The 125,428-nt window shown below is 60.4% G+C and overlaps 10 protein-coding genes across 16 annotated transcripts; 6 read left to right on the forward strand and 4 right to left on the reverse strand.

The window, feature by feature from the left end:
* Positions 1 to 1,676: 1,676 nt before the first annotated feature.
* LOC137463721 (methanethiol oxidase-like) lies at positions 1,677 to 7,892 on the forward strand. 2 transcript variants are annotated; one of them, XM_068175052.1, is made up of 12 exons: positions 1,677 to 1,766; positions 3,398 to 3,461; positions 3,717 to 3,840; positions 4,201 to 4,389; positions 4,561 to 4,681; positions 4,815 to 4,997; positions 5,452 to 5,633; positions 5,865 to 5,943; positions 6,193 to 6,314; positions 6,403 to 6,495; positions 7,167 to 7,285; positions 7,686 to 7,892. In XM_068175052.1, the coding sequence occupies exons 1-12, from the start codon at positions 1,763 to 1,765 to the stop codon at positions 7,846 to 7,848; spliced, it is 1,443 nt and encodes a 480-aa protein (XP_068031153.1). In that variant the 5' UTR covers positions 1,677 to 1,762; the 3' UTR covers positions 7,849 to 7,892. The 2 variants fall into 2 exon arrangements, with proteins under 2 accessions (XP_068031153.1, XP_068031152.1); XM_068175051.1 differs by lacking the exons at positions 1,677 to 1,766; positions 3,398 to 3,461 and having other exon boundaries at positions 3,711 to 3,840.
* A 1,750-nt stretch (positions 7,893 to 9,642) lies between these two features.
* RFX5 (regulatory factor X5) lies at positions 9,643 to 22,447 on the forward strand. Its single transcript, XM_068174740.1, has 12 exons — positions 9,643 to 9,863; positions 10,360 to 10,490; positions 10,812 to 10,845; positions 10,974 to 11,056; positions 11,755 to 11,886; positions 12,455 to 12,571; positions 12,783 to 12,864; positions 13,465 to 13,663; positions 15,504 to 15,592; positions 15,674 to 18,399; positions 18,802 to 20,461; positions 21,431 to 22,447. Exons 2-12 carry the CDS (start codon positions 10,372 to 10,374, stop codon positions 22,445 to 22,447), a joined length of 6,258 nt encoding a protein of 2,085 aa, XP_068030841.1. The 5' UTR covers positions 9,643 to 9,863; positions 10,360 to 10,371.
* A 2,588-nt stretch (positions 22,448 to 25,035) lies between these two features.
* On the forward strand, positions 25,036 to 39,739 carry PI4KB (phosphatidylinositol 4-kinase beta). Of its 3 annotated transcripts, XM_068174901.1 has the most exons (11): positions 25,036 to 25,905; positions 27,993 to 28,037; positions 31,883 to 32,110; positions 32,770 to 32,997; positions 33,294 to 33,403; positions 33,648 to 33,752; positions 34,208 to 34,331; positions 34,993 to 35,258; positions 36,394 to 36,526; positions 36,916 to 37,036; positions 37,411 to 39,739. In XM_068174901.1, the coding sequence occupies exons 1-11, from the start codon at positions 25,051 to 25,053 to the stop codon at positions 37,590 to 37,592; spliced, it is 2,397 nt and encodes a 798-aa protein (XP_068031002.1). In that variant the 5' UTR covers positions 25,036 to 25,050; the 3' UTR covers positions 37,593 to 39,739. The 3 variants fall into 3 exon arrangements, with proteins under 3 accessions (XP_068031002.1, XP_068031003.1, XP_068031004.1); XM_068174902.1 differs by lacking the exon at positions 27,993 to 28,037; XM_068174903.1 differs by lacking the exons at positions 25,036 to 25,905; positions 27,993 to 28,037 and adding an exon at positions 26,174 to 26,187.
* ZNF687 (zinc finger protein 687) lies at positions 39,526 to 50,299 on the reverse strand. 2 transcript variants are annotated; one of them, XM_068174899.1, is made up of 9 exons: positions 50,141 to 50,299; positions 46,126 to 48,215; positions 44,996 to 45,174; positions 44,312 to 44,488; positions 43,563 to 43,725; positions 42,556 to 42,852; positions 42,285 to 42,397; positions 41,715 to 41,856; positions 39,526 to 41,339 (listed from the first exon to the last, which is right to left on the reverse strand). In XM_068174899.1, the coding sequence occupies exons 2-9, from the start codon at positions 48,211 to 48,213 to the stop codon at positions 40,857 to 40,859; spliced, it is 3,642 nt and encodes a 1,213-aa protein (XP_068031000.1). In that variant the 5' UTR covers positions 48,214 to 48,215; positions 50,141 to 50,299; the 3' UTR covers positions 39,526 to 40,856. The 2 variants fall into 2 exon arrangements, with proteins under 2 accessions (XP_068031000.1, XP_068031001.1); XM_068174900.1 differs by lacking the exon at positions 50,141 to 50,299 and having other exon boundaries at positions 46,126 to 48,328.
* A 1,826-nt stretch (positions 50,300 to 52,125) lies between these two features.
* LOC137463505 (putative PIP5K1A and PSMD4-like protein) lies at positions 52,126 to 73,330 on the reverse strand. Its single transcript, XM_068174741.1, has 25 exons — positions 73,202 to 73,330; positions 71,621 to 71,655; positions 71,104 to 71,178; positions 70,286 to 70,416; positions 69,644 to 69,761; positions 69,164 to 69,316; positions 67,261 to 67,560; positions 66,282 to 66,505; positions 65,589 to 65,672; positions 65,387 to 65,435; positions 64,245 to 64,329; positions 63,280 to 63,701; positions 63,139 to 63,151; positions 62,935 to 63,058; positions 61,896 to 61,959; positions 58,192 to 58,376; positions 56,681 to 56,821; positions 56,007 to 56,121; positions 55,479 to 55,565; positions 55,321 to 55,389; positions 54,465 to 54,680; positions 54,210 to 54,318; positions 53,634 to 53,765; positions 53,362 to 53,429; positions 52,126 to 52,302 (listed from the first exon to the last, which is right to left on the reverse strand). Exons 1-25 carry the CDS (start codon positions 73,266 to 73,268, stop codon positions 52,126 to 52,128), a joined length of 3,243 nt encoding a protein of 1,080 aa, XP_068030842.1. The 5' UTR covers positions 73,269 to 73,330.
* TMOD4 (tropomodulin 4) lies at positions 55,624 to 83,730 on the forward strand. Of its 2 annotated transcripts, none has more exons than XM_068174906.1 (10): positions 55,624 to 55,637; positions 80,043 to 80,183; positions 80,251 to 80,407; positions 80,971 to 81,093; positions 82,080 to 82,169; positions 82,368 to 82,498; positions 82,650 to 82,757; positions 82,915 to 83,058; positions 83,310 to 83,454; positions 83,640 to 83,730. In XM_068174906.1, exons 2-10 carry the CDS (start codon positions 80,061 to 80,063, stop codon positions 83,660 to 83,662), a joined length of 1,044 nt encoding a protein of 347 aa, XP_068031007.1. In that variant the 5' UTR covers positions 55,624 to 55,637; positions 80,043 to 80,060; the 3' UTR covers positions 83,663 to 83,730. The 2 variants fall into 2 exon arrangements, with proteins under 2 accessions (XP_068031007.1, XP_068031006.1); XM_068174905.1 differs by lacking the exon at positions 55,624 to 55,637 and adding an exon at positions 79,457 to 79,612 and having other exon boundaries at positions 80,049 to 80,183.
* Positions 74,095 to 77,910, forward strand: VPS72 (vacuolar protein sorting 72 homolog). Its single transcript, XM_068174909.1, is given in 7 exon segments — positions 74,095 to 74,259; positions 75,346 to 75,498; positions 75,584 to 75,695; positions 76,120 to 76,299; positions 76,826 to 76,967; positions 77,525 to 77,821; positions 77,823 to 77,910. Coding segments are annotated over 7 exon segments (1,074 nt in total). The 5' UTR covers positions 74,095 to 74,142; the 3' UTR covers positions 77,896 to 77,910.
* Positions 83,644 to 87,225, reverse strand: SCNM1 (sodium channel modifier 1). 2 transcript variants are annotated; one of them, XM_068174908.1, is made up of 8 exons: positions 87,030 to 87,225; positions 86,539 to 86,609; positions 86,378 to 86,466; positions 85,289 to 85,368; positions 84,874 to 84,956; positions 84,335 to 84,465; positions 84,116 to 84,251; positions 83,721 to 83,901 (listed from the first exon to the last, which is right to left on the reverse strand). In XM_068174908.1, exons 1-8 carry the CDS (start codon positions 87,078 to 87,080, stop codon positions 83,802 to 83,804), a joined length of 741 nt encoding a protein of 246 aa, XP_068031009.1. In that variant the 5' UTR covers positions 87,081 to 87,225; the 3' UTR covers positions 83,721 to 83,801. The 2 variants fall into 2 exon arrangements, with proteins under 2 accessions (XP_068031008.1, XP_068031009.1); XM_068174907.1 differs by lacking the exon at positions 84,874 to 84,956 and having other exon boundaries at positions 83,644 to 83,901.
* A 41-nt stretch (positions 87,226 to 87,266) lies between these two features.
* LYSMD1 (LysM domain containing 1) lies at positions 87,267 to 88,598 on the forward strand. Its single transcript, XM_068174743.1, has 3 exons — positions 87,267 to 87,499; positions 87,712 to 88,076; positions 88,449 to 88,598. The coding sequence occupies exons 1-3, from the start codon at positions 87,404 to 87,406 to the stop codon at positions 88,576 to 88,578; spliced, it is 591 nt and encodes a 196-aa protein (XP_068030844.1). The 5' UTR covers positions 87,267 to 87,403; the 3' UTR covers positions 88,579 to 88,598.
* Positions 88,599 to 91,985: 3,387 nt separating this feature from the next.
* On the reverse strand, positions 91,986 to 121,559 carry ARHGEF11 (Rho guanine nucleotide exchange factor 11). Its single transcript, XM_068174744.1, has 38 exons — positions 121,283 to 121,559; positions 116,750 to 116,844; positions 115,748 to 115,846; positions 113,846 to 113,895; positions 113,702 to 113,759; positions 113,062 to 113,198; positions 111,739 to 111,810; positions 110,972 to 111,091; positions 109,198 to 109,278; positions 109,026 to 109,091; positions 108,792 to 108,893; positions 108,506 to 108,607; positions 108,238 to 108,280; positions 107,834 to 107,930; positions 107,056 to 107,238; positions 106,213 to 106,236; positions 105,821 to 105,974; positions 105,203 to 105,287; positions 104,891 to 104,920; positions 104,365 to 104,488; positions 103,189 to 103,383; positions 102,826 to 102,873; positions 102,362 to 102,609; positions 101,473 to 101,619; positions 100,799 to 100,881; positions 100,228 to 100,353; positions 99,527 to 99,644; positions 98,586 to 98,764; positions 97,927 to 98,002; positions 97,363 to 97,533; positions 96,666 to 96,753; positions 96,299 to 96,400; positions 95,689 to 95,759; positions 95,388 to 95,597; positions 94,790 to 95,239; positions 93,579 to 93,671; positions 92,899 to 93,107; positions 91,986 to 92,000 (listed from the first exon to the last, which is right to left on the reverse strand). Exons 1-38 carry the CDS (start codon positions 121,312 to 121,314, stop codon positions 91,986 to 91,988), a joined length of 4,383 nt encoding a protein of 1,460 aa, XP_068030845.1. The 5' UTR covers positions 121,315 to 121,559.
* Between the last annotated feature and the right edge of the window lie 3,869 nt (positions 121,560 to 125,428).

Here is a 125,428-nt window from a genome sequence, read left to right on the forward strand (position 1 = left end):
GGGCTTGTCCTGCGGCCACGGGAGCTGCGCTGAGCCTGCGCTTATCTCGCTCTTATCAGCGTCGTGGGGACACGCGAGCGCCCAGCGGGGACAGGGAGGGACACGGCGACCGTCAGCACAGGAAGCCACCGGGAACAGCGGCGGCTCCTTAATGAGCTGGCTAATGAGGGGCGGGCTAATGAGTGGCTAATGAGAGGGTGTTGCAGCGCCAGGGGAGGGAGCACGTGGGGACAGCAGGGGCAGCGCGGGGGACACCGGCACGGCCCAGGGGGGACCAAAGTAGGGGCTGGAGGCCAAGGGTGGCCCCGGGACAGAGCCCGGGAGCCGCTGCCGGAATTCCCAGAGTTTCCCAGCGGGAAAGCGTCTCCGAGGCCGGGCTGGAGCAGCTGCGGCTGCGGGAGGGGGTCCCTGCCCCACGGCACGGGGGGCACGAGCGGAGCTTTAGGCTCCTTCCAGCTCGAAGCATTCCCTGACTGTGCCGCGATGTTGGGGATGGGGAGCTGGAGCCGTTTCCTTGCTGCGGCGGTGCCGGTGCCGCCCTCGCTCCGCCCTTGCCGGCCGGGGGGCTCCGAGCCCCGGTCAGGCCGGGACAGCCCCAGGGACGGGGGCGCTCTGGGGGTCATTGGCTGTGCCCCCTCCTTCGGGCTTTTCCCGACATGGCCAGAGCGGTTCCCGTGCTGGGATCTGCCCGATCCCGAGGGGATCCCGAGCTCCGTCCTTTCTCGCGGCGATGCTTTCGCCCAAATCTCGGCTTCTTTCCCAACATCGGCCTCGGAGCCCCTTTCCATGATTTCTCCTGTCCTCCAGGATTTAATTGAAGCCTTTCCTGTCCCGGAGTCTCCCTGGCTGTCCCTGTGGTTATCGCTCGGCTTGCCCTGGTGCCTGGGCAGGCTCTGGCTGGGCTCGGTGTGAACCCTGCACTGCTGTCCCGCCCTGGAAATGCCTTTTTTTGTACTTTTCCACCCCCAAAACCCAGTCTGCTCGCACTGTGCAGAGAAGGCCCGCAAGGCGCTGCCCGCTGGTCCTTCCAGCCCCAGTTCCCAGTGCTGAACTCCCCAAGTCGCCCTTGTCCCCAGCGGGCCCCGTGTCCACCACACGCAGGTGCCACCCTGGGGAGGCCGCCCCGTCGTGTCCTACCCTGGCTGCTGCTGCCCCAGGGGGGCTCAGCATGGATTTCTGAGGGTCCCAGGTGACCCCTGGGTCTGTCCCCGTTCCCTGGGATCCCCTGAGCAGCTCCCCAAGCTCATCCCCGGTGTCCCCGAGCTCCCAAACTCCTGTCCCTGGGCAGAGCCCGCTCTGCGAGCCTGCGGGGCCACCGCGGGATCCCCGGGAGCCCCTGGCTGATCCCTGGGACCGGGATCCCCTGTCAGGAGCAGGGAGCAGGTTTGGGGTGCCCCGGGCACGGGCCCGGCTCGGCGGAGGCCGCTGCGGGTGCGGAGCAGCCGTTCCGTGCGGAGCGAGGCCGGGATCAGCTGGGGCCGGCGGGGTTTGAGGCTTCGGGAGCTGCAGGGAGCAGCAGATTTCTGGGCCCAGATTGGCGGCGGGGGAGGAGGAAAGAAGCCGCAGCACCGGGCTGGCACCTCCCAAGCGCTGGGCAGCCCCTCCCTGGGCTTGGCCCCGCTCCCCCCACCCTTTTGCGGGGATAAAAGGCCCCCGGGGAGCAGCCAGGGCACGCACAGCCGCTCCAGCCCCGAGACAGCAGCAGCTGCCCCTCGGCTCCAGCTCCTCCGCCGCCACCACCGCGACCCCCAAAGCTGCAGCCATGGGTAAGGGACCCCCGCAGCCCCGGCCCCGCAGCCCCGGCCAGGGCCCGGCTCCAGCCACCGCCCGGGGGCTGCGGGGATGGCCCGGGCACAGCTGGGCACAGGTGCCTTTGTGCCCCGGGCACGAGGAGGGAGCTGCGGCCGAGCTCTGGCCGCGGGGCCGCTGCTCCCGGAGCGTCTGCGGGGCCTTGGGGGGCTCCTGGGGGCCGGGGGCCGCGCCATGCCCTGGGACCCGGGGTCCAGAGGGATTGTCCGTGCTGGAGCTTCCAGCGTGTCCCGGCTCCGAGTGACAGCTCTGTCCCCGTCCTATCCCGGCTCAGGGTGACAGCTCAGTCCCCATTCCGGCTCGGGGTGACAGCTCTGTCCCCATCCCGGTTCGGGTGACAGCTCTGTCCCCATCCCGGCTCAGGGTGACAGCTCTGTCCCCGATTCCAGCTCAGGGTGACAGCTCTGTACTCCATCCTGTCCCGTCTCAGGGTGACAGCTCTGTCCCCATCCTGTCCCGGCTCAGGGTGACAGCTCTGTCCCGATCCCGGCTCAGGGTGACAGCTCTGTCCCCGTCCCGGCTTGGGTGACAGCTCTGTCCCCATCCCGGCTCAGGGTGACAGCTCTGTCCCCATCCTGTCCCGGCTCAGGGTGACAGCTCTGTCCCCGTCCCGGCGTGGGTGACAGCTCTGTCCCCATCCCGGCTCAGGGTGACAGCTCTGTTCCCGTCCTGTCCCGTCTCAGGGTGACAGCTCTGTCCCCATCCCGGTTCGGGTGACAGCTCTGTCCCCATCCTGTCCCGGTTCGGGTGACAGCTCTGTCCCCATCCCGGCTCGGGTGACAGCTCTGTCCCCATCCCGGCTCAGGGTGACAGCTCTGTACCCATCCTGTCCCGGTTCGGGTGACAGCTCTGTCCCCATCCCGGCTCAGGGTGACAGCTCTGTCCCGATCCCGGCTCAGGGTGACAGCTCTGTCCCCATCCGGTTCGCTCTGTCCCCATCCCGGCTCGGGTGACAGCTCTGTTCCCGTCCTGTCCCGGCTCAGGGTGACAGCTCTGTCCCCATCCTGTCCCGGTTCGGGTGACAGCTCTGTCCCCATCCCGGCTCAGGGTGACAGCTCTGTCCCGATCCCGTCTCAGGGTGACAGCTCTGTCCCGATCCCGGCTCAGGGTGACAGCTCTGTCCCCATCCCGGTTCGGGTGACAGCTCTGTCCCCATCCTGTCCCGGTTCGGGTGACAGCTCTGTCCCCATCCCGGCTCGGGTGACAGCTCTGTCCCCATCCCGGCTCAGGGTGACAGCTCTGTCCCGATCCCGTCTCAGGGTGACAGCTCTGTCCCCATCCCGGCTCAGGGTGACAGCTCTGTCCCCATCCCGGCTCGGGTGACAGCTCTGTCCCCGTGTCGCGCTGGGGAGGGGTCCCCGCGGGCTCGGGTGTCCCCAGCAAGGCTCGGCCCCGCGCTGTGCCCAGGGTCCCTCATCCGCAGCCGGGAGGTGGCAGCGCCACCCCGAGAGCTCGCCCCGGGTCGCCAGGGAGGGCCGGGGTGGCCCCGGGGGTGGCCCCGGGGGTCCCTGGGGTGGGAGGGACCCTCTGGAACGGGATCGGGGTGCGGGGCCCGGGCCGGGCTCACGGTGTCCCATCTGCTCCCCAGACAGGTGCAGAGCTCCGTGCTACGAGTACCCCGCGTGTCCCGACGTGCTGAAAGGCGAGTGCTGGCCACGGGGCTGGGCTGAACGGGGGGATTTGAGGTTTTTGGGGTCCCCCTGAGCTCAGTGTCTGTGCTGAGCTCCTTTCCCAGAACTGCCGGGGATTCCTCGTGGTTGTTCCCGGCTCAGGAGTGGCCCCAGGGCTGCCCGGGGGGAGCTGGAGGGAATCGCAGCACCCCGAAAATGCCGGCGGTCACTTGTGAGAGCTGCCCGGAGCTTTGCCCGTCCCGTTCGGGGCTTCCCGGGGTGGTCTGAGCGCGCTTTTGTGTCCCCAGCCCCGAGGGAGGAGGTCGCCTACGTGACCTGCACCTACAGGTCCACCTGCATCGACCAGCCCGATTTCCTGGCCACCGTGGACCTCAACCCGCGCTCCTGCCACTACGGCCAGGTACCGGCCCCCGCTGGGCCCTGGGGGCGGGATCGGTGCCGGGGCTGCGCTCCCCGAGCCCTCCGGGGCCGCCCAGGGAGCTCTTTTTGCCCGGGAAAAAAGCCGAGGGAAAGCTTTTCCACGTCCCCACCGCACCCGGGGCCGCTCCCAGCCCCTCTCCAGAGCCCCCCAAAGCCCGGGGCCGCTCCCAGCCCCTCTCCAGAGCCCCCCAAAGCCCGGGGCCGCTCCCAGCCCCTCTCCAGAGCCCCCCAAAGCCCGGGGCCGCTCCCAGCCCCTCTCCAGAGCCCCCCAAAGCCCGGGGCCGCTCCCCGCGGGGCAGTCCCGGCTCGGCCCGGGCTGAGCTGCCTTGGCCGTGCCCAGGTGATCCACCGGCTGCCCATGCCCAACCTCAAGGACGAGCTGCACTGCGCGGGCTGGGGCCCCGCCTGCGGCTGCTTCGACAGCGGCGCCGCGGCCAAAAAGACCAAGCTGGTCCTGCCCTGCCTCATCTCCTCCCGCATCTACGTGGTGGATGTGGGCTCCCAGTGCCGGGCGCCTCGGATCTGCAAGGTACGGCCGGGACGAGCCCGGGGCGGCAGCGAGGGAGGGAGGGAGGGAGGGGGGGACGGCGGAGGGCACCGCGAGGGAGCGAGAGAGGGAGGGAGGGAGCGAGGAAGGATTCTGTGATGCCGAGAAAGGAGCCGAGCAGGCGGAGGTTGAAATTCGCGCTGATCTTTGCAGATGATCGAGCCCGTGGATGTGTTCTGGAAGTGCAACAAGGGCTACCTGTCTGTCACCCACCCCCTGCCCAACGGCGACATCCTGATCGCAAACATGGGCGACCCCGCTGGCAACGGCAAAGGTGAATTTTCCCTGCCCGAATTCCCTTTTCCCTGCCCGAATTCCCTTTTCCCTGCCCGAATCCCCATGCCGGGAGTCCCGCTGGGAACGCGGGAGCCTGGCTTTGTCACCGCCGCGTCCCTCGTGCGTGCCAGGTGGCTTCCTGGTGGTGGACGGAGAGACCTACGAGCTGAAGGGCAACTGGGAGAACGAGTGTGAGGCTCCCCCGACCGGCAACGACTTCTGGTACAAGGCCCAGCACAACGTCCTGGTCAGCTCGGCCGGGATGGTCCCCAAAGTGGCCGGGCGCGGCTTCAACCCCGATGACCTCAAGAAAGGTGGGGACACGCGGGTGGCACCGATGGCAGGGCTGAGCGCGGGGCTGGCAGGGCTCGGTGCCCCCGAGAGGCCGATCTGTGCCCCAGAGCCGTTGCCAGGCTCGGGCTGAGGATGGGCAGGGGTGGAACCCAGGGCGGGCTGGGCCGGGCTGCTCCCAAATCCTGCAATTCTCTGTGCTCTCCCCAGACCCTGCAATTCTCTCTGTTCTCCCCAGATCCTGCAATTCTCTCTGTTCCTCCCAGATCCTGCATTTCTCTCTGTTCTCCCCAAATCCTCCAATTCTCTCTGTTCTCCCCAGCTCCTGCATTTCCCAGTTTCTCCTCCCCAGCTGCTGCATTTCCCACTTTCTCCTCCCCAGCTGCTGCCCTTTCCGTGCCGATGCCCACCAGGAGCCCTCCGGGGAGCGCTCCCTGTCCCCGGCCGCCCCCGAGCCTTTCCCCCCGTGTCCCGCAGGGGTCTTCGGCCGCCGCCTGAACGTGTGGAACTTGTCGTGCCGCAGCCTCACGCAGTGCTTCGACCTGGGCGAGGATTCTCTGCCGCTGAACGTGCGCTTCCTGCACAGCCCCGAGGCCGCCGAGGGCTACGTGGGCTGCGCCCTGAGCGGGGCCATCTTCCGCCTCTACAAATCCTGCGAGGCGAGTGCGAGCGCCGGCAGCGGCCCCGGGGCTGCGGGGGAGCCGGCCGGGACGGGGCCGGCGAGGAGGAGGAGGAGGAGGAGGAGGAGGAGGAGCGGGGACAGGGAGGGTCCGGATCCGGGGCTTGCGGGGGAGCGGGGGGATGAGCCCGCTGTGCCCCGCTCGGCTCGGCTCGGCTCGGGCCGGGCCGGGGGCAGCGCGGGCTCAGCCGGGCTCGGTGTCCCTGTGCAGAGAGACAACTGGGCCGTGGAGGAGGTGATCCGGATCCCGGCCAAGGACGTGTCGGGCTGGATCATGCCCAAGATGCCAGGTTGGTGTGCCCTCGGGGGTGGCATTCCTGTTCCCTCGGCGAGTTCTGCAGCCGGGCACAGCCGGCTGGGTGGCCCCAGCGCCCGGCTGGGTGGCCCCAGCGCCCGGCTGGGCGACCCCGAATCGTGACCGAGCCCAAAGGCTGGCCGAGCCCCAGGTGCCGATCCCTGCCCCAAAGGCCGGCGCACGCCAGGCCCGTGTGCCCTCCCCCGGTGCTGCCCGTGCCCCTGAGCCCCCGCTCTGCCCGCAGCCTTCATCGCCGACCTCGTCATCAGCCCGGACGACCGGTTCCTGTACGTGAGCAATTGGCTGCACGGGGACATCAGGCAGTACGAGCTGGCCAGGAACTGCAAGCCCCGGCTGGTGGGGCAGGTGAGGGGCAGCGCCCGGCCCGGGGGGCTGAGCGGGGCCGGCGGGGCCACGGCCGGGGAACGCTCGTGTGCCAGCGCGGCCCTTGCAGGTGTTCGTGGGGGGCAGCATCCTGCGCGGGGGCCCCGTGACCGTGTGCAGGGACGAGGAGCTCAAGTGCCAGCCCGAGCCGCTGGTGGTCAAGGTGAGCGGCCGGCAGGGCTGGCAGCAGCCGGGCGGGACTGGGGGGAGCGTGCCTGGGGGTGAGCCTGAGCGTGAGGGTGAGTGTGTGCTCACCGGAGCGTGGGTGGGTGAGTGTGTGCTCACCTGAGCGTGGGTGGGTGAGTGTGTGCCCACCGGAGCGTGAGGGTGAGTGTGTGCTCACTGGAGCGTGAGGGTGAGTGTGTGCCCACCGGAGCGTGGGTGGGTGAGTGTGTGCCCACCGGAGCGTGAGGGTGTGTGTGCCCACCGGAGCGTGGGTGGGTGAGTGTGTGCCCACCGGAGCGTGAGGGTGAGTGTGTGCTCACCTGAGCGTGGGTGGGTGTGAGCCTGCTCTCAATGCCCCTGCTGGCATCCCACCCCAATGCCCCCACTGCTCCCAGCGCCCCCAGTAAGCCCAGTCCGTGTGTCCCAGCGCCCCCAGTAAGCCCAGTCCGTGTGTCCCAGTGCCCCCAGCGCTCCCAGTATCCCCAGTCCGTGTGTCCCAGCGCCCCCAGTAAGCCCAGTCCGTGTGTCCCAGTACGCCCAGTAAGCCCAGTCCGTGTGTCCCAGTGCCCCCAGTGCTCCCAGTACCCCCAGTCCGTGTGTCCCAGCGCCCCCAGTACCCCCAGTCCGTGTGTCCCAGCGCCCCCAGTAAGCCCAGTCCGTGTGTCCCAGTGCAAGCGCGTGTACGGCGGCCCCGCCTCGCTGCAGCTGAGCCTGGACGGGAAGCGGCTCTACGTGACCAACTCCTTCTACAGCACCTGGGACCGGCAGTTCTACCCCAGCCTGATCAAGTGAGCCACTGCCGGCTGCCAAAGGCTGCCCGGGCCCGGGCGGGCGTGGGGAAGGGGCCGCGACCCGCTCGGGGCTGCCCCGGCGCCGCTCCCGGCCGAGCCCCGGCCGGGTCGGGATGGAGCAGAGCCCGGGCTGAGCTCAGCCCAAGGGGGTCCGGCCTGGCCGGGCGCGGCCTGAGCCGACCCAGGGGGAAGTGGGGAGGGGAGAGTGGCCCTGAGCCCCTCGTGCCCATGGGTTTGTCCCCGTGCTTTGGGAACCGGGGAGCCAAAGGCGGCCCCGAGCCCATCCCGCTGGCCCCGGGGCCGGGCGCTCCCCCGGCGCCGTCCGCAGCAGCTCCGGGCGGGCTCCGGGCGGCACCGGGGGTCGCTGTCGCCACGAGCCGCCGCTGTCCCCGCGCAGGGAGGGCTCGGTGATGCTGCAGCTCGACGTGGACACGGACAAGGGCGGCCTGGCCGTGAACAAGAACTTCCTGGTGGATTTCGGCAAGGAGCCGAACGGGCCGTGCCTGGCGCACGCGATTCGCTTCCCCGGCGGCGATTCCAAATCCGTGACCCTGCCCTGAGGGACCCCGGCAGCGCCGCTGTCCCCCCCGGCAGCGCCGCTGTCCCCCCCGGCAGCGCCGCCCTGGGCAAAGGCCGCCGGCGGCGGGACTTGGGCTCCCGGGGGGATTCGGCCTTTGGGGTGCCCTGGCTGATGGGTTTGGGGGGATTCGCCCTTTGGGGTGCCCTGGCTGATGGGTTTGGGGGGGATTCGGGCTTTGGGGTGCCCTGGCTGATGGGTTTGGGGGGGATTCGCCCTTTGGGGTGCCCTGGCTGATGGGTTTGGGGGGATTCGGCCTTTGGGGTGCCCTGGCTGATGGGTTTGGGGGGGATTCGGGCTTTGGGGTGCCCTGGCTGATGGGTTTGGGGGGGATTCGCCCTTTGGGGTGCCCTGGCTGATGGGTTTGGTGTCCCCTGGGTGGTTCCGGGCTTTAGGATCCCAGGGGGGATTCCGGCTTTGGGGTCTCCTGGGTGATTTCAGGGTTTGGGATCCCCCGGGCCACTCCCGGCCGTCCCTGTCCCTGTCCCCGGGCTGCTCTGCCCGGCTCTGCTTCTCCTGCAATCAATAAAGTTGTTCCCTGCATCAGCCGCAGCTTCCCGAGGCTCATTCCCGGAGCGATCCCGAGACAAACAAATCCCGGCGGGGGCTGAGGGCGGCAGCGGGGCCGGAAACCCCCGGGCCGGGCCGGGCCGGGCCGGGCCGTGCGGGGACTGTGGAAGTGTCGGGGGGAAATTCCCGGCGCTGGTTCTTCTCCCGGGGGTTTGCTTCCAGGTGTGGATTTTATCCCCACCTCATCCCTATTTTATCCCCCTTGATTCCCTTTTTTATCATTCTTTTCCCTCTATTCCCCCCCTGTTTTATCCCTGGGGGCTGCTGGAAAAGGTCTTGCCCAGAAATAAAGTGGGATATTTGGGATAAATCCTTCCCTGGCCCATGTTTTTCCATGGATTCCCCACCCCTGGAATTGCGCAAGCCCAGCCTTGGCAGCTCCTGCAGCCACGCGGGCCAGTGGAAGGAGATGAGCTTTAAGATCCCATCCACCCCACAATCCCAAAAATTCCACCAATCCCAAAATTTCCACCAATCCCAAAAATTCCACCAATCCCAAAAAAATCCAACAATCCCAAAAAATCCCACAATCCCAAAAAATCCACCAATCCCAAAAAAATCCACCAATCCCAAAAAATCCACCAATCCCAAAAATTCCACCAATCCCAAAAAATCCCACAATCCCAAAAAATCCCACAATCCCAAAAAATCCCACAATCCCAAAAAATCCACCAATCCCAAAAAATCCACCAATCCCAAAAATTCCACCAATCCCAAAAAATCCACCAATCCCAAAAAATCCAACAATCCCAGAAAATCCCACAATCCCAAAAATTCCAACAATCCCAAAAATTCCACCAATCCCAAAAATTCCCACAATCCCAAAAAATTCCTAGCACACTCATGGCACACGTGACCTCCCCACGTGACCCTCCCTTGCACACTCATGGCACACGTGACCTCCCCACGTGACCATCCCTTGCACACTCATGGCACACGTGACCTCCCCACGTGACCCTCCCTTGCACACTCATGGCACACGAACCTCCCCACGTGACCCTCCCTTGCACACTCACCGCACACGTGATCTCCCCACGTGACCCTCCCTTGCACACTCACCGCACACGTGACCTCCCTGCGTGACCCTCCCTTGCACACTCACACGTGACACGCGCACGTGACACGCCCCCCCGTTGCCCGACCCCCGCGCGCGCGCCCCCCCCACGTGACCCGTTTGCACACTCGCCGCACACCCGCCTCCCCTCGCGCCGCCCGCCCCGACCAATCAGATCGCTGTTGCCAGGCAGATTTCGGCCCCTCCCGCCCGGCCACATCCGGGCGCTCACCCCCAGCCGGCGGCGGCGGGGGGGGCGGGCTCAGCCAATCACAGCCGCGGGCGCCGCCGTATCCGGGCAGACCAGCGGCGCCGCGGCCAATCAGAAAAAAGAAGGGGCCGCGCGCGGCGAGCGAGGGGCGCGTCCACTTTCGGTTCGCGCGGGGGGCGCGGGGCACGTGGCGGGACCCCCCCTCCCCCCCCCGAGCAGGACGGGACCAGGTGGGTGCGGGGCTGATGGGGGGACGGGCCTGGGGACACCCCGGGACACCCGGGGACACCCCGGGCTCGGCCGCGGGACGGGGGCTCCCGGCCCCCGGGACCGCCCCGAGTCCGGAGCGGGGGTCGCGCCGGGCCGGGAGCGCCCCGGGCCGCGGGGGAGGGCGCGGAGGGCGGCGGCGGCCCCGGGGGTCGCTTCCGGTGGCCTCATGGCCCCGCGTGCCCGGGAGTCTCCTCCTGGTGTCCCGTGTCCCTGCGGACCCCCTGTCCCGGTGTCCCCAGCACCCCAACCCTGCCCGGGTCACTGCAGATGTCCCCGTCCCGTTTCCGTGGCCACCAGTGGCTCCGTGCCCACATGTGCCGTGAGAATCCAGAATGGGATTTATTCCTGCCTTTAAACCAAAATTCCCGTTTTTTTCCTGCTGCCAGCAGGACACAGCTGCCATGGCTGACGAGGGGCTGGGGACCAGAGCTACCAGGAAGGGCACTTTGTCACCTGGCGGTGCCCGGGGCGGTGCCACCGAGTCCAGCACGCTGCTCCAGGAGCTCCGGGGCAACATCTCGTAAGGGCAGGGCCCCGGGAATTTGGGAATTCCTCCGGGGCGCCCCAGGCGCGGCTCAGGGGGTGGGGACCGGGAATTGGGAGGAGGCTGAAGGGGGCTGAAGGGAGGAGAGGTGGGGACAGGGGACACCAGGGGGGCAGGGGTGCCTGTTTTGGGTGCCAAACCAGTCCAGCACCCCCCTGATGTGGTGGGATCCATCCTGGATCCATCCTGGATCTCTGAGCTCTGGAAGGAGCTCGGGAGCCTTGGGAAGAGTGGGAATTGCAATCCCAGGATTTTCTGGGATCATCCCTGACTCATGGTGGCCTCTGTCCCACGCAGCAAATCCGTGCAGAGCAAGGTGGACTCCATCCTGGTGAGTGTTCCCCTGGAATGCTGGGCTGGAGGGCAGGGAACCCCCAGCCCTGCTGGCTGATCCTGCTTTTCGCGCTCATCCTGGCGGATCCGTCACCTTGTCCTTGTCCCCACGCCCTGGGAGCGCAGCAGGACGTGCAGAAGTTCTCGGACAGCGACAAACTCTACCTGTACCTGCAGCTGCCCTCAGGGCCCAGCCTGGGCGAGAAGAGGTGAGGGGGGATCCATGGGGTGGGATCCGTGGGGTGGGATCTGTGGGGTGGGATCCATAGGATGGGATATGTGGGGTGGGATCCATGGGGTGGGATCCATGGGGTGGGATATGTGGGGTGGGATATGTGGGGTGGGATATGTGGGGTGGGATCCATGGGGTGGGATCCATAGGATGGGATCCATGGGGTGGGATATGTGGGGTGGGATCCGTGGGGTGGGATCCATGGGGTGGGATATGTGGGGTGGGATCCGTGGGGTGGGATCCATGGGGTGGGATATGTGGGGTGGGATCCATGGGGTGGGATCCATAGGATGGGATCCATGGGGTGGGATATGTGGGGTGGGATCCGTGGGGTGGGATCCATGGGGTGGGATCCATGGGGTGGGATCCGTGGGGTGGGATCCGTGGGGTGGGGTGGGATGGGCTGGGAATGACAGAGTGGGAGGGCTTGGGATGGAGGTGGAGTGGAAGGAAGGTGGGACAGGACTGGAGCAGGATGGAGCTGTTGGGATGGGACGGGGATGGAGCTGGGACAGGGATGCTCCAGGGTGGATCTGTCGGACGGCAGCCGGCACAGGGATGCCGACGGCCTCTCCTTCCTCCCTGTGCCTCCCCTCCCTGGCTGTGCCCTCGTCCCTGGCTGTGCCTCCCCTCCCTGGCTGTGGCACGCGTGGCCGTGGGAGCCCCGCGGAGCAGCAGCGGCTCCTCGCTGGAGCTGAGCGCGCTGGGCACGGCCGAGCACATGCACGCCTGCAGCTGGATCCGCAACCACCTGGAGGAGCACACGGACACCTGCCTGCCCAAGCAGGACGTCTACGACGCCTACAAGTCAGCCGGGCTGTCCCATGTCCCCACGTCCCCACGTCCCCACCTCCCTGAGAACCCCCTGTCCTGGTGTCCCGCGTCCCCGCGTCCCCACCTCCCTGGGGACCCTCTGTCCTCATGTCCCACGTCCCTGTCCTGATGTCCTACGTCCCTGTTCTGGTGTCCCACATCCCTGTTGTGGTGTCCCACGTCCCTGTCCTGGTGTCCCATGTCCCCCTGTCCCTGGTGTCCCATGTCCCCCTGTCCTGGTGTCCCATGTCCCCCTGTCCTGGTGTCCCACATCCCCATGTCCCCACCTCCCTGGGGACCCTCTGTCCTCATGTCTCACGTCCCTGTCCTGATGTCCTACATCCCTGTCCTGGTGTCCCATGTCCCCATGTCCTGGTGTCCCCACGTCCCTGTCCTGGTGTCCCATGTCCCCATGTCCTGGTGTCCCATGTCCCCTTGTCCCTGGTGTCCCCACGTCCCCATGTCCTGGTGCCCCACGTTCCCACGTCCCTGGGGCCCCGCTGCCCTGGCATTCCCTGGCAGTATCCCGGGATTTCCGGTGAGCTCCGGTCCCTCCCCGCAGGCGCTACTGCGACAACCTCGGCTGCCGCCCGCTGAGCACGGCCAACTTCGGCAAGATCATCCGGGAAATCTTCCCAAATATCAAAGCCCGGCGCCTGGGAGGCCGCGGACAATCCAAATATCCTTCCCCAGGCTGGAATTTGTGGTGCCAGCTGCTCTTCTTCCAGTTTTTTCCTGGTTTGTTCTTGTTTTTCCCCGTTTTTTTCCCATTCTTTTTCCCAGTTTTCCCAGTTTTCCTGGTTTTCCCCCATTTTTTCCCATTCCTGAGGGTTCTTCAGGGGTTGGTTCCCATTTTTTGGGCTCGGGAAAAATCCTTGACTCTTCCCAACGTACTGCTACGGCGGGATCCGGAGGAAGACCGTGGTCAGCCTTCCTCCCCTGCCCAGCCTGGACCTCAAAGTGACCGAGACGGTGAGAGCTGCGGGATGGGGTGGGATGGGATGGGATGGGATGGGATGGGATGGGATGATGGGATGGGATGAGATGGGATGATGGGATGGGATGATGGGATGGGATGGGATGGAATGGGATGGAATGATGGGATGGGATGGGATGGGATGGGATGGGATGGGATGGAATGATGGGATGGTTGATGGGGTGGTTGATGGGATGGGATGGGTGATGGGATGGGATGGTTGATGGGATGGGATGGAATGATGGGATGGTTGATGGGATGGTTGATGGGATGGATGGGTGATGGGATGGTTGATGGGATGGTTGATGGGATGGTTGATGGGATGGTGGGATGCAGGTCCTGCTTTGCTCCATGAATCCCATCCTGTCCCCATCCCGCTGTCCCATCCTGCTCCGTGGGCTCATTCCTGTGTCCTGCTCTGCTCCATGACCCTCCTGCTGTCCCCTCCCTGCGGTCCTCCAGTCCCCGCTCTCATGAGCTGTCCCTGTCCCTGTCCCCAGCAGTCAGAGCCCTGCAGCAGCGAGGTGACAGTGTCCCCGTGTCCCCTCCCCGCTGTCCCCTGTGTGATGTCCCTGTCGCTGTGGCTGTCCCCGCAGGCGGAGCTGGCCGAGCTGGCGCAGTCCTACAGCAGCGAGGTGACGGAGGCCGCGTGTGCCCTGACGTGCGACTGGGCCGAGAAGATCCTGCGGCGCTCCTTCAACAACATCGTGGAGGTGGCGCAGTTCCTGCTGCAGCAGCACATCATCAGCCCCCGCTCGGCCCACGCCGACCTGCTCATGGCCATGGTGGTCCAAGGTCAGCCGGGGACAGCGGGCACGCTGCCAGCCCCGGGGGCATTGTCACCCCCCCGGGACGCTGTCACCCCCTGGGGACACTGTCACCCCCTTGGGGGCATTGTCACCCCCCTGGGATGCTGTCACCCCCTGGGGACACTGTCACCCCCTTGGGGGCATTGTCACCCCCCTGGGGGCATTGTCACCCCCCTGGGACGCTGTCACCCCCTGGGGACACTGTCAACCCCTGGGGACACTGTCACCCCCTGGGGACACTGTCACCCCCTTGGGGACACTGTCACCCCCTTGGGGGCATTGTCACCCCCCTGGGGGCATTGTCACCCCCCTGGGATGCCGTCACCCCCTGGGGACACTGTCAACCCCTGGGGACACTGTCACCCCCCTGGGACACTGTCACCTCCTTGGGGACACTGTCACCTCCTTGGGGACATTGTCACCCCCTTGGGGACACTGTCACCCCCCCGGGACACTGTCACCTCCTTGGGGACACTGTCACCCCCCTGGGACACTGTCACCCCCCTGGGACACTGTCACCTCCTTGGGGACACTGTCACCCCCTGGGGACACTGTCACCCCCCTGGGACACTGTCACCCCCCTGGGATGCTGTCACCCCCTGGGGACACTGTCACCCCCCCGGGACGCTGTCACCCCCTTGGGGACACTGTCACCCCCCCGGGACACTGTCACCCTCCGGGACACTGTCACCTCCTTGGGGACACTGTCACCTCCCCGGGACGCTGTCACCCCCTGGGGACACTGTCACCTCCCTGGGATGCTGTCACCCCCTTGGGGACACTGTCACCTCCTTGGGGGCATTGTCACCCCCCCGGGACACTGTCACCCCCCTGGGATGCTGTCACCCCCTGGGGACACTGTCACCTCCTTGGGGACACTGTCACCTCCCCAGGACGCTGTCACCCCCTGGGGACACTGTCACCTCCCTGGGACACTGTCACCCCCTTGGGGACACTGTCACCTCCTTGGGGGCATTGTCACCCCCCCGGGACTCTGTCACCCCCCTGGGATGCTGTCACCCCCTGGGGACACTGTCACCTCCTTGGGGACACTGTCACCTCCTTGGGGACACTGTCACCCCCCTGGGATGATGTCACCCCCTGGGGACACTGTCACCTCCCTGGGACACTGTCACCTCCTTGGGGACACTGTCACCTCCCTGGGACACTGTCACCCCCTGGGGACGCTGTCACCCCCTGGGACACTGTCACCTCCTTGGGGACACTGTCACCTCCCTGGGACACTGTCACCCCCTGGGGACGCTGTCACCCCCTGGGACACTGTCACCCCCTGGGGACACTGTCACCTCCTTGGGGACACTGTCACCTCCCCAGGACACTGTCACCCCCTGGGGACGCTGTCACCTCCCTGGGACACTGTCACCCCCTGGGGACACTGTCACCTCCTTGGGGACACTGTCACCTCCCCAGGACACTGTCACCCCCTGGGGACGCTGTCACCCCCCTGGGACACTGTCACCCCCCTGGGGGCGTGGTTTGAATGCGGGGGTCGTAGGTTGGACTTGAATGGGGATTGAGGGGTGGGCGTGGCCTCGGCGGGCTATGTACATATATGGTTAAAAGGGCGTGGTCTCACGGTGTTTGGGGGCGTGGTCTCGGTACGGACCAAGCCCGAGGCGCCCCGCGGGTTCCGCGTTAACGAAAATCGGCGATTTCGGGGGAAAATCGCCTCGCATGTCGCTGTCACCACCCGAGGGGGTGGGATGGGGTGTCCCCCCCCTTGTCAGTGCCCTCTTCCACTGCGCCGTGTCCCCTCCACAGTTCCAGTGGCCCCTCCACCCCGGTCACGTCCCCTCCTCCCACAGAAAACACGGACAAGCCCCCCCAGGACCCTCGGCCACCCGCAGCCCCCAAGAAGAACGGCCTGGACCCCTCGGACAGCGGCCAGGAGCAGGTGAGACCCCCTGGACCCCCTCCCCGAGCCCGGCGGGCACCGAGAGGTGACCCAGCCCCGACGCCACCTCCGTCGCCACAGGCCAAGAAGGACGGCGTCCCCAAAGGCCACGTCCAGCCGCGGCCGGAGAAGAAGAAGCCGCCGGAGCCCCCGCGGCCGGCCAGCAGCCCGCAGGTGAACGCCCTGGTGGCCCGGCTGCCGCTGCTGCTGCCCCGCATGCCGCCCTCGGAGCGACCCCCGGGCCCCGGCGCCGCCCCGGTGCGCCCAGCGCCGCCGGTGCTGGTGCCCAGGCTGACGGCGGCGCCGCTGGGCGGCACGGTGAAGGTGGCGCTGCCGCTGCCCGTGGGCACCGCGCTGGCCCCGGGCGGCGCCGGCGCCGCGGGGCTGCTGAGCCCGCCCGCCGCCATCCCCGTGCTCAACGTGCTGCTGCCCGGCGTGGGGGTCCCCGCGGCCGAGACCCCCGGCGGCAGCGCCCGGGCGGCGGGGGACGGCGAGGGACAGCGCGGCAAGGCCACCAAGCGGGCCCTGGAGGGAGCAGGGGACGGCGCCGCGCACAAGAGGAGGCGCGGGAGGCCCCGCAAGCGGCCGGAGGACGCGGCGATGTCACCCGAGGACGTGGAGGTCCCCAAGGGGGAGGAGGGCGGGGATTCGCCCCCAGGGGGGTCACCCGGGGCTGGCAGTGCCACCGTGCCTGCTGGGGACAGGGGGGTCGCTGGCGCTGCTGCTGAGAGTGGTGGGGACAGCATGGAGGTTGATAGTGACACGGGGGCTGATGGGGACAGCCCGGTCCGTGGCAGTGCCAGCGTCCCCCTTGGGGACAGCTCAGTCAGTGGCAGTGCCAGCGTCCCCCTTGGGGACAGCTCAGTCAGTGGCAGTGCCAGCATCCCCCTTGGGGACAGCTCAGTCAGTGGCAGTGCCAGCATCTCCCTTGGGGACAGCTCAGTCAGTGGCAGTGCCAGCATCTCCCTTGGGGACAGCTTGGTCAATGGCAGTGCCACCACCCCACTTGAGGACAGCCCAGCTGAGGGAAGTGCCACCATCCCCCTTAGGGACAGCCTAGTCAGTGGCAGCATCCCTGGTGATGGATCTGCTGGTGGTGGCAGTGCCACTGTCCCCCCTAGTGACACCTCAGTCAGTGGCAGTGCCAGCGTCCCCCTTGGGGACAGCCCAGTCAGTGGCAGTGCCAGCGTCCCCCCTAGTGACAGCTCAGTCAGTGGCAGTGCCACTGTCCCCATTAGTGACAGCTCAGTCAGTGGCAGTGCCACTGTCCCCATTAGTGATAGCTCAGTCAGTGGCAGTGCCAGCGTCTCCCTTGGGGACAGCTCAGTCAGTGGCAGTGACACTGTCCCTGTTAGTGACAGCTCAGTCAGTGGCAGTGCCAGCGTCTCCCTTGGGGACAGCTCAGTCAGTGGCAGTGCCACTGTCCCTGTTAGTGACAGCTCAGTCAGTGGCAGTGCCAGCGTCCCCCTTGGGGACAGCTCAGTCAGTGGCAGTGCCACTGTCCCTGTTAGTGACAGCTCAGTCAGTGGCAGTGCCAGCGTCCCCCTTGGGGACAGCTCAGTCAGTGGCAGTGCCACTGTCCCTGTTAGTGACAGCTCAGTCAGTGGCAGTGCCAGCGTCCCCCTTGGGGACAGTCTGGTCAGTGGCTGTGCCAGCTTCCCCAGTGGTGGCTCTCCTGGCGGTGGCAGTGCCACTGTCTCTGTCAGGGACAGCTCACCCATGGTCAGTGACACTGAGGATGGGCTGGACACTGGCAGTGCCACCACTGAGGACAGGCCAGTCGCTGCCAGTGCCACCAGGGAGGACGGGCCGGTCACCGCCAGTGCCACTGTCCCTGTCACGGACAGCTCCTCCAGTGACAGTGGCACCACTGAGGACAGGCCAGACACTGGCTGTGCCACTGTCCCTGTCACGGACAGCTCCTCCAGTGACAGTGCCACCATGGAGGACAGGCCAGTTGCTGCCAGTGCCACCACTGGGGACAGGCTTGTCACTGGCTGTGCCACCACAGAGGACAGACCAGTCAATGGCAGTGCCACTGTCCCTGTCACGGACAGGCCGGACCCTGGCAATGACACCAGCCCTGTCAGGGACAGCTCACCCATGGTCAGTGACACTGGGGACAGACCAGTCACTGGCAGTGCCACTGTCCCTGTCAGGGACAGCTCCTCCAGTGCCAGTGGCACCGCTGGGGACAGGCCGGTCACCAGGAGTGCCACCATTCCCACCAGGGACAGTGCCACCCTCCCTGTCAGGGACAAGCCAGTCCCTGGCAGTGCCAGTGTCTGCAGTAAGGACAGCCCCTCCAGGGCCAGTGTCCCTGGTGACAGGTCTGTTGCTAGAAGTGCCACTGTCCCCACCGCTGGTGGCAGTGCCACCATCCCTGTCAAGGACAGTCCATCCAGGATCAGTGCCACCACTCCGGACAGGCCCATCAGGGGCAGTGCCACCATTAGGGACAGCCTGGCTGGTGGCAGTGCCACTGTCCCCATCAGGGACAGCACAGCTGGTGGCAGTGCCACCATCCCTGTCAAGGACAGTGCATCCCAGGCCAGTGGCACCGCTGGGGACAGACCGGTCACCAGGAGTGCCACCAACCCTGTCAGGGACAGCCCAGCTGGTGGCAGTGCCACTACACCTGTCAAGGACAGTCTGGCCAGGGGCAGTGCCACCACTGGGGACAGCCCATCCCGGGGCAGTGCCACCATCCCTGTCAAGAACAGCTCGCCCAGGGCCACTGCCACCACTGGGGACAGGCCGGTCACCAGGAGTGCCACCATTCCCACCAGGGACAGCCCAGCTGGTGGCAGTGCCACTGCACCAGTCAAGGACAGCCCATCCCATGGCAGTGCCACCACTGGGGACAGGCCGGTCACCAGGAGTGCCACCATTCCCACCAGGGACAGCCCGGCTGGTGGCAGTGCCACTGTCCCTATCAAGGCCAGTCCATCCCGGGGCAGTGCCACCACTGGGGACAGGCCAGTCAGTGCCACCGTCCCTGTCAAGGACAAGCCAGTCCCTGGCAGTGCCACCATCCCTGTCAGGGATGGCACATCCCGGGGCAGTGCCACCGTCCCCAGGCAGGACAGCTCGCCCAGGGCCAGTGGCACCACTGGGGACAGGCCGGTCACCAGGAGTGCCACTGGCCCTGTCAGGGACAGCTCACCCAGGGCCAGTGCCATTGGGGACAGACCAGTCAGTGGCAGTGCCACTGTCCCTGTCAAGGACAGCTCACCCAGGGCCAGTGGCACCACTGGGGACAGACCGGTCACCAGGAGTGCCACTGGCCCTGTCAGGGACAGCCCAGCTGGCGGCAGTGCCACCGTCCCCACTAAGGACAAGCCAGTCCGTGGCAGTACCACCATCCCTGTCAAGGACAGCTCATCCCGGGGCAGTGCCACTGTCCCCAGGCAGGACAGCCCATCCAGGGGCAGTGCCACCATCCCCGTCAAGAACAGCTCGCCCAGGGCCAGTGCCACCACTGGGGACAGGCCGGTCACCAGGAGTGCCACCATTCCCACCAGGGACAGCCCAGCTGGTGGCAGTGCCACTGCACCAGTCAAGGACAGCCCATCCCATGGCAGTGCCACCACTGGGGACAGGCCGGTCACCAGGAGTGCCACCATTCCCACCAGGGACAGCCCAGCTGGTGGCAGTGCCACTGCACCAGTCAAGGCCAGTCCATCCCGGGGCAGTGCCACCACTGGGGACAGGCCAGTCAGTGGCAGTGCCACCATCCCTGCCAGGGACAAGCCAGTCCCTGGTGGCGGTGCCACTGTCCCTAGGAGGGACAGCTCACCCAGGGGCGGTGGCACTGGGGGCAGCGCTGTGACTGGCAGTGCCACCATCCCTGTCAGGGACAGCTCCTCCAGGAGCAGTGCCACCACTGGGGACAGGCTGAGCAGGGGCAGTGCCACCGTCCCCATCAGGGACAGGTCACCCAGGGCCACTGCTGTTGGGGACAGGCCGGGCAGGGGCAGTGCCACCACCGGGGACAGGCTGGGCAGGAGCAGTGGCAATGTCCCCGTCAGGGACAGGTCACCCAGAGACAGTGGCAGTGGGGACAGGCTGGGCAGGGGCAGTGCCACCACTGGGGACAGGCCAGGCAGCAGCAATGCCACCACTGGGGACAGGCTGGGCCGGGGCAGTGCCACCACTGGGGACAGGCCGGGCAGGGGCAGTGCCACCACTGGGGACAGGCCGGTCGCTGGCAGTGGCAGTGTCCCCATCAGGGACAGGTCACCCAGAGACAGTGGCACTGGGGACAGGCTGGGCCGGGGCAGTGCCACCACTGGGGACAGGCCTGGCGGCAGCAATGCCACCACTGGGGACAGGCTGGGCCGGGGCAGTGCCACCACTGGGGACAGGCCGGGTAGGGGCAGTGCCACCGTCCCTGTCAAGGACAGCGCAGCCAGAGACAGTAGCAGTGGGGACAGGCCTGGCAGGGGCAGTGCCACCACTGGGGACAGGCCGGTCGCTGGCAGCGGCAGTGTCCCTATCAGGGACAGGTCACCCAGAGACAGTGGCACTGGGGACAGGCTGGGCAGGGGCAGTGCCACTCTCCCCATCAAGGACAGCTCAGACGGTGGCCATGCCACTGTCCCTGTTAAGGACAGGTCAGCAAGAGCCAGTGCCACCCCTGGGGACATGCTGGGCAGGGGCAGGGCCACTGTCCCTGTCAAGGACAGCGCAGCCAGGGGCAGTGCCACCACTGGGGACTGGCCGGGCAGGGGCAGTGCCACCGTCCCTGTCAAGGACAGCGCAGCCAGGGGCAGTGCCACCACTGGGGACACGCCGGGCAGGGGCAGTGCCACCGTCCCCATCAGAGACAGCACAGCCAGGGGCAGTGGCACCACTGAGGACAGATTGGTCAGGGGCAGTGCCACCATCCCTGCCAGGGACAAGCCAGTCCCTGGTGGCGGTGCCACTGTCCCTAGGAGGGACAGCTCACCCAGGGGCGGTGGCACTGGGGGCAGCGCTGTGACTGGCAGTGCCACCGTCCCTGTCAGGGACAGCTCCTCCAGGAGCAGTGCCACCACTGGGGACAGGCTGAGCAGGGGCAGTGCCACCGTCCCCATCAGGGACAGGTCACCCAGGGCCACTGCTGTTGGGGACAGGCCGGGCAGGGGCAGTGCCACCACCGGGGACAGGCTGGGCAGGAGCAGTGGCAATGTCCCCGTCAGGGACAGGTCACCCAGAGACAGTGGCAGTGGGGACAGGCTGGGCAGGGGCAGTGCCACCACTGGGGACAGGCCAGGCAGCAGCAATGCCACCACTGGGGACAGGCTGGGCAGGGGCAGTGGCAATGTCCCTGTCAGGGACAGGTCACCCAGGGGCAGTGGCAGTGGGGACAGGCTGGGCCGGGGCAGTGCCACCACTGGGGACAGGCCAGGTAGGGGCAGTGCCACCACTGGGGACAGGCTGGTCGCTGGCAGGGGCAGTGCCACCACTGGGGACAGGCTGGGCAGGGGCAGTGCCACCACTGGGGACAGGCCGGGCAGGGGCAGTGCCACCACTGGGGACAGGCCGTTCGCTGGCAGGGGCAGTGTCCCCATCAGGGACAGCACAGCCAGGGCTGGTGGCAGTGGTGGCCGTCTGGTCAGGGACGGTGCCACCGTCCCCATCAGGGACATGACATCCAGGGCCCCTGACACTGGGGACAGGCCGGGCAGGAGCAGTGCCACTGTCCCTGCCAGGGACAGCCCAGCTGGCACGGTCAGGGACATGCCAGTGTCTGGCAGAGCCGCTGTCCCCGTCAGGGACAGCCCATCCAGGGGCACTGCCACTGTCCCCACTGAGGACAGGCTGCGCACTGGCACTGCCACTGTCCCCGTTGAGGACAGGCCGGTCAGCGTTGGTGGCACTGCTGGGGACAGGCTGGTCACTGACAGTGGCACCCCTCCTGGCAGGGACTGCCCCTCCAGGGACAGTGGCGCTCCTGGGGACAGGCTGCTCTCTGGCAGTGCCACTGTCCCCGTCAGGGACAGCCTATCCAGGGGCACTGCCACCATCGTGGACACGTCTGTCACCAGCAGTGCCACCATCCCTGTCGGCGACAGCCCATTCTGGGCCAGTGGCACCCCTGGGGACAGCGCGGTGGCTGGCGGTGCCACCGTGCCCATCAGGGACTGCCCGTCCACGGGCACTGCCGCTGTCGTGGACGCGCTGGTCACTCTCAGTGGCACTGTGATGGACAGGAGGATCCTGGGCAGTGTCCCCGTCCCCGTCAGGGCCAGCCTGTCCAGGAGCACTGTCACCATCGTGGACACGCCTGTCTTTGTCAGTGCCACCGTCCTCGTCGGGGACTCCATCCCCAGGGTCACCGCCACCATCGTGGAATCGAGGGTGCCCGGCCATGCCATCCTCCCCGTCGGGGACATGCTGGCCTGTGGCAGTGCCACCGTCCCTGTCAGGGAGTGCCCGTCCAGGGACGGTGCCACCGTCCCTGTTGGGGCCGGGTCAGTGGGTGGCAGTGCCACCGTCCCTGTCAGGGAGTGCTCGTCCAGGGACGGTGACACCCCTGGGGACAGGCACGTCACTGGCAGTCCCCCCATCATGGACACACCAGTCAGTGGCAGTGCCACCATCCCGGTCAGGGACTGCCCGTCCAGGGACGGCGCCACGCTTGGGGACAGGCCTGGCAGTGCCACCGCGCCCCCCAGGCCCGTCACTCCCGTCCGCGTCAGTGTCATCAGGGACGGCAGGGCGGGCACCAGGCTGGCACCGGACGGCCTGGCACAGCGGGGTCGCAGCCAGGCCGGGTCCCCCGTGGGGGACACGCAGGGACAGCCCCGCTCCGGGCACCGCGAGGGACACACGAGGGCGGGGACAGGGTCCCCTGCGTCACACCAGTAAAAACCAGTAAAAACCAGTCACTCGAGCGCGGCTGTCGTGTCTGAGAGCGCGGGAACTGGGAGGGGACGCGGGGAGTGGGAAGGGGACACTGACAAGGGGGGGTGGTGACAGCGACATGCGAGGCGATTTTCCGCCGAAATCGCCGATTTTCGTTAACGCGGAACCCGCGGGGCGCCTCGGGCTTGGTCCGTACCGAGACCACGCCCCTTTAGCCATATATGTACATGTGCCACGCCCTTTTTCGCATCCGGGGCTTCGACCACGCCCCTTGGCCTCGGAAGCCACGCCTCTATTCCGCACCCAGGTCCCGCCCCGCTGTCCATATTAGTGCGTTAACCACGCCCACATATCCATATAAGCACAAAAAGCCACGCCCCAAAATCCACACCCCGCGTCAGGCCCCGCCCCCTTCCCCGCGCCTCCGGGCCGCCAGGGGGCGCTGTGGCCCCTCAGCCCCGTGAGGCGGCGCCGGGCCGGGCCTGGGGAGGCTCCGCCGGGCCCGCTCCGCTCCGGCCCCGCTCCGGCCCCGCTCCGCCGGCCCCTTCCGCCCCCTCCGCTCCTCTCCCCGCGGCCCCGCTCCTCCCCGCTGCCCCGAGGTGAGCCCGGCCCCGCCGCGGCCTCCTCCACCCCCCTCAGCCCGCTCCCCCCGGCGGTTCCGCGGCCGCTCCGTGTCCGGCCTCGCCTCCTCCTCCTCCTCCTCCTCCTCCTCCGGGTTCCCCCCGCGGCCTCCGCCGGCGCTTCGTGGCGCAGGAGCCGGGCAGGAGGTCGCCTTTTCCCCGCGGCGGGTTTTGCGGTGATTTCCGGGCGTTTTTCCGCCTTTCCCCGCAGCAGCCGCCGGTGCCCGGGATGAGCCGCCCGCGCCGGCCGCAGGGCCGGGCTCGCCGAGCGGGGCCTCGCGGGATGGGATCGCTCCAGGTACCGCTCCCCAGTCCCTCTCCCCTCGCCCTTCCAGGGGATTGCTGCCCAAGCCCCGCTGCCCGCGGGGGAAGTGGCGCAATTCCCCTTCCCGAGCCTTTCCCAGCCGCTTTTCCTCTGGAGGATTTGCCAACCCTTCCCCCGATGCTCCCTCCCGGGGCCATCTGGTGCCTCCGGGAGCTTTGGAATTGCCCAAAATCCCCTCTGAGATTCCGTGGATTACGTAAAATTTGGATTGGCGGGGGTCACTCGTCCCCTCGGGAATGTCGTCCCTGGAAAACTTCGGCTGGAGTTGGTGGGAAGTTGAATAATGAGAAATAATTACGTTTAATCCCTCCCTTTTTATTCCCTCCGCTTCCCTGGAATCCGGGAGGGAATAACTGGGTGGAAAAGGGGATTTTCCAGCTATTTTTTTCCGGTGCTGGAAGAGTTTTTGAGGTTTTGGAGTAATTCCTGGTGTGGATCCCGTGGATCTGCTGAAAACAGTCCCTGATTTCTTCCTTGGAATTCTGAATGGGATTTCAGGGCTGTCCTCCTGAAATTCCTCCTGGAATTCCTGGATGATCCCTGCTCCTGAAATTCTGGGTGATTTCTGCTCCTGAATTCCTGGGTGATCCCTGCTCAGGATTTCTCGGGTAATTTATGATCCCACAGTTCAGGGTCCACATTTGGATCAGCCCGGGAGCTGCCCTTGGGATCCAGGCGGGAATGTGGATTCCTGCTTTTTATTCCCCCCTGCTTTCTGTCCCTGCCTTTTCCCAGTTTATTTCCCAGCCTTTGGGAAAAAACAAGAACTTGGAAAACCTCAAAAAGTGGGAATTTGTGTACGGAATGTGATCCATGGGAGGAGGGAATTCCAGGACTGTGGGATTGCTTTGGAATCCTGTGGCTTTTCTGGGAAGAGGGAAAAGCTTTGGATGTGTTATTTTGGGGTGAGCCGAACGCTTTGGGAAGGGAGGGAATCCCTGGAATTTTTCGGTTGGAGCCATGTAGGGATTTGGGATTAGGATAGAAGAGGAAAATCTGGGATATGTAGAAAAACAGGGATGGGAAGTGTGGAATTCCACCCCCATTTATTTTGGGATTCGTTGAGAAATGGGAGCATCAGGGATTTTTTCCGGCTCTCATGGGGTTTTTGGGATCTAAGAGCCACAAAAATCTCAGGAATGTGGGATTTGGAGTGCTGGGAATGGCGGAACGGAGCCAAACTCTCAGACTTTGGTCAGGATTTGGGCATCTGGGATTTCTTAGGGAAGAAGTGGGAAAAAAAAAAGAGGAAAAGAAGAGGGAAAAAAAAAAGGAGAAGTGGGGTCTGGGAGGTGACCTAGGTTTGACTCACTTGGAATATTTAAGGAGAATTCCTGAGAGTTTTTCCCTCCTTTCTTTGGGAGTTGGAAAAATAAAGGGATAGAGCAAATCCTTAAATGAGCAAGGAAAAATCTGAAATCAACAGGGAAAAATCCTTGAATGAACAGGGAAGAAAATTAACGTCCATCTTCCCTTCAGGTGTATCCCGGGTTTCTCCCGTTGAATCACATCCCTAGTCCCAATTTTTTCCCGTTTTTCCCCATCATCGAGTCCTGCAGTCCCTCCACTGCTCCTCCTCTTGAATTCCTTCCCAAATCCCATCCCTAATCCCAGTTTTCCCCCGTTTTTCCAGCTCTGAGCCGCGCCGCCCCTCCTCCACCATGGGCGACTCTCCGGTTGGGAAGAGCCCCCCGGAGCCGGGGAATTCCCAGGGGAACGGCGGGGGGGGCTCTTCCCTGAGCGTCATCTCGGAAGGCGTGGGCGAGCTGGCCCTCATCGACGCCGAGGTGGCCAAGAAGGCCTGCGAGGAGGTCCTGGAGAAGGTCAAGCAGCTCCGCGCAATTCCCGACGCGATTCCCAACGGGGAGAGCTGCCAGATCCGCTGCCTGGATGACCCGCCCGGCTCGCGGATCCAGGAGGAAGAGGAGGAGAGCTCCAACGCGGCGAGGACGGCGCGGAAGCGCCAGAACCAGGCCAAGCAGTCGTGGCTCCTGCGCCTCTTCGAGTCCAAGCTCTTCGACATCTCCATGGCCATCTCCTACCTGTACAACTCCAAGGAGCCCGGCGTGCAGGCCTACATCGGGAACCGCCTGTTCTGCTTCCGCGACGACGAGGTGGACTTCTACCTGCCCCAGCTGCTCAACATGTACATCCACATGGACGAGGACGTGGGGGACGCCATCAAGCCCTACATCGTGCACCGCTGCCGCCAGAGCATCGACTTCTCGCTGCGGTGCGCGCTGCTGCTGGGCGCCTACTCCTCGGACATGCACATCTCCACGCAGCGCCACTCCCGCGGGACCAAGCTCCGCCGGCTCATCCTCTCCGACGAGCTGAAGCCGGCGGGCAGGAGGAGGGAGCTGGCCGGAGCCGCTCCCGGGGCCGGCGCCGACACGGGGCTCTCGCCCTCCAAGCGGACTCACCAGAGGTCCAAGTCGGACGCCACAGTGTCCATCAGCCTCAGCAGCAACCTGAAGCGCACGGCCAGCAACCCCAAGGTGGAGAGCGAGGAGGAGGTAAAGCCTGGGGTGTTCCCGAGGGAATTCTGTGGGAACTGTGGGGCTGGGATTGAGCTCCAAAGCTCAGCCCCTGGTGGAGAGCGAGGAGGAGGTAAAGCCTGGGGTGTTCCCGAGGGAATTCTGTGGGAACTGTGGGGCTGGGATTGAGCTCCAAAGCTCAGCCCCTGGTGGAGAGCGAGGAGGAGGTAAAGCCTGGGGTGTTCCCGAGGGAATTCTGTGGGAATTGTGGGGCTGGGATTGAGCTCCAAAGCTCAGCCCCTGGTGGAGAGCGAGGAGGAGGTGAAGCCTGGGGTGTTCCCGAGGGAATTCTGTGGGGTTGTGCTCCAAGGATTGGTGTGTTGGGAAAATCCCATGGTTGTTCCCTGGGATTCATCCCAGAGCTCCTCTGGGATTGTGGCTGTGCTCCAAGGATGTGATCGTTCCTTGGGATTCATCCCAGAGCTCATCTGGGATGGGGGTTGTGCTCGAAGGCTCAGGGAACTGGGAAAATCCCATGGCTGTGCTTTGGGATTCATCCCAGAAATCCTTCAGGGTCACAGTCGTTCCTTGGGATTCATCCCAGAGCTCCTCTGGGATTGTGGCTGTGCTCCAAGGATGTGATCGTTCCTTGGGATTCATCCCAGAGCTCCTCTGGGATTGTGGCTGTGCTCCAAGGCTGACCCTGGCATGAGCTGGGAATTCCAAGTGGGAAAGGAGCCCCGAGCTGGTGCTGGAAGGAGATTTTGGGAGCGGCGCTTCCCAAATCTGGGAAAAACAAATCCTCCAGAGGGTGGAATGCACCCCAGGGAAACTGGGAATGACTGGGAATGGTTTGGAATGACTGAGGATGACTGAGAATTCCCAGGAATTCCTGGGAAATGGATCAGAAATCCTAGGTTTGATTCCGCTGAGAATTCCACTGGGAATCCTTGGAAGGAGCCAAGGATTGTTCCAAACTCTGGGAATTGGGATAAGGATGGAACAAGGATTGGGAAGGAATTTTCCAGGCTGGATTCGGGATCAAAACACCCCGGAAAAATCCGGGGCCATTCCTTCCGGGATGAATTTTTAATATGGAAAAGGAGGAGGCAGAAACCAGAGCTTTTCCATAAATTATGGATGAGGAAACTCCTGGAAACGATCCTGAGAAAGCTGGGAAAGCACAAAACCAGGGAGGCTCCAGCCCTGGATCCTGACTGTCCCTGAAAAATCCCAGAGTGCTTGGAAGCGCTGGATGTTTTTCCCTCCAAATCCAGGAATTCCTTGGGAAAAGCGGGGAAAATTGATGGGAAATGATCCCAAAATTCATCAGGGAAGGGAAAATGGATGGAAAATCATCCCAAATTTTCCCTCCCCTCGTGAGCTTTGGGGTTATTTCCCATAAATTTTCCCCCCAGGTGGGACCCAGACCTGATTGTCCCCTTTTTTTGGGAATTTTTGGGAATTTTAGCCCCAAATTTTTACAGGCTGAAGATCCATTGGATCCCTTTCAGGAAGAAAATAACGAATTGATGGACTCCAAGCGCTGGAATTTTGGGATATTTGGGATGGGAATCACTTGGGATGGAGCTTGGAGGAAGATGTGGGAATGGCAGGAAAACTTGGGATAGATCAGGAATTTCTCCGTGATAAAAAGGGCCTCAAAAATAGGGATTTTGGGAATTTTCGGGATCGTTTCTATGGGATTCGTTTGATGTGCTGAAATTCGGGATAAACTGGAATCCAGGGAAGGAAAAAAATATGGATTTGGTGATGGAAAAGGTCAGAAATCCAAGGAATCAGGAGCTGGATCCATCCTGGTCCTTCTGGGCTGGGATAAGGAATCCCAGAGAGGAGGAAAACCGGGAAAATCCCGGGAATTCAGCGCTAGGATCTGCTCCGCTTTGATCCCATCCTGCTTGAGAATCCCCTAGAATTTTCCTTCCCGGAATTTTTCTGGTAATTCCAAGAGGATGGGACCAAAAAAACTTGGGAGTTGCTGGAAGTGAACCTGGAGCTAAACTTTGCTTTTTCTCCCCCTTTTCCCTGCTCCTTCCTCTCTTTCCTGTGGAAAAAAATTCCCCCCAAAAAACTGCCCCAAATCTCCCCTTTCCTGCTTTTCCCAGGAATTCTCCTCGAGTACGGAAAGCCTGGATAAATCCCTGGCTCCCGTAAGTTCCGATCCCGTTTTCCGGAGGCTCCCTCTTCCCGCCACAGCATTTCCTCAATTCCACCCCTCTGGAATTTCCCAGCATTCCCCAAATATTCCCCAAAAAAATCCCCCAAAAAAATCCCGGCATCACCACCGTGATGCTTCCTCGGAAAGGGAATTCCAGGAAAATTTGTTCCAGTTGGATAAAATCCAGGAAAATCTCATTTTCCCACCAGAATCCATCCGGGAATGAGGGGATTCCTGCTTTTCCTGCTTTTCTGTTGCAGGTGGAAGAGGAAATGCTGTTTTCCCTTGGAATTTGGCTCCCAAAATTCTCGGCCGGATGGGATTAATTTGCTTTTTTTCCATGTTTTTTTCCCGCCAATCGTTCCTTGATTCCATTCTTTTAATTCCTTCTTTTTTTCCATGAAAATTCCAATCAAATCCTGGCGTCTTCCCTGATTTTTCTCTCCCGAATGAACCCTTTCCCTGTTTTTTCCATTGTTTTTTTTTTCTTTGGAATCTTTCCCTCTTTTCCCACCAGGATTCCCGGTGGGAATGTGTAGTCCATGATTTCCTCCAGCAAGGGGAGTTTGGGAAGAATTCCATGATTTTTTTAGGCTTTTCCGGGAATTCCTGGATTCCAACCCAGCTCTGATCCTGCTGGTAATTCCCAGGGATCATTCCCACACCTAGATTTGGGAATTTTCTTGGGCTTTGATCCCAAATTTCGGGCTCATCCTAAATCCCACTGTTTTTAGGGATGATGGGATGCTTGGGATGAGCTCCAAGCCCCAAATTCCCACCCAAAATTCCAGGAATTCCTTGATTTCCACCCATTCTTGCTCCTCCCAGCCCGGCCAACAGCTCCTCTCCGGAGTTTTTTTGGGAATCGACAGAAAACAGGGATAATTCCTCCTTCCCTATGTAATGTTCTGCTGGATTGGGAAATCTTGGGAATGCTGGGGTGAGGAATGGGATGAAGAGGAAAATTCTCTCTGGAATTTCCCTTTGGAATGGGAAGAAGTGGAGAATTCCCCTCTGGAATGGGATGAAGAGGAATTTTCCCTCTGGAATGGGATGGAGAAGAGGAAGATTCCCTCTGGAATTTCCCTTCGGAATGGGATGAAGAGGAATTTTCCCTCTGGAATGGGATGGAGAAGAAATTCCCTTTGGAATGGGATGAGGACAATTCCCCTCTGGAATGGGATCGGACGAAGAGGAAAATTCTCCTTTGGAATGGGATGAAGAGGAATTTCCCTCTGGAATGTGGTGGAATTTCCCAACTCCTGTGGCTCGAAGATCCAAGATCTCCAAATTTCCCACGGGGCCCAGAATTCCAGAGGCTCTGAACGGATCCTGGCACCGCTGGAATATTCCGGAGGTTGGGAGAAGATCCTTAGGAAGCGTTTTGGGATCCCTGGAAAATCCAGGTATCCCCTGGATCGAGGTGGGGCTGATCCAGAGGGATCCCTGGATTGATGCCAGATTCCCAAATTCCTCGGGATTTTTCACTGGGAAAAGCATTTCCTGGTATTCCGAGGGGATAACATCCTTGGAAAACCTGGATGGGAGGAGCAGGAATATCAGAACCACTGGAATTCCACGGGAAAAGCTGGGAAGCATCCATGGGGCATCCCAGTTTTTGCAAGAATGGGATTCAATCCATGGAGAGCCGAGGGAATTTTTGGGATCCGTCTGGGATCGGGAGCCTCTGGAATATTTCTCCCGTGCCTGGAGCCAGGTGGGGGCAGGGAAGCCGAGCGTTATCCCAGAATTCCTGAGGGAATTTTTGGACGTGGACTACAAATCCAATGGATTCCCAGCCGGGAATGCCCATCCCGATCCTTCTTTCCCTGATTTTCCCTGATCCTTTCCTCTTGCTCTGCGACATTCCCGATTTTTCCGGCGTTTTTCCGTTGCTTCCCTCGTCCCAATCCGTGGCTTTCTGCATGCGCCGTTTCCAGCATGATCGGAGCGCTCGGTGATCCCGAAAATCAGCCCTTGGTTATTCCCGAGTTTTGGGAGCGTGGAGTGGAAATTTGGGATCCACACGGGGAGGGGCTCCTGCATCCAAGGGGAAACCCCAAATCCCTGTGGGATTGTTGGACTGGGACACCAGGGAGGGGCGGGGGGAGGATCCTCCCAAATCCCGGGAATCCGGATGATCCCAAATCCAGGGAATCCAGCGGGACTGGGAGATCCCTCTGGGAATGTTGCCTCTGGAATTCCGGGGGGAAGGAAAAGGCCCCGGGATCCTGCGCTGCTGGGGGATGGACGGGACTCCCAAATTTCCAGGATCCGGGAAGAGGGAGGGGCAGGAGGAGGGAAGAGAAGGGAAGAGGGAAGGTTGGGAAGAGGGAAGAGCTGGAATTTGGTCCCACTGAAACACCCCTGACACCGCCTCCATTTTCCTCCCTTTTCCCCAAGTTTTTATTTTTATCCAGCTCCTTTTCCAGCCTGGCGGGCTCCGGAGCGGGAAGGGCAGGGAAAGGGGAGGGGTGGGCTGCTGATCCTTTGGAATGGAATGGGAAAAGGGAAGGGCAGGGAAGAGGAAAGGTCAGGAAATTGCTCCCGCTAAAAAACCACCGCCATCACCTCCATTCTCCTCCCTTTTCCCAACCTTTTCCCTGGGATCCCGACCCTTTTCCAGCTGGCCTGGCTGGCTGCGGAGCGGGAAGAGGGAAGGGCAGGGAAGAGGGAAAAGCAGGAAATGGATCCCACTGGAAAACCACCGACATCACCTCCATTTTCCTCCTTTTTCCCCCAACTTCTCATTTTTTATCCCAATCCTTCCCAAGCCTTTCCCAGCCGGTCCTGGACGGGAAGAGCAGGGAGAAGCGAGGGCTGGGAAGATCCCGTGCGATGGGATGGGATGGGATGGGATGGGATGAAGACATTTCCCTATGGATGAGGTGACATCACCTCCATTTTCCTCCCTTTTCCCCCAACTTTTTATTTTTCATCCCTGCCTTTCCCAACCAGGATGGGAAGAGGGAAGAGCAGGGAGAAGTGAGGGCTGGGAAGATCCCATGGCATGGGATGGCATGGGATCAATGGGATGGGATCAATGGGATGGGATGGGATCAATGGGATGGGATCAATGGGATGGGATGGGATCAATGGGATGGGATCAATGGGATGGGATGGGATCAATGGGATGGGATCAATGGGATGGGATGGGATCAATGGGATGGGATCCATGGAATGGGTTGGGATGGGATAGGATCAGTGGAATGGGATGGGATGGGATCAATGGGATGGGATCAATGGGATGGGTTGGGATGGAATCAGTGGGATGGGATCCATGGGATGGGATCAATGAATGGGATCCATGGGATGGGATCCATAGGATGGGATGGGTTGGGATGGGATGGGATCAGTGGAATGGGATGGGATCAATGGATGGGATCAGTGAATGGGATCCATGGGATGGGATCCATAGGATGGGATGGGATGGGATCAGTGGAATGGGATGGGATCAATGGATGGGATCAGTGAATGGGATCCATGGGATGGGATCCATAGGATGGGATGGGATGGGATGGGATCAGTGGAATGGGATGGGATCAATGGATGGGATCAGTGAATGGGATCCATGGGATGGGATCCATAGGATGGGATGGGATGGGATCAGTGGAATGGGATGGGATCAATGGATGGGATCAGTGAATGGGATCCATGGGATGGGATCCATAGGATGGGATGGGATGGGATCAGTGGAATGGGATGGGATCAATGGATGGGATCCGTGGGATGGGGTGGGTTGGGATGTGATGAAGACCCTTCCCTGTGGACGAGCTGACGTCCCCTCCATTTCCCCCCTCTTCCCCCCGCTCCCGTCGGGACGCCGGCCCCCGGCAGCCGGCGCGGCTGGCCCCGGAGCGCGAGTTCATCAAGTCGCTGATGGCCATCGGCAAGCGCCTGGCCACGCTGCCCACCAAGGAGCAGAAGACGCAGCGCCTCATCTCGGAGCTGTCCCTGCTCAACCACAAGCTGCCCGCGCGCGCCTGGCTGCCCACCGCCGCCTTCCCGCACCACGTGGTGCGCGTGCCGCACTCGCAGGCCGTGGTCCTCAACTCCAAGGACAAGGTGGGGGCGGAAAGAAGCGGGGTTTGGGGTTTGGGAGGGGGGCTCTGGGATTTGGGAGAGGGGGATTGGGGTGGCGTGGGGATGGTGGGGATGTGGGAGAGCTGGAGATGGTGATCCGTGGGATTCGAGTGCGTGTGCCGCACTCGCAGGCCGTGGTCCTCACCTCCCAAGGACAAGGTGGGATGGGAGAGGGGCTTTGGGGTTTGGAATTTGGGAAACGGAGTTTGGGATGGGAAAGGGGATTTGGGATGGGACAGGGGATTTGGGATGGGAGATGGGATTTGGGATGGAAGATTGGATTTGGGATGGAAGATGGGATTTGGGATGGGACAGGGGATTTGGGATGAGAAAGGGGATTTGGGATGGGAGATGGGATTTGGGGTGGAGCAGGGCATTTGGGATGGCGTGGGAATGCTGGGAATGGTGGGAGAGCTGCAGGTGTCACTTCCAGGACTGGGAGAGGTCTGGAGGGGTCACTTCCAGCACTGGGAATGCTGGGACAGCTGGAATTGGGCCCAAACCCCCTGAGCACCTCCAGCTTCCAGCCCCTCCGGAATCTCCACCCTTTTCCTAAAAACACCACGGACTTCCCCCCGAAGCCGGGCCCCGGGAATCTCCGGGGTCACCCCTCATCCCTGCGCTGTGCCCGCTTTCCCCAGGCTCCCTACCTGATCTACGTGGAAGTCCTGGAATGCGACAACTTCGACACGGCGAGCGTCCCGGCGCGCATCCCGGAGAACCGCATCCGGAGCACGCGCTCGGCCGAGAACCTTCCGGAATGCGGCATGGGCCCGGAGCAGCGGGCCGGCAGCTTCAGCACCGTCCCCAACTACGACAACGACGACGAGGCCTGGTCCGTGGACGACATCGTGGAGCTCCAGGTGGAGGTGGGAGCTGGGAGTGGGCGTTGCCAGGGATTTACGGCATTTTATTGGGATTTTCATGGGATTTGAATGGGAATTTCATGGGATTTTAATGGGATTTTAATGGGAATTTATTAGGATTTTAATGGGAATTAAATGGGATTTTAATAGGATTTAACTGAGATTTTAATAAGATTTTAATGGGAATTTAATGGGATTTAATGGAATTTTAATGGGATTTTAATGGGATTTGATGGGATTTTAATGGGATTTGATGGGATTTCATGGAATTTTATGAGGTTTTCCTGGGATTCCCGCAGCTCCCGGAGATGCACACCAACAGCTGTGACAACATCTCCCAGTTTTCCGTGGATTCCATCACCAGCCAGGAGAGCCGGGAGCCCGTCTTCATCGCTGCCGGAGACATCCGGTGAGCTTTGGGAAAATCGGGAGTTTTTCCACAAAAAAGCCTGGAATTCCGACACTGCCCGGAGCAAAAATCTAGGAATTTTCCCTGATAAAACCCCTGGAATTTTGGCATTCTCCAAAGCAAAAATGCAGGAATTTTCCCTCGATAAAAGCCCGGCATTCTGGCTTTGCCTGGAGCGGGAATGCGGGGTTTTCCCACGGGGTTTTTCCGTGGAAAAGCCGGAATTGCCGTTCCCGTCCCACAGGCGGCGGCTGTCGGAGCAGCTGGCCCACACGCCCACGGCGTTCCGCAGGGACCCCGAGGACCCCTCGGCCGTGGCCCTCAAGGAGCCCTGGCAGGAGAAAGTCAGGTAGGGATGGGGAATTCCCGGGAATTCCCGGGAAATCCTCATCTGGGAATCACCCACGGCCCTGCCCGAACTCGGGGTTTGCCCGAATTCCCGGGATTTTGAGGCAGCTCTGAGCTCCGAGGGGATTTGGATCTTTCCCGGGATGGGCCCGTTGGAATTCTGAGCCCGGAATTCCTCCTGGGAAAAGCCCTGGGATTAAAGAATTCTGGGGGATGTCGTCCGTGTCCTGATGGGATTTTAATGGGAATTGATAGGATTTTAATGGGATGTGATGGGATTTTAATGGGATTTTTACGGAATTGCGTGGGATTTTAATAGATTTTGATGGGATTTTAATGGAATTTCGTGAGATTTTAGTGGGATTGGACGGCGTGAAGACAATTCCAGGGAATTCCCAGGGCTCCTCCCCACCTGAAGGTGCCGGGGTGATCCCGTTTCTCCCGGTTTTTCCCCAGGAGAATCCGGGAAGCCTCTCCCTACGGCCACCTGCCCTCGTGGCGCCTCCTCTCCGTCATCGTCAAGTGCGGCGACGACCTGCGGCAGGAGCTGCTGGCGTTCCAGGTGCTCAAGCAGCTCCAGGTGAGGGATCCCGCGGAATTCCCGGAAAACCCCGCCTCCCCGGGGCAGTCCTGCTGTGCTGTGGGGTTTAATGGAATTTTCATGGGGTTTATTGGAATTTTGATGGGGTTTAATGGAATTTCCATGGGGTTTTATGGCATTTCCTGGCATTTTAGGGGTGAGTTTTCTTCATGTTTCGGGATTTTTAATGGGATTTTTTTTTATTGACTTTTTAAATTTTATTTTACGGGATTTTAACGGGATTTTTAAAAATTCGGTGGCGTTTTAATAGCCCCTCAGTTGGGTTTGATGGGATTTTAAGAGGATTTCTTTGATTTCACATCATTTAGCCCCGTTCCAGTCGGGTTTGCTGGAATTCTGATGGAATTTTACTGGGATTTCTGCAGTCCCACCCCTTTAACCCCGTTTCAGTTGGGTTTGCTGGAATTTTGATGGAATTTTACCGGGATTTCTGCAATCCCACCCCTTTAACCCCGTTTCAGTCGGGTTTGCTGGAATTCTGATGGAATTTTGCCGGGATTTCTGCAGTCCCACCCCTTTAACCCTGTTCCAGTCGGGTTTGCTGGAATTCTGATGGAATTTTACTGGGATTTCTGCAATCCCACCCCCTTTAACCCCGTCCCCTCACCCCGCTCCCGCCGGGATCGCCGTCTCCCCGCAGTCCATCTGGGAGCAGGAGCGCGTGCCGCTGTGGATCCGGCCCTACAAGATCCTGGTGATCTCGGCGGACAGCGGGATGATCGAGCCCGTGCTCAGCGCCGTGTCCCTGCACCAGGTGAAGAAGCAGTCGCAGCTGTCGCTGCTGGAATATTTCCGGCAGGAGCACGGCAGCGCCAACAGCGAGAGCTTCCTGTCGGCGCAGCGCAACTTCGTCCGCAGCTGCGCCGGCTACTGCCTGGTGTGCTACCTGCTGCAGGTCAAGGACAGGTAATTAATGAGTTCATTAACAAATTAATTAACGAGTTAATGGGGTCTGATGGGCACTGCCTGGTGTGCTACCTGCTGCAGGTCAAGGACAGGTAATTAATTGAGTTCATTAACGAATTAACGAGTTAATGGGGTCTAATGGGCACTGCCTGGTGTGCTACCTGCTGCAGGTCAAGGACAGGTAATTAATGAGTTCATTAATGAGTTCATTAACGAGTTAATGGGGTCTGATGGGCACTGCCTGGTGTGCTACCTGCTGCAGGTCAAGGACAGGTAATTAATGAGTTCATTAACGAATTAATTAACGAGTTAATGGGGTCTAATGGGCACTGCCTGGTGTGCTACCTGCTGCAGGTCAAGGACAGGTAATTAATGAGTTCATTAACGAGTTCATTAACGAGTTAATGGGGTCTGATGGGCACTGCCTGGTGTGCTACCTGCTGCAGGTCAAGGACAGGTAATTAATGAGTTCATTAATGAGTTCATTAACGAGTTAATGGGGTCTGATGGGCACTGCCTGGTGTGCTACCTGCTGCAGGTCAAGGACAGGTAATTAATGAGTTCATTAACGAGGTCATTAATGAGTTAATGGGGTCTGATGGGCACTGCCTGCTGTGCTACCTGCTGCAGGTCAAGGTAATTAATGAGTTCATTAACGAGTTCATTAACGAGTTAATGGGGTCTGATGGGCACTGCCTGGTGTGCTACCTGCTGCAGGTCAAGGACAGGTAATTAATGAGTTCATTAACGAGTTCATTAACGAGTTAATGGGGTCTGATGGGCACTGCCTGGTGTGCTACCTGCTGCAGGTCAAGGACAGGTAATTAATGAGTTCATTAATGAGGTCATTAACGAGGTCATTAATGAGTTAATGATGGGTACTGCCTGGTGTGCTACCTGCTGCAGGTCAAGGACAGGTAATTAATCACTAATTAACTAATTAATGATGGGCACTGCCTGCTGTACTACCTGCTGCAGGTCAAGGTAATTAATGAGTTCATTAACGAGTTAATGGGGTCTGATGGGCACTGGGAATTTTTTGGGAATTTTTTTTGTGGCTCTTTATTTTGAAATTCTGATGGGGTTTGTGGGCATCCCGCGGGATCCTGAGGGAGCTCCCTGGAATTCCCCCCAGGCACAACGGGAACATCCTGCTGGACGCCGAGGGCCACATCATCCACATCGACTTCGGCTTCATCCTGTCCAGCTCGCCCCGGAACCTCGGCTTCGAGACCTCGGCCTTCAAACTCACCTCCGAGTTCGTGGACGTGAGTGCGGCATCCCGGGCATTCCAGGGGGATTCCCGGAGTTCCCATCCCGGATTCCTGGGGATTCCAGGGGGGTTCCGGGGGATTCCAGGGAATTCCCAGAGTTCCCATCCCGGGGGATTCCAGGGGGATTGCAGAGGATTCCCAGAGTTCCCATCTCAGATTCCCGGGGGATTCCAGGGGGATTCCCGGGGGATTCTCAGAGTTCCCATCCCGGGGGATGACGGGGGATTCCAGGGGATTCCCAGAGTTCCCATCCCAGATTCCCAGGGGATTCCAGGGGATTCCCAGAGTTCCCATCCTGGGCGATTCCAGGGGGATTCCGGGGGGATTCCGGGGGATTCCCGGGCATTCCCGGAGCTCCCTCCCGGCATTCCCGGATCCCGCAGGTGATGGGCGGCCTGGACGGGGACATGTTCAACTACTACAAGATGCTGATGCTGCAGGGGCTGATCGCGGCCCGGAAGCACATGGACAGGGTGGTGCAGATCGTGGAGATCATGCAGCAAGGTGGGAACCGGGAACCCGGGAATGCCGCGCTCCTCCCGTCCCGAACCTGCTCTTCCCAAAACATTCCCCCGGTCCAGGCTCCCGCCCCGCCCCGTTCTTCCATTCTCCGGGATCCCGAATCCCTTTTCCCCTCACCCCATCCCGAATTTCCCCTTTCCCAGGCTCGCCGCTCCCTGATCCCATTTCCCCCATTCCAAACCTGGATTTCCGACATTCCCATCCCTGTTTTCCCAGTTTTTCATCTCCCAGCTGCCCTGTTTCCCACTTCCCCCCATTTTTCCAGGCTCCCAGCTGTTTCTTCCATTTTTTCCCATTTTTCCCGGCTCCCAGCTGCCATTTTTCCCATTTTTCCCCCGTTTTCCCCGTTTTCCCAGGCTCCCAGCTGCCCTGCTTCCACGGCTCCTCCACCATCCGGCACCTCAAGGAGCGCTTCCACATGAACCTGACGGAGGAGCAGCTGCAGCTCCTGGTGGAGCAGATGGTGGACGGCTCCATGCGCTCCATCACCACCAAGCTCTACGACGGCTTCCAGTACCTCACCAACGGCATCATGTGAAATTCCAGGGAAAAAAAAAAAAAAAGAAGGAAAAAAAATCCCCCACCCCCACCCCCCCACCCCGCCCCCAGGAGGAAACAGAACGGGAGAATTCCGAAATTCCCGGTTTTGTTCCCTCCCGGAAAGCGACCTCGGGTTGGAGCTCGGGGGCCGAGGTTTGGCTGCTCCCCCGGCCCGGGACTCTGCTGGAGAAAAGGGACAGAATTCCATGGAAAAGCCGGGAAAAGCGGCGGGAAAAGCGGGAAGGGCGGAGCGGAGCATGGGGGGAAATCCCGATGGGAACGGGGTGGGAATGGGGGGAGCTCCCCCTTCCCCCGCTGGGAATTCCCTGGAATTCGCCCCCAATCCCATGGAATGTGCTGGATGGGAGGGGGTAGGAGTCTCCTGAAGGTTGGGAATCCCAAAATTCCTGGAATTCCTGGCCCTGTGGAGTCCTTCCCTCTCCTGGGACACCCAGCGATGGCTGGGGGTGATTCCAGGCGGAATTCCAGGTGAGATTCCCAGGCAGAATTCCAGGTGGGATTCCCAGGCGGAATTCCCAGGTGGGATTCCAGGTGGAATTTCCAGGTGGAATTTCCAGGTGGGATTCCCAGGCAGGATTCAGGATTCCAGGTGGGATTCCCAGGTGGAATTTCTAGGTGGGATTCCAGGTGGGATTCCCAGGTGGGATTCCAGGTGGAATTTCCAGGTGGAATTTCCAGGTGGGATTCCCAGGCAGGATTCAGGATTCCAGGTGGGATTCCCAGGTGGAATTTCTAGGTGGGATTCCAGGTGGGATTCCCAGGCAGGATTCGGCACTCCAGGTGGGATTCCCAGGTGGAATTCCAGGCGGGATTCCCAGGTGGGATTCCCAGGTGGAATTTCCAGGTGGGATTCCCAGGCGGGATTCAGGATTCCAGGTGGGATTCCCAGGTGGAATTCCAGGCGGGATTCAGGATTCCAGGTGGGATTCCCAGGTGGAATTCCAGGCGGGATTCCCAGGTGGGATTCCCAGGTGGAATTTCCAGGTGGGATTCAGGATTCCAGGTGGGATTCCCAGGTGGAATTCCAGGCGGGATTCCCGCTGTTCCAGGAACTCGGGCTGGGACTCCCCTCCCCCCTTTCCCGGGTAATTCCGGGCTGGAATGTCGGGGCGGGGGTCTGGGGGCCTCGTCCCGACCCCAAATCCCAAATCGGGGAGGATCTGGAGCTTCCCAGGGAAGGGAGATTTCCTGGGATTTCCCCTCCCCCTCCACTGGGACTGTCCCCCCCCCGTGCCCCCCACCCCAGTGTCCCCCTGCCCCTCGGCGTCCCGCCTTTGTGTCCCCCCCGTGTCCCCCCCGTGTCCCCCGTGTCCCCCCCGTGTCCCCCCCGTATCCCCCGTGTCCCACCCGTGTCCGCCTCCTCTCCTCTCCTCTCCTCTCCTCTCCTCTCCTCTCCTCTCTCTTCTCTTTTCTTTTTTTCATTTTTAGCATTAAAAAAACCCAAAATTTGGATTTTCGGCCCCCCGGGCAGGGGGGAGGGGGCTCTGGGGACGCCGGGAGGGGACGGAGGGGACCCCAACCCTTCCCAAGCCCCTTTTTTGGGGGGCAGGACCAAAATTTGGGGATGCAGCCGGAGCCCTCAGCCCCTCCCCCCCTCCCCATTCCCATTCCCGGGAGCTTTTCCTGGGAAAAGCGAAATCCCGGGAGGAGCCGAGGCCGGGCACAGAGGGGTGAAACCACTGGAGTTTAATGGAATCGATTCCTACAGAATAAAGAATTCCTGAGAGCCTCCCGAGCCCGCGGCTTTCCGTCAGCACATTCCCCAAATCCCCGGAATTCCCGGGGAACATTCCCGAAATTCCAGCCCCTCCCTCCCTCCACCCCAAATCCAGCCCAAGGCACTGAAATGCTGGAAAACCGTGGGTCCAAAGCCATTTTTCCATAGGTTTTTTTTTTTTTTTTTTGGGGGGGGAATTTTTTTCCTTCTAAATCTCGTAGAAACTTTAATTTCTCCTCTATATTTACACCCAGCCCGGGGGATTTTTGGGAATGGCCGATTCCACCTGATTTTCCCCAGTTTTTTCCCCACCCTTTTTTCCATCCATCCACCTGCAGGGTTAAGGGGAGGGAAAACTCCCCTCATTCCTGCTTGGAAAAGTCAGAAAAACCGGGAATAAAAAGCCAGGGGAAAAAGAAAATAAAAATCAACCCCAAAGCAACTTCTGCCATCCCGAAAAACACAAAAAAAGGGGAAAAAAAAACCTCGGAAAACCAAACCAAATCCCAGAATGAGCACAGCAGTTGTTGGGATCCGTGGAGTTTAGTGTACGATACAACTTTACAGGGAAAGGGGAAGGTTATCCACAGGGAATTCCGGGAATTCCCCCAGGAACTCTGGGAACAGCGGTGCCGGAGGGACGTGTCCGGAGGGGCTTTTCCAGAGGAATTTTATGGGGATTGGGAGTGGGAAAGGTCCCGGATGCCGCGGGGAAGGAGGAGCTGGAAAAAAGCTGGAAAAGCCCCCAAAGCTCACGCTCAGCCTGGAATTTGGGAGTTTTCCCACTTTTCCTGCAGGAAAAGGGTTCCGGCTGCGATTTGCAGGATCCCTTCCCAATCCTGCTTTTTTTTTGGGTCGTCATTCCTTTGGCAAAGGAAAAATCTCCTTTTTTTCCTTCTTTTCTCTCCTTTTTTCCAGCTTTTTCCTCCTCCCGCTCCCTCGGGAATGTCCGGCCGAGTGTCCGAGTGTCCTTCCCGGGGACCTCCGGAATTCCAGGGCTCTGGAATCGCCTCCTTCCCAATAAATCACACCGGGAAAGTTCCCACACGGGAAAAAAAAATCCAGGAAAACAAACAAAAGCCAAAAAATAACAACAAAAAAAGGTGGATTTTGCTGGAAAAGCTTACCCTGCCCCATCCGGATCTGGGAATTCCTGGGAAGAGCCCGGCGGGGTCCCGGAAACCTCAAATTCCCCCAAAATCCAACATTCCCCGGGGATTCCCGGCAGGATTTGGGATCATCCCAATCCCAATCCCATTCCCGACTTTCCCTCGGACACCGGGAAGGGCCCCGGGGGTGTTTTATGTACACGGCGCCGATTCCCGGCCTTGGAGCCGATCCCGGAATTCCGGGAATGCTGAGATTCCTGGGAGCGCTCAGCTGTCCTCGGGGCTGATCCCGGGAACTCTGGAATTCCTGGGAAGGCTCAGTTCTCCTTGGGTCTCATCCTGGAATTCCGGGAATGCTGAGATTCCTGGGAGCGCTCAGCTGTCCTCGGGGCTGGTCCCGGGATTCCGGGAGGGCTCAGTTCTCCTCGGCTCCCTGCCGGGCTCGGATGAAGGCCATCCCGTGGGTCCGGAAATGCGTCTTGAGGTTGAGCTGGCTCTCGAATCCCCTCCCGCACACTTTGCACTCCAGCTTCCCCTCGGCTCCGCCGGCGCCGCCGCCGGAATTCCCGCCGTGGTTCCCTTGGGCAGCGCTTCCCGAGGAGTCCTCGGGCTCGGCTCCCTTCTTCTTCTTGTGGGAGATGAAGCGGTGGCGGTTGAGGGAGATCTGGGAGGTGAAGCAGAGGCCGCACTCCCGGCACTGCTGGGAATTCCCGTCCGTGCGGTGCTGCGGGATGTGGGCCTGGAATTCCGCCCGGCTCCCCGCCAGGAAGCCGCACTTGCGGCAGCGGAACGGGGCCTTGGCCCCGCAGGGTTTGGGGGTCTTGGCGGGGGGGGTGGTGCTGTCGGGCTCCTCGCTGCACGACTCGTCCGAGGAGAGCTTCCGCTTGCGGCCCGGCGCCTGGGAAAGCGGGAAAATCCGGGAATTCCCAGGAAGGCCTGGGGTGGGAAGCCCCAACAAGGAGCTCCTGGGAAACCCCTTGGGAACTGGGGCAGCTCCCAGAAGGAATTCTGGGATGAGGAGACTCCGATCCTGCCACAAACGCTGAAATTCCCAGGAAATCCCCAGGAAACCCCCAGGAAACCCCAGGAATTCCCGGATCATCCCTACCTGGGCAGTCCCGGATCCAAAACCTCCCCACTTGGATAAAGTTTAGGGCTGGGATCTGTGGGATCCCAGCAGGAATTCCAGGATAAACCCCCACCCATTCCTACCCCAAACCCCCGAAATTCCTGGGGAGCCCCAGGAAATCCCAGAATTCCGGGATAATCCCACCTGGGCAGGGCCAGGGGCGCCGCGGGCGATGACGACCTCCTGGCTGCGGGCGGGGTCCGTGACCTTGATCCCGTGCCGCACCTGGATGTGCTTCTCCAGGATCAGGCGGCTGCTGAAGGTTCTCTTCCCCTCCGTGCAGTACCTGGGGGCGGAGCAGCCCCGTTTTCCTGGGAATTCTGACGCCGGAATTCCCAAATTCCAACCCCAAACAGGATTGGTACAAAGCCTGGAGTCCCTTCCCAAATCCTTCTCATTCCCCGAATTTCAATTCCCACCTCGGGCAGAGCAGGTGGGAATTGAGCCCTGATTCCCTGGGAATTGAGCCCTGATTCCCTGGGAATTAAACCCTGATTCCCTGGGAATTAAACCCCGATTTTCCTGGGAATTAAACCCTGATTTTCCTGGGAATTAAACCCGGATTCCTCAAGAACTCCCCCTCTTCCCTCCCCAACCCCAACCCCCCCTCAGTCCTCCCCGGTCCCCCTGAATTCCCGGACATCCCGATCCCGCCCCGTTTTCCCCCAGAGCCCCGCCATTCCCGCCGTTCCCGGCCCGGAATCCCGGGAATACCGGCAGGGGTAGACGCGTTTGATGCCCTCGTGGTTGACGCGGACGTGGCGGCGCAGGCTCGGCGCCGAGCAGAAGGAGCGCTCGCACAGGTGGCACGGGAACTTCTTCACGGACTGCGGGGAAAGCCCAGCTCAGGATCCCGGCAGACCCCGGGGAAGACCCAGGCGGATCCCGGAGCCGGGATGCCCACCCCAGCGGGAGGCGGGAGCTGGGTTTTCCCTGGCATCCCAGCCGGACTCGCCCCAGAACCGCAGCGCCGGGGGGCTCTGACCTTGCCGTGCTCCCTCTTCATGTGCGCCACGTACTCGTCGCGCTCGGGGAACCACGAGTGGCACACGCCGCAGCTCCAGCCGCTGCCCTTGGCCTTGCTCCCGGATTTCCGCTGGAATCGGCTCCGCTTGGCTTTCCGCAGCTCGGGCGAGCTCGGCGGCTCGTCCTCCTCCGTGGAGCTCGAGGACTCCTCGGAATTCTTGGACACCGGCGTCTCCAGAGGCTCCGGCTTGGGCGTCAGCAGAGCCGGGGATTTCTTGGAAGAGTCGTCCTTGGACTTCTGGGGCTGGTGGGTGTTCTGGGAGAGGGAGATTTGGGAATTCGGGCTGGGGGAGGGAACTGTGGGTGTGGAGGGACGTTCCCGGCACGCCAGGCGGATCCAGGGATGGGGAATCCGTGGAATAACCGGGGACAGGGTCTGGGATTCATCCCGAAAATCCCACAGAATCCAGGACAGGGAATCCTGGAATGGCTTGGGGCGGAAAAGATCCTTGAACCCCACCCAGACCACAGCTCCCATTTCCCCCCACTCCCCACCCACCTGGGGCTGGAAAGTCGGCATTTTTGGCTGGAATTACACCACTTTTGGCCAGAATTTTGCCATTCCCGTCTGGAATTCCAGCATTCCCAGCCGGAATTCCGCCCGGGGTGGTGCCTGACCTTGAGGTGCTCGAGCATGGTGCGTTTCTGCATCCAGACCACGGCTGGGTCCCCCTCCCCACTCCCATTTCCCCCCGTTTTTGAGGAAATTTCCATCGTTTCCAGCCGGAATTTCGCCATTCCTGGCTGGAATTTCGGCGTTCCCAGCCAGAATTCTGCCTGGGATGGCGCCTGACCTTGAGGTGCACGAGCATGGTGCGCTTCTGGACCCCGAGTGCTCCCCACTCCCATTTCCCCCAGTTTTTGAGGAAATTTCCATCGTTTCCGGCCGGAATTTTGCCGTTTTTGGCCGGAATTTCGCCATTCCTGCCTGGAATTTCGGCGTTCCCAGCCGGAATTCCGCCTGACCTTGAGGTGCTCGAGCATGGTGCGCTTCTGGGCGAAGAGCAGCGGGCACTGCGGGCAGCGGAAGACGCTGACGCGCTGCGGCAGCAGGTGCTGATCGAAATGCGACGACAGCAGCGGCTTGTGCGTGAACACCGTGTCACACATGGCACACTTGTAAATCATCCTGGGGCAAAAACGGGGAAAAACGGGGAAAAACGGGGAAAAACGGGGAAAAACGGGGAAAAACGGGACGGGGGGAGGCGGGGGAGCGAGGGGAGAGGGAGGGAAAAGGAAATGGGGAAGGAGGGGGAAAACAGAAAAAAGGGAGGGGGAAAAGGAGGGAAGATGAGGGGAAAAATAGGGAAAAAATTGGGAAGGAGCGATGGAAAAAGGAAGGTGGGAGTTGAGCTCATCCCAGCCACAGAGGAGGTTCTGCCAGTCATGGAACATTCCCAGTTCTGCCAGTCCTGGAATCGCTCAGGCAGGAAAAGCCCTCTGGGATCACCACATCCATCGTTCCCAGGCGCCACATTCCCAAATTTTCCAGCCAATTCTACCACCAGCTCTATTCCCACAGCAAAACATTCCCAGAGCTCCCATCCCAACCTCTCATTCCCAATTCTCCCATCCCAACCTCTCATTCCCAAATCTCCCATCCCAGCCTCTCATTCCCAGATCTCCCATCCCAGCCTTCTTTTGGGATGAACCCGAGCGCGCTGCCCCAGATCCCGGGCGCTGGGGGACGCCGGGAATTCCGCGGGAATGCTCACTTGGATTGCTGGTTGCTGAAGCCGGGGTGCTGCGTGTAGACGTGGGCGTGGGCGCTGGGCGCCGACTTGAAGGCCATGGGGCAGATGGGACACTTGTGGAAAACCTCGCAGTGGGAGCTCTGGATGTGGGACTTGATGGAATTGACGCCGCCGAACACCACGGAGCAGCTGGGACACCTGGAAAATTCCCAACGGAGACCGGGATCCAGAGCAGCTCTGGGAATTCCCAGTGGAGACCGGGATCCAGAGCAGTTCTGGGAATTCCCAGTGGAGACCAGGACGCAGAGCAGTTCTGGGAATTCCCAGTGGAGACCGGGATCCAGAGCAGCTCTGGGAATTCCCAGTGGAGACCGGGATCCAGAGCAGCTCTGGGAATTCCCAACGGAGACCGGGATCCAGAGCAGCTCTGGGAATTCCCAGTGGAGACCAGGACGCAGAGCAGTTCTGGGAATTCCCAACGGAGACCGGGATCCAGAGCAGCTCTGGGAAAATTCCAACTGGAACCAGGACCCCAAACAGGCATTCCCAGGATTTCCGGGATCCCCTGCCTGTATCCCACCCTGAGGAGCCCCTGAGGTGGGACTCCAAGCTGGCCCACAGGAAGCCCACGGGCAAACTCCGTTTGTGGAGCCCGGCAGCGCCGCCCCGGCGCTCCCGGCGCTGCCGGCGCTCCCGGCTCCGTACCTGTAGCCCACCCTGCGGGAGAAGTGCAGGCAGGACTCCTTGAGGTGGCACTCGAAGTTGGCCAGCAGGAAGTTGCCGCCGCACTCGGGGCAGACGTGGGGCGGGCGGCTGCGGTGCATGCGCTGGTGCGCGCCGAAGCTGCAGCGGTTGGGCAGGATCATGGGGCACGCCGAGCACACCTGCGGAGCACGGCACTCACCCGCGGAACTCCGGCAGCCCCGGGGGCCCCGCGATCCCGCCCGGGCCGGGGACTGCCCCGACAGAATCCGGGACGGCGGAGAGTTCCGGGAAGAGTCCATCGAGGAACGGGGCTGGAGCGGCTCTGGGCTCTGGGAAAATTCCCAGCTGGGGTAGGGATCCCAAACAATTCTGGGAAAATTCCAACTGAAACCAGGATCCCAAACAATTCTGGGAAAATTCCAACTGAAACCAGGATCCCAAACAATTCTGGGAAAATTCCAACTGAAACCCGGATCACGAACAGTTCTGGGAAAATTCCAACTGAAACCAGGATCCCAAACAATTCTGGGAAAATTCCAACTGAAACCAGGATCCCAAAGAATTCTGGGAGAATTCCAACTGAAACCAGGATCCCAAACAATTCTGGGAAAATTCCAGCAGGGATCAGGACGGATGGGAGGGGCTGCATGGATCCATGGATCCAAGGCTGGATGTTCTCACCACTCTCCCACCATCCTCCCACTTCTCCACCACCTTCCCACTGCCCCCCAGCGCCTCCCAGTGCCTCCCAGTGCCCTCCCAGCACATCCCAGTGCCTCCCAGCACATCCCAGCGCCCTCCCAGCACATCCCAGTGCCCTCCCAGCACATCCCAGTGCCCTCCCAGCACATCCCAGCGCCTCCCAGAACCTCCCAGTGCCCTCCCAGCACATCCCAGTGCCCTCCCAGCACATCCCAGTGCCCTCCCAGCACATCCCAGCGCCTCCCAGAACCTCCCAGTGCCTCCCAGTGCTTTCCCAGCACCTCCCAGTGCCTCCCAGCACATCCCGGTGCCTCCCAGCACATCCCAGCGCCTCCCAGAACCTCCCAGTGCCTCCCAGTGCCCTCCCAGCCTCTCCCAGTGCCCTCCCAGCCTCTCCCAGTGCCCTCCCAGCCTCTCCCCGCTCTCACCGTGCTGCTGCTGCTGGTGGCCACCGCGACCTGCTGGAAATGCGCCGCCAGCCCGGCCTTGTCCTTGCACTGCTCCTTGCACTCCAGGCACCTGAAGCAGCTGTAGCTGCTCTGCTCCGAGCCCAGCGGCAGCACCGGCAGCTCCTGCGCCGCGGCCCCGCCCTCCTGGGCCACCTTGCCGGCCGGCAGGGCCAGCGACACCAGGGGCGTGATGTCGGGCTGGCCGATCATCTGCTCCAGCGCGATGGGCCGCATCACCAGGTGCGAGCACTGCATCACCAGCCCCTTGTCCTTGTGCTCGCGGGCGTGCAGCAGCAGGCTGCACTTGTTGAAGAACACCAGGCGCTTGGTGCAGTGGTTGCAGGTGACCTCGATGCGCATGCTGCGCCGGTCGTAGTGCCGCGCCAGGCTCTTCTCCAGCGCGAAGGCGTCGCCGCACTCCAGGCAGCGGTAGCCCGCGGGCGGCAGGGCCAGGCTGGACTCGGCCGGGGGGCTCAGGTTGGGTTTGTAGGTGGGCAGCAGGTTCTTGCTGTTGAGGATCTTGTTGAAGGCCTCCACCAGGCTGGACTGGCTGCGGGAGATGACGGTGCCGGCCACGCCGGGCGCCGCTTTGGGCGGCGCCGCGCCGCCGTTGGCCTTGGCGCCGCCGTTGACCCGGCCGTCGCCCTTGGGCAGGGGCTGCGGCACCAGGCTGAGGATGTTTTTAGCCACGGATTTTCCGCTTTTCCCCGGCAGGACCACGGATTTCTGCTGGGCCACGCTGGCGGCGATGAGCATGGCGCTGCTGGCGCTCTGGATGGCGGCCACGGGCAGCACCGTCCCCTTCAGCTTCGTGCCGTTGCCCAGCTGGACGCTGACGATCTTCGGCCCTTCCGTGCTCTTCAGAGGGCTGGAGAGCTCCGACCTCTCCTTGGCTGCCGCCTCCGCGGCGATGCCGGCGGGGCATTCCAAGGGCTCCTGGGAATTCTGCTCGCTCGGGAGTTTGGTGGAGGGCGGCTCCGAGTCCGAGGACACCCTGGTGACCGTCCTGGTGATGCTGCCGCAGGAGGTTTTGATGGTTTTGATGCGCACCTTGAGCGGCCGCGAGGAGCTGGAGGACGGCGAGTGGGTGCTTTCCTCCTCCTCCTCCTCTTCCTCCTCCTCCTCCTCGCCGCTGGAAGCGCTGGGAGGGCTCCCCATGGATTTCCCCAGCATCTCCCGCTCTTCCTTCAAGGAGAGCTGCTTCGGGGAAGGTGGGATGGGAATTCCCGGGGAGCAGAAGGGCTCCCGAGGGCTCCCGGGCGAGCGTTTGAGCTCGGCCGCGGCGCCGCCGTCCAGCGCCGCCGGCTCCGATCCCGGCCACGCCGCCACGGGAGAATCCTCGGCCGAGTAGCGGACGGTGACGGATTTGAGGTGATCCAGCACCAGCCCCTTGGGGCTGCAGCCCCGGGCCAGAGCCTCCTCCGAGTCCGACTCCTCCTTCTTGACGCAGGCCATGGGATGGGCTGCGTCGCCGGCCGCTCCCGCCCGGAAGGGCGCTGGGAACGCCGGATCCAGGCTCTCCGCGCCTCCTCCCAGGGGCTCCTTGCGATCCAGGGCCGGGGTGGGGGACGCCGCCAGCGAGGGCACGGCCAGGGACTTCTCCTTGGCTTTGCACTCCCGGGACCTGTCGATCAGATTGGCACCGTCCTCGCTGGGATCGGGGCTGAAATGGGAGAACAAATCCAGCGCCTTGGAATTCTTCTCCTTGGCCCAGCACTCCCCGTTGGAGGAGGCCTCCGCGGCGCGGGGCGATCTGGGCGCGTCGGGGGCCCCGAAGCCGTTCTGCAGCAGCCGGGGCGCCGCGCCGTGCCCGTCCTTGCCGCGCGGCTCCGGGCCCTCCAGCTGCTCGGGGCACACGGTGTTCTTGACGATGACGCTGACGGCCGAGATGTCGGCGTGGGGCAGGACGTGCTCCGGGCCCACGGCGGCCCCCGGCTCGCCCGGGAGCTGCTTCCCGTGGCTCTCGGGCTCCTCGTGGTGCGCGTGGATGGCCTCGTTGGCGTCGATGTCGGGGATGTCGAAGGCGGCCAAGAGGTCGTCGAAGTCCGGGGTCTTCATGTCCCCCATGGCTGGGAACGGGGGGAGAGGGGTTGAGGGCGGGGGGAATTCGGGGTTTCCAAGCGGGAATTCCCGGGTTTCCATCCCAATAAACCCCGGGCAATCCTAGTGCTCTGCAGCCTTTGCCGTTCCCACTCCCCTTCCACCCCAGACGCCTCCTCTCCATCCCAAAATTCCCCCTTCTATCCCAAAAATCCCCTTCCCACCCCAGCCCTGCTGCCGGTCCATGCCCTAAATTCCCGGAACTGCCAGGAAAGCCTCGGGATCCGAGCCCATCCCGGCAATTCTGGCCCCATCCCGGCTCAATCCCGGCCCTGTTCCCGACCTGGAGCCGGGCCCAGGATCTGTCACATCCCTGGGACAACAATTCCCTGTTAACCCCTGCAATTCCAGCACTTCCAGCAGGCTCCAAGGATTTCTGGTTTCTTTAGGGAAAAAAATTCCTTTCATGAGGAGGGGTTTGCATCCCACGGATTTCCAGCTTGGAAAACTGGGAAAAAGGGGAAAGAGCCGTGGATCCAACACCAATTCCAGCCCCAAATTCCCTCTGGATTTGTGGTGGGAAATCAGGGATCCAACACCAATTCCAGCCCCAAACTGCCTCTGGATTTGAGGCTTCTGGAAAACCCCAGGCAGGTGGGATTCCATTCATTTTCCCTCTGGAATGTGCCTCGGATCGGGAGAGGCCTTTTCCTTCCCAAATCCCTTTTTCCTGCCCTTTCATCCCAAGGAAAGCCTCCCCAGGCAGGGAGTGAATCCTTTGGAAAAGCTGGGAATTGTTTTCCAGGGGGGAGTCGCGCTCTTTGTCCTTTCCCATTCACATCCAAACCCCCGGGAATGTCCGGGATGGATCCCGGATTTCCCCACCCCGACTCCCTGATCCCAATCCCAGCTTCTTTTTGGGGATAATCCCACCCCGGCCTGGAAAATCCGGGAGGAGCTGCTTGGGATCAGGAGCGGGGTTTGGAAAATCCCTCCCGGCTCAGTTCGCCGGGGAAAGGAGGCGGGGAGAGCAGGACAGCCACAGACAGGGAGGGATTATCCCAAAATCCCACCTGTGGCAAACCCCGGCTTCCAAAGGGATCCCAAGCTCCCCATCCCGGTGCCAAATCCCCGATCCCAGACCCCCACCCATCCCGAAACCCCCGCCCCCATCCCGGCGCAGCCGCCTCGTCCCGAGGGATCCGTGCGGGATTAAATTCCCGGGATTTGGAGGGAATTAATTCCCGACCATCTGCCGGCCCCGATCCCGGCATCGCGACGATCCCAAGGGATCCCGCAAATCCCGAAGGAGCCAGGAGGGTTCGGCATTCCCGATTTTCTCGGCATTCCCACAAGGGCTGGGGGGGTCCGGGCAGGGATTTCGTGGGATTTTGAGCTTTTCCCAAATACCCAGGATCCCAAGGCCCCCATCCCGGTCTCAAGCTTCCAATCCCAAATTCCCCACTCCCATCCCAAACTCCCCACACCGATCCCGAATCCCCCAAAATTCCAGGACGGAGGGGATGACCGTGACCCCTCCCAGTCCCAGGATTTGGGATGGGGAAGGAGTGACCGTGACCCCCCAGAATTTCAGGATTGGGCGGTGGGGGGGCGATCCTGATCCCCACAAATCCCGGGATATTTTTTTTTTTTTGTGGGAAGACGTGAACATGACCCCTCCAAATCCCGGGACTCGGGATGGGAGGGGGTGACCGTGACGCCCCAGATCCCGGGATTTTTCTGTCGCAAGGAGTGACCGTGACCCTCCAAAATTCCAGGGATGGGGGGGTGGGGTGGGGCGGCCGTGACCCCCCAGATCCCGGGATTTTCCGAGGGAAGAGGCGACGCTGAGCCCCCCAGATCCCGGGATTTCGGGGGCTGGGCCCCCTCAGGCCGCGGTTCCCGCCCAGGCCTTGACCCCCTCAGGCCGCTTCCGCCCCTCAGGCCCCGCTACCTGCGGCTGCGCCGGGGGGCGCTCCGCGGCCGGCTCCGGGCGCCGCTGCCGCTGCTCGACCCCGGGTCCCGATTCCCGGTTCCCGGTTCCCGGTCCCGGTCCCGGTCCCGGTCCCGCTCGGGCCCCTCAGCGCCGCCGCTTCCCCTCCGCCACTTCCTGCTTGGCCCCCCCGCCCCGCCGGCCGCTCGCGCCGCGCGTTCCCGCCCCCGCCGCGCTGTCCCATTGGCGGAGCAGCCCGTCACTCCTCGGAGCCCGCATTCTGATTGGTTCGCTCCGCTGTCAGTCAAGGCTGAACGCGGCCGCCCGCACTCCCCATTGGCTGAGCGGGACCCGCCCCACACCGGGCGTCTTGATTGGGAAGCGCGGGTGTCATTCAACCCGCGGAGCCCCGCCCACCGCGATGTCCTCGCTTCCTATTGGTTACCAGCGCTGGCGCATCTCGCTGCCGATTGGTTGATAGCTCTGTCTATCAAATAACCTCGGCCTCATCTCGCTTCTCATTGGTCAAAGTGCAGTGTTTATCAAGCGCGGCTTCCGGTCGCCATTGGCCTCAGGGAGCGTCCATGGCGGCGGCTCCCAGCCGGAGGCTCCCATTGGCCGCGGCATTCGTCCCTCAGCACCGGAACCCGCCCACCCCGGGCCCGCAGTGAGTTCAAGCCCCTCCTCCCATTCGTTGCCAGCGCTGTCACTCACAGAGGCGTCTCCGGGAATGCCCCGCCCACGTGCGCACGTTGCGCGATGCCATTTGTGGATACCGCTGTCACTCAAGGCCGCCTCTGTCTGCCCGCTCTCCCATTGGCTGGAGGGCTCAAAAGCCCGCCCAGCCAATTTTCGCCGCTCATTGGTCCGCAGAGCTGCCGCTCATATATAACCCCGCCTTCCTCCCCCCTTATTGGCGGCCTGAATGACAACATCCGCTCCCCCGCTCGCTGATTGGTTGAATCTGCTGCCAATCAAGAGTTCAGCCCCGCCCCTCAGCCTCACGGTAAACAGCCCGCGAGGGCTGCCGGGAATTCCCGAATTCCCGGGAATTCCTAGGAATTCCTGCTCCCAGCGAGTCCCGCACCGGGAGCTCCTTCCGTTCCCAGATCCACCAAGAAATCCCTTTAGTCCCCGCCGCCATTCCCAAGAAATTCCCTTCATTCCCCAGAAATTCCCTTTATTCCCACAAAAATTCCTTTTATTCCCCAGAAATCCCCACCGTTCCCCAAAAATTCCCTTTATTCCCAAGAAATTCCCTTCATTCCCCAGAAATTCCCTTTATTGCCCAGAAATTCCTTTTTGTTCTGCAGAAATTCCCTTTATTTTCCCCAAAATTCCCCTTTATTCCCAAGAAATTCCCTTTATCCCGCAGAAACTCATTTTATTCCCCATAAATTCCCTTTATTCCCAAGAAACGCCTTTTATTCTGCAGAAATTCCCTTTTATCCCCCCGAAATTCCCTTTTATCCCCCTGAAGTTCCCTTTATTCCCAAGAAACGCCTTTTATTCTGCAGAAATTCCCTTTTATCCCCCTGAAATTCCCTTTATTCCCAAGCAACTCCTTTTACTCTGCACAAACTCCTTTTATTCTCCATAAATTCCCTTTATCCCGCACAAACTCCTTTTATTCCGCACAAACTCCTTTTATCCCCCAGAAATTCCCTTTTATCCCCCCAAAATTCCCTTTACTCCCAAGAAACTCCTTTTACCCCGCACAAACTTCTTTTATTGCCCAGAAATTCCGTTTTATTCCCCAGAAATTCCCTTTTATCCCCCCAAAATTCCCTTTTATCCCCCAGAAATTCCCTTTTATCCCCCCAAAATTCCCTTTTATCCCCCATAAATTCCCTTTATCCAGCAGAAACTCGTTTTACTCCCAAGAAACTCCTTTTATTCCCCCTGAATTCCCTTTATCCCGCACTAACTCCTTTTACTGCGCACAAACTCCTTTCATTGCGCCGCTCCGGGGCCGCTCCCGCCGCCGCGCTGCCGGCTGCCGGCGCTCATTTCCGGTCCTGCTCCTTGCCGTCGCGGTCGCGGCCGTCGCGGTCGCGGCCGTCGCGGGCCAGCGAGCCCATGGCGTTGCGGATGGCCTCGTTGTTGGGGTCCACGCCGGGCAGGTTCTCCAGGACGCTCTGCAGGAACTCGGGGTCCTGCATCACGTCGTAGTCGTCCTCCTCCTGCGGGGCAGCGCCGGCGGGCGGCGCGGGGGTTTGGGGTCAGCCCAGGGGGTTTGGGGTCAGCACGGGGGGTTTGGGGTCAGCACAGGGGATTTAGGGTCAGCCCAGGGGGTTTGGGGTCAGCACGGGGGGTTTGGGGTCAGCACAGGGGATTTAGGGTCAGCCCAGGGGGTTTGGGGTCAGCCCAGGGGGTTTGGGGTCAGCACGGGGGGTTTGGGGTCAGCACGGGGGGTTTGGGGTCAGCACGGGGGGTTTGGGGTCAGCACAGGGGGGTTTGGGGTCAGCACGGGGGGTTTGGGGTCAGCACAGGGGGGGTTGGGGTCAGCCCAGGGGATTTAGGGTCAGTACAGGGGGGTTTGGGGTCAGCAGAGGGGATTTGGGGTCAGCCCGGGGGATTTGGGGTCAGCCCAGGGGATTTGGGATCAGCAGAGGAGATTTGGGGTCAGCCCAGGGGGTTTGGGGTCAGCACGGGGGGTTTGGGGTCAGCACAGGGGGTTTGGGGTCAGCCCGGGAGGTTTAGGGTCAGCATGGGGGGTTTGGGGTCAGCCCGGGGGATTTGGGATCAGCAGAGGAGATTTGGGGTCAGCACAGGGGGGTTTGGGGTCAGCACGGGGGGTTTGGGGTCATCTCAGGGGGATTTGGGATTGGCCCGAGATATTTGGGATCAGCCCAGGGGATTTGGGATCATCTCAGGGGGGGTTGGGATTGGCCCGGGGTATTTGGGATCGGCCCAGGGGGTTCGGGATCATCCTGGGGGATTTGGGGCTGGCACGGGGGGGTGTGGGATCGGTCTGGGGGGTTTGGGATCATCTCAGGGGATTCAGGATCGTCCCCAGGGGATTTGGGACCGGCATTACTGGAGCGTGGGGTGGGGAACCCACGGAACCACCGGGGCCGGACCCAGGATCCACTCCGGAGCCCGCAGGGAATCCGGGGGTGGTTTGGGCCGGAAGCACCCGAAGGATGAGCCCATTCCCATCCCGGGGCGGGATGGGAGGGATGGGATGGATGGGATGTGCCAGAAGGAGCCGGGAATTCCGGGAATTGCCACAGCCCCACCTTGGCGGGCTCGGACGTGTCCATGGCCGCTCCGCTGTCCACCTCGGCCGCCTCGGCCTGGGCAAACTCTGCAAATCCCAACCCCAAAATTCCATGGAAACCCCGGGCCCGGCCAGGCCGCGCATCCCGCGGCTTTCCCGGGATTTCCCGACGGTTTCCCGGGGTTTTCCCCAAGGGTCTCCCGGGATTTCCCGAGGGTTTCCTGGGGTTTCCCAGGTTTTCCCGAGGGTTTTCCCGGGGTTTTCCCAGGTTTCCCAGGACTCCCCACGCACCGGCGCCCTGCAGGGACATCTGCATGGCGTAGGCGATCTGCTCCTCCTCGCTCATGGAGCTCAGGTCCGGCAGCCCCGCGCGGCCGAACTCCGGCTGCCCGATGGTCATCTTGAGCAGGGCCTCGTCCGACTCTGCCCGCGGGAAAGCAGCGCGTGTCCCGGGAACGCACGGGGTCCAGGAATGGGCGTCCCCACCCGCCCAGGAAGGGTTAATCCCCAATGTCCAGCCCAAACCCATCTTGCTTTTTAGTCCTCCTCATTCCCTTCCCATCCCATGCCTTCCCCTCATTCCCACCCCACAAATCCCATCCCACTGATCCCCTAAATCCCATCCCACACATCCCATCAAACCCATTCCCAATCCCATAATCAATCCCATCATTCCCATTCCAATTCCATTCCCAATCCCATAATCAATCCCATCAATCCCATCAATCCCATTCCCAATTTCATCCCCAATCCCATAAACAATCCCATCCCCAATCCCTTTTCCAATCCCATCCTGATCCCATCCCCAATCCCATCAATCCCAATCCCATTCCCAACCCCATCCCAACCCCACACACAGCCCCTCACCGTCCCCGCCGGCCGCGCCGATCCCGGCCTCCGCTGCCGACGCGGCCGCCGCCCTCCGCGCCTCCTCCTCCTGCCGCTGCCGCTGCTCCTCCATGGACACCCGCAGCGCCTGGAAACCCCAAAACCCCGGATGGGGAACGCCGGGAAGGGGGGGCGGCAGGGGGCGGGGAGCCCTCGGGGCCGGGGGAGACCCCGGCTTTTCCGGGATCCTGACGCCGGGAAGCGCCCGACCCTCGGGAACTGCGGGATCCCTACCAGGGCCAGCTCGGGGTCGGCGCTGGGGTCCACGCCGAACTCGAAGTCGGAGGCGCCCAGGCCCAGCATGGCGCCGCCCTCGCCCGCCAGGATGGGCGAGCTGATGAGGGCGTCGGCCAGGCTGGGCCCCGGCGGCACCGTCACCAGGTGCGAGCCGCTGCCGTCCTTGCCGTTGAGCGCCGTGATGAACGCCGTCAGCTTCTCCGTGTTGGCCTCCTGGGAAGAGCGGGCGTGGGAACGCTGCGGGGCCGGCGCCGCGGGGCTCGGGGAGGGGCTCTGGGGCTCCGTGGGGCTGGGAGGGCGCTGCCCTGGTTTCTACGAGCGCTGAGGTTTCTCTCAGAGCTCTTCTGAGGGTTTAGGGCTCTCCTAAAGCCCGTGTTTGCGTTTCTCCCGGAGCTCTCGCGCGGGTTCAGGTACACGGTGATTGCTCTGCATTCTTCCTCGGGGGAGGAGAGAGCTGACGGACCCCAGCGTGGCTGGAGAGGCGGCAATTCCATCCTCCAAGCCACGGTCCCCTCTGGAGCTCCATAAGCACCGAGTGCTGGAATAAACCGCTCTCTCTCTGGCCTTTGCAGCTAACGAGAGTTTGTGTGCTCGCTCCGTGCCCGACAGCGGCAGGAGAGGGCTCGGGTGATGCCAATTCCCAGCGGGAAATCGGGGATGGGGAGGGATTGGGCGCCAGGGAAAGGCTGGGAACTGGGGATTTCCCTGGAACGCTGACCTCGGAAAAGCGCCCAGAATCCTCAAGGACCGACCTCGTTCCCAAGAACGCCCGTCGGGATTCTCCAGCCCCAGCACGGGGCCGGGAGAGGCCCCAGAATTCCCTCTGGAACGTGGCAACTCCCGGGATTCTCACCTCCTCCCCAAAGTTGATGATGTCCACGTTGACCTTCTCCTTCTTCAGGCGCTTGGCCAGCTTCACCAGCTGGGAAGAAGCGGGAATTCCCCAGGGTCAGCGGGATCCGGCCCAGCGCCGGCTCCCGCGGGAAGCGGGGATTCTCCGGTCCCACTCACGTCCTTGTCGCTGTCGTGCACGGGGCTGCCCACGAAGGCGATGATCCTCATCTTGTGGTTCTTGCCCTGCCGGTGCTTCAGCGCCAGCTGCACCAAAGTCCTGGACTTGGGGCCACTCCCGGGAAAACGGGGACCCCCGGCCCCACATCCCGGGATCGGCCCCAGGGGAGGGGGGCAGAGCAGGGCTGGGCTGAAAATCTTGGGATCTAGGGGAATTTCTGTGAAATTTCCATAGATTCGTGGTGGGTTTCCATGGATTCCTGTGAAATTTCCATGGATTTATGGCGGATTTCCATGGATTTCTGTGAAATTTCCACGGATTTATGGTGGATTTCCCTGGATTCCTGTGACATTCCCATGGATTTATGCTCTCAAACCTGCCCCACCGTTTTCACCGCAAGCACAGAAGGAAAACCCAAATTTCCCCGAGCTGAGAACCGGCAGAAGCCGATTTCCCACATCCCCACCCTGAAAGCCGGGGAGAGCCCCGGGGAGCGCGGAATTCCCGGGAACGCCGAGGGGACTCACGTGGGCCACGCGGATGCCGGTGCCGAAGGTGATCTTGCCCTTGGGCTGCACCGTGTGCAGCTTGGACAGGATGCGCCCGGTGTCCGGCGTCAGCGTGGTCAGCACCTCGCAGTTACTGCGGGAAAACCGGGAATGCCCCAGGAACCAGGCGGGGGATCCCCCGGGAACCGGGCGGGGAATCCCCCGGGAACTGGGCAGGGAATTCCCAGATCCCAAATCCTGGATCCCACATACCAAATCCCGATCCCAGTTCCCAAACCCTGATCCCAGATCCCAATTCCAAGATTCCAAATCCCAAATCCCAATCCCAGATCCCACATCCCATCTCCCAAATCCCGGATCCCAAATCCCAGATCCCAATTCCCAGCTCCTGATCCCAGATCCCAGCTCTCGATCCCAATTCCTAGCTCCCAGTTCCCAGCTCCTGATCCCAGCTCCCAGCTCTCGATCCCAATTCCTAGCTCCCAGTTCCCAGCTCCTGATCCCAGCTCCCAGATCCCAGCTCCCAGAACCCAGCTCCCAAATCCTGGATCCCAGCTCCCGGACCCCAGCTCCCGAATCCCAGCTCCCAGATCCTGGATCCCAGCTCCCGGATCCCAGCTCCCGGATCCCAGCTCCCAGCTCCCAGCTCCCGGCTCCCGATCCGGCTGCAGCCCGCACGGCCGTGCCCGCACTTGGCCAGGGTGATGAGCCCCACGTTGTTCTCGGGGTTGCTGCGGGTCTTGGAGTGGCACACGATGTTCACGGCGTCCTGCTGCGCCTGCAGCCGCGTGGGCAGGAAGTCCCCGTTCCGCATGTACTCGCTGTTATCCACGCTGCAATTCCCGAAAAAACCGGAATGATCCCGGGGAACTCCCCCTGCTGGGGTGGCTGGGGCTCAGCTCCCCAAAATCTGCTTTGTTTTGGGGAAAAAGGAGATTTATTCCAGTCTAAAATGGGATTTTCGTGGGAACTGTGGAGGTTTATCACAGAACTCTGATGGTTTTGGGGATGGCCGGGGTTCCTTCCCCAAAATCTCCTTTAATTTGGGGAGTGGCCGATGTTCACCCCCCAGATCTGCGACTTCTTGGGAATTGCTGACATTTGTCCCCCCCAAAATACGGGGTTTTTTGGGAACAGTGGAAGCTCAACCCACAGAATCTACCCCGTCTCTGCTTCACAGATGCCTGTCCCCAACTGTCCCCCCTGTCCCCAACTGTCCCCTCTGTCCATCCCTGTCCCCTCTGTCCCCCCGTCTCTTCCTGAGCCCCTTGTCCCTCCTGTCCCCTCAGCCTCTGTCCCTCCCTGTCCCTTCTGTCCCCTCTGTCCCTCCCTGTCCCTGTATGTCTCCCCTGTCCCCCCTGTCTCTCCCTGTCCCCCGTCTCTCCCTGTCCCCTCTGTCTCTCCCTGTCCCCCCTGTCTCTCCCTGTCCCCTCTGTCCCCCCTGTCTCTCCCTGTCCCCTCTGTCCCCCCCTGTCCCCTCTGTCTCTCCCTGTCCCCTCTGTCTCTCCCTGTCCCCTCTGTCTCTCCCTGTCCCCTCCTGTCCCCTTTGTCCCCTCTGTCTCTCCCTGTCCCCTCTGTCCCCCCTGTCTCTCCCTGTCCCCTCTGTCCCCCCCTGTCCCCTCTGTCTCTCCCTGTCCCCTCTGTCCCCCCCTGTCCCCTCTGTCTCTCCCTGTCCCCTCCTGTCCCCTTTGTCCCCTCTGTCTCTCCCTGTCCCCTCCTGTCCCCTTTGTCCCCTCTGTCTCTCCCTGTCCCCTTTGTCCCCTCTGTCTCTCCCTGTCCCCTCTGTCCCCCCTGTCTCTCCCTGTCCCCTCCTGTCCCCTTTGTCCCCTCTGTCTCTCCCTGTCCCCTCCTGTCCCCTTTGTCCCCTCTGTCTCTCCCTGTCCCCTTTGTCCCCTCTGTCCCCCCCTGTCCCCTCTGTCTCTCCCTGTCCCCTCCTGTCCCCTTTGTCCCCTCTGTCTCTCCCTGTCCCCCCTGTCCCCTCTGTCCCCTCTGTCTCTCCCTGTCCCCTCTGTCTCTCCCTGTCCCCCCTGTCCCCTCTGTCCCCTCTGTCCCCTCAGGCCGGGCGCGCTCCGCCCCCCCCGCCATGACTCAGGGAAAGCGGCCGGGCGGGCCGGGGCTTCCCGGGGGGTGCCGGGGGTTGCCGTGCGGGTGCCGGGGGTTGCCGGGGGTTGCCGGGGGCTGGCGGGGCTGGCGGGGCTCTCACCACACCATGGTGCTCTCCAGAACCATCTTGGCTCCCTCTGCCCTCAGCGCCGGCCCGCTCCCCGACCCGCCCAACAACGCGCCCGCTGATTGGTCCGGGCGCCGCGGCCAATGGGCGCGCCGCAGCGCGGGGCACGCCGGGAGCTGTAGTTCTGGGCGGGGCGCGATGGCGGCCGGGCCTCGCCGCTGTCCGCAGCGGGCCGGGACCGTCCCCGCGGCCCCGCCACCGTGACCGCCACCGTCACCGCGTCCCCGCCACCGCCACCGCCACCGTGACCGCCACCGTCACCGTCCCCGCGGCACCGCCACGGCCACCGCCACCGCGTCACCGTCCCCGCGTCCCCGCCACCGCCACCGCGTCACCGCCACCGTCACCGCTCGCGGCGCCGAGAGCAGCCGGGGGCTCCTGTCCCCCTGCGCCACCCCGGGGCTGTCCCCTGCGCCTTGTCCCGCCCGACGTGTCCCCAGGGCTGTCCCTGTGTCCCCAGTGTCCCCGCAGTGTCCCCAGGGCTGTCCCTGTGTCCCCAGTGTCCCCTGTGATGACCCCAGGGCTGTCCCTGTGTCCCCAGTGTCCCCGCAGTGTCCCCAGGGCTGTCCCTGTGTCCCCATGGGCTTCTCTGTCCCCCCAGTGCCCCCCCAGTGTCCCCAGGGCTGTCCTTGTGTCCCCAGTGTCCCCTGTGATGTCCCCAGGGCTGTCCCTGTGTCCCCAGTGTCCCCTGTGATGACCCCTGTGATGTCCCCATGGGCTTCTCTGCCCCCCCCCAGTGTCCCCGCAGTGTCCCCAGGGCTGTCCCCACGGGCTCTCTGTCACCCCCAGTGTCCCCAGGGCTGTCCCTGTGATGTCCCCAGTGTCCCCAGGGCTGTCCCTGTGATGTCCCCAGTGTCCCCAGGGCTGTCCCCACGGGCTCTCTGTCACCCCCAGTGTCCCCAGGGCTGTCCCTGTGATGTCCCCAGTGTCCCCAGGGCTGTCCCCACGGGCTCTCTGTCACCCCCAGTGTCCCCTGTGATGTCCCCAATGTCCCCCCATGTCCCCCCGTGTCCCCCCCGAGGCAGAGCCGGGGGCTCCCGGGGCCAGCGGTGACAACAGCTCCGGGCTGGGCAGGACAATTCCAGGAAAACTCCACCCCAAATCCGGCAAAACTCTGGGAATTTCACTCCCAACCCAGGAAAACTCCATGGATTCCATCCCAAATCCGGGAAAACTCCATGGATGCCACCCCAAATCCGGGAAAACTCCATGGATTCCATCCCAAATCTGGGAAAACTCCATGGATTCCATCCCAAATCCGGGAAAACTCCATGGATTCCATCCCAAATCCGGGAAAATTCCACCACAAATCCGGGAAAACTCCATGGATTCCATCCCAAATCCAGGAAAATTCCCTGGATTACACCCCAAATCCAGGAAAATTCCACCACAAATCTGGGAAAACTCCATAAATTCTGTCCCAAATCTGGGAAAATTCCATGAATTCCATCCCAAATCCAGGAAAATTCCATGGATTCCATTCCAAATCCATGAATTCCATAAAAAATCCAGGAAAATTCTGTAAATTCTGTCCCGGTCCAAGAAAATTCCATGGATTCCGTCCCAAATCCAGGAAAATTCCATGGGTTCTTTCCCAGTCCAGGAGAATTCAACGGATTCCATCCCAAATCCAGGAAAATTCCATTCCCAAGTCCAGGAAAAGTCCGTTCCAAGTCCAGGAAAATTCCACAAATTCCGTCCCCGCTCCGTGAGAATTCCGTCCCAAATCCAGGAGAATTCCGTTCCCGGTCCCTCCATCCCGGGAAGAGCCAAATCCTCTTCTTCTCCTGGAAAAGTCCCCCCAGAATTCCCACATTTCCCCCTTCAGAAGAGGAAAATCCCAAAAAAAAACCAAAACAAAACCCAAAAAAAACCAAAAAAACAAAAAAACCCATCCCAAAAAATCCCAACGCCACCCCTCCCCCCCCCGCCTCTGGATGAGGAGAATTCCCAGGAAAAAGGGGAATTATCCCAAAAATAGTTAAATATTCATAAATACTCCATTCTGGGGGGGGTTGCTGGGAAAAAAATTGGGGAAAATTGGGGAAAAAATAGGGGAAAAATGGGAAAAAATGGGAAAAAATTGGGGAAAAATTGGGGAAATTTCCCCTCCTGATCCGATAAAAAATGGGAATAAAACGGGAGTGGAGGGAATTTGTCTAATATAGACAAACATTCCAGGGAAAAAGGGGAGATCCAGTGGAACTGCCCCCGAATTCCCGGTGGGAATTTCCCTGGAGCTGCGGTTCCCGGGTGAGGCCGCTCCAGAGGGGAAAATCAGCTTTTCCTACAAAGAGCCAGGAAAAGGAGCAGGGGCAGAGCCCGGCAGGAATTCCCAAAGCTCGGAATTCCGGGTTCCTGATAAAAACCAGGAGTTTCCCGGGCGGGAGTTCGGGGAAAAGGAGATTTTTCCATAAAAAAAATCAGGGGCGGAGCAGAAATCAGCTCCAGCCCCGGCGGCTGCTCCGGAATTTTGGGAATTTTGGGATTTTTGGGATGGATCCAGGCGGGAAATTCCTCATCCCAGATTTTGGTGTTTTTTTTTTTTTTTTTTTTTTTTTTTTTTGCCGCCTTCCCATCCCAAAATCTGCTCCGGGAATTTCGTGGGATTGTCAGAGGTGTTAAAAAACGGGATTTAGGGATTGGAAAAGTGGGATTTGAGCTGGGATTTTTGAGGGAAATCCTTAAAAAATCTGGGGGGAAATCCCGGGATGGGCTCGGATTCCGAAAATCCAAAAAAAGCCCCAAAAAATCCCAAAGTAATCCCCAAAAAATCTGCAAAAAATCCCAAAAATTCCCCAAAAAATCCCAAAAATTCTTCCCAGACTGTGGGAAAAGCTTCCCAAAATTCCTGCTGGGAAAAGAGAGGAGGAGCCAGGAGCTTTTCCAGGATTTCTCCTCCTTTTTCCCGTTTTCCGGGGGATTTCCCATGGGAAACCCAGAGCAAATCCCGATTTCTGAATAAAAATGAATAATTAGTAATTAATAATTAATAATCCCAAGGATTCCCACAGGACTGGAAACCGGGATGGGATCCTACGGAAATTCCGAGAAAATAGTTGGGATAAAAAAACCCAAGAAAAGCTAAAATTCCCCCAAAAATTCCCCGAAGAAAGCCGGCGCGGCTCCGATCCCCGCTGGCAGCTTTCCAGGAATTGCCTCCCGTTTTTTCATCCCAAAATCCGGGGATTCCCGGGAATTGCAGCTCCCTTCTCCCGCGGTTTCCAGCCCTCTCGTGCTCGGTTTCTGGGGGCAATCCCGGCGTTCCCGCTTTTCCCCGGGGCCGTTCCCGGGCCTCCAGCTCCGGGCTCGGTGGGAGAAGAAGGAATTCCCAGGGATTTCTGGGATCCCGGCGGCGCCGATTCACTGCGAAGAGAGAAAACCCGGGAGTGAGGGAGAAGCGGCAATTCCCCCCGTGGAACGCGTGGGGTTTATCCCAAATATTCCCAAGCCCGGGAAAGGAGGGAGAAATCTGGGAATGCTCCGGGTGGGATTTGGGATTTCCAGACCCTGGGCATTGAGGGATTTTCCTCCTTTTTGGGCAATTCCAGGGATTCCGGGCGGCCCCAAGCCCTGGGAACGGGGGAAGAGCCCGGGAAATTCCCAGGAAATTCCGGGATCTACCCCCCACTCCCCGGGAATTCCCGGGTTTTGCTTTTCCCATGGAAAACACTCACAAAGCTGATCTCGGTCTCCTGCAGCTCCTCCAGCTCCAGGGGCAGGGAGGGGCCGGGGGATCCGCTGGAAAAACAACGGGAAAAATGGGAATTCTTGGGGGGAATCCAAGAAATCCCAAGCTCCTGCTGCTCCCGTGGAATTCCTAGGAAATCCTGGGAAAAACCCCTGGAAAGCTTTGGAAAATCCAGGTTTTCCCATGGAAGATGTGGAGAGAGAGGAAATTCCGTGGAAATTCCACCCAGGGCAAAGAGGATCCTCGGGAATCCCAGAGGAAAATCCCACGGACAGAGAGAGCGCTCCAGGAGAATTCCTCCTGGGAACTCCGTGGAATTGGTGGATGGAGAGAACATTCCCTGGGAATGCCACCGGAATTCCAGCCCAGGCCGGGGCAGGAAAAGCGGGAACATCCCAGATTTCGGGATTTTCCCAAAATCTCTGCAAGCCTGGGCAAGAACGGAGCCCAGAAAGCTCCAGATCCCGGGATTTCCTGGGACTGATTCCGTCAAAAAGCCGGGTCCGGCCTCACCTGGGCAGGGACGCTGCGGGAGCTGCTCCGGGCCCCGGGTGAACTTCCACCCCCACGGACCTGCGGGAATTCGGGATCAGCCGAGCGCGGAATCCCCCAGGCGCAATTCCCGCTTTTCACGGGGACATTCCCGCTTTTCCACAGGGAAATTCCCGCTTTCCACAGGGACATTCCCACTTTTCCTCAGGGACATTCCCACTTTTCCATGGGGCTCGTTCCAGGGAAACCTTCCCGGATTGGGGCTGGGGCAGTGCCTCAGGAGCGATCCCAAAAACCTCGGGAATGATCCCAGAGCCCTTCCCCTGAGCCTAAACCCCTTGGGAATGATCCCAAGCCCCTTTTCCTGATCCCAAACCCCTTTCCCAGTCCCAAGCCCCCCATTCCCCTGGAGTCCCCATTCCCACAGGATCCCCGTTCCCCCAGGATCCCCGTTCCCATGGGATCCCCGTTCCCCCGGGATCCCCGTTCCCGTGGGATCCCCGTTCCCGTGGGATCCCCGTTCCTGCTCCCACCTGCTCGGGGGGGAGGCGGCGCCGGCGCTGCCCAGGGAGGGGCTGGACGGGGACGGGGACACCGGGGACACCGGGGACACTGGGGCCGCGGGCAGCGAGCGCGGCAGCACGTCCGGCCGGGAACCTGCAACGGGAAACCGGGAATGGGAAACCGGGAATGGGAACAGGAATGGGAAACTGGGAATGGGGACAGGAATGGGAAACCGGGAATGGGGAACTGGGAATGGGGAACCGGGAATGGGGACAGGAATGGGAAACCAGGAATGGGGAACTGGGAATGGGGAACTGGGAATGGGAATGGGAAACTGGGAATGGGGATGGGAACCGGGAACGGGGTCAGGAAACTGGGAACAGGATCAGGAAACTGGGAATGGGAAACGGGGAATGGGGACAGGAAACTGGGAATGGGGACGGGAGCCTGCAATGGGAATGGGATTGGGAATGGGAAAATGGGAACGGGAAACTGGGAATGGGGACATGAACCTGCAACGGGATCAGGAATAGGGTCAGGAAACTGGGAATGGAGCTGGGATTTTTGGGATAAAAACGGGGATTCTGTGGGATGGAAACGGGTTTTTCGGGGTGAAAACAGGGTTTTCTGGGATGAAGCTCCCCGTTCCCACCTTGCTCCGGGTCCATCTCGGTGCCCAGCGGGGCCTTGGCGTCCCCCGCTGCCGGGTTTGGGATCGGGATCGGGATCCCCCCCTGGCAGCTCCTCCTGGGAACGGCGCCGCCGCCCCGGCTCTTCTTGGACGGGGAGGGCTTCACTGGGAAAGGGAAATTCCATAAAAACGGGATTTTCCCGGGATTCCGGGGGGTCTGGGGCAGGGAGGAGGGGGAGAAGGAGAAAAAGGGGGGAAAATCCCTAGGGAAAGTATTTTCCAGGGAAATTAAAGTGGTTTTTCAGGGAGATTTTTTTTTTTTTCAGGGAGATTTTTTTTTTTTCAGGGAGTTTTTAGGGGAAAGAGAAATAGAAGGAAAAGGTTGGAAAAGGGGGAAAAAAAACCCTAAAAAAAAAAAAAGCACTTTTCCAACTTTTCCAGGGAATTTTTATGCCACGAAAAGGAAGAACAAGCTGAAAAAACCAGGAAAAACCTACAAAAAAGCAGGAAAACCCGGAGGGGAGGGGGGGGAAACACGTTAGAAAAGAACTTTTCCAGCCTTTTTTTTCCGGGACAGAGAGGGACAAAAGCTGGGGAAAAAAAAAAACAACCAAACAGGAGAAACGTGGGGAAAGCTGGGAATGCAGGGGGAAGGCAGGGATCCCGGGGATCCCGGGGATCCCGGGGATCGGGGCCGGGGGCACTCACGTGGGATCCGGCGGAACACCGTGTGGCACATGAAGCGTTGGAAGCGCTCGGCGTAGAAGCTGGGCCGGTGCACGGACACCGTGTCCTGGGGCCGGGAGAACGGGAATGAGCCCCAAAACCCGGGAACCCCGGGTGGGACGGGGCGGCTCCGAGGGGCTCGGGGGGAACCGCGGGAATTGGGACGGAAATTGCGGGGCTCCGGGAAAAAATCCCAGGGATTCTGGGGGGAATTCCAGGGATTCAGGGGGAGAAATCCCAGGGATTCAGGGGGGAAATCCCAGGGATTCAGGGGGAGAAATCCAGGGATTCATGGGGGAAATCCCAGGGATTCAGGGGGAGAAATCCCAGGGATTCAGGGAGAGAAATCCCAGGGATTCAGGGGGAGAAATCCCAGGGATTCAGGGGGGAAAATCCAGGGATTCAGGGGGGAAATCCCAGGGATTCAGGGGGAGAAATCCCAGGGATTCAGGGGGGAAAATCCAGGGATTCAGGGGGAGAAATCCCAGGGATTCAGGGGGAGAAATCCCAGGGATTCAGGGGGGAAAATCCAGGGATTCAGGGGGGAAATCCCAGGGATTCAGGGGGAGAAATCCCAGGGATTCAGGGGGAGAAATCCCAGGGATTCAGGGGGAGAAATCCCAGGGATTCAGGGGGAGAAATCCCAGGGATTCAGGGGGAGAAATCCCAGGGATTCAGGGGGAGAAATCCCAGGGATTCAGGGGGAGAAATCCCAGGGATTCAGGGGGAGAAATCCCAGGGATTCAGGGGGGAAAATCCAGGGATTCAGGGGGGAAATCCCAGGGATTCCAGGGAGAAATTGCAGGGTTCTGGGAATAAATCCCAGGGACTCAAGAGGGGAAATCCCAGGGATTTGGGGGGAGTTCCCTTAAAAGCTGGGGATTTTCCTTTAAAATTGGGGGTTTTCCTTAAAAACTGGGGGTTTTCCATGAGCAAGGGCCTTTTTTTCCTTAAAAGGGCCATTTTGCCCTCAAAAAATTCTGGTTTTCCGTGAAAAAAATCCCTATTTATTTTTTTCCATAAAAATTCCTGGTTTTCCATAAAAACTCCCATTTTCCACAAAAATTCCTGGTTTTCCGTGGAAATTTCCTCTTTTCCCACAGCAAGTCCCATGTCCTGCTCACCCCATCGTGCACCAGGGCCTTCCAGGAGTGCTCGAGCTTCTTCACAAACCTGCGGGGAGGGAATGGAGCAGAAATTCCCAGAAATTCCCATGGAATTCCCGGGGCTGGAAGCCCACGGTGGAAACTCCTGGTCGGGGGGACGCCAGGGCTCAGGAAATGCGGGGTTAATTAACGGGTAATTAATCAGCGGTTGATGGCTGACCGGTAGGACTGCAGGACGTCGATGATGCCGATGTAGAGCAGCAGCCGCTCCCCCCGGGAATTCCTGGCGGGAATTCCGCCCATCCTGGGAAAAGAGGGAGCAGGGAATGGATCAGGGATTGGGACTGGGGAATGGGATTTGGGAATGGGGAACGGGATCAGGGAACGGGATCAGGGAATGGGGAATGGATCAGGGAATGGGGAACGGAATCAGGGAATGGGGAACGGGATCAGGGAATGGATCAGGGAATGGGGAATGGATCAGGGAATGGGGAATGGGATCAGGGAATGGGTCAGGGAATGGGAGTTCGGAATGGGGAATGGAATCAGGGAATGGGTCAGGGAATGGGGAACGGGATCAGGGAATGGGTCAGGGAATGGGGAATGGGTCAGGGAATGGGGAATGGATCAGGGAATGGGGAATGGATCAGGGAATGGGGAACGAGATCAGGGAATGGGTCAGGGAATGGATCAGGGAATGGATCCCAGTCCATCCCCAGTGATTCCCAGTCCATCCCCAGTGATTCCCAGTCCATCCCAATCCATCCCTGTGATTCCCAGTCCATCCCCAGTGATTCCCTGTCCATCCCCAGTGATTCCCAGTCCATCCCAGTGATCCCCAGTGATTCCCAGTCCATCCCCAGTGATTCCCAGTCCATCCCAGTGATCCCCAGTGATTCCCAGTCCCTCTCACTGGTCATCAGTCTCGATGGTGCCCCCTCTGCGCGCCTCTCCCTGGATGGACTCCATGGCCGTGGAGTAGAGCGCTCTCTGTGCCGCGGGCCGGCCGCGCCCGTCGCCGTCGCGGTGGCCGTGGAGCTCGCGGTGGCCGGCGGCCGCGCGCTCGCGCTGTGCCTGGTCCAGGCTGTGGATGGCCACCAGCAGGCTGTAATCCATGATCTTGAAGCTCTGCAGCACCTGCCGGGCGGGAAAGGCGCGGTCCGGCACCGGCACTGGCGGCGCCGCGCTTGTCCCCGGTGGGAATGGGCAAAAACGGGTAAAAAACGGGCAAAAACGGGCAAAAAACGGGCAAAAAACAGGGCTGGGATCGCGGCTCAGGACTTCCCAGAAAGATTTCCACAAAAAAACCCCCAGGAATGTGGGAAAAGGGGGGAACAAGCACAAGTTTTCCACAGAAAAACCCAAAAACGTGGAAAAAGGGCAGAGCACCCCCAATTTTCCCCCAAAAACCAGGAAAAAACGTGGGCTATCCCCAAATTTTCCCTCAAAACCCAGGAAAAAACGCAGAACACCCCCGATTTCCCCCGAAAAACCAAGAAAAAACGCTGGATACCCCCAATTTCTCCTCAAAACCCAGGACAAAACGCAGGCTATCCCCAGATTTCCCCCCAAAACCCATGAAAAAACGCTGGATACCCCCAATTTCTCCTCAAAACCCAGGTCAAAACACAGGCTATCCCCAAATTTCCCCCCAAAACCCAGGAAAAAACGCCGGATAACCCCAGTTTCTCCTCAAAACCCAGGACAAAACGCAGGATACCTCCAATTGCTCCTCAAAACCCAGGAGAAAATGCAGGCTACTCCCAACTTCCCTCCAAAACCCAGGACAAAACGCAGGCTTATCCCCAAATTCCCCCCCAGAACCCAGGTCAAGACGCAGGCTACCCCCAGCTTCCCCCCAGAGCCCCGGCAGGACCCCCCGCAGCGCTGACCAGGCAGTCGCGCTGCAGCGTCTTGCACAGGGCGCTGTGCATGTCGGCGTCCAGGAAGAGCCCGTCGGGCAGGTCCTGCAGGAAGTCCAGGTCCTTGAAGGTGGGGCAGGCCTTGTCGCGCTCCTTGGGCGAGGCGCGGCGCTTGTAGGTGGAGCCCTTGAGGTCGTACTTGAGGTGCATGCGCACGGAGCGCGGCAGCAGGTTGTTCATCACCACGATGCGGATGTTCTTGCCGCCCGCCTGCACGCAGTACAGCCCGTAGAACTTGGGCAGCAGCGTCCGCGGGTTCTGGTTCAGGTTCTGCAGGGAGGGCGACAGCGGGGGGTGCTGGGCACGGCCCGCTCTCGCTCAGCGTTTGCCAGAGAGGAGCGCGGAGGGAAGGCAGAGAAAACAAGTTCTGCTTGTGCTCCTCGTTTCCCCACGCGGGATGCGCCTGGAGAGCTGCTCACCCGGGCGATTGCTGGGCTGGGTTCTGCTGAGGATTGTTTGAGATGGTGGCCAACCCACTCCACTCCAATCCCACCCAATCCACTCCAATCCACTCTAATCCACTCCAATCCCATCCACTCCAATCCCATCCACTCCACTCCAATCCACTCTAATCCACTCCAATCCAATCCACTCCACTCCAATCCAGTCCAATGCAATTCAGTCCAGTCCACTCCAATCTAATCCAATCCAATCCACTCCACTCCAATCCAGTCCAATCCACTCCAATCCCATCCACTCCAATCCACTCCACTCCAATCCCATCCAATCCCATCCACTCCAATCCAATCCACTCCACTCCAATCCACTCTGCTCCAATCCCATCCACTCCACTCCACTCCACTGCAATCCAATCCCATCCGCTCCAATCCCATCCACTCCACTCCAAACCCATCCACTCCAATCCACTCCAATCCAATCCCATCCACTCCACTCCAATCCCATCCAATCCAATCCAATCCAATCCAATCCCATCCACTCCACTCCACTCCCATCCACTCCAATCCCATCCACTCCAATCCAGTCCAATCCAGCCCACTCCACTCCAATCCCATCCACTGCCATCCAATCCCATCCGATCCACTCCGATCCACCTGTGGCCGCACTCTCAGAGGGCCACGAGCTGTGGGTCAGACGTGGCCGTCAGAAAGGCAGGTTTGTGGTTGTGGTACCCCCACTGAACGGTGCGCTAACCTACTACAGCACCGCTGCAACCAACAACTCATTCAGCTTCCGAGCTGCGGGCAGACCCCAGCACTCCTCCCCCGGCTCGCCTGCGTTTGCAACAGCGGGGATACGCTGGGAATCCGGCGGGATCGCGCGGGGTTCGGGGCTTCCACGGGCGGTTTGGGGTGGGAATGGGTCGAAATCGCAGGTAAAACGCGGGAAGAGCGTCAAAATCCCTCTGGATTTGGGGTTCTGTATGGATTGCTGGGGTTTCCATGGATTTTTAGGGGTCGTCCATGGGTTTTCAGGGGTTTTGTACGCGTTGTTGGGGTTTTCCATAGACTTTTGTGGGTTGTCCACGGATTTCTGGGGGTTGGGAATGAGCCAAAATCACAGAAGAAATGTGGGAAGAGCATCAAACCCCTCTGGTTTGGGGGTTTTGTACAGATTGTTGGGGTTTTCCATGGATTTGGAGATTTTCCATGGGTTGTTAGGGTTTTCCATGGATTGTTGGGGTTTTGGAGCTGGAAATAACTCAGAATTGCAGATAAAACATGGGAAGAGCATCCAGATCCCCCCGGTTTGGGGGTTCTCCAAGGACTGTTGGGGTTTTCCATGGATTCCTGGTGTTTTGGGCCTGGAAAGGGCCCCATGCCAGGGCTGCGAGCCCAAGGCCGCTGCCTCCGGCAGCGTTTGCGGCGCTCAGCCGGGATTTCCCGGGGAATTCCCGGGATTCCCGAGCCCTCACCATGTAGTAGCCGGGCAGGAGCTTCTGCAGGAACTCGGCCTCCTTGTGCTGCACGGTTTTGATGATGAACTCGTCGTCGCTGGAGACGTAGAAGAGCGAGCCGCTGGCGCCCGAGTTGGAGAGCTCGATCAGGGGCTCGCTGCACAGCGAGTACTGCGGGGACAGCGCGTTGGGAACGGCGACGGGGACTGGGAACGGGATTGGGAACGGGATTGGGAACGGGGATTGGGAACGGGGATTGGGAATGGGAGTGGGAATGGGCTGGGAACAGGGATTGGGATTGGGGACTGGGAACAGGGGTTGGGAATGGAGTGGGAATGGGGATTGGCAATGGGGATTGGGAATGGGCTGGGAGAAGGGGAAAAGAGAATGCCAAGGAAGTCCAAAGAAGGAAAAAGGAGAAAGAGAAAAGAAAAAGGGAATTCCAGGGAAGGGAAAAGGGAAAGGGAAAAGGGAAAGGGAATCCCGTGCCCAGCTCACCAGGTAGTCGTCGGGGCGGATCCCAAAGAGCTCCCGGAAGTAGCGGAAGGCCACGGGCGCGTAGGTCTTGAAGCGGAAATCGTTGTAGTGGTGGGCGGGGGTCAGGTTGCTGCCCTCGCTGCGGGGACACGGAACGTTCCGGATGGGAACGGGGATGGGATGGGATGGGATGGGGATGATGGGATGGGATGAGATGATGGGATGGGATGGGATGGGATGGGGATGATGGGATGGGATGATGGGATGGGATGAGATGGGATGAGGATGATGGGATGGGATGATGGGATGGGATGGGGATGATGGGATGGGGATGATGGGATGGGATGATGGGATGGGATGGGGATGGGGATGATGGGATGGGATGGGGATGATGGGATGGGATGATGGGATGGGGATGGGGATGATGGGATGGGATGGGGATGATGGGATGGGATGGGATGATGGGATGGGATGGGATGATGGGATGGGATGGGATGATGGGATGGGATGGGATGATGGGATGGGGATGGGATGTGATGATGGGATGGGATGGGGATGATAGGATGGAATGGGATGATGGGATGGGGATGGGGATGATGGGATGGGATGGGGACAGGATACTCCAGAGGCAGCCCGGCCCCGGAGCGCCCCGGGAGCGCCCACCTGGGGAAGAAGATGCTCTCCACGACGTAGAAGTCCTGCATGAGCACGTCGCGCTCGGGCTTGGTGCTCAGGCTGCCCACGGTGTGCGTGATGCCCAGCTGGATGGCGCCCTTCAGCGCCGACGACGTGGTCTGCCAAGGGAACGGGAAACGGGGAGGAAAAAGGGGAAAAAGGGGTTACAGCGGGAATGGGAACGGGAATTACAGCAGGAATGGGGAAACAGTGGGGATTACAGCAGGAATGAGAACAGGAATGGGACAAGGGTTACAGCAGGAGTGGGAACGGGGAACAGTGGGATTACAGTGGGAATGAGAATGGGAACGAGGACGGGATGGAGATTACAGCGGGAACGGGGAAACAGCGGGATTACAGCAGGAACTGGAATGGGGACCAGACAGGACAGGGGTTACAGCAGGAACGGGAATGGGAACGGGAATGGGAACAGGAACGGGAATGGGGATGGGAAACGGTGGGGTTAGAGCGGGAATGGGGCTGGGAATGGGGAAATGGGGATTACAGCGGGAATGGGAAAGGGGCTGGGAATGGCTGGAGTGCAGCAGGAATGGGAGAGGTTTGATGGGAATGGTAACAGGAATTCAATGGGAATTCAGGAGAAATTCAGGGGGAATGGGAACTCAGTGGGAACGCGAAGGATTCAGCGGGAACGGACAGAATCCAATGGGAATGAGAAGAATTCAATGGCAATTGAACTGGGGAAAAAGCCCCTAAAAATTCCCTTTCTGTTATTTCCTTGGAATCTCCTCCCATTCCCACAGCGATGCTGAGCAAAATTCCTTGGGAAAAACGTGGGAATTTACCTTTTTGTAGGTGGTTTCCCCTGTGGAATCCACTCCTCTGTGGCCTTTCCGGATGGTTTGGGATCCTCCCGGCATCTTGGGAAAAGAAAAAAAGGGAAGAAAGAGAAAAATGAGAAAGTTCCATTTTTCTCAGGACTTTCCCCACCCAAAACCACGTGGAAAAGTTTGAGTTTTATTCCTGGAATCCATGGAAAACTAGGCTGGGTTATTGCCATGGTAATTCCAGCGTTCCAGAAGGAATTTTAGGAAAGCTGCAAATCCCAATCCAGTGGCTCCCGGCCCAGGGATCCAAGGATTCATCCAGGAATTGTTAAATTGAATTTTCCCAGGGATTTTGGGGGTGGTTCCAGGAGAAATTCGGGTTTTGGAGTAGGAATTCCCTTGGGAAGGGTAAATTCCCAAAATTCCCATGGGAGGAGCTGCCCAGGGTCAAGTCAGGCTTGGAAAAAAGAGCAGAAAAAACTGGAAAAGGAGCAGGAAAAGCTGGAATCTGGGAGTTTTCCAGCCTGGAACTCACCTCAGGAGTCAGGGATTTCTTGAAGGTGTTGGATCCTGCCAAAAGAAAGGAAAATCCACGCTCAGAGAGGATTGATCCCAAAAAAACAAGGGAAAATCCCAGCAAAACCCCAGAAAAACAGGAAAGATCCCACAAAAACAGGGGAAATTCCTACAAAACACAAAAACTGAATTATCCCACCCAGATACGCTGCTCTCCCGGGGTTTCTGGCTCCAAATTCCCCAAAAAAAACCACGGATACAGAGTCAGAAAATCAGGGATCCAGCCTTAAATCCTTCCAGGGGAAACCGAGAAGAAAGGAACTCCTCCCCATACGGAATCTTTATGGAGCAGAGCCCAAAACTTAAGGTGGAAAAGGCGATTTGGAGCTGAAAAAAGTGGGATGAAGGGCTGGATTCCCCCAGGAATGCTGCCAAGTTCAGAAGAAAGCAGGAAAAGGAAAAACGCCGTCTCTAAAGGCCAAAAATTGGCTTTTTTTTCCCTAAAAAAAGCCCCCGAGGCGGCGAATTCCCGATTTTCCGCGCGCTTCCAGCCCTTTCCCTGGCTCCCACCCCCGCTGATCCAAACAAACCCCGCGGCTTCGCTGCCCACTCCCGGGCTCTTTTTGGGACCTTTCTGGGATTTCGGGATCCCGGCGAGCCGTTCCCACCCGCCGTGAGTCACCGGACGGGAACGGGAATGGGAATCGGATTTCCCTGGCACCAACAAACTTCTCCCTCCCCGCCCCATTCCCGCTCGGATTTTCTGGGGTTTTTTTGGGGGGAATTCTGGGCCTCCCGAGTGCCCCCCGTGCATCCCCAGGCTTTCCGCAGTGAAAGGGAAGCTCGGAATTCGGTTTTTCCAGGGAAAAGTCGGGTGCAGACTCACCCCACGGCACCTCAGACACCCCCAAATCCCCCAAAATCCCCTCAGGAAGCTCCAAATCCCCTCCCCAAAGGAGTCCCACCCCCACCCACCAAAATAACCCCAGAAAGACCCCCAAAAATCCCCCTCAACACCAGAGTTCTACATCCCCAAAAAAACCCCAAGGACCCCCAAAACCCTCCTCAGTCCCCCAGCCATGAGCCCATCCAAAACCCCCAAAGACCCTCCAAAAAACCCTCACGCCCCCAGACCCCCCTTAACCCTCAGGAGCCTTCACAGCTCCCCAAATCCCCCTCAACACCCCCCAGACCACTCATTACCCCCCAAAATCCCCCTCATAACCCCCCAAAATCCCCCTCATTACCCCCCAAATCCCCCTCATTACCCCCAAAATCCCCCTCATTACTCCACAAAATCCCCCTAATTCCCCAAATCCCCCTCATTACCCCCCAAATCCCCCTCGTTACCCCCCAAATCCCCCTCACAGCCCCCCAAATCCCTCACAGCCCCCCAAACCCCCCTCACTACCCCCCAAATCCCCCTCGTTACCCCCCAAATCCCCCTCATTACCCCCCAAATCCCTCACAGCCCCCCAGAACCCCCTCATTACCCCCCAAACCCCCCTCGTTACCCCCACAAGATCGCCCCGTTCCCCTCACGCCCTCAGAGCCCCCTCGCCCTCACGCTCCCCGCCCAGCCCCCGTTCCCGGCCGCTACCGCCGAGGCCGCCGCTGCTGCCGCTGCTGCCGCCGGACTCGGGCCCCGCCGCCGCCGCCGCCGCCATCTTGGACCGCGCGCTGCGCCCCCCCCCCGAGCCACGCCCGGCCACGCCCCCGCCCACACAGGCCACGCCCGCCGCGGGACAAACCACGCCCCCTCCGCCTATTGACGCGCCGTGTGTGGGCGGAGACACGCCCACCCGCGCTTCAGCCCCGCCTCTTTCCCGCGCGGCCCCACCCACTCGCGGCTCAGCCACGCCTCTGCCCCATGCGCCCCGCCCCCTCCGAGCTGAACCGCGCCCCCTCCGCGCTGAGCGCCACCAATCAGGCGTGGCCCCGCCCCGTTCGGGGCTGGGCCACGCCCCCTTCCGCGCTCGGCCCCGCCCCTCCCGGCGCGCCCCACGCGGCCGCGGGCGATGGGGGCAGCGGGGGCCACGCGGGCGGGCCCGCACGGCGCATGCGCAGCTCGGGCAGCGGCTCCGCCCCCCGTTAGCATTCGGCCCCGGGGTGTCACGTGACGGGCGGGGTGACGTCACACTGAGCGCATTGAGCACAACAGTAAATGACGTCACACGCGTGCGCCACACCCCCAATCAGTGACGTCATGGGAGCGCGTGCAGCCTCATCCTGTGACGTCACATAACACACACACATCCCCGTTCTGTGACGTCACACCGCTGACGCACGCATGGGTGCCTCTTCCCTATGACGTCACAGAGCCACAACCCTGCCCTGACACGTCACCGAGTGTCCACACCCCATTCCGTGACGTCACAGAGCACGCACAACTCCTCGCATGACGTTACAGTGCAGGTGACGTCACCCGCCGTTCCCGCTTTCCCCGCGCGGGGTCGCCCTCTGCCCCCGCCCATCGATCGCTCGGCGCTCGCTCTGCCGCCGCGGGGCCGGTGCCGGCAGGCGGGCGAGCCGAGCGCCGAGATGAGCCTGGCCGAGGGCCGCGCCCCGCGGAGAACGGCGGGGAATCGCCTCTCGGGGCTGCTGCAGGCCGAGGAGGAGGACGAGTTCTACCAGACCACCTACGGCGGCTTCAACGAGGCGAGCGGCGGGCGGCGGGCGGCGGGCGCGGGGGCGGGGGACACGGAGCGCGGCTGTCCGGGAATGCGCGTTTGCGGGATCCATGGATGCCCGGGGGATCCATCCCCGGGGCACTCCGGGATCCCTCCGCGGCCTGGCCGATGCCGTGTCCCGCAGGCGCCCCGGGGTAACGGGTACCGGGGGTCTCCGGGGGGACCCATCCCCGCATCCCGCAGGAATTTGGGCACACTGAGATACCCTGGGCATCCCCGGGTGCGATCCCACCGTTCCCAGCCCCACGTGCCCACCATTCCCAACATTCCCATATTCCCAGTGTTCCCCACGTTCCCAATGTTCCCATATTCCCACCATTCCCAACATTCCCATATTCCCAGAGTTCCCCACGTTCCCAATGTTCCCATATTCCTAACGTTCCCACATTCCCAACGTTCCCTGGGTGGGATTCCATAGTTCCCATTCCCAACGTTCCCGACGTTCCCAGGAGTCCGGGGATGATGAGTACTGTGGGGAGCACTTGGTGGGATTCCATGGTTTCCAGTCCCATATTCCCAACGTTCCCAACGTTCCCAACGTTCCCTGGGTGGGATTCCACGGCTCCCAGTCCCATATTCCCAACATTTTGAGCATTCCCAACGTTCCCTTGGTGGAATTCCATGGCTCCCAGTCCCATATTCCCAACGTTCCCAACGTTCCCAGGAGTCCAGGCACGACAAGTACCGCGGGGAGCACTCAGTGGGATTCCATGGTTTCCAGTCCCATATTCCCAACGTTCCCAACATTCTGAACATTCCCAACGTTCCCTGGGTGGGATTCCACGGTTCCCAGTCCCATGTTCCCAACGTTCCCAACATTCCCAACGTTCCCTGGGTGGGATTCCACGGTTCCCAGTCCCACATTCCCAACGTTCCCTTGGTGGAATTCCATGGCTCCCAGTCCCATATTCCCAACGTTCCCAACATTCCCAACGTTCCCTGGGTGGGATTCCACGGCTCCCAGTCCCACGTTCCCAACGTTCCCAACGTTCCCTGGGTGGGATTCCACGGCTCCCAGTCCCACGTTCCCAACGTTCGTTCCCAACGTTCCCAGGAGTCCGGGGACGACGAGTACCGCGGGGAGCACTCGGACAGCGATGACGAGGTGGACTCGGACTTCGACATCGACGAGGGCGACGAGCCGGGCTCGGAGCAGGACGAGGCCGAGCCCCGGCGGCGCCGCCGCGTGCTCACCAAGGCCTACCGGGTACCGAGCCGCGCCCGGGCCCCTGCGGGGGAACGCCCCAAATCCCACCGTTCTGGGGGTTTCAGCCCCGGTTTGTGTCCCGCAGGAGCCGCTCAAGAGCCTCCGGGCCAAGAAGGCGGAGGGGCCGCGGGGAGGGTCCCAGAGGAGCAGGGAGGTGAAATCCGTGCCCCTGGAGCTGCCGGAGGATGTGGGAGACAGTGAGTGCGGGGTGGGGATGGGGTGGGAGCAGAGTCTTGGTTGGTGATCCCAGCTGGAAATGGGATCCTCTGGGAGAGCTCCTGGTTCTCCAGGGACTTGGAATGGGATCCCGGGGGCCAGGAGGGATCCCGGGCTCTCTGGTGCTCCGGGGGCCAGGAGGGATCCCGGGGGCCGGGAGGGGATCCCAGGGGAGAATTCCTGGTTCTCCAGGGACTGGGAGGGGATCCCGGGGGCCAGGAGGGATCCTGAGGGCCAGGAGGGATCCCAGGCTCTCTGGTGCTCCGGGGCCCAGGAGGGATCCCGGGGGCCGGGAGGGGATCCCAGGGGAGAATTCCTGGTTCTCCAGGGACTGGGAAGGGATCCCGGGGGCCGGGTGGGATCCCGGGCTCTCTGCCAGCGTGCTCGGCCGGTCGTGTCCCGCAGGCCGGAAGCACATGCGGCAGTCCACCACGGAGCACACGCGGCAGACGTTCCTGCGGCTGCAGGAGCGCCAGGTGCAGTCCAAGAGGAAAAAGGGAGGGACCAGCTACGAGCGGCCCCTGACCCAGGAGGAGCTGCTGGAGGAGGCCAAGATCACCGAGGAGATCAACCTACGCTCCCTGGGTGAGGGAGCGGGATACTGGGAATGGGATACTGGGAACGGGAATGGGAATGGGATATTGGGAACGGGATACTGGGAATGGGATACTGGGAACGGGAATGGGAGTGGGATACTGGGAATGGGAGTGGGAATGGGATACTGGGAATGGGATACTGGGAATGAGAATGGGATAATGGGAACAGGATACTGGGAATGGGATACCAGGAATGGGATACTGGGAATGAGAATGGGATACTGGGAACGGGAGTGGGAATGGGATACTGGGAATGGGATACTGGGAATGAGAATGGGATACTGGGAATAGGATACTGGGAATGGGATACCAGGAATGGGAATGGGACACTGGGAATGGGCTGCTGGGATACTGGGACTGGGAGTGGGACAGGGACACTGGGAATGGCCCAGGGGTCCCAGAAGTGATCGGGGGTCCCAGGATCAGACCTGGCAGCCCTGCGACGGCGCCGTGCCGGGCTGAGCCGTTCCCTGCCCCTGCTCCTGCCCCCGTTCCCGACCCTTTCCCCACCCCAGAGAACTACGAGCGGCTGGAGGCGGACAAGAAGAAGCAGGTGCAGAAGAAGAGGAAGATCGTGGGCCCCGTGATCCGCTACTGGTCCCTGACCATGCCCCTCCTGCCCGAGCCCGGCCGCGACGACCCCGTGGACGTCGAGGGGTGAGTGGCACCAGAACCCCAAACCCCAGCCTGGAGCTGGAGCTGCCCCAGAGGGGTTGGGCCGCGCCTCAGAGCTCCCAAATCCCAAAATTCCACTTCTGGTGGGTGGATTTGGATGCTGAATCCCAGCCTGGAGACTTCCCTTCACTTTGTCCCAACTTGGGGAGGGGTAAAGCACTCTGGAGCCCCAAATCCCACTGGAAAAGCATTTTGTGAGCACCACCTTGGGATTTGGAACCCCCAAATCCCACAGGAGAAACGGGTTCGGGTAGCAGGTCTGAGGCTCCAAATCCCTTGGGAGTTGCAGTTTTGAGGCCCCAAATCCCATGACAGTAGCAGCTTTTGGGCACCACCACAAATCCCAAATCCCCCATGGGAATCACATCTTTTGAGGCCCCAAATCCCATGGGAATCCCAGTTTTTGGGCACCACCACAAATCCCAAACCCCCCGTCGGAGCCGCAGCTTTTGAGGCCCCGAATCCCTTTGGGCTCGGAGCTTTTGGCCGCCCCGAGCCCCACGGGCTGTCCCCATCCCGGCCTGGCGGTGCCGTTGCAGGCTGGACCCCGAGGCGCAGCCCGCCGCCGCCGCGCCGCCGTCGCCGGGGAAGTGCTCGCGCACCTTCATCTCCTTCAGCGACGACGCCACCTTCGAGCGCTGCTTCCCCCGGGCCAAGGCGCCGCGGCTGCCGGTGCGGGAGCTGTGCCCCGTGACCCACAAGCCGGCCCTGTACCGCGACCCCATCACCGACATCCCCTACTCCAACGCCCGCGCCTTCCGCATCATCCGCGAGGCCTACCGCAAGTACGTCACGGCCCACGGGCTGCCCAGCGCCGCTGCCGCCGCCGCCGCCGCGCCCCGCCGAGAGCCCCGCGGCGCGGCCCGGCAGACAGAAGATCGTCATCAAGCAGAGCGTGCCCAGCGCCTGAGAGCCCGGATCTGGGAGTTGGGATTTTGGGGTTTGGGGTATGGGAGAGTCCTTTCCAAAACGGCAGAAGATCGTTATCAATTAGAGCGTCCCCACTGCCTGAAATCCGGGATTTGGGATTTTGGGGTGTTGGGGTATGGGAGAGTTATTCCTAAAACAGCAGAAAATCATCATCAAGCAGAGCGTCCCCAGTGTCTGAAATCTGGGATTTGGGGTGTTGGGGTACAGGAGAATCCTACCCAAAACGGCAGAAGATCGTCACCAAGCAGAGCGTGCCCAGCGCCTGAGAGCCCGGATCTGGGATTTTGGGTTTTGGGGTTTGGGGTATGGGAGAGTCCCTCCCAAAATCATCATCAAGCAGAGCGTCCTCAGTGCCTGAGATCTGGGATTTGGGATTTGGGGTGTTGGGGTACAGGAGAATCCTTCCCAAAACGGCGGAAGATCGTCACCAAGCAGAGCGTGCCCAGCGCCTGAGAGCCCGGATCTGGGACTTGGGATTTTGGGGTTTGGGAGAGTCATTCCTAAAACAGCAGAAAATCATCAAGCAGAGCGTTCCCGGTGCCCGAGATCCGGGATTTGGGATTCTGGGGTGTTGGGGTGTGGGAAACTCTGGACTCTGCATCCCTCTCAAAACAGCAGAAAATCATCACCAAGCAGAGCGTTCCCAGTGCCCGAGAGCCCGGATTTGGGGTTTGGGGTGTCGGGATATTGGGATTGACAGCGGTGCTGGTTTTGTGGAGGGGCTCCCTTCCAGAGCAGCAGAAAATATTCATCAGCAAAGTGCCGGCAGTGCCTGAAATCCCGGGATGCTGGGATACTGGGGTGTTGGGATTCGGGATTTAGGGATATGGGATCACCCAGAGTGAGGTTTTTTGGGGTCACGGCTCACCAGGACTGTTGGAGGAGGGAATAAAGTCGACTTGGGGGTTGGTTTGTGTGGGGTGGTGGGAGATCCTACAAAAATATGGGGCGGGAGCCCCTTTTTCCAGGAGTTCCTACAAAAATTTGGGTGGGAGCACCTTTCTTCAGGAGAACCTACAATAAATAAAGTGGTTTGCAGAACCCTTTCCCAGAAATCCTACAAAAAATACGGAGTGAGAGCTCCTTTTTGTAGGAAATGCTACAAAAAATAAGGGGTGGGAGCCCTTTTTCCAAGAAATCCTACAATAAACAAGGTTCATGAAACCATTATTTTCCATAAGATGCTACCGTAATAGGGGATTCCTTTCTCCAGAGAAGCCTAAAATAAAGTTTATGGGGTTCTCTTTTCCAGAAGACCCTACAAAATTCATTCCCAGCTCCCCCAAACCCCGAATTCGGGCTTGTGGGGCCAAACCCTCCTTGAGCTTTGTAGGGTCTGTGGGATTTGGGAAGGATCCGTGTCCCCCTTTTCTCCCGGCCGTTTTTGGGGTCGGAGCGTTGTGGGATTTACAGGACTGGGGGGCGATCCTCTCTCCCCTGTGCCGCTGGCGGTTTTTGGGGTCGGCGAGGCGCCGCGGGGCCGGGGCGGGGCCCCCCGTTCCCGATAAGGGCCGGGACACGGATCCGCCCCTCCCGGCCCCAATAAAGCGCTGATCTCATGCCCCGCGCGGCCCCTCAGCTTTGGGATCGGCCCCGGGGCTCCGGGACCAGCCCCGGCCTTTGGGATCGGCTTTGGGATCCCCCCCCGCTTTAGGATCGGCCGCGGGACCAGCCCCGGCGCTTGGGATCGGCCCCAGGTACGGCCCCGCTGTCCCCGCGCTGTCCCCGCGGCGGGCGCGGTGTCACCTCCCCCTCCCCTCCCCTCCCCCACAGGAATTTGGGGGTTTGGGGGTCCCGGCGCCGCTTCCCCAAGGAATTCCCACGCTCCGCCGGGGGTGGGGCGGGGCAGGTGCGCCCCCGCCCCCGCCCCGGGGACCCCGCGGAGCGGCAATTGCGGGGTCGCGACATCTGGGGACTCGGGGCCGGAGCGGGATGTGACCCTGGCAGGTGACAGAGGCTGGGGACACTTCTGGGGACACTTCTGGGGTGCGCTCGGCGTCCCCAAGCGCTGTCGCCGCAGAGGGTGGCACGGAGGGGTCCCCCCGTGTCCCACGGGGTCCCCACGGGTGGCTCCCTGCTGTCCCCCGTGGTTCCACCCCGCTGTCCCCACGGGTGCCACCCCGCTGTCCCCAGGTCCCCGCGGCCATGACGCCGTACCGGCAGGAGCTGGAGAAGTACCGCGACATCGACGAGGACAAGATCCTGCAGGAGCTGTCCCCGGAGGAGCTGGCCCAGCTGGACGCCGAGCTGGCCGAGATGGACCCCGAGGTGGGCGCGGGGCCGGGGGGCGCGCGGGGCCCCGCGGGCGGCAGGAGGTGACTGTCGCTGTCCCCAGAACGTGCTGCTGCCCGCGGGGCTGCGCCAGCGCGACCAGACCCACAAGAGCCCCACGGGGCCCCTGGACCGGGACGCGCTCCTGCAGCACCTGGAGCGGCAGGCGCTGGAGGCCGAGGAGCGCCAGGACCTCATGCCCTTCACCGGCGAGAAAAAAGGTCTGGGGACAGCGGGGACGGCGCGGGGACGGCGCGGGGATGGGCTGGGGACAGTCTGGGGACGCCGAGGGGACCGGGCCCCCAGGCTCGGGTATATTTAGCTCGGCCTCGCCAGCGGCTCGGGTGTCCTGGGCGAGCTGGGCCCCCGCCAGCCCCGGGCACGGCCACCAGCCCTGGCAGTGTCACCGCCCAGGGACAGCAGTGCCAGCCCCGGGCACGGCCACCAGCCCTGGCAGTGTCACCGCCCAGGGACAGCAGTGCCAGCTGCGGGATGGTCACAACCCAGGGACAGCAGTGCCAGCCTCAATGAGGCCACCCCGATGATGCCACCTGAAGCTGTCTGTCCTCGTGTCCCCTGGGAAGCCGTCTGTCCCCGTGTCCCCGAGCTCCCCGTGACCTGTCCTGTCCCCATGGCCGGTGTCCCCGTGTCCCCGAGCTCCCCGTGACCTGTCCTGTCCCCATGGCCGGTGTCCCCGTGTCCCCGAGCTCCCCGTGACCTGTCCTGTCCCCATGGCCGGTGTCCCCGTGTCCCCGAGCTCCCCGTGACCTGTCCCTGTCCCCAGGGAAGCCGTTTGTCCCCAAGGCGGAGGGGCCGGCGCTGCCGCGGGAGGAGCAGGTGACGCTGGAGCCGGAGCTGGAGGAGGCGCTGGCCAACGCCACCGAGGCCGAGATGTGCGACATCGCCGGTGGGTGGGGACGGCGGGACCGGGACGGGAATGGGATCGGGATCAGGATCGGGAATAGGATGGGAATGGGATCAGGATGGGATCGGGAATGGGAATGGGAATGGGATGGGATTGGGTACAGGAATGGAATGGGAACGGGAATGAGATGGGATTGGGAACAGGAATGGAATGGGAACGGGAATGGGATGGGATTGGGTACAGGAATGGAATGGTAACGGGAATGGGATGGGAATGGGACGGGAATGGGATTGGCATTGGGATCGGGATTGGGATCGGGATTGGGATGTGATCGGGATCAGGATTGGGATCGGGAATGGGATCAGGAATGGGAATGGGGACATGGATGGGGTTAGAATGGGGGTGGAATTTGTAAAGGATGGGATGGGATTTCCATGGGATTTCCATGGGATTGGGATGGGATTGCCATGGGATTTCCATGGGATTGGGATCGGATGGGATTTCCATGGGATCGGGATTGGATTTCCATGGGATTTCCATGGGATCGGGATGGGGCTGGGATGGGATTCCCATGGGATTCCCATGGGATGGGAACGAGGCCGGACTCTGCGCAGGCCGGGATCCCCGCGGGGCCGGGAGCGGCACCAGGAAGGGCCTTGGCCGAGGGTAACGCTGTCCCCGAGGGGCTGCGCGTGTCACACGGTGTCACATGTCACCCGGGGGGGACACCGAGCACGAGGCCAGCATGGCACACCTGTCCTCGTGTCACTGTCACACACACCCGAGTGTCACACACATCCCTGACACCCCTGACCCTGTGTCACACACACCCCAGTGTCCCACACCCGAGCGTCACACACTTTGTCCCACAGTGTCACACTCGTGTCCCCCCTCACCCTCTGTGTCCCCTCGGTTAAGGCAGCTGCCAGTGCCACCTCCCTGAGGGGACAGCGGGGTCCTGTGTCCCCCGTGTCCCCCTGTCACCCCGCTGTCCCCGGTGTCACCCTGATGTCCCCGTGTCCCCGCAGCCATCCTGGGCATGTACACGCTGATGAGTAACAAGCAGTACTACGATGCCATCTGCAGCGGGAACATCTGCAACACCGAGGGCATCAACAGTGAGTGACAAAGGGACAGGGACAGAGCCATCCACAGGGAGTGACAAAGGGACACGGGGACAGGGGGACAAGAGCCTCCACGGGGTGGTTGGGGCAGCATTTGGGGACCAAACTCGTGTGTCCCTGTGTCCCTGAGCACTGTCCCCATGTCCCTGAGTGCTGTCCCCATGTCCCCACACTGTCCCCACACTGTCCCAGGCGTGGTGCAGCCGGACCGGTACCGGCCGGTGCCGGACGAGCCCCCGAACCCCACGGACGTGGCCGAGACGCTGCGGCGGCTGCAGGACAACGACCCCGCGCTGCAGGACGTCAACCTCAACAACATCAAGGTGACACCGCTGGCACCGTCCCCGGCGGTCCCCAGGGCGGCCTGTGCAACCCCGAAGTTGGGTGAAGCTGGCACCCAAGGCTGGTCCCTGTCCCCAGCGTGTCCCCAAGGTGCCAGCCCCTGGGTGATGCCGTGTCCCCAACTGTCCCCAGGACATCCCCGTGTCCACGCTCGAGGCCATCTGCGAGGCCATCAAGACCAACACCCACGTGCGCAGCCTCAGCCTGGTGGCCACGCGCAGCAACGACCTGGTGGCCAACGTGAGTCCCCCGGTGGCCCCAAATGTCCCCGCACGGGTCCTGTCCACCCATCCCCGGCACACCAAGGGCGGTGTCCCCACAGTGCCGCTGTGGTGCCACTGTGGTGTCACTCTGGGGCCACTGTGGTGTCCCCACGGTGCCACCGTGGTGTCCCCAGGCGGTGGCCGAGATGCTGGAGCAGAACCAGAGCCTGCAGAGCCTCAACCTCGAGTCCAACTTCATCACCAGCGCGGGCATGCTGCGGCTGCTGGCGGCCATCGGCCACTGCCGGACACTGAGCGAGATCCGCGTGGACAACCAGGTGACAGCGGGGACAGCGGGGACAGCAGGGACAGCAGGGGAGGTGACAGTGACCTGTCTCCAATCCCACAGCGCCGGCGCCTGGGGGACACGGTGGACACCGGGGTGTGACACTGACACTGAGCGTGTCCCCCGTGTCCCCGCAGTGCCGGCGCCTGGGGGACACGGTGGACACCGGGGTGTGACACTGACACTGAGCGTGTCCCCCGTGTCCCCGCACTGACACTGAGCGTGTCCCCCGTGTCCCCGCAGTGCCAGCGCCTGGGGGACACGGTGGAGATGGCCATGGCGGCCACCCTGGAGCAGTGCCCGTCCCTGCTGCGCTTCGGCTACACCTTCACCCAGCAGGGCCCGCGGGCGCGCGCCGCCGCTGCCCTCACCCGCAACAGCGAGCTCCGTGAGTGTCCCCAGGGTCCCCCGGCGTCCCCAGGGCCACCCTGGGGTCACTGCCAGGGCGTTCCACCAGGGAGGGCTCCCCCAGAGCTGTCCCCAGCTCAGAACGAGCCCCTGAGCGTCCCCAGGTGTCCCCTCGGGGCAGGACTTTGGGGTCCCACCCCTGACCCCCCTCTTCTCTCCCCTCAGGTCGCCAACAGAAGAAATCCTAAAAATTCCCCCGTGCCCGCCCCGAGCTCAGGAACCGCTGGGAATAAAGTGGAAAAATGGTCCCAAAAAATTCCCACTTTATTCCCGGGGCTCTGGGGACACCTGGGGACATTTGGGGACACCTGGGGACACTCGGGGACGTCAGGCCGGTGGCAGTGGTGGCGGCTCCTCCTCGTCGGAGTCGAACTCGGCGTTCCCGTCCTTCACCCAATTCCCAGCGGGATCCTGGAGCCAGCCCCGGCTGGGACACAGGGAAAGGGGGTTGGGGGATTTTTGGGAATTTAGGGAATTTTTTTTTTATGTTTTTGGTAGGTTTTGGGGATTTTTTGAGGGTTGTTTTTGGATTCTTGGGAATTTTTTTGGGAATTCTTTTGGGATGTTTTGGGGAATTTCTGTAGGGATTTTTTGGGGGACACTTTTGGGATTTTTCCCAGAATTCCCAGATCCCAACCCACCTGCGCAGGTGCAGGTGGTGCCGCAGGATCCGCAGCCGCTCCGGGCTCGGCCCTTCGGAACATCGGGAATTTCCTTCCGGCCCTTGGGAAAACCGGGCATTTCCTTTCCTTCCCCGTTTCCTGTCCTTGGGAATGCCTGCGGGAGCGAGGAAGGGGCTGCTGGGAATTCTGGGAATGGGGAATTCCCGGGAAAACCCCCCGGAATGGGCGGAGTCTCACCCTCTGTGTGTGCCGGGCCGGGGGTTTCGGAATTCCCGGAATTCCCGGGGTTCCGGGACGGCTCCGGCGGCGTCTGGGAATTTTTCGGGACCATCCCGGGGATCCCAGCCCGGAAGCTGCTGCCCTTTGTCCTGGGAGGGAGAAGGGAGAGGGGGTGAATTCCAAAACATTCCCTTTCCTGAAATGTTGGGGTTTCCCCCCAATTCTCCTCATCCCTATCCCAGGAATCCCAGAGCTTTTCCCATCCTTCCCAAGCCCCTCCTTGGAATCCCAGAACTTTTCCCTGCTGTCCCTTTTCTGGGTTTTTCCTCAGGTATCCCTGAGTTCCTTTCCCATCTTTCCCCATTTTCCCCATCTTTCCTAGTTTTTTCCCCATTTCCCCCGTTCCCCCCTTTTTTTCCCGTTTCCCCCCATTTCCCTGTTTTTCCCCCCGTTTCCCCCCCATTTTTCCCCATTTTCCCCCGTTTTTACCCCCGTTCCCCCCCGTTTTTCCCCCATTTCCCCCCCGTTTTTCCCCGTTTCCCGTCCCTGTCCCTCACGCTCTCCGGCAGCAGCCGCTGTACGGGGCCGATGTCAGCAGCGCGCTCCGGGCCAGGCGACGCGTCCGGGCCAGCAGCGGTGCCTAGGGACGGCCACGCCCACCTGAGGCCACGCCCACGCAAGACCACACCCACACGGATCACATCCCGCCGTGCCACGCCCACTTAGGACATGGCCACACCCATACAGAACCACACCCACACAGACCACGCCCACCCAGGACAACACCCACATAGGCCACACCCACGTGGGAGACACCAGTGGGCCACACCCCATGGAGACCACACCCATAGATGCCACACCCGCATTGAACCACACCTGCAGAGACCACGCCCTCCCAGGGACACACCCACAGAGGCCACACCCTCCCGGGGTGCACCCATAGAGGCCACGCCCATTTGGTGCCACACCCACCTGCACCGCTGGGGCCACGCCCGGGGCCTCCTGCGGGGTCACCTGGGGACAGCGGTGCCGCCCGAAGGAACGGCGCAGGTCTGGAACGGACAGGGACGGGGACACGTGAGGGACAGCAGGGACAGGGAGGGGACAGGGACACGTGAGGGACAGCAGGGACAGGGAGGGGACAGGGACGGGGACAGGGATGGGGATGGGATAGAGACAGGGACAGGTGAGGGACAGCAGGGACAGGGAGGGGACGGGGACACGTGAGGGACAGCAGGGACAGGGAGGGGACAGGGACGGGGACAGAAGGGGACAGGGACAGGTGAGGGACAGCAGGGACAGGGATGGGACAGGGACAGGTGAGGGACAGGGACAGGTGAGGGACAGCAGGGACAGGGATGGGACAGGGATGGGACAGGGACAGGGATGGGATGGGGACAGGTGAGGGACAGCAGGGACAGGAGGGGACAGGGACAGGGATGGGACAGGGACGGGGACAGGAGGGGACAGGGACAGGGACAGGGACAGGTGAGGGACAGCAGGGACAGGGATGGGACAGGGATGGGACAGGGACAGGGACAGGTGAGGGACAGCAGGGACAGGGATGGGACAGGGATGGGACAGGGACAGGGATGGGATGGGGACAGGTGAGGGACAGCAGGGACAGGAGGGGACAGGGACAGGGACAGGGACAGGGATGGGACAGGGATGGGACAGGGACAGGTGAGGGACAACAGGGACAGGGATGGGACAGGGATGGGACAGGGACAGGTGAGGGACAGCAGGGACAGCAGGGACAGGGACAGGGACAGGGATGGGACAGGGATGGGGACAGGAGGGGACAGGGACAGGGACAGGGACGGGGACAGGTGAGGGACAGCAGGGACAGGGAGGGGACAGGGACAGGGACAGGGATGGGACAGGGACAGGAGGGGACAGGGACGGGGATGGGATAGAGACAGGGACAGGGACGGGGACACGTGAGGGACAGCAGGGACAGGGATGGGACAGGTATGGGACAGGGACAGGGACGGGACAGGGACAGGTGACACGGGGACAGCACAGGTGGCCGCGCAGGTGACACGGGACACGCGCACTCACTGTCCAGGTGCTTCCTGCCCGCCCGGTGCAGCAGCAGCGTCTGCAGAGTGTCACACACGGGCCGCTGGGGACACAGCGAGCACGCCAGCCTGGGGACAGCGGGGACACTGAGGGGCAGCGGGGACACCGAGGGGCAGCGGGGGACAGCGGGGGACCCTCACCTGCCGTCGCGCAGCAGCAGCGCCTCGTCCTCGGGGATGGCACTGGCCAGCAGCTCGGCCACGCGGCGCCTCTGGGGACAGGGGGCACCGAGCGTCACCCCTGTCCCCACCCTGTCCCCACCCTGGGGACAGCCCTGGGAAGCGCTGAGGGGACAGAGTGGGGCCGGGGAAGGACCTGGGGCACCTCGAGGGGACTGAGGGGACACAAAGGGACCCAAGGAAGGGTTGGGGGTCCCGGGGGGTTCAGGAAAGGGTTGGAGACACCCCGGGGAGCGAGAGGGGACACAAAGGGACCGAGGGAAGGGTTGGGGGACCTCGAGGGGACAAGGGGGGACCCAGGGAAGGCCTCGGGGGACCCGCGGGGTTCAGGCCGCGGCCCGGGCGTGACCCGGGGGTGGCAGGGGCGGCCGGGGCTGGGCTTGGCCGTGCCGGGGGTCCCCGAGGGGTGCCCGGAGAGGGGTCGCGGGGGTCCCGGGGGGTGCCGGCCCCACCTGCAGCGCCCCGAGCGGCCCCGGGTCGCTCTCGTCGCGCTTAAAGGACATGGCGGTCCTCGCTAGGCCGCGGTCGCCATGGCAACCGCCACCGCCGCTTCCGGGTAGCGCTTCCCAGCGGACAGCCGGCGGGGCGAACTACCAATCAGCGAGCGCTCAGCGCGGCCCGCGCGGCGCGATGGGAGTTGTAGTTCGAGCGCGGGAAGCTTCCGTGGAAATGGCGGCGGAGATGGCCCGGGCGGAACTACAACTCCCAGAAGGGGCCGTGAGGCCGCGCCGGTTCGGCGGGGCCCGGGCCGAGCGCTCCCCGTGAGCGGCGGGGCCGGGCCGGGACCCCCGGGGGGGAGCCCCGGGCCGGGACCCCCGGGCGGGCCATGGCGGGGAGCGGCGGAGCCGGGGCGGCCCCGCGGGAGCACCGCCTGCAGCCCGGGGACACCCTGCCGGGGCTGGCGCTGCGCTACGGGGTGACGGTGAGCGGCCCGGGGGACACCGGGGGGACACCGGGGGGACACCGGGGCAGGGAAGGCCGTGGGGGTCCCCAGGGGTCATCTCATCCTGGCGCGGTTCGGTTCGGCTGCCCGGTTCGTGTCCTTATCCCTGTGCCCATCGCTGTTCCTATACTGGTCCCATTCCATCCCCGGTCCCGGTCCCGTCCCGGTCCGGTCCCGGTCCCACCCCGCAGATGGAGCAGATCCAGCGCGCCAACCGCCTCTACTCCTCGGACACGATCTTCCTGAGAAGCACGCTGCTCATCCCGGGACACCGGGACACGGCCGGGGACACCCCCGGGGACATTCCCGGGGACACGGCACGGGACATTCCCGGGGACTCCCCCGGGGACACGGCCGGGGACAGCCCCGGGGACCGGCCCGGGCCCTCCCGCCGGGATCTCTCGGCCTCGGATTTCCTGCGGCGCTTGGACGCCGAGATCGGGCGCTCCAAGGAGGCGGCGGCGCAGCGGCTGCAGGGCCGGAGCGCCAGGTGGGAACTGGGGGGAAATCCGGGAAACATCGCGGGCAAAATCGGGAAAAACGGGGGAGGAAACGGGTAAAACTGGGGGCGAAAGTGGGGGGAAACTGGGGGGAAACTGGGGAACATTTTGGGGAAAACTGGGGGGAAAAATTGGGGTGAAACTGGGAGGAAATTAGGGAAAAATTTGGGGGGGAATTGGGATGAAACTCGGAGGAAATTGGGGGAAATTTTGAGGAAAAATTGGGGGAAAATTGGGTAAAATTGGGGGAAAATTTGGGATAATTTTGGGTAAAAATTGGGGAAAAATTTGGGGAAAAATTTGGGAAGAACTGGGGGGAAACTGGGGTGAACCGGAGAAGATGGGGGCGGGATGGAGGTAGGAGGGAGGGATCCCAGCTGGGCCGGGCGGTGGCAGCGCCACCCCGGTGTCACCGGCTGTCCCCGCAGCCCCGCGCCGGCCGCGGGTGGCCCCGGGCCCGCATCCCCTCGCGGGGCCCGGCTCGGACCCCGGCCCCTCACCAGGACCCCGCGGGCGGCCGCGCTCCGGGACGCCGAGGACGAGATCTTCACCTTGTGACAGCGGGGACATTGGGGACACTGGGGACAGCAGGACGGGATCTGCACCTTGTGACAGCGGGGACAGCGGGGACACTGGGGACAGCAGGACGAGATCTTCACCTTGTGACAGCGGGGACAGCGGGGACACTGGGGACAGCAGGACGGGATCTGCACCCTGTGACAGCGGGGACATTGGGGACAGCAGGACGAGATCTTCACCTTGTGACAGCGGGGACATTGGGGACAGCAGGACGAGATCTTCACCTTGTGACAGCGGGGACATTGGGGACAGCAGGACGAGATCTTCACCTTGTGACAGCGGGGACATTGGGGACAGCAGGACGGGATCTGCACCTTGTGACAGCGGGGACAGCGGGGACACTGGGGACACTGGGGACAGCAGGACGGGATCTGCACCTTGTGACAGCGGGGACAGCGGGGACAGCAGGACGAGATCTTCACCTTGTGACAGCGGGGACACTGGGGACAGCAGGACGGGATCTGCACCTTGTGACAGCGGGGACACTGGGGACAGCAGGACGAGATCTTCACCTTGTGACAGCGGGGACATTGGGGACAGCAGGACGGGATCTGCACCTTGTGACAGCGGGGACACTGGGGACAGCAGGACGGGATCTTCACCTTGTGACAGCGGGGACACTGGGGACACTGGGGACAGCAGGACGAGATCTTCACCCTGTGACAGCGGGGACAGCAGGACGGGATCTGCACCTTGTGACAGCGGGGACACTGGGGACATTGGGGACACTGGGGACAGCAGTTCAGGATCTTCACTCTGGGACAGCGGGGACACTGGGGACATTGGGGACAGCAGTTCGGGATCTTCACTCCGTGACAGCGGGGACACAGACCGAGGACACTGAGGACACTGCAGTGGGACACTGCAGTGGGACACTGGGGACACGAGGGATGTGACCCAGGAGGTGCCACCAGAGGTGCCACCGCTCCTCGCGGCCAAGGGCCCCGTGGGGACACGGGGACTTCGGGGAGGTGTCCTGGTGTCCCCTCCCTGTCCCCCTTTGGGACCGCTCCCGGGGCTACTGGGAGCCACTGGGGACAGGGACAGGGACAGGGACGGTGCCACCTCCCCCTGCCAGCTTGTAAATAAACCGGAGCATTGTCACCCGGCTGGGCTGTGACACCCTGGGGACACCGTGACACCCGGGGGACAGGGTCACACACCCTGGGGACACTGTGACACCCTGGGGACACTGTGACACCCGGGGGACAGGGTCACACACCCTGGGGACAGGGTCACACACCCTGGGGATAGTGTCACACCCTGGGACACTGTGACACCCGGGGGACAGGGTCACACACCCTGGGGACAGGGTCACACCCTGGGGACAGTGTCACACACCCTGGGGACAGGGTCACACCCCTCTGGGGACAGTGTGACACCCGGGGGACAGTGTCACCCCCCCAGGGGCATTTGGGGACATGGCAGCCCCTGGGGACACCGCACCAGCACCCAAATCCCAAACCCAAACCCCAAACCCAATCCCAATCCCAAATCCCAAATCCCATTCCTGCCATCTCCAGGACCACCAGGACCCCCTCCCCAAACCCCAAATCCCAGCAGGGGCAGGAATTTGGGAACCTCCCTGTGCCACGGAGGATGTGGATCCCAAATTCCCAAATCCCATAAATCAAATCCCAAACCCCGGCCCAGGATTTGGGGCCCCTCCCAAACTCACAGTAAATCCTCCCTCCCCCATGGAAAAAGAACCCCCATATCCCACAAAAAAACCCAAATCCCACAAAAACCCCAAATCCCATTTAAAAACCCCAAATCCCATTTAAAAAAACCCAAATCCCATTTAAAAACCCCAAATCCCACAAAAAACGACTCCAGGATCCGGAATTCCTCCCAGCTTCCAGCCCCCCCCCGGGCTCTGTTATTTATAATATTTATATCGGGAACCCCGGGATTCTGGGGGGAAATCCCGGGATTTGGGGAAAAGCCGGGACTTTGGGGGGAGAACCCGGACTTTTTGGGGGGAAATCCCGGGATTTTGGGGGTGCCACCCCCCGATTGTCACCGTGTCACCCCCGATTGTCACCGGGGTGGGGAGGGGACACCCGGGGGTATTTACAGCGTGGGGGAGGGGCGTACGTACATATTTATAGGATTTTTTTTGGGGGGAAAAGGGGGAATTCCCAACAAAGTGCATTTGTCCGTCTGTCCGGCTGTGCGGGGGAAGTCCCGGCCGGAATTCCCTGGAAAATCCTCCGGGGGTTTGGGGGAGGGGAGGGAAATTCCAGCCCATCCCCCCCTCCCGGGTTAAAGGTGGGCGGGGGCATCGGAGCCTGGAACAGAAGGGGGAAAATGGGGGAAATAACGGGGAAAATGGGAAATTAATGGGGGAAATAATGGGGAAAATGGGAAATTAATGGGGGAAATAACAGGGGGAAAATGGGAAAATTAATGGGGGAAATAATGGGGAAAATGAGAAAATTAATGGGGGAAATAATGGGGAAAATGAGAAAATTAATGGGGGAAATAATGGGGAAAATGGGAAAATGGGGGAAATAATGGGGAAAATGGGAAATTAATGGGGGAAATAATGGGGAAAATGAGAAAATTAATGGGGGAAATAATGGGGAAAATGGGAAATTAATGGGGGAAATAATGGGGAAAATGGGAAAATTAATGGGGGAAATAATGGGGAAAATGGGAAATTAATGGGGGAAATAATGGGGAAAATGGGAAATTAATGGGGGAAATAATGGGGAAAATGATAAAATTAATGGGGGAAATAATGGGGAAAATGGGGAATGAACAGGGAATAGCGGGAATGGTGGAAGTAACGGGGGATGACGGTGCTGGGGCGACGGGGACATGCAGGGGACACTGAAGGGGCCACGCAGGCGCCACCCAGGCTGTCCCCGGGGGTGTGGCGGGCTCTCACCTGTGCCCTGGGTGGCAGCGCCACCGGTGCCACCGTGGGTGGCAGCGCCGCCGTGTCCCCGCGGGGCCTGGGGCGCGCTGCGGGGGCCGGGGGGCGGCGGGGCCCGCCCGGGGCCGGTGCTGGGGACACTGGGGACGCTGCTGGGGACGCTGCTGGGGACGCTGCTGGGGACGCTGCTGGGGACGCTGTTGGGGACGCTGTTGGGGACGTTGTTGGGGACGTTGTTGGGGACGTTGTTGGGGACGCTGTTGGGGACGCTGCTGGGGACGTTGTTGGGGACGCTGCTGGGGATGCTGTTGGGGATGCTGTTGGGGACGTTGTTGGGGACGGTGGCGTCGCTCCCCCCCAGCGAGCGCAGCAGCTGCCGGTGAGCGGCTTCCAGGGCCTGGGGGGACAGGGGACAGCTGGGGACAGCGCTGGGGACACGGGGACAGCGCTGGGGATGGGCTGGGCCAGCCCCTGGGACACCTGAGTGTCCCCTCCGTGTCCCCATTCACGTCCCCTCACCCTGAGCCACAGCAGTTTCCCACTGGTGTCCCCACTGGTGTCCCCGGTGTCCCCAATGTCCCCGTTGGTGTTCCCGGTGTCCCCATTAATGTCCCCAGTGTCCCCACTGGTGTCCCCATTGGTGTCCCCATTGGTGTCCCCAGTGTCCCCACTGGTGTCCCCACTGGTGTCCCCATTGTTGTCCCCATTGGTGTCCCCACTGGTGTCCCCGGTGTCCCCAGTGGTGTTCCCAATGTCCCCACTGGTGTCCCCAATGTCCCCACTGGTGTCCCCAGTGTCCCCATTGGTGTCCCCAGTGTCCCCACTGGTGTCCCCATTGGTGTCCCCAGTGTCCCCACTGGTGTCCCCACTGGTGTCCCCATTGGTGTCCCCATTGGTGTCCCCACTGGTGTCCCCACCGGTGTCCCCAGTGGTCTCACCCGCAGGCTCAGCAGTTTCCCATTGGTGTCCCCAGTGTCCCCACTGGTGTCCCCACCGGTGTCCCCACCGGTGTCCCCATTGGTGTCCCCACCGGTGTCCCCATTGGTGTCCCCATTGGTGTCCCCACTGGTGTCCCCAGTGTCCCCACTGGTGTCCCCACTGATGTCCCCATTGTTGTCCCCACCGGTGTCCCCAGTGGTCTCACCCGCAGGCTCAGCAGTTTCCCATTGGTGTCCCCATTGTTGTCCCCACTGATGTCCCCATTGTTGTCCCCATTGTTGTCCCCACTGGTGTCCCCACTGATGTCCCCATTGGTGTCCCCACCGGTGTCCCCAGTGGTCTCACCCGCAGGCTCAGCAGTTTCCCATTGGTGTCCCCAGTGTCCCCACTGGTGTCCCCACTGGTGTCCCCACCGGTGTCCCCATTGGTGTCCCCATTGGTGTCCCCACTGGTGTCCCCAGTGTCCCCAGTGGTCTCACCCGCAGGCTCAGCAGTTTCCCCCGCAGCTCCTCCAGGGTGCCCAGGATCAGCTCCGTGTCCCCGATGTCCCCGATGTCCCCACGGCTGTCCCCGTGGCTGTCCCCACGGCTGTCCCCGGGACTGTCCCCACGGCTGTCCCCAGGGCTGTCCCCGGCGTCCCCTCCCGGCCGGGGCGGGCCCGTGGGGAGGCTCAGGTAGAACAGATTCCCTGCAGAGGGGACAGGGTGACCTCAGTGGCCACCGGGGGGGCTCGGTGGCCCCGGGGACTCCTGGTGGCCCCCACAAGGCCCTTGGTGGCCCTGCTGGAGCTTTTGGTGTCCCCAAAGGGGATTTGGTGGCCCCGGGGATATTCTGCTGGCCCTAGGGGAGGATTTGGTGGCCCCAGAAGATTGTTGGTGGCCTTTTCAGGGTTTTGGTGGCCCTTTTTGTGATTTTGATGACCCTTTTTGTGTTTTTGGTGGCCCTTTCTGGGTTTTTGGGGCCCGTTTGTGATTTTAGTGGCCCTTTTTGTGTTTTTAGTGGCCCTTTTTGGGTTTTGGGGCCCGTTTGTGATTTTAGTGGCCCTTTTGTGTTTTTGGTGGCCCTTTTTGGGTTTTGGGGCCTTTTTGTGATTTTAGTGGCCCTTTTGTGTTTTTGGTGGCCCTTTTTGGGTTTTGGGGGTGGGGGAGGGGCCGGTTACCCTCAGCGCTGGCTCCGCCTCCTTCCCGCAGCTCGGGCTCTGATTGGCTGCAGCCGCGCAGGGGCGTGGCCTCGTCCGGCCCCTCCTCCTGGGCTGGGCCCCCAAAAAAGGGGGGGGAGGGGAAGGGGGGGAGCGGCCCCGCCACCAGAATGCAGTAATTAGCACCCCAGTTAGTTAATTAGCACCCCAGTCAGTTAATTAGCACCTCGATTAGTTCATTAGCACCCCCAATTAGCACCCAAAATTAATTTGCACCGGGAACCCCAAAGTTAATTAGCGCTCCTAATTAGCACCCAGCATCCCAAAATCAGCACCTGAAATTAATTAGCACCCAAAATTAGCTACTCAAATTAATTAGCACCCAGCACCGAAAAAAGCACCCCAAAATACCAAAATTAGCGTTCAGAACCCCAAATTAGAGCCCAAAATTCATTAAAATCTGAAATTAATTAGCACCCCAAAATCAGCACCCCAAATTAATCAGCACCCAGAACCCCAAATTAGCACCCGAAATTAATTAGCACCCAAAATCAGCACCCAGCACCCAAAACTGGGAGCCAAAATTAGCACCCGAAAGCAGCGCCCCAAAATCGGCACCCAGCACCAAGACCCAAAACCAGAATCCCGAAATCAGAATCCCAAAATCAGAATCCCGAAATCAGAATCCCAAAATCAGAATCCCAAATGAACACCCCGAAATCAACACCCCAGAATCAGCACCAAATCCCAGAACCCGAAATCAGGAACCCAAAATCAGCGCCCAGGGACCCCAAATCCCAAAAAGGAGCAGGGAATGCGACCCCAAATCCGGGAAGGAGCAGGGAACAAAATCCCAAATCCCAGAGAGGGACAGGGAACGAGACCCCAAATCCTGGGAATGAGAGAGACCCCAAATCCCAGCAGGGATCCCATCAGGCGGTGCAGGGAGTTCCCATCGATTCCCCCACAAATCCCACCCAAAATCTCCCCAAATCCTCCCCAAATTCCTGCCCCAAATCCCCCCAAATTCCTGCCCCAAATCCCCCCAAATTCCTGCCCCAAATCCCCCCAAATCCTGCCCCAAATCCACCCCAATTCCTGCCCCAAATCCCCCCAAATTCCTGCCCCAAATCCACCCCAATTCCTGCCCCAAATCCACCCCAAATCCTCCCAAATTCCTGCCCCAAATCCCCCCAAATTCCTGCCCCAAATCCCCCCAAATCCCCCTTTACCTTTCCGGTTGATGCGGATCCCGTTGGGCTCTGGCCCCTCCGGCCCGTCCTGGCTGGACTTTGGGAATTCCCGGCCGGACATCACCGAATCCTGGCTGGACACTGGGAAGTCCCGGCCGGACGTGGACGAATCCTGGCCGGACGTCGGGAATTCCCGGCTGGACATTGGGAACTCCCAGCTGGACATCCTGGAATCCCGGCTGGACGTGGCCGAATCCTGGCTGGACGTTGGGAATTCCCAGCTGGACATCCCGGAATCCTGGCCGGACGTGGCCGAATCCTGGCTGGACGTTGGGAATTCCCGGCCGGACACGGGGAATTCCCAGCTGGACACGCCGGGATGGCCGGAGGCCGCACCGGCTGCCGCGGGCGTGGGGGTGGCGGCGTCCTCGGGGTCGGGGTCCCGGCCCGACCGGAGCCTCCGGACAATCAGGAGCCGCAGGGTCTCCACTGGGATTGGGGTGGGAAAAGGGATTGGGGGTTTTCCGGGGGAAAATGTCCCAGGATGGGGAATCCAGGGAGGGAAAAGGGGGATTTGGGGCTTTCCCAGGGAACAGACAGAGGATATTTGGGGATTTGGGGTTTTCTGAGTTCTCACCATCCTCCAGCGCTGCCTCGGCCACTCCGGCGCTTCCCGGGGATTTAGGGATTCCCGGGAGGGGGTCGGGACCCCCCGGGATGGGGTCAGGGATCCCCGGGACGGGGTTGGGGTCCCCCAGGTCGGGGTCCCCGTTCCCGGCCCCCCGCGGCTCCTCCAGCAGCTCCTGCGGGGGTCGGGCCCTTCCCGAGGGCTCGGGGTCACTGCCAGCTGTGGGACAGGGACACGTGGGCACAGGCACAGCAGGGACCCGGCACCGGCACCGGCACCGGCACCGGCACCGGCACCGGCCCAGCAGTACCTGAGGAGCAATCCTCGGGCGCGGTGTCCCGGGCCAGCTCCGGGGACACGGCGGGGTCCGGCAGCAGCAGCCTGGGAACGGGAACGGGAACGGGACAGGGCTGGCACCGGGGCAGGGACAGGGACAGCCAGCCCCGAGTCCCCGTCCCAGGGCCCCTCTGGGGACACCAGGAACCTCCTGAGCTCCACCCCATTCCCATTATCCCGTTATCCCACCACTGCCAACCCCGTCCCCATTCCCATTGCCATTATTCCCAATCTGATCCCCAGCATTCCCATTATCCCACTCCCATCACTCCCACCATTCCCATTATCCCACCATTCCCATCAACCCCATCATTCCCATTATCCCATCATTCCCACCATTCCCATTATCCCGTTCCCACCATTCCCATTGTCCCACCATTCCCACCATTCCCACCATCCCCATCATTCCCATCAACCCCATCATTCCCATTATCCCACCATTCCCACCATCCCCATCATTCCCACCATTCCCATTATCCCATTCCCACCATTCCCATTGTCCCACCATTCCCACCATTCCCATTATCCCACCATTCCCACCATTCCCACCATCCCATTCCCGCTGTTCCCGCCGCCGTTCCCACCCGGAGGCTCCGTTCCCGCTGGCCTCGCTCTGTTCCGGTTTTGGTGGCCCGGGGAGGCTCCTGGTGGCCCCTTGCACGGCCTGCTCCAGCAGCTGCATCCACCTGCAATTCCCGCCGGGAATTCCAGCCCTTCCCAGGGATTCTCCCTCTCATCCCAAGGATTTCTGTCCCCCCAGGGAGGAATTCCAGCCCTTCCCAGGGACTTTTCCAGCCCTTCCCAAGAATTCTGTGACCCCAGGGAATTTTCCAGCCCTTCCCAGGGATTTTTCCAGCCCTTCCCAAGGATTTCTGTGACCCCAGGGAATTTTCCAGCCCTTCCCAGGGAATTTTCCAGCCCCTCCCGGGGTTTTCCAGGATTTCCCCTCACGTGTTCTTCTCCGAGGACGTCAGCGCCACCAGCTCGTAGATCTGGGGTCCCAGCTCCGAGGTGCAGATGATGAACAGGGCGCGCTTGTCTGGGGGGGGGACACAAAATTCCCAAAATTCCTCCCGTTCCCAGCCCCAGAATTCCCAAAATTCCCGGAATTCCGGGGTTTCTCTGCCCGCCTGCGGCCGCGGAGCACACGAGCAGCGAGCTCAGCTTGGGCACGGGGCTGAACCCCCATTTCCCCCAAAAAGGCCCATTTTTTAACAGAGAAAACCCATTTTTTTACACAAAACTCCCAATTTTTTTACACGAAAAACCCATTTCCCCCCCAAAAAGCCGCATTTTTAAACACAGAAACCCCATTTTTTTACACAAACCTCCTTTTTTTCACACAAAACCCCCGTTTTTTACACACAAAAACCCCATTTCCCCCCCAAAAAACCCCATTTTTCCACACAAAACCCCCGTTTTTTAACACAAAACCCCCACTCCATTCCCGGGATTCCCGGAATTCCGGGGTTTCCCTGCGCGGCCGCGGAGCGCACGAGCAGCGAGCTCAGCTCGAGCACGGGGCTGAACCCCCGTTTCCCCCAGAGAGGCCCATTTTTGAACACAGAAAACCCGTGTCTTTCTCACGCGAAAATCCCGTTTTGCCCCCACTCCGTTCCCGGGATTCCCGGAACGTTTCCCTGCCCACCTGTGGCCACGGAGCGCACGAGCAGCGAGCTCAGCTTGAGCACGGGGCTGAAGCTCTGCTTGGTGTCGGGCGCTGTCCCCAGGCCGCCGCGGCTGTGGCAGCGCAGCAGCCAGCGCTCGTCCTGGCGCTGCAGCAGCACCAGCAGCTCCTCCAGCAGCAGCACGTGCAGCTCTGCGGGCACAGCGCCCGTTGGGGCACGTCGGCCGATTTCCGCGGTTTCGGGCAGTTTTGGGCAGTTTTTGGGGAGTTTTGAGACTTTTTTTTCTTTTTTTTTTTTAGGGGGGGGTATCTGGGGATTTTTTGGCGATTTTTTTTTTCAGTTCTTGGGGGATTTCTTTGGGGATTTTTGGAAGCCAGTCCCTCCCAGTCCCTCCCAGTCCCTCCCAGCTCATCCCAGTTCATCCCAGTCCGTCCCAGTCCCTCCCACTTCATCCCAGTCCGTCCCAGTCCCTCCCAGCTCATCCCAGTTCATCCCAGTCCGTCCCAGTCCCTCCCAGTCCATCCCAGTCCGTCCCAGTCCATCCCAGTCCATCCCAGTCCGTCCCAGTCCATCCCAGTCCGTACCCACGCTCTTGTCCTTGCCCACTCTCCAGGCCAGGGGTCCCTCGTGGATCATCCGGTGCGAGGTCAGGTCCAGGTTCTGCGGGACCAAAATCCCAAATCCCAATCCTAATCCCAGTTCCCCAATCCCAAATCCCCAAATCCTCAATCCCCAATCTCCAATCCAAACCCCAAATCCCAATCCCAATTCCCCAATCCCAAATCCCAAAACCCCAAACCCAATCCCCAATCCCCAAACCCCCAATCCCCAATCCAAACCCCAAATCCCAACCCCCAAACCCCCACTCCCCAATCCAAACCCCAAATCCCAATCCGAATTCCCCAATCCCAAAACCTCAATCCCCAATCCCCAATCCCCAATCCAAACCCCAAATCCCAATCCTAATTCCCCAATCCCAAAACCCCAATCCCCAATCCCCAATCCCCAATCCAAACCCCAAATCCCAATCCTAATTCCCCAATCCCAAAACCCCAATCCCCAATCCCCAATCCCCAATCCCCAATCCAAACCCCAAATCCCAATCTTAATTCCCCAATCCCAATCAATCCCCAATCCCCAATCCCCACTCCCCAATCCAAACCCCAAATCCCAGCTCCCCAATCCCGACCCCAAAGCTCTGGGGCTCCGGGCAGGGCCGGCTGTCCCGGGAGCTCGGGATTACCCGGAATTCCGCCGCCAGGGGGTTGCTGCTGCGCTCCAGCCCGGAGGTGTCCAGGCGCCGCTGCAGCTCCTGCAGGCGCTGCCGGTTCTCGGCGCGGCGCACGGCCTCGTTCACCGCGCGCAGCACAGCCCGGCTGCGCTCCCGCGCCCGCAGCAGCTTCTCCTGCTCCGGGGAGCCCGCTGGGAACACCGGGAAAACCGGGAAAATCCACGGGATAACGGGGGAAATCCAGGGGATAATGGGGAAAAACCACGGGACAATAACGGGATCCATGTCACTGATCCTGCACCCACAGCAGCTTCTCCTGCTCTGGGGAGCCCGCTGGGAACACCGGGAAAACCGGGAAAATCCACGGGATAACGGGGGAAATCCAGGGGATAATGGGGAAAAACCACAGGATAACGGGATCCATGTCAGCGGGGGAAAAACGGGAAAATCCAGGGGATAACGGGGGAAATCCATGGGATAATGGGATTGATGTCAGCGGGGGAAAAATGGGAAAATCCATGGGATAATGGGATCGATGTCACTGATCCTGGGCCCGCAGCAGCTTCTCCTGCTCCAGGGAGCCCGCTGGCAAAACCGGGAAAAACCGGGAAAATCCATGGGATAATGGGGCAAAACTACGGGATAACAGGATCAGTGTCACCGATCCTGGGCACGGAGCAGCTTCTCCTGTTCCAGGGAGCCTGATGGGAATGGGGGAATCCAGGGAAAAATCCAGGGGATAACAGGAAAAGTCCAGGGAGAAATCCAGGGAGAAACGGGGCGAAATCCAAGGAAAGATCCGGGGAAAACTGGGGAGAAAAATGGGGGGGGGAAATAGGGAAAACCCAGGGAAAAACGTGGAATTTACGGGGACAAGCAGGGAATTGGCAGGGAGAAGGGGATGAGGGAATCCGGGCTGGGGCCACGGAATGTTCCGGAGCGGCGGGCCCTACCCGGCGTGCACTTGAGGACGTTCTCCAGCAGCAGCGGGTACTTGGTGAGGCGCTGCATCTCGGCGATCAGCAGGTCCTTCAGCTGCAGCCGCCGGCACTGCGGCTGGCTCTCGGCCTCCTGGGAGCGCGGGACGTTCCCAAACCCCGGAATTCCTGACCCCTCCCGCTCCCCAAACCCTGAAACCCCGGAATTCCTGACCCCTCCCGTTCCCCAAACCCCGAAACCCCGGAATTCCTGATCCCTCCCGTTCCCCAAACCCCGAAACCCTGGAATTCCTGACCCCTCTGCTTCCCAGAATCCCGGAGTCCCTCGCCCCATTGGTTCCCCAAATCCCGGAATCCTCAGTGAGCCCAAAATCCTGAAATCCCAATCCCCTGAAATCCCCAATCCTGGATTCCCAGGCAGGGACCCCAGACCTGCATGAAGAGCTGGAAGCCCCAAATCCCAATCCCAATCCCAATCTCAATACCCAATCCCCATCCCAAATCCCAATCCCAATCCCAATCCTGGACCTGCATGAAGAGCTGGAAGCCCCAAATCCCAATTCCCACATCCCAAATCCCAATCCCCAATCCCCAATCCCCAATCCCCATCCCAATCCCCATCCCAAATCCCAATCCCCAATCCCCAATCCCAATCCCCCATCCCCATCCCCATCCCAAATCCCCGTCCCCATCCCCATCCCAATCCCATCCCGGACCTGCATGAAGAGCTGGAAGCGGCTCTCCTTGCGCTGCTTGGTGCGGATCAGCTCCAGCGCGATCGACTGCGAGGAGCAGAAGGCGGCGGCCACGCGCTGGAATTCCTCCTTGGCCGCGCCCTCGAACTGGGAACCCAACTGGAGTCACTGCCGGCGTTCCCCAAACTCCCAAAATTCCCGGCGTTCCCGGCACTCCCAGCATTCCCGAAAGTCCCGGGATTCCCAAGATTCTCAGCATTCCCAAAATTCCTGGGATTCCCAGCACTCTCAGCATTCTCAAAATTCCTAGCACTTCCGGCATGCCCAAAATTCCGGGCATTCCTAAAATTCCTGGCATTCACAAAATTCCCAGCATTCCCGGTATTCCTGAAATTCCTGGGATTCCCAGTATTCCCAAAATTCCCAGCACTCCCGGGATTCTCAAAATTCCCAGGATTCCCGGCATTCCCAAAATTCCCGGTATTCCCAAAGTTCCCAGCACTCCCGGCATTCCTGAAATTTGTGGGATTCCCAAGATTCCTGGCATCCCTGAGATTCCCGGGGTTCCCGGGGATCCCGGGGCCGGGCTCACCCGGGCCAGCATCAGGTCTCCAATCCCGCCAATGACAGGGCCCTGCTCCTCCCGGAGCTTCCGCATGGATTCCCAGAGGGAGCCTGGGAACGGGAGAGCGGGATCGGGCACGGGGAACAGCGGGGTCAGAGCTTCGGGGTTCCGGGGATTTGGGATTTGGGGGATTCGGGATTCAGGGGATTTGGGATTCCGGCAGTCGGGATTCTGGGATTTGGGGGATTCGGGATTCTGGGATTCGGGATTTGGGGGATTCAGCATTCCAGGGATTCGGGATTCCGGGATTCGGGATTTCAGGGATTTGGGATTTCAGGATTATGGGGATTTGGGGATTTGGAATTTCAAGATTTCGAGGATTTTGGGGATTTGGGATTTCGTGATTTTGGGGATTTCACGATTTCAGGATTTTGGGGATTTGGGAATTTGGGATTTCAGGATTATGTGGATTTGGGAATTTGGGATTTCAGGCTTTGGGATTTGGGATTTCAGGATTTCAGGATTGTGGGGATTTGGGATTTCAGGCTTTGGGGTTTGGGATTTCAGGATTTCAGGATTGTGGGGATTTGGGATTTCAGGCTTTGGGGTTTGGGGATTTCAGGCTTTGGGGTCTGGGATCTCGGGAATTCGGGATCGGGGTCTGGGATCTCGGGAATTCGGGATCGGGGTCTGGGTCTCACTGTGCACGTCGATGAGGTCGGGCAGGTTGGGGAAGAGCAGCCCCAGCTCCTCCCGGCTCAGGAGCTGCTCCCGGCGCAGGCGCTGGAGGAAAAGCGAATCCAGGACGCGCAGGATGCGCAGGTGGGACAGCTCGGTGACAAACAGCTCTGGGGACAGCACAGGGGACATCGGGGACACCATTGGGGACATCGGGGACATTGGGGACATCACTGGGGACACCATTGGGGACATCGGGGATATTGGGGACATCAGGGACACAGGGACACAGCGACAGCACCCGCAGGTGGGACAGCTCGGTGACAAACAGCTCTGGGGACAGCACAGGGGACATCGGGGACACCATTGGGGACATCGGGGACAGCAGGGACACCATTGGGGACACTGAGGACACCATTGGGGACATCGGGGACATCAGGGACATTGGGGACAGCAGGGACACGCGATTCCGAAAGCCGCCCACGGAGCAGAACCTGACACCCAGAACCAGCCCCAAATCCCGGGAAAAACCGGGAATGAGACCCCAAATCCTGGGAGTGCAATCCCAGATCCCAGGAGAGAGACCCCAAATCCTGGAAAAGGCTTGGAATGAGACCCCAAATGCTGGGAGTGAAACTCCAGATGCCAGGAGACCCCAAACCCCGCATGGAACAGGGAACGAGACCCCAAATCCTGGAAAGGGCTGGGAGTGAGACCCCAAATCCAGCATGGAACAGGGAATGAGACCCCAAATCCCAGGAATCAGCCCCCAAATCCTGGACAGGGCTGGGAGTGAGCCCCCAAACCCCAGGAATCAGCCCCCCAGAAGCATCGCCCCCAGTTCCAGCCTCCCCAAATCCCTGGAGCGGCCCCGGAATTCCCGGATTTCCCGGAATTCCCGGATTTCCGTACCGTTGATGACCTCCTGCCGATCCACCTCCCGCGGGGACAGGCCGGCCAGCAGCTCCCGGCTCACCGAGTGCTGCCAGCTCTGGGAACTCGGGGAATTCTGCTGCCAGCTCTGGCAGTTGGGCTGGGGATTTTGGGGATTTTGGGATTCGGGATCCGGCTCCAGGTCGGGGACGGGGCCCTGCTCGTCCTCCAGGAGGTGCGGGAGGAAGGGATCGGCCCCGAAGCCCAGGCTGGGAGAATCCATGCTCCTGGAAACGGGGAAAACGGGAAAAATTGGGGGGGGAAAGGGAAAAATGGGGGGGAAATGGAGGAAAAATGGGGAAAAAGGGGGAAGAGGGGGAAAATGGGAGAAATGGGGAATAAAGGGGAAAAATGGGTGGGAGAGGGGAAAGAAGGGGGGAAACACGAAAAAAGGAGGGAAAAATGGGGAAAGTGGGAATGGGAATTCCAGGGGGGTCACTCACCTGCGCCCCATCTTTGGCGTGTACGGGGGGGTGGGATTTTCCAGGGATCTGGGGAAAGAATGGAAAAATCCCCCTGGGCTGTCCCAAAATCCCACATTTTCCCCGATCCTGATGAGTTCACCCTGGAAATCCAGGGATTCAACCCCAAACCCCATTGCAGTCCATGGACTTTTCCAAGGATTCTGCAGGAATTTGGGACCTGAAGGAAAAAAACCAAACCCCTCTGTCCAACCCCCCTCAGTCCCATTCCCAAAAACCCCAAATCCCAAACTTCCCCCGATGCCAGTTTCCCCTCCTTTCCCAGACTTCCATCCCAAACCCCAAACCCGGGGCTGGAATTGCGGGAATTCCGGGATTTCCCACCTGTTGGAGAGGCTGGAGGCGGAGGAGGAGGCCGAGTGCAGCCGGGGGGTCTCGCTCCCGGCGCTGCCGGCGTTCCCGGTGTCCATGTCCACGTCGCTGCGGGATCGCGGCACCGGCTCGGGGCGCCGCGAGCGCCGCAGCTCCTCCCGGCCCTTCAGCGACTCCGAGCGGCCCAGGCGCACCTCGGCCCGGGAGCTGCCGGGAAACAGGGAATTTCGGGGGGAAAATGGGAATTCCGGCAAAAATCCCGGGATTCCAGGCAAAAATCCCCTGGATTTAGGGGAGAAATCCCTCTAAACCCCAGGATCCGGCGCACCTCGGCCCGGGAGCTGCCGGGAAACAGGGAATTCCGGGGGGAAAAATGGGAATTCCGGGGGAAAAATGGGCATTCCAGCAAAAACCCCCAGATTCCTGGCAAGACACCCCAGGAATTAAGGCAAATCCCAGGTTTTAGGGCAGAAATCCCAGGATTTAGAGGGAAACCCCAGGATCAGGTGCACCTCGGCCCGGGAGCTGCTGGGAAACAGGGAAAATTCCGGAATTCTGGCAGAAATCCCCGAATTCCCAGCAAAAATCCTGGGATTCCAGGCAGAAATCCTGGGATTTGCAGCAAAAAAAATCCCCAGGGGGTTTAGAAGGGGATTTTGGGGAAAAGCCCCTGGATTTAGGTGCAAACCCCTGGATTTAGGTGAAAACCCCAGGATTTGGGGAAAACCCCCTGGATTTAGGTGAAAACCCCTGGAATTTGGGAAAACCCCTGGATTTTGGTGAAAACCGTGGGATTTTGGTGCAAACCCCTGGATTTTGGTGAAAACCCCTGGATTTTGGGAAACCCCCCTGGATTTAGGTGAAAACCCCTGGATTTTGGGGAAAACCCCTGGGATTCAGGTGCAAGGCCCTGGAATTTGGGAAAACCCCCTGGATTTTGGGGAAAATCCCCCGGGATTCAGGTGCAAACCCCTGGATTCAGTTGCAAACCCCTGGATTTTGGGAAAACCCCCGGGATTCAGGTGCAAACCCCTGGATTTCGGTGCAAGGCCCTGGATTTTGGGAAAACCCCCTGGATTTTGGGGAAAATCCCCCGGGATTCAGGTGCAAGGCCCCGGATTTTGGGAAAACCCCCTGGATTTTGGGAGAAGCCCCGGCTGCAGGTGCGGGGCTCCAGCCCGCTCCCACCTGGCGGGCTCCAGCAGCTCCTCGGGAATGCTGCCGGTGGAGAGGCGCTGCGAGCCCGGCTCCGGGGGCTCCCCGTGGCTGTTCTCAAAGTGCTGGATCATGGTCCGGACGTTCCCCGGCTTCACTGCTGGCAAAATCCCGGAATTCCGGGGCTGGGGGAGGGACCTGCCGGGGCCGCAGAGCCCAGACCCCCAATTCCCCACCCCCAAACCCCAAATTCCCCCTCTTGAATTCCCGTCCCAAATCCCAAATCCCAAACCTGATCCTGGGCCCCAGATTTCCTAAATCCCAAATCCTGAAGCCCCTTCCTAAATCCTAAACCCCCAATTTCTCTCCTAAATCCCAAATCCCCAAATCTGTCCTAAATCCCAAATCCTGATCCTAAATCCCAAATCCCAACTCCCCCAAATCCCCAAATTCCCAGGAATTTCATCAGGGAAATAAAAATGGGAATAAGCCCCAAAAGCAAGGGAAAAAAAATGAGGGAAAAATGAAGGAAAAGCAACAAAAAATTGGGAATTTTTACCTTCCGCGGGGGACAGGGGGACATGAAATGCTGGAAAACAAAGAGGAGATGTCAAAATTCCCAAAATCCCGGGAAAAAAACCGGGAATTTGGGAATGCTGATGGGATGAGAGCGGGAAAAAACGGGATGGGAATGCGGGAATGAGGCCGGGATCTGGGAATTCCAGGGGAATTTGGGGAATTCCAGGGAAAATCCCAGGAAATTCCCAGGAAAATTCCAGAAAAACCCCAAGGAAAGCCCTGTACCACCCCAGGCAAGCCCAGGCAGCCCCCCCAGGCCATTCCCGGAGCCCGGAATTCCGGGAGCACTCACTGCTCTGGGAGGAGCTCCGGGGCTTCCCGATGTATTTCAGGATCGGGTTCTGCCTCTGCTCCTTCTCCTTCCTGGAACTGCTGCTCTGTTGGGAAAAAACCCTGGAAGCGCTCGGAATCCCGGGAATTCCCCGGCCCAACCCCCAAATTCCCATCCCAACCCCCAAATTCCCAGCCCAAATCCCGAATTTCCCATCCTAAATCCTAAACTCCCATCCCAAACCCCAAATTCCCCATCCCAAATTCCAGATTCCCATTCCAAATCCTGAATTCCCATCCCAAACTCCAAATTCCCAGCTCAAATCCCAAATTCCCAGCTCAAATCCCAAATTCCCATCCCAAACCCCCAAATTCCCATCCTAAATCCAAAATCCCCATCCCAAATTCCAGATTCCCATCTTAAATCCTAAATCCTGAATTCCCAGCCCAAATCCCAAATTCCCTTCCTGAATCCCAAATCCCAGGATTTGGGTCAAAAAGATCCTGGAATTCCGGTCTGAAATTCCCAGGATTTGGGTGAAAATTCCCGGGATTCCTGCCAAAACCCCCAGGCTGGACTCCTGGGATCTCCTCCCGGAGCTTTTCCCAGGAATTCCTGGGAATTCCTGGGCATTCCCACCTTTTTGGCCTTGGGGAAGAAGGGCAGCCACTTGTCCTTGTCCGGAATCTTCTCGGAGGCTCCGGGATTCCGAGATTCCCGGAATTCCCGGAATTCCCGGGGCCGGATTCCAGCGTGGGCCATGAAGGTGCTGAGGACGAAGGCTATGGGGGAGCTGGAAAAGAGAATTCCAGAGGGTGGGATGGGCAGAATTCCCAGAATTCCCGGGATTCCGAGTGGCCCGGATCCACTGGGAGAGGGGAAAGTGGGAAAACTGGGAATTCCAGGGAAAGGATCCACAGGGAAAACTGGGAATGGGAGGGAAAAGAGGGAAGGGAAAAGGGAAAATATTCCACAGGGAAAATCGGGAATGGCCCAAATTCCCGGATTCTTTTCCTGCTGGATCCGCTCACCTCCGCTCCTCCTCGTACTTGGAGCTGCAGGAAAAGGAATTCCTTGGATTCTTCCATTCCCAATCCCAAATTCCAGTTCCCAATCCCAAAATTCCCATTCCAGCCCCAAATCCCGTGGGGAACTCCCGAATCCCCTCAGGAATTCCCAAATCCCACAAGGAATTCCCAATGATCCCACTGGAATTCCCGTTCCTGTCTCTCACAGGATGTCCCCGGGATGCCAATCCCAATGATCCCAAAGGAATTCCCAAATCCCACCGGAATTCCCGTTCCCGTCTCTCACAGGATGTCCCCGAGGTGCCAATCCCAATGATCCCACTGGAATTCCCAAATCCCACCGGAATTCCCGTTCCCGTCTCTCACAGGATGTCCCCGAGGTGCCAATCCCAATGATCCCACTGGAATTCCCAAATCCCACCGGAATTCCCGTTCCCGTCTCTCACAGGATGTCCCCGAGGTGCCAATCCCAATGATGCCACTGGAATTCCCAAATCCCACCGGAATTCCCGTTCCCGTCTCTCACAGGATGTCCCCGAGGTGCCAATCCCAGTGATCCCACTGGAATTCCCAAATCCCACCGGAATTCCCGTTCCCATCTCTCACAGGATGTCCCCGAGGTGCCAATCCCAATGATCCCACTGGAATTCCCAAATCCCACCGGAATTCCCGTTCCCGTCTCTCACAGGATGTCCCCGAGGTGCCAATCCCAGTGATGCCACTGGAATTCCCAAATCCCACCGGAATTCCCGTTCCCGTCTCTCACAGGATGTCCCCGAGGTGCCAATCCCAGTGATCCCACTGGAATTCCCAAATCCCACCGGAATTCCCGTTCCCGTCTCTCACAGGATGTCCCCGAGGTGCCCCAGCTGCCGCTCGGCCGCCGCCCGCTCCCGCTCCCAGCGCTCCCGGCATTCCCGGCGCTCCGGCTGCTCCGGCTCCGGCTGCTCCCGCTGCTTTTCCAGCCGCTCCAGCGGCTGCAGCTCGTTCTCGCCGTAGAGGCCGCCCAGCCCCAGCGTGCGCTTGGCCCTGCCAAAAAACCGGGATGGGCAGCGCCCAAAAAGCCCCGAAATTCCCAAAATTCCCAAAATGCGGGACTTTCTGCTTGGTTCTGTCTGGGAAGAGCCAAAAAAAACGGGATTGGGAGTGCCCAAAAAGGCCCGAAATTCCCGAAATCCCAGTCTGCTGTGTGCTTCTCTGGGAAAAGCCAAAAAAAACCAGGATGGGCAGCGCCCAAAAAGCACCAAAATTCACGAAATTCCCAAAATGCAGGATTTTCTGATTGGTTCTCCGGGAAAAGCCAAAAAAACTGGGATGGGAAGCATCCAAAAATTCCCAAAATTCCCAAAATCCCGGGTCTGCCACTCACTTCTCTGGGAAAAATAAAAAAACCCAGGATTTCCCAGGGTTTTCCCGGGGTTTTCTCGGGATTTTCCCGGGATTTTCCCAGGGTTTTCTCGGGATTTTCCCGGGGTTTTCCCGGGGTTTTCCTGGGGATTTTCTGGGGATTTTCCCGGGGTTTTCCCTGGGTTTTCCCAGGGTTTTCCTGGGGATTTCCCAGGGTTTTCCTGGGAATTTCCCGGGGTTTTCCCGGTTTTTTCCCGGGGTTTGGGGCGGCTCCCACCTGTAGTCCTGGAGCTGCTCCTGGATTTCCGGGATAACGAATTCCTGCGCCTCCAGCAGGGCCGGCCGCAGTTCGTCGCCGTTCCGGAGGCGGAGCTCTGGGAATTGGGGAAAATTCGGGATTTCGGGAATGCTCCCGGGGCCCAGGGCTCAGCCCCAAACCTCTCCTGGCTTTTTGAGGTTCCAGGAAAAGTTTGGGAATTCTGGGGTTCTTTCCCAGCGCTCAAATCCCAATTGGAGCCCGAAGTTTTTGGGAATTCTCTGGGTTTTGGGAACGCTCCGGGTGCTCCTCTCATTCCAGAGCTGATTCCCAACTTTCCTGTGGCGCCGGGAAAAGTTTGGGAATTCCCAATCCCGGCCCTGGGCTCCTTTTCCCGGGGGAAATTCCCGGAATTCCGAACTCACCAATCTCGGCCAGGAGCTGCTCCGACACCTTCACCCGCAGGGGCTGGAAAAGAGGGAAAAGCATCCCAAAATCCTGGGAAATGCTCCCAAAATCCCAGGAAATCCATCCCAAAATCCCAGAAAATCCTCCCAAAATCCCTTTAAATCCATCCCTAAATCCCAGGAATTCCCCCCAAAATCTCAGAAATTCTCCCCAAATCTCAGGAAATGCCCCCGAATCCCAGGAAATGCCCCCGAATCCCAGGAATTGCCGGGTGCCGGCGCTCACCGCGCTCCTGTCCAGGAAGATGTTCCAGATGTTCCTTCCCAAGGCTCGGGAATCCCTGGGATTGCTCTGCTGGCAGCAAACCTCGGATAACAGGTGGAACAGCTGCGGGAAAAGCGGGATCAGCAGGAATTCCCGGGAATGCCAGGGGCAGGGAACCCCGGGAATGCCGAGGAAACCCTGGGAATTCTGCTCCATCCGGACCCCTGGGAACGCGCTGGGAGGCGCCAGGGGTTGGGAATGGCATCCCGGGGGTCAGAAAATCCCGGGAATTTTGGGAATTCCTTACCAGAGGAGTGGGATCGGCCTGGGAGAGGAGGAACCTCAGGAAAACTCCCAAATGGGCCGGGCGGGATTTGAGAATTCCCAGATCCTGGAACACCCAATCGCTCTGGGAACACAGAGAGGGAAAAGTGGCAACTGCCAGGATCCCAAAAATCCCCCCAGGAATCCCACCTGGAACCCCCAAAATCCCCCCAGGAATTCCCAGATCCCCAATTCCCGCTTTTCCTGGAATTCTCACCTCGCTGCTGCCACTCCCAGGCTCACAATCCTCCTCGGGGCCGATGATCTGGGGCCTCAATGATCCCTATCCCAAAAAAAAACCAGGATTAAGCTCCGGGGAACGGCTCTGGGGGGATCCCCGTGGGGATTCCCGGGATTTTCCGGGATTTTCCGGGATTTTCCAGCCCCACCGGATCCGTGGAGAGGCGGGAGCCGAGCACGGGGGAGCTCCGGGGGCTGCCAGGCTCGGAAAAGCCGGAATTCCGGGATACCTGGGAAGGGGAATTTTGGGATCAGGACCCCCAAAAACACCCCGGGGGAGGCAGGAATCCCAAAATCCCTCGGAATTCCCAGGGAAAAACGCCCAGAGAAGGAAAAGGAGCCGGGAATTCCGGGGGATCCCAAATTCTGGGGGCAGTTTCTCCCTCTCCTGGAATTTCCCCCCCTTTCCCCAAACTTTTCATGGAGTTTTTCCCAGAATTTTCATCCCCTCTCCCCAGATTTTTCCTGGAATTATTTCCCCTTCTTTTTCCTGAATTTTCCCCTGTTTTTCCCTTAATTCCCACCCCCCTCCTTCTCCCAAATTTTTTCCGGAATCTCCCCCCATGATTTTCCCAAACTTTCCCTGGAATTTCCCCCCATTTTCCCCCAAACCTTACCTGGAACTTTCACTCTCTTTTCCCAAAGTTTCCTTGGAATTTTCACCCCCTTTTCCTGAATTTCCCTTGCCATTTCCTCCTATTTTTCCAGAATTTTCCCAAAATTTTCTCTGCAGTTCCCCTCTCTTTTCCTGGATTTTCCCGAACTCTTCCCCGCCCTTTTCCCAGATTTTTCCTGGATTTTCCCGAACTCTTCCCTGCCCTTTTCCCGGATTTTTCCCGGATTTTTCCCCCTCACCTCTGCGAGGGCCGGGACCCGCTCGGGGCCAGATTCCAGCCCCGGATCCGCATCCCGGGGGTCCCGGGGGCTGCGCCCCGGGAGCTGCGGGGATCCCGGGCCCGGCCCCGCCAGGCTCCGGAGAAATTCCCCTTCCACGGGCCAGGCCCCCAAATCCTGGGAACGGAGACAGCGGGAATGCGGAATTCCGGGAGGAAGGGGGAACTCCGGGAATTCCCAGTGCCGGAATGGGGAATTCCGGGAGCTCCCAGGAAAGGCAGCAATAGGACAAAGGGATCCCAGAAATCCAGGAAGGAGGAAATTCCCAAAGTTCCCAAATTCCCTCCACTCCCACCCCCAATTCCCACCGAGCCCCCTCCAGCCCCAGTTTCATTTTTTGGGAAAAGCGGAATTCCCGGAGCTGGGAAAGCAGCGGGGAGGGCTCGGGGTGATCCTGGGATTACTCCCGGAGTGATTCCTGGGATTATTCCCAGATTCATTCCCAGAACTCCCACACTTATTCCCAGATTCACTCACAGAGTAATTTTCAGGATCATTCCCAGACTGATTCCCAGAATTCCCAAATCCACTCCCGGCCCATTCCCGTATCCATTCCCAGAATTCCCACATCCATTCCCATATCCGTTCCCAGATACATTCCCGTACCCATTCCTGGAATTCCTGTATCCATTCCCGGAATTCCCGGCCCATTCCCAGAATTCCCGTATCCATTACTGGCCCATTCCCAGATCCATTCCTGTAATTCCCATAGCCATTCCCATATCCACTCCCACATCCATTCCTGGAATTCCCGGCCCATTCCCAGATCCATTCCGATATCCACTCCCGGAATTCCCCTATCCACTCCCCTATCCATTCCCGTAATTCCCGTATCCATTCCTGTATCCGCTCCCAGAATTCCCAGCCCATTCCCATATCCTTTCCCATAACCATTCCCGTATCCATTCCCAGAATTCCCGTATCCATTCCCAGATCCATTCCCGGAATTCCCAGCCCATTCCCGTATCCATTCCCGGCCCATTCCCGTATCCGCTCCCGGCGTTCCCGGCGTTCCCGGCGTTCCCGTACCGCGGCTCCGCGCGCCTCCTGCAGCACCTTGAGCTGCAGCTGGCCCAGGCGCCGCCGCGCCGCCTCCAGCTGCTCCTCCACGGCCGCGCCCGGCTGCCGCTGCAGCAGCGCCTGGCAGCGCTGCGCGGATCCCGGGAAACACCGGGAAAGGACAGAGCAAACCGTCACCGGGAATCCCGGGAACACGGGAAAGGAGAGAGCAAACTGTCACCAGGAATCCCGGGAACACGGGAAAGGACAGAGCAAACCACCACCGGGAATCCCGGGAACACGGGAAAGGACAGAGCAAACCACCACTGGGAATCCCGGGAACACGGGAAAGGAGAGAGCAAACCACCACCAGGAATCCCGGGAAAACACGGGAAAGGAGAGAGCAAACCGCCACCGGGAATCCCGGGAAAACACGGGAAAGGACAGAGCAAACCACCACCGGGAATCCCGGGAACACGGGAAAGGAGAGAGCAAACCGTCACTAGGAATCCCGGGAAAACACGGGAAAGGGGCGAGCACACCGCCACCGGGAATCCCAGGAAAACACCGGAAAGGAGAGAGCAAACTGCCACTGGGAATCCCGGGAACACCCGGGAACAAACCCTCACCGGGAATCCCGGGAAAACCCGGGAAAGGAGAGAGCAAACCGTCACCGGGAATCCCGGGAAAACACGGGAAAGGGGCGAGCACACCGTCACCGGGAATCCCGGGAAAACACGGGAAAGGACAGAGCAAACCGTCACCGGGAATCCCAGGAAAACACGGGAACTCAGTACCTGGAGCTCGGCCTCCTCCTGGCGCAGCATGTTCCGCAGGATCTGCGCCGCGTGCTTCCGCACCTCGGGGTCCTGCGGGAGCGGGCAGCGCCCGAGAAAAACGGGAATAACGGCGGGAATGGGGGCAGAAAAACGGAAATAACAACGGGAATAACGGCAGGAATGGGGGCAGAAAAACGGGAATAACAACGGGAATAATGGCAGGAACGGGGGCAGAAAAACGGGAATAACAGTGGGAACAGGGTGAGAAAAACAGGAATAACAACGGGAATAACAACGGGAATAACAACGGGAATAATGGTGGGAACGGGGGCAGAAAAACGGGAATAATGGTGGGAATAACAACGGGAATAACGGTGGAAAGGGGGGCAGAAAAACGGGAATAACAGTGGGAACAGGGTGAGAAAAACAGGAATAACAACGGGAATAACAACAGGAATAATGGTGGGAATAACGGCGGGAATAACAGCAGGAACGGGGCGGAAAAACGGGAATAACAACAGGAATAACAACGCAGTAACAACGGGAATAACAGCGGGAATAACAACAGGAATAACAATGGGAATGGGGGCAGAAAAACAGGATAAGGGTGGGAAAACAACGGGAATGGGGAGAAAACCGGGATAATGGGAATAGCAATGGTAATAATGGGAATGGAGGGGAGAAAAATGGGATAATGGTGGGAAAACAATGGGAACAGGGGCAGAAAATGGGATAACGGGAATAACAACGGGAATGGGGGCAGAAAACGGGATAAAGGAACAACAGGAATAACAGGAATGGTGGGATAATGGGAATGGGGGGACAACGGGAATAAATGGGAATGGTGGGAATAACAACGGGAATAACGGGAATGGGGGGATAACGATGGGAATGGTGGGGATAAAACGGGAATGGTGGGAATGAAATGGGAATAACAGCAGGAATGGGGGGATAACGGGAATAACGGGAATGGTGAGAATAAAATGGGAATGGCAGGAATAATGGGATAAAGGGAATAGTGGGAATAATGGGAATAATGGGAATAATGGGAATGAGGATGAGAATAGTGGGAATAATGGGAATAATGGGAATAATGGGAATGGAGAGACAGGAATGGGGTAATGGGAATGGGAATAATGGGATAATGGGAATAACAGGAATGAGGATGGTAACAGTGGGAATAATGGGAATAATGGGAATGGGATGGCAATGGGAATGGGTATGAGGGGGGTGGGATCCCCTCAGGGAATTCCGGCATCTCCTGGGGGAGTTTTGGGGTCACTTGAGGGAATTCTGGATTCCTCTCTGGAATTCCGTGACCCCTCTGGAATTGCGGCTCACCTGGAGGGGCCTGGGCTCCGTGATGAGCTGGGGGGGCCCTTGGGGACCCCCCGAGGGCTCCGGCTCCTGCTGGGATCCCGGAATTCCCACGGAGCCGGGGGGGGATCCCAGCAGGGTCAGGGCCACGTAGGCGCCGGCTGGAAACAAAACGGGACACGGGAAGGTCAGCAGGAATTCCAGGAAAAGTCTGGGATACAGGGGCTGTGAGCAGGGAAAACTGACACGGAAAAAAAACTCCAGGAAAAAAAAAATTCCAGGAGAAGGATTTCCTGGAAAAATTTGGGACAAGGGGTGATGAGGGGGATTCCAAAAAACAGCTGGGAAAAGGGAGCGAGAAGGATTTCCAGGAAATATTTGGGATAAGGGGGTGAGAAAGATTCCCAGGAAAACTTGGGAAAAGAGGTGAGAAGGATTTCCAGGGAGAATTTCCAGGAGGACTGGGAGTGGGAAGCATTTCCAGGGAGAATTTGGGACGAGGGATAAGAAGGATTTCCTGGAAAAATGTGGGGGAAAAGGGCCGGAAACACCTCTAGGCTCCCCCCAAATTCCCGAAGGAGGGAAAACGCTCTCCCCTTCCCCCAGCCCCGCCTTTCCCCACGGAATGGGAAGAGAATTCCCAGGAATTCCCGCCCAAACTCACACTTGATCAACTTCACCACCTCCAGGTGGGAGCTGTTGGTCACCATCGTCCCGTTCACCTGGAAGAGCCGGGAAGGGGCTGGGCAAGGGCCGGGAAAACGGGAATTTCCCCCGGGAAGGCGGGGAGGGGAGCTGGGAACCGCACCTTGAGGATCCGGTCGCCCTCCTGCAGCCCGGCCCTCATGGCAGCCCCACCTGGACACAGGGAGGAGTCAGAGCAGATCCCAGATTTCCCCTGGAATATTCCCCCGGGACGCCCCCCGCGCTCCCCCAGCCCCGTCCCTGCCAACGCCGGAGCAAAACGCCCAAGCCCGGAACACTTCCCGGGGAAAGCCCCATTCCTCCCTCATTTCCCCCACGCTTTTCCCTCATTTCCCCTCCATTTTCCCACATTTCCTCTATTTCCCCGGCATCTTCCTGTCGTTTCCCCCAGTTCTCCCACATTTTCCCCACACTCGCCCGTTTTCTGAATTTTCCTGCCCTTTTCCCCAAAATTTCCCACATTTCCCCCTTTTGTTCTATTTCCATGTTTCCCTCATTTTCTGCCCAATTTTCTGCCATTTTTCCCTCATTCTCTCCATTTTCCCTCCATTTTTTCAATTTCCCGCCATTTTCTCCCCCGTTTTCCCCCCATTTTTCACCATTTTCTCCCCCATTTTTCACCATTTTCTCCCCCATTTTTCTCATCATTTTCTCCTCCATTTTTCTCCATTTTCTCCCCCATTTTTCTCCTGTTTCTCCCATTTTTTTCCCAGGCTGAGGCTAGATGGATGAGGGGACCCCTGGGCATTGTCTGGCCTGTCCATCCCCGTGTCCATCCCCATGTCCGTTCCCGTGTCCATCCCCATGTCCAGGTGTCCATCCCCATGTCCAGGTGTCCATCCCCGTGTCCATCCCCGTGTCCAGGTGTCCATCCCCATGTCCAGGTGTCCATCCCCGTGTCCATCCCCATGTCCGTCCCCATGTCCATCCCCATGTCCAGGTGTCCATCCCCATGTCCATCCCCATGTCCAGGTGTCCATCCCCATGTCCATCCCCATGTCCAGGTGTCCATCCCCATGTCCAGGTGTCCATCCCTGTGTCCATCCCCATGTCCATCCCCATGTCCATCCCCATGTCCATCCCAATGTCCAGCCCCGTGTCCATCCCCGTGTCCATCCCCATGTCCAGGTGTCCATCCCCATGTCCAGGTGTCCATCCCCGTGTCCATCCCCGTGTCCGTCCCCGTGTCCAGGTGTCCATCCCCGTGTCCATCCCCATGTCCAGGTGTCCATCCCTGTGTCCATCCCCGTGTCCATCCCCGTGTCCATCTCCGTGTCCAGGTGTCCATCCCCGTGTCCATCCCCATGTCCAGGTGTCCATCCCTGTGTCCATCCCCGTGTCCATCCCCGTGTCCATCCCCATGTCCAGGTGTCCATCCCTGTGTCCATCCCCCTGTCCGTCCCCGTGTCCATCCCCATGTCCAGGTGTCCATCCCCATGTCCAGGTGTCCATCCCCGTGTCCATCCCCATGTCCATCCCCATGTCCAGGTGTCCATCCCTGTGTCCATCCCCATGTCCGTCCCCGTGTCCATCCCCGTGTCCAGGTGTCCATCCCCATGTCCAGGTGTCCATCCCCGTGTCCATCCCCATGTCCATCCCCATGTCCATCCCAATGTCCAGCCCCGTGTCCATCCCCGTGTCCATCCCCATGTCCAGGTGTCCATCCCCGTGTCCATCCCCGTGTCCATCTCCGTGTCCAGGTGTCCATCCCCGTGTCCATCCCCATGTCCAGGTGTCCATCCCCATGTCCAGGTGTCCATCCCCGTGTCCATCCCCGTGTCCATCTCCGTGTCCAGGTGTCCATCCCTGTGTCCATCCCCCTGTCCGTCCCCGTGTCCATCCCTGTGTCCATCCCCCTGTCCGTCCCCGTGTCCATCCCCATGTCCAGGTGTCCATCCCCATGTCCAGGTGTCCATCCCCGTGTCCATCCCCGTGTCCGTCCCCGTGTCCATCCCCGTGTCCGTCCCCGTGTCCAGCCTGTCCGGCCGCTCCGGCCGGTGCCCACCTGGCCGCACGGACTGCACGAGCACGACGCGGTCGCCGCTGACGGTGAAGCCGAAGCCATGCTGGTCCCGCTGGACGATCACGCAGCGCTGCACCAGCCCTGCGGACACACGGACACGGACACACGGACAGGGGACAGAGTGACATGGGGGACACAGGGGACACACAGACACACGGACAGGGGGACACACAGAAAGGAGACAGAGGGACACACGGACAGAGGGGACACAGACACACGGACACACAGAGATGGGACAGACGGACAGGGGACAGAGGGACACACAGACAAAGGACAGAGGGACGGGGGGACAGACAGACAGGGGACAAAGGGACAGGGGACAGAGGGATGGGAGCAAGAGGAGGGAATGAGGCTCTGGAGTCCGGCTTTGGCTCTTGAGGAACCCCCGGTACCGGGGCCTGCAAGGCCATGGGGTCACTGACCACCCCTGGCCACCGCTGACCACCACTGACCACCCCTGGCCACCCATGACCACTGCTGACCACCACTGACCACCGCTGACCACCCCTGGCCACCGCTGACCACCACTGACCACCCCTGGCCACCCATGACCACCACTGACCACCGCTGACCACCGCTGACCACCCATGACCACCACTGACCACCGCTGACCACTGCTGACCACCGCTGACCACCCCTGACCACCACTGACCACCCCTGGCCACCGCTGACCACCCATGACCACCACTGACCACCCCTGGCCACCCCTGACCACCGCTGACCACCCATGACCACCACTGACCACCCCTGACCACCCCTGGCCACCGCTGACCACCAGGTCCTGCGGCCACCCCTGACCTCGTGGTCACTGTCCAGCCCTGGCCACCAGGTCCTGCAGCCACCCCGGACTCCCCAGCCCCGCATTCCCCCTTGTGGGACCCCAAATCCCGAAATCCTGACGTTCCAAGAGCGGGGGAAGGTCTGGACCCGCATCCTGGCCATGAGTGACCGCTGAGTACCGGAATTCCCGAGGGAAAGCCCCACCTGTGGATTCCGAGGCGTCCGAGGGCTGCCGGTGGTGGCCGGGGGACCTTCGCTCCGAGGGGGAATCGCCCAGGGACGAGGAGAGGCCGCTCAGCCTGGGATGGCAACGGAAATTCGGGAACTGGGGAATCGGGGAGTGGCCGGAGATGACCCCTGGTCACTCCCAGAGAGCTGGAGGTGACCCCTGGTCACTCCAGGACAGGCAGAGATGACCCCTGGCCATCCCGAGGGATCCCGAGGGATCTCCAGGAATCCCTCGGAGCCCTCCAGGGATGGGATCCAACCCTCCCTGAGCCCTTCTGCTGCTTCCCAACCCTTTTCCCATGGAAAAATCATCCCAAATTTCCCGCCCTGGCACAGCTCCAGGCCGTTCCCTCTTGTCCTGCCCCATTCCCTGGGATCAGGTCCCAAATCCCCCCTGGAATCAGATCCCAAATCCCCCGGGATCAGATCCCAAATCCCCCCAGGATCAGATCCCAAATCCCCCTGGAATCAGATCCCAAATCCCTCCTGGGATCAGATCTCAAATCTCCCCGGGATCAGACCCCAAATCCCCCTGGGATCAGATCCCAAATCCCCCTGGGATCAGATCCCAAATCCCCCTGGGATCGGATCCCAAATCCCCCTGGGATCAGACCCCAAATCCCCCTGGGATCAGATCCCAAATCCCCCCTGGATCCCCCTTTTCTCTGGGATCAGCTCCCCCTAAGGAGAAGTCCCTGGAAAATCCCCTCGGGATTTCCCAGCCCCATTTCCATGAGCAGCCCCAGACCTGGGCACGGCCCTGGACGCTCCTGGCCAATCCGGAGGAAAATCGGGATTAACCCTGGGATCATCCCCGGCCCAGCCCAGGTCCGCCCTTGTTATCCACCCAAAAATCCCTTTTCTCCCCCCAGAAATCCCCAAATTCCGGGATCCGCGGCATTCCTGAGGCGTTTCTCCTGAAAAACCACAATTCCAGGAATGCCCGAATCCCAGCCAGGGGGATCCAAAGGGATCCAGAGGCTTTTCCTGCCCCTCTGGAAGCAGCCGGGGCTTAACGAGGCTATAAAAAAGTCGTTTAATTCGGCTTAATTAAAGCTCCTTAATTGCCTTGGGGGCGGCCGAGCCAGGGCAATTCCCACAATTCCCATTCCAGTGGCGCCTTCGGAGCGACCGCCGCCCTGCTCTCCCTTCCCAAGTCCCAAAAATTCGAAATTCCCAAAAAACTGGAGCTTGGAATGGGAAAAAATTCCCTTTCCCCAACCCTCCTGCCCACTGGGTTCCTTCCCAAAACAGCTTTGGAATTCCCAGCCGGAAAATCCCACAGAAACCCGGGCTAAACCAGGGTTTAAAGCAGGAAAAAAGGGGGAAAATCCAATTTTCCAACCTTTCTGACCACTCAGTTCCCTCCACGCCGTGGTTTTCCAAGGAAAACCGGAATTCCAGGGGCAGCTGGGAGGACCTGGAGGGCTCTTCCCATAAAATTCCCAAGAGTTTTTATTGGGAATGCAGGATAAAGCCGCAATTCCCGGCTTTTCCCTCAATCCCAACCTCTGCTGGTCATTCCTGGGTTTTTTTTTGGAATCTCCCACAGGAAATCCGGGATTTTCGAGGTGCCCCCACCAAATTTCACGGAAACAACCCCGAATTCCTAAACCCCGTTCTCCCAGGAAACGTGGGAACTTCGGGCTTCCATTCCCAAATTAACAAAAACTCGGGATCTCAGGGGAAGTTTTTTTTTCCTTTCCCACATTCCGACGGCGGCCGCCGAGTTCTGGGAGGAATTCCGGGAGTTTGGATCCCGCCGGAATTTCTCCTCGGAGCTGCAACATTTTGGTTCCCTCCCTGCCGGGGGCTGCGGCTCCGCTGCTCTCCCTGGAAAAACACCAGGAAAAACCACGGGGAGACCCAAGAAAAATGGGAATTTTCCCCCATTTTTCCTGCTTTAAACCCTAATTTATCCCGGGTTTCCATGGGATTTTCCAGCTGGGAATTCCAATTCCAGTGTGGGAAGGAAGCCAGTGGGCAGAAATGTTGGAAAATGGGAATTTTCCCCATTTTTCCTGCTTGAAATGTGGTTTATCCCAGATTTTGGTGGGTTTTCCAGCTGGGAGTTCCAATCCTGCTGTGGGAAGAGATGGGAAGGAGGCCAGGGGTCAGAAAAGTTGGGAAATGGGGTTTTTTCCCATTTTTCCTTCTTTCAAGCCTGGTTTATCCCGGGTTTCCACGGGATTTTCCAGCTGGGAATTCCAATCCTGCTGCGGGAAGGAACACAGCGGTCAGAAATGTTGGGAAGAGGGAATTTCCCCCGTTTCTCCTGCTTTAAACCCCGATTTATCCCAGATTTTGGTGGTTTTTCCAGCCGGGAATCCCAAACCCTTTTTTGGGAAGGGAATCCCAACAGGACGGCACCGCCCGGAGCGATCCCAAATGTTGGGAGTACGGGGGTTTTTCCCGGTTCTTTTAGTTGGTTGGTTGTGGTTTTTTCAGGAATTCTCCACGGGAATTCTGCAGGAAGCTGCTCCAGGAATTCCTGGCGCGGGGTAATGATTAACGGAGCCGCTCCTGGGGAAGTGGGAAGTGGCAGAGCTGGTTTGGCCGGGAATTCCGGCTCCTGGAATTCCCTGTCCCGGGGGGATCCTTTTCCGTTCCCTGGGATGGGGAATCCACGGAATTCTGCGCCTGGGAGGGATCCTAAAATCCCTGGGATGAGGGAGGGAAACCTCTCCCTGTCCCAGCGGGATCCAGGGTGGAACCGGGCACTTCCAGGGATGGGGAAGCCATGGAATAACCTGGGACAGGATCCAGGATTGAGCTCTGGAATCCCAAAGAAAGCGGCCCAGGGAATCCTGGAATTCTTTGGGATGGAAAAGATCCTTAAATGCCGAAAAATCCCACCCTAATTCCAGGGTGGGACACTCCCAGCATCCCAGGGATGGGGAAGCCATGGAATAACCTGGGACGGGATCCAGGATTGATCCCTGGAATCCCAAATGAACCAGCCCACGGAATCCTGGAATTCTCTGGGATGGAAAAAGCAGGGAAAAAAACCCCGGAATCTGGTGGGAAAATGATCCCCGAAATTCCCGGGATCTGCTTCTCTCCCAGGGCCCCAAATTCCTCATTTTCCACCCAAATCCAGCTTGTTGGAAATGCTGTGGCTGGAGCAGGGATCCCAATCCAGGAATCCTCAGTCAAATTCCTGAATTTATCCCAAAAAACCTCCAGGGATTTCCAAGGGTTTATCCCACCAAAAAATCCCCAAATTTGGTTTAAAATGGAGCCAAACAAACTGGGAAAATGCCAATTCCCAGTACCAGATATTGGAAATATCCCAAAAATCAGGAAGGCTTGGGATATTTCCCCCACCCCCACTCCCAAAATCCCGGAATTTTATCCCAAAACACTGCAAGGATGCGGTGGGAGGTCCAGGGCTGGGCTGAGCCCCCCCAGAATTCCCAAAATCCCAGAATTTTATCCCAAATTCCCCCCAAGGAATGGGGTGAGGGCTCCAGGATGAGCTGAGCCCCCCTCCCAGGTCCCCAAAACCCCCAAAATCCCAGATTTTCACCCCAAAATCCCAGAATTACACCCCAAATCGCCAATTCTCCCTCGAGACATGGGGTGAGGGCTCCGGGACCAGCCGAGCCCCCTCCCAGATCCCCAAAATCCCCGAATTTCACCCCAAAACACCCCAAATCCCGGCATTTCACCCCAAATCCCGGCATTTCACATCAAATCCCCGAATTTCACCCCAAAACAGCCCAAATCCCGACATTTCACCCCAAATCCCCGAATTTCACCCCAAAACACCCCAAATCCCGGCATTTCACCCCAAATCCCGGCATTTCACCCCAAATCCTGGCATTTCACCCCAAAACACCCCAAATCCCGGCACTTCACCCCAAAACAGCCCAAACCCCGGCACTTCACCCCGAACCCCGGCACGTCACCCCAAAACACCCCAAATCCCGGCACTTCACCCCAAATCCCGGTATTTCACCCCAAATCCTGGCATTTCACCCCAAAACACCCCAAATCCCGGCACTTCACCCCAAATCCCGGTATTTCACCCCAAATCCTGGCATTTCACCCCAAAACACCCCAAATCCCGGCACTTCACCCCAAATCCCAGCACTTCACCCCGAACCCCGGCACTTCACCCCAAAACAGCCCAAACCCCGGCACTTCACCCCAAATCCCGGCATTTCACCCCAATCCCCGGCACTTCACCCCGAACCCCGGCACGTCACCCCGCAGCACCGCAGGGACACGGCGCGGAGTCCCGGACGAGCCGGGGCCCCTCGCAGAGCCCCGAAACCCCCGAGTTTCACCCCAAAGCGCCGCTTTCCCCCGCGGCAGCGCCGTGCCGGCTCCGGGAGCAGCCGAGCCCCCTCCCCGCTCCCCGCAGCCCCAAAAGCCGCGAGTTTGCCCCCGGAGTCCCGTCCCCCCCCATCCCCAGGGCCGGCGGGGGCTCCCCCCGAGCCGAGCCCGCTCCCCGTCCCCCCCGGCCCGGCCCGGCCCGGCCCGGGGGTCTCGCCCAGCCCGTACCTGTCCGGGGCCTGCGGAGGCCTCACGCTCATGGTGGAGCTCTGTCAGGGCTCTGCCCGGAGCCGCCGCCCCGCTCCGGCCGCCCCCGCCACCATCCCCGGCCCCGGCGGCTGCGGCGGCCTCGGGGGGCCCCGAGCGACCCCCGCGGCCGCCCCCGACCCCCCGAGCTGCGGAGCGGCGCCGGCCCGGCCCGGCTGTGGGGGGCTCCCCCTGCCTCCCGCCGCGGGGGCCGGGCTGAGGGAGAGGCCTGGAGGCCGCTCCCAGTCCCCGGGCTCGCCCGGCCCCCCGGCCGGCACGGCACGGCACGGAACGGCCCGGAACGGCACGGAACGGCACGGAACGGCACGGCACGGCACGGCACGGAACGGAACGGCACGGCACGGAACGGCACGGCACGGAACGGCACGGAACGGCACGGAACGGCAGGGCACAGCTCGGCCCGGCACGGAACGGCACGGCACGGCACGGCACGGCCCGGCCCGGCACGGAACGGCCTGACCCGGCACTGCCCGGCCCGGCCCGGCCCGGCACGGCCCGGCACGGAACGGCACGGAACGGCAGGGCACAGCTCGGCCCGGCACGGAACGGCACGACCTGACCCGGCACGGAACGGCACGGCACGGCACGGAACGGCACGGCCTGACCCGGCACTGCCCGGCCCGGCCCGGCACGGCACGGCCCGGCCCGGCTGGCGGGGCAGCGCCCGCGGCGGCGGAGAGCGGAGCGGCCGGGGAGGGGCACGGAGTGACCTGGGGTGTGGGGACACGGGGACAGTGTGGGTTTGGGGACAGTGTGGGTTTGGGGACACCCCTGGGGACACTGTGGATTTGGGGACAGTGAGGGTTTGGGGACACCCCTGGGGACAGTGTGGATTTGGGGACAGGGAGGGTTTGGGGACACCCCTGGGGACAGTGTGGATTTGGGGACAGGGAGGGTTTGGGGACAGTGAGGGTTTGGGGACACCCCTGGGGACACTGTGGATTTGGGGACATGGTGACCTCGGGTGTGGGGGACACAGGGGACAGTCAGCAAGGGGGACGTGGTGACCTGGGGTGTGGGGGACACAGAGTGACAGTGTGGGTTTGGGGACACGGTGACCTCGGGTGTGGGGGACACAGGGGACAGTGAGGGTTTGGGGACATGGGGACAGTGAGGGTTTGGGGACACCCCTGGGGACAGTGAGGATTTGGGGAGATGGGGACCGTGTGGATTTGGGGACAGTGAGGGTTTAGGGACACCCCTGGGGACAGTGTGGGTTTGGGGACACCGAGCATTTGGGGACACCCCTGGGGACAGTGAGGGTTTGGGGACAGTGAGGATTTGGGGACATGGGGACAGTGAGGGTTTGGGGACAGTGAGGATTTGGGGACACCCATGGGGACAGTGAGGGTTTGGGGACAGTGAGGATTTGGGGACACCCATGGGGAGAGTGAGGATTTGGGGAGATGGGGACCGTGTGGATTTGGGGACACCCCTGGGGAAAGTGAGGACTTGGGGACAGTGAGGATTTGGGGACATGGGGACAGTGAGGGTTTGGGGACACCCCTGGGGACAGTGAGGATTTGGGGAGATGGGGACCGTGAGGGTTTGGGGACAGTGAGGGTTTGGGGACACCCCTGGGGACAGGGAGGATTTGGGGAGATGGGGACAGTGAGGGTTTGGGGACACCCCTGGGGACAGTAAGGGTTTGGGGAGATGGGGACCGTGGGGGTTTGGGGACAGGGAGGATTTGGGGACACCCCTGGGGACCGTGAGGGTTTGGGGAGATGGGGACCGTGTGGGTTTGGGGACAGTGAGGATTTAGGGACACCCCTGGGGACAGTGAGGGTTTGGGGACAGTGAGGGTTTGGGGACACCCCTGGGGACAGGGAGGATTTGGGGAGATGGGGACCGTGTGGGTTTGGGGACAGGGAGGATTTGGGGACACCCCTGGGGACCGTGTGGGTTTGGGGACAGGGAGGATTTGGGGACACCCCTGGGGACAGTGAGGATTTGGGGACACCCCTGGGGACAGGGAGGATTTGGGGAGATGGGGACCGTGAGGGTTTGGGGACAGTGAGGGTTTGGGGACACCCCTGGGGACCGTGTGGGTTTGGGGACACCGAGGCTTTGGGGACAGTGAAGGTCTGGGGACACCCAAAAACCCCAAAACCCCAAGGACAGAGGCAGCAGGAGCTCGGGAATTTCCGGCCCCGGGGAATCCAGCCCGGCTCCTCCCGGACCCCAAACTCCGGGAACAGCTGGGGAAAAGCCCAAAGCCCAAAACCGCCACAGAAACCAGCAGCGGCGCCGCTCTGTTAAAAGGTTTTTATTTCACGTTCTGAAGTCGAGGTAAAATACTTTCATTTTTCGCTTTTTTTTTTTTAACTTTTTTTCCGTTTTTTTTTTTTTTTTCAACTTCCATAACAAAATACGGAGCTATGGGATACCCCTGGAAAAAAATATGTATATTATCCATAAATTTCTCTAGCATTCCATCATATATATATATAATATATATATGCAACCCTTTTTTAAATCTGATTTTTATAGAAATCGGAATTTAATTTTAAAGGCACAAATTTCGGATTTTTTGTCTTTTTTTTTGTTTTTTTTTTTTTGTTTTTTTTTGCCCCTCTACTTTACACCCTATGTACAAAGCCACGCTCCCCACCCCAAACTCCATCGATTTTTCCCGAAGGATTCCTGCCGGATTCCCACTGGGGAGAGCTCAAATCCCTCGAAATCCCTCGAAAAAGGGGTTTTTTGAACCCAAAAAAAAAAAAAAAAAAAGCGTAAATATCGGTTTAAAAAGCGCTAAAAAATCAAAGTTTTTCCCGGAAAATCCAAAGTTTTTTTCCGGATTTTTGATGATTTCAACCGAGAGAAAATTCCTGGTTTTCTTTTTTCAATCCCACCAAGATGCAGAGACACGGGGGAAAAAAAGAAAGAAACCAACGGAAAAACAGCTTAAAATAATAAAAAAAACCTCAACATAATTATGGAATAAATAAAAAAATCCGGGACAACCCCATTAATGCTGTTGGATTTTTCCTCCTTTTCCTCCTTTTTGGGGAAATTCCTCCCCAAAACGTCCCCCTTTTTGGGGTTGCCCCATCAAAAAGTCTTTTTTTTTTTTTTTTTAATTTTTTTTTTTTAAATTTTTAAACATTTTTCCTACGGATTTGCTACGAAAAAGAAGCGAAATTAACAAAAAAAAACCCAAAAAAACTGCTGGAAAAACGGGATCATGCTCCGGGGCAAATTCATCCAGGAGAGAATTCCAACCATTCCCAACTTCCCAAGGGTTTCTTCGTTATCAAATGGTTTGGCACGGTGGAATTTTAGGAATTTTTCCTTGAAACTTCTGATTTTTTCCCATAAAATTTTGATCTGGTTGATTTTGGTTTTTTTTCACCTTTTTCCTTCTCCTCTTCCTGCTTTTTTTTTTTTTTCCTCCTCCCGGGCTCCGTTGGGAATTCTGGAATTCCCGAGAGGCGCCGGATCCGTCGTCCTGAGTCCGGAATTCCCTGAACTCTCCCAAGTTTTTTATTTTCATTTTTAATCTTTTGTTTGTTTTTTGTTTTTTTTTTTTTTTGCAGTGCAATGGCTGTGAAAAAAAACCACCAACATTCCCACCCTTCCCAAAAAACCCCCAATCCCAAAAAATCCTTTTGTAAAGCCACGAAAATTCCAACTCTTTTTCCTTCTCTTCCCGTGGGATTTCGCCTCGATTCCGAAGGATTGGAGGCGGGGGGAAAATCCGGGGTTTCGCCCCCGTTTCGTTTTTGTTTCTCCCGACGGTTCCGGCACTTGGATTTGGGATCGGCGGCGGGAATTCCGGGAAAGGCCTCCTCGTGTGATTCCTGAGTTCGTCCTCGCGCCCTCTCCGCGTGTCGCGTTTGCTTTTTTGGGATAATCCAGGGCTTCTCCACCCCAAATCCTCTGAACTCCACATTCCAAGGATCCCAAACCCGGCCGGGTTGGGAATTTGGGAATCGCTCCCGGTTCTCCTTCCAGCAGGGAATATTCTGCCCCCCATCCCCACCCCCGCCCAGGATTCCCAAAATCTGTGCTCCGAGAGCGAATCCTGGGGAAGTCCCGGCTCCGTCCCGGCGTTTCCCGAGGGGCGATCCAGCTGGGAGCGCAATCCGGAGCCTTCGGAAT

This window comes from Anomalospiza imberbis, chromosome 29 (genome assembly GCF_031753505.1).
Source record: "Anomalospiza imberbis isolate Cuckoo-Finch-1a 21T00152 chromosome 29, ASM3175350v1, whole genome shotgun sequence".
In the NCBI taxonomy this organism is placed as follows: domain Eukaryota; kingdom Metazoa; phylum Chordata; class Aves; order Passeriformes; family Viduidae; genus Anomalospiza; species Anomalospiza imberbis.

Bases quoted from the DNA above. Each gene is read 5' to 3' on its own strand.
- LOC137463721 (XM_068175052.1), top strand. The intron at 4,390-4,560 runs GTACGGCCGGGA...TGATCTTTGCAG, and splicing joins GGGCGCCTCGGATCTGCAAG to ATGATCGAGCCCGTGGATGT. The intron at 6,496-7,166 runs GTGAGCGGCCGG...CGTGTGTCCCAG, and splicing joins CCGAGCCGCTGGTGGTCAAG to TGCAAGCGCGTGTACGGCGG.
- RFX5 (XM_068174740.1), top strand. From the start codon at position 10,372: ATGGCTGACGAGGGGCTGGGGACCAGAGCTACCAGGAAGGGCACTTTG. The intron at 10,846-10,973 runs GTGAGTGTTCCC...CTGGGAGCGCAG, and splicing joins GCAAGGTGGACTCCATCCTG to CAGGACGTGCAGAAGTTCTC. The intron at 11,887-12,454 runs GTCAGCCGGGCT...CCCTCCCCGCAG, and splicing joins GACGTCTACGACGCCTACAA to GCGCTACTGCGACAACCTCG.
- PI4KB (XM_068174901.1), top strand. From the start codon at position 25,051: ATGGGCGACTCTCCGGTTGGGAAGAGCCCCCCGGAGCCGGGGAATTCC. The intron at 28,038-31,882 runs GTAAGTTCCGAT...GGCCCCCGGCAG, and splicing joins TGGATAAATCCCTGGCTCCC to CCGGCGCGGCTGGCCCCGGA. The intron at 33,753-34,207 runs GTAGGGATGGGG...GTTTTTCCCCAG, and splicing joins CCCTGGCAGGAGAAAGTCAG to GAGAATCCGGGAAGCCTCTC.
- ZNF687 (XM_068174900.1), bottom strand. From the start codon at position 48,288: ATGGAAACCCGGGAATTCCCGCTTGGAAACCCCGAATTCCCCCCGCCC. The intron at 44,489-44,995 runs GTACGGAGCCGG...GGAATTTTCCAG, and splicing joins TCCCGCAGGGTGGGCTACAG to GTGTCCCAGCTGCTCCGTGG. The intron at 41,857-42,284 runs GTATTCCCGGGA...CTCCGCCCCCAG, and splicing joins AAACGCGTCTACCCCTGCCG to GTACTGCACGGAGGGGAAGA.
- LOC137463505 (XM_068174741.1), bottom strand. From the start codon at position 73,268: ATGGCGGCGGCGGCGGCGGCGGGGCCCGAGTCCGGCGGCAGCAGCGGC. The intron at 55,566-56,006 runs GTGAGTCCCCTC...ACTTTGGTGCAG, and splicing joins CCGGCATCCGCGTGGCCCAC to CTGGCGCTGAAGCACCGGCA. The intron at 54,319-54,464 runs GTAGGGATCCCG...TGGGGTTTCCAG, and splicing joins CCGACCCCGAGCTGGCCCTG to GCGCTGCGGGTGTCCATGGA.
- TMOD4 (XM_068174906.1), top strand. From the start codon at position 80,061: ATGACGCCGTACCGGCAGGAGCTGGAGAAGTACCGCGACATCGACGAG. The intron at 80,408-80,970 runs GTCTGGGGACAG...CCCTGTCCCCAG, and splicing joins CTTCACCGGCGAGAAAAAAG to GGAAGCCGTTTGTCCCCAAG. The intron at 83,455-83,639 runs GTGAGTGTCCCC...CTCTCCCCTCAG, and splicing joins CACCCGCAACAGCGAGCTCC to GTCGCCAACAGAAGAAATCC.
- SCNM1 (XM_068174907.1), bottom strand. From the start codon at position 87,080: ATGTCCTTTAAGCGCGACGAGAGCGACCCGGGGCCGCTCGGGGCGCTG. The intron at 86,610-87,029 runs GTGGGGCCGGCA...CCCTGTCCCCAG, and splicing joins GGCCGCTCGGGGCGCTGCAG to AGGCGCCGCGTGGCCGAGCT. The intron at 85,369-86,377 runs GTGAGTGCGCGT...TGTCCGTTCCAG, and splicing joins GGGCAGGAAGCACCTGGACA to ACCTGCGCCGTTCCTTCGGG.
- LYSMD1 (XM_068174743.1), top strand. From the start codon at position 87,404: ATGGCGGGGAGCGGCGGAGCCGGGGCGGCCCCGCGGGAGCACCGCCTG. The intron at 87,500-87,711 runs GTGAGCGGCCCG...CCCACCCCGCAG, and splicing joins CGCTGCGCTACGGGGTGACG to ATGGAGCAGATCCAGCGCGC. The intron at 88,077-88,448 runs GTAAAACTGGGG...CTGTCCCCGCAG, and splicing joins AAAAACGGGGGAGGAAACGG to CCCCGCGCCGGCCGCGGGTG.
- ARHGEF11 (XM_068174744.1), bottom strand. From the start codon at position 121,314: ATGAGCGTGAGGCCTCCGCAGGCCCCGGACAG. The intron at 105,975-106,212 runs GTGAGCGGATCC...TCTCTTTTCCAG, and splicing joins AAGTACGAGGAGGAGCGGAG to CTCCCCCATAGCCTTCGTCC. The intron at 100,882-101,472 runs GTGAGACCCAGA...TCCCGTTCCCAG, and splicing joins CGACCTCATCGACGTGCACA to GCTCCCTCTGGGAATCCATG.